The 144,179-nt window shown below is 34.3% G+C and overlaps 7 protein-coding genes and 4 pseudogenes across 12 annotated transcripts; 7 read left to right on the forward strand and 4 right to left on the reverse strand.

The window, feature by feature from the left end:
• Nucleotides 1-21,465: 21,465 nt before the first annotated feature.
• LOC112001107 (putative disease resistance protein At3g14460) lies at nt 21,466-29,567 on the reverse strand. 6 transcript variants are annotated; one of them, XM_065775732.1, is made up of 6 exons: nt 25,382-29,567; nt 25,003-25,182; nt 24,875-24,907; nt 24,352-24,476; nt 23,964-24,083; nt 21,466-21,594 (listed from the first exon to the last, which is right to left on the reverse strand). In XM_065775732.1, the coding sequence occupies exons 1-2, from the start codon at nt 29,195-29,197 to the stop codon at nt 25,141-25,143; spliced, it is 3,858 nt and encodes a 1,285-aa protein (XP_065631804.1). In that variant the 5' UTR covers nt 29,198-29,567; the 3' UTR covers nt 21,466-21,594; nt 23,964-24,083; nt 24,352-24,476; nt 24,875-24,907; nt 25,003-25,140. The 6 variants fall into 6 exon arrangements, with proteins under 6 accessions (XP_065631804.1, XP_065631808.1, XP_065631806.1 ...); XM_065775736.1 differs by lacking the exon at nt 24,352-24,476 and having other exon boundaries at nt 24,875-24,901; XM_065775734.1 differs by having other exon boundaries at nt 23,964-24,476; nt 24,875-24,901.
• A 2,202-nt stretch (nt 29,568-31,769) lies between these two features.
• On the reverse strand, nt 31,770-32,488 carry LOC136068497 (uncharacterized mitochondrial protein AtMg00810-like). Its single transcript, XM_065775701.1, has 3 exons — nt 32,256-32,488; nt 32,123-32,213; nt 31,770-32,009 (listed from the first exon to the last, which is right to left on the reverse strand). The coding sequence occupies exons 1-3, from the start codon at nt 32,486-32,488 to the stop codon at nt 31,770-31,772; spliced, it is 564 nt and encodes a 187-aa protein (XP_065631773.1).
• A 13,351-nt stretch (nt 32,489-45,839) lies between these two features.
• Nucleotides 45,840-48,681, forward strand: LOC112001118 (loganic acid O-methyltransferase-like). Its single transcript, XM_065775758.1, has 4 exons — nt 45,840-46,042; nt 46,623-47,096; nt 47,274-47,459; nt 48,185-48,681. Exons 1-4 carry the CDS (start codon nt 45,950-45,952, stop codon nt 48,524-48,526), a joined length of 1,095 nt encoding a protein of 364 aa, XP_065631830.1. The 5' UTR covers nt 45,840-45,949; the 3' UTR covers nt 48,527-48,681.
• Nucleotides 48,682-50,154: 1,473 nt separating this feature from the next.
• Nucleotides 50,155-115,893, forward strand: LOC112001108 (uncharacterized; annotated as a pseudogene).
• LOC112001103 (loganic acid O-methyltransferase) lies at nt 57,708-62,708 on the forward strand. The gene is given in 6 exon segments (XM_065775754.1): nt 57,708-57,760; nt 58,914-59,053; nt 59,056-59,109; nt 59,112-59,347; nt 61,469-61,684; nt 62,370-62,708. Coding segments are annotated over 6 exon segments (1,038 nt in total).
• Nucleotides 64,009-66,732, reverse strand: LOC112019112 (loganic acid O-methyltransferase-like; annotated as a pseudogene).
• Nucleotides 86,015-91,688, reverse strand: LOC112007228 (uncharacterized). The gene is made up of 2 exons (XM_065775753.1): nt 90,271-91,688; nt 86,015-87,624 (listed from the first exon to the last, which is right to left on the reverse strand). The coding sequence occupies exons 1-2, from the start codon at nt 91,400-91,402 to the stop codon at nt 86,138-86,140; spliced, it is 2,619 nt and encodes an 872-aa protein (XP_065631825.1). The 5' UTR covers nt 91,403-91,688; the 3' UTR covers nt 86,015-86,137.
• LOC112019113 (loganic acid O-methyltransferase-like) lies at nt 108,834-111,658 on the forward strand (annotated as a pseudogene).
• A 2,125-nt stretch (nt 115,894-118,018) lies between the features above and the next one.
• Nucleotides 118,019-118,885, forward strand: LOC112019093 (loganic acid O-methyltransferase-like; annotated as a pseudogene).
• Nucleotides 118,886-122,340: 3,455 nt separating this feature from the next.
• LOC112019100 (uncharacterized) lies at nt 122,341-124,288 on the forward strand. The gene is made up of 2 exons (XM_065775737.1): nt 122,341-123,636; nt 123,735-124,288. Exons 1-2 carry the CDS (start codon nt 123,193-123,195, stop codon nt 124,200-124,202), a joined length of 912 nt encoding a protein of 303 aa, XP_065631809.1. The 5' UTR covers nt 122,341-123,192; the 3' UTR covers nt 124,203-124,288.
• A 12,373-nt stretch (nt 124,289-136,661) lies between these two features.
• On the forward strand, nt 136,662-138,768 carry LOC136068498 (uncharacterized). The gene is made up of 3 exons (XM_065775702.1): nt 136,662-136,696; nt 137,892-138,066; nt 138,353-138,768. The coding sequence occupies exons 1-3, from the start codon at nt 136,662-136,664 to the stop codon at nt 138,482-138,484; spliced, it is 342 nt and encodes a 113-aa protein (XP_065631774.1). The 3' UTR covers nt 138,485-138,768.
• Nucleotides 138,769-144,179: the final 5,411 nt, after the last annotated feature.

Genomic DNA, 144,179 nt, shown 5'->3' on the forward strand with positions numbered 1-144,179 from the left:
TTTATGTGAAGAGTCACAGAAGATATAAATCACAAGTTCTTTGTAAACTCAGAATTTTAGTTCGTAGTCGGTGATGAAATTGGGCATTTCATCTGCGAAGACTAAAAAAAAAAAAAAAAAACCCAGAGAAAATCACAAACCGGTCTCCACGCACCTCGCCAAACCCAGAGAAAAAACCCAGAGAAAAAAAACCCACCTCGCCAAACCGATCTCAACGCACGACTCAGCCGCGCCACCAGCTCGCCATCACGCCGATCTCAGCCGCGCCACCAGCTCGCCACAACGCCGATCTAGAAATTCGATCCGGCGTGAGCTCCGATCCGGCTTGGTGATTCGGCGAGAGAGAGAGGGGATGAGAAAGAGAGAAGGAAAAGAGAGAAAAGAAAGATATAAAATGAGAGAGCAGGAGTGAGAAATTTGCCGGTAAAAGCAATTAAAATTTTTTTTTTTTAATACCATTTTGCTACAGTACCATCTTACATTTGAGATGGTACTGTAGCAAAATCTCAAAATTTTTTTGGCATATGAGATTTAGCCTTCCAGCTGCTGGGTGTGTTTTGAGCTTGTGTGCCAAAAATGCTTTGCATTTGGCATATAGCCATCCAAATGCGGATGCTCTTTAGAATTGCACTGTAGCAAAAATTGCAAAAAATTTACAATTCTTGCCTTTAGCATTTTCTGATGCAGCAGTTTTTAAGGGTTGAAATGCTAAAAACACCTTAGATATAGCATTAACATTCTCCAATGCTAATGCTCTAAAAAGGCCTTTTGCCAATGGCTAATCACTTGACCCTTTTATGTTGAACCCTAACACTGTGTTTGGGAAAACAGGGGGGTGGTAGGGAGGGAAAGATGAGAAGAAAGGGGAGAGGAGAGGGAAGAAAAAGGATAAATTTTTATTTTTCCTTTGTTTGGTTTATAAGGGAAAAATGGGAGAAAACACATGTTATATATTGGTGCGTCTCATCATAAGTACTCTCTCCTTTTTTAAAGAATATGGTAAGCCATGGAAGAATTTGTTTCCTTCATTTTCCTTTTCTTCACATCAATCCCTCCTAACCAAACAAAGGAATTTATGTTATTTCCTTCCATTTCGTTTCTTTTCTTCCCAAATCCCTCTTAACCAAACAAAGGGTAAATCTGAACCCCAATTCGGTTTATTTTTTTTCCTATCGGTTTGGCAATGATGGCATTGCGAGCTTTCCCATTCTGAATTTGTTGCATAATTTCTATTCTATGTCGTAGCCTAGCCATACATACAAATGCTTATAACAATATGATCTGTTTTTTAGGATTTTTTTTGTTCTCTATTTTGCATTGATTTAAATTGAATTACTGGTCTGTTATTTTGCTGAATCAAATGGATTTGTCTAATATGTGCCCGTGGTTGTCGTAATCCTCCTCGGCCAACGTGACTCAGTGGGTGACCGACCCGACCCGCCTGTTTTTTCACGTCTACCAACGTTGAGTAGATTGAGATTGAGGTGTAATTCTTATAAGATATTTACTTATTCTTCTTCACTTAATATGTTATGTACTTCATTATAGTTTGTCATTCTTTACTTGCCACCTTCATTTTCTCTTCCTACTTTAAACATATCAAAAATTATACCAAGATTAGCTTCTAGAAAGCTGGAATAAGAGTTGCACCAAATTTAGATATCAAGTGTTTAGTGGTAATTGGTAAGTGGTAATAGTATCGCCAATGAAAATCTAATCATAGTTAAGGAACTTAGAAACAATTGACAAATTGCATATATTTTCAAAAAAAAAAAAAAAAAACTTGTTTGAAAAATACGGGTCAACTCGACCCGTCCCGTGACCCGTTTGACCCGCGACCCGTTTGACCCGCAACCCGTTTGACCCGTGACCCGTTTGACCCACAACCCGTTTGACCCATTTAAAAATGACCCGTTTTAACCCGTGACCCGTTTTGACCCGCGACCCGATTGACCCGACCCGACCCGACCCGCCGGTTTTGCCATGTCTACCATTTATCATGTTGGGAAGCAAAGGCAAGGAATAGTAACAAAAATCAACATAAAGTAGGGATTTTGACTGAATTGCTTGATTATCTAAAACAATGGACCATCTCTATTAAAAATTTAACCTTAATGGTTGCCCTAAGGCAAAAACAAGCTGTGCTGTTAAGGTCGCCGTTGTCCTGTGGCTGTAATTGCTGAAAGAGTCAGCTGGCTGTTTTGGTTTGTCTGTGAAATTTATAAACATAACTTAGAATGGATTAATGTACTCCAACTGAAAAACGCAAATATTCCCTAATTTAGAATGGATTAATGTACTCCAATTGAAAATAGATAAAAAGTTTAAAAGCTCACCCACAAAAGAGCTCTACAGTTACACTACAGTACAATTACTCCCACCGGCGGCGCAGTCGTGTCTCTTCCCAAGATCCGGCGGCGCTGAATTCCACGCCGCCGCCGCCCAACAAAGCAAACCCTCACTCGCGCACACAACCTATTCATCCGACCAAAACCAGACACAAACACAGCCACCCCATCGCTCCAAAACCACCAGACGGTCTTAATTGACATCAACACAACACAAATTTTCCGATCCGACCAAACACCCAGATCCAAAGAAAATCAAAAAGGGGGAAAAGCCTTTCTTTTTAAATGCTTTGTTCCATTTTTCTTTATAGGCAATTCGTAGAGTTCACTAACAATAATACACTAGACACACTTAGCAAAATCAAGGCAAACATTCAAAATCGAAAATTTTGCACTCCATAAATACTAAAAACAAGGAAAATTATTAGATAGTCCCAGAGCACAGAGCTCCGGGACTATCTAATAATTTGCCCTCAGATACACTGCAGATTAGTAACAATATCGGCATCATAAAAAATTATTTAACTCTCATATCATATGGATCCTAGAAAGGCTAAAACAACAGTGCCAAGGTCTACTATGGTGTGTGTGGATGTATAGCCTCACCCTTGTTGAAGCAGCAGCAGGTTTTGCTGGGATGTGATGAGTCTCCAGAGGAAGAGGGACGGCTTGGACTGAAAACTTGTACAATGAATTGAGCTAAGCGCTCAAACACCATTCTCTTCACTGACTTCCTCTTCTTCGGAATCACACTTCCAAGCTTTTGTTTGTTCAGCCATGGCTTTGTGTAGAACCCATCGGCCAATTCTGCAGCTGGGTTCAGCTTTACCATCTCCATCTCCAGCTTCTGTAACTCTGGCTTTGAGAGTTTTTTGTTCATAGCCATGTCTGTCTTCTCTCTAATTTTCAAAAAAAAAAAAATTGTGTATGGGGGCCAATCAACACGGAAACTTGGTCGCCAAGCTGACAAGAGATATAGAGAGAGAGAGAGAGTGAGAGTGAGAGTGTCACTAACCGTATAAACCATAAACTTTGAGCATTTTGTTGTAATAATAAACTGTCTATTTATTTCATTAGCTAGGTGGAGCCGACATTTTGACGGTTCTTAATGGTGAAAAAAGAGATTGGAATAGTACTCTTTTTATTTTTTTATTTTTTATTTAGCTTTAAGTCTTTAACCTTTAAGATTGGATTTCCCTTTTTCCCATTTGTGCCCAATTCTCTGTTTTTTACATTTTACTTTAAGATTCTTCTCGATGCTGAGAATATAAAAAAGACATAGTAATCACTAGAGGTACTGCCCCTCATTCTTTCGTTCATTTTATGTTTACTTGATTCAAAAGATTGAAGGTCCAAAATGGCAAAACGCAAAAAAAACAACAATACACTTGTTAAAATTGTCTCTCTCAAATCTCAATGATGGTGGAATTGGCTAAAGCCTCTTGTCTCAAGAAAAATGGAAGCATAATAAGACAGTTTTAGATGGTCGGTTTGCTTTTGCTTCTCCCATGGGTCCACAAATCCAATCCACTAATAATCATATATTAATTGTTAATAAATATGAAATCGAACTTCTTTTTGAGCTATAATTAGATTATGATCTAGGATAATTCTTTCTGAGCTATAATTAGATTATGATCTCGGATAATTCATATATATTATATAAGGACTTTGACCCAGATTATGCGTTGTTCTTGTTGGTTGCCTATCTTTTGTTTATTATGGTAGTGGTTGATGGATCTTTGTGAATGAATTATCATCTAAATCTTAGATATGGCTGACTAGTATGTATCTATTTTTGCATGACGGTTTTGTTCCTTTGTTGTATTCTTTGGTTCAAATCATTCTCTTTTGCATTGATTTTATCAAAAAATATGTATTTAATAAGCAGAGCCAAAATTGTTTAATGCACAAAAGACAAAACAACTATTAACTATTAAGTGAGAAATACATAACTCTGGGCTATACAGTTCAAGACCCTCAAAACTGATGGATATAAAGATAAATGCAGCGGAAAATAAGTTTTAAACGGATCTACTTCATTCGATATTGATAACACGTACAAAGTAAATTTCAGAATTAGAGAAACAAGAGATCGTACCTTAAAGCGGTGAATTTCAAAACAAAGATTGAAGCACTTGGGACTACTTTTAATCTTCACTCCAATTCCACTAACGCCCAAGATGTGTGGTCTCTCGATTGGTAACAAATGGATGACTTGTGAGTGACAAAAACTCACATGCCCACACTTTTCATGATGTTTTTCTCTCCTGTATATTTCTGTACGTTTTTCCCTTTGTATCTAACCAATTTATCTAATTGGGCTGGCCTTTTGGGCCTTACCAATTGGGCTTAAGTGTGTGGCTTGGAGTGGGACCAAAAGGGACCAATAAGACACTAGCTCCAATGGGCCTTGGGCTTTTCTGTCAACTCTTGACAAGTCCAAAGTTACCATTAACTATTTTTAATACTACTATATAAAAATAGTTGCACTCTAGGTCTTATCTATAAATTATATCCCAAGACTTTATTATACATGCAACCCCTTCATAAAATATTTATAGTAATACAAAGTCATTAATGTAGACTGCCACTTTGTAAATTACTACATCTTAATCCTTGAGTACCCGGTTTAATCCTTTAATGTTATTCATTATATATTTATGAAATCCAATTCCATAAATATATACTTTAGTCTTACTAAAGTGGTTAGACCTAACTCTTTGAATAACAAACCAATTAAACTTATCTCAAGGGAATATTTTATATCTCCGTTAAGAGACTATGAATTCCATCTTGAGAATACATGTTCCATCAACACTAAATGTGGCTGCCCAACATACTGAGGTTTTGACCATAACTGTAGATCTCACTCCTGATATATCAAAGCAACCTACACCTCATGATCAGGTTCATTATTCTCTCAGGATTAAGAGTTCATGCAAATACAAGTCGTGAGATTTATTATTCTTTTGACAGTCTTTAGGAGAATAATAAATCTCACAGCGGTCCAGTTCAATATGTCTTAACTCTTAAAACATATTAACACATCAACTAGAAGTCTCCACTTCCATGATCAAGACAAATCATCGTAGTTGATATGTTATAGTCTTCGCAGATGAAATGCCCAATTTCATCACCGACTACGAACTATAATTCTGAGTTTACAAAGAACTTGTGATTTATATCTTCTGTGACTCTTCACATAAATCACATACTATGCATCTCATGGACTATATGATAATGTCTGAATATTCATGTTACCATTATTTCAGATAATAATAAAACAAATTTATTAAACATAATATTAAGTCATACATAATGTCAAACACAATGTCACACTTAATATTATACATAGCATCTTACAATAGGATTTAAGGGCACCAATCCTAACAGGGTTGTCATACCTTCTTTAATAAAGGAAATCATGGGGATAACTACCTCCTCAACAGCTTTCTTGGTAAACCACTCATTTAGTTTGCAATGCTCTATGGTTACCTCGTCGGAATGCCATACTTAGCCTTGAAGGCCTCCCTATTTTCAAGCAAGCTCGTCTAATTAGGGAGTAATAATTTCTAAAAGTGAAAGGAATGACCTTCATCTCTCTTTATATAGGGTAAAAAAAGGGCAAAAATTTCCTGCCCATTTACTAGGGGAATTTCTAGTCATAGGATCCCCATTTGGCCTTAGAACGTAGGGGACAAGCAACTGCCTTTGGCATTAACTATAGCGATGTGGTTTCCAAAGCATCAGGAATGTGCCCAGGGCAGTTAAAAAGATGCTCACATATGGGAACACAACCTATACATGCCTGCACCCCATCACACACCAAAACCCACTCCATTGAATGTCAAAAGAAATGAGGTTTCAGGGGGGCTATATAGTAGAGAGGAACCTAAGAAGCAGAGGCATGTGGCATGAAAACATCCCGTAAAGGAAATTAGGCCTCACTGTTCATTAGATTAGGCCCAACCTAAATGAGACAACCAAATACTGAAAATCGAGGAGAGTATTTCGTTAGAGGAGCAAGGTTCCCTCGGGAGACTGGGGTCCCCCTTTAGAACCAACAAGATAAAGGCCAAGGAAGAAAGTAGAGACATGTAGGCAAGGGAAAGAGGAAGTTTCCTGATAAAGCACCCATCACTTCCACATTAAATGCACTATACTAACTCAGCTTGCCACATTAATGGCAGAATAACTCCTGAACAGTGTCTTTATAGCTTGTAACCTTCTCTACCACCACCACCAGCAAGACAAAGATGGGACAAGTATCCAAGTAAGGATCAATAGCAGTCCAAGTGGAAGGTTGGGATGCAATCCCATCTGCTATATAAAGGGAGGAAGCTTCGCAAAAAAAAAAAAAAAAAAAAAGGGGGGGAGAGAGAAGAACTAAGAGTTGTATTATGAGAAGTTTGTAATCCAAAGAATCACCTCTCCTCGGCTTAGCCAAGGAAGATCTTGAATAAGAATCCTTGCCTTTCACTCTATCATTTTCTTCTTAAATTGTTGCCTTGGAAGTTTTTCCTTTCTTTAAAATCACTAAGTAAAGCTATTAAGATTTGAAGGATTGGCCTGGATAATCCATCTCTATAAATTAATTGCATTGAGCTTGCTTTCAGCCCATTCCTATTTAGATTGGGTCTGATTCTTGGTTTTGCCCCCTATAGTTAATATACAATTCGATTTATTTACAAGCCAATATTGTATGCCAACCTCCTCTCGAGGCAACCAACAATATGGTTCTCACAAAATTTAGATATTTTTTTAAAAGATAAGAGTACAGGTGATGTGCTATTTCCTAATCTCACATAGTGGGAATTCCATGTCATCATACTCTAAGAAGTTATAATAATTTTCGATTATAAAAAAACTCACAAATTATATCTTCTAAGTTTAGACTATTTTTATTTCCCCTATAAATTTATTTTTTCAATTTGAACCTTGACTTTTTTTTTTTTTTTTAAGTGCTTTCCTTGCCTCCATTATTTGTCATTAAATCCCCTAAATATCGTAATTTTGTTATTTTAAGTGCCAAAACGACATTATTTGTTGGACAACATTAACTCATAATTTGGAGTTTTAGACACAATTGAAAACATATAAAAAAAATTTCTCAAAAAAAACAAAATATATATAAAATTTTGGAAGTGCAATTTGTAAATAAGCCTTGTAAAAATGTTCAATTTGTACAGAGAGTGTACTCAAACTAGATTTTTAATTAGGACCAAAATACACTTTTGCTCCTCCAACAATAGGAGGAATTTTAATTTTGTCCATATATATATATATATATATATATATATTCAATTAGATTCTATAATTGAAATCTAATTTGTGCCATGCATGTTTTCTACATTATTTCTTAAATTTTGTGCCAAATTTTAGACTACGTCAGAAACAGATATCTATGTGAGTTATTAAATACAAAATCCAAGAAGATTAAGGTTGAACCTTGAAATTATCTAATTTATATTGTGTCAAAATTTCTTGAACCCAATAAGATCTTATTAATAAGGCTTTGGGGACTTTTTACTCAACGTGGCTTACTAAAATTCTTCTCGTCTTTTGTAACCACAATTAGCTTTACTGTTTGTTTCCTTCTTGGTAATTTTCTGAAATCTCTCTTCAGTTTCAATATTTTTCTTTTTATTTCATTTGGATTCAGAGAACAATATTGCATTTGTTCTTTCTCTGTTATATGATTATAATGGTTAATGATCAAACAACCATGCTTTTGAAATTTGTGATATTTATCAAATTTGTATCTCATATGTTAATTAAATATCTTTAGATTAGGATTTTTAAGGACATGGTTTAAGTTTCTACCATGTAGGGAATTTATCTTTCAAAATTAGGCAACTCGACTAATTTGATGAATTTTTCAACAAATGCATTTTTTTTTTTTTGTTGGGGGGGGGGGGGGGGTGTTGTTCATCCCAACTAAACTGAAGGCCAAGCTAGATAGGTAAGGCAAGAATTACAAATATCTAATATTTGCACTTCTCCAAATTGATTTAGGAAACTTTCAAAAAATACTTTTGGAATCCCATATTCAAGTTAAATATCTAAAAGCTAGATAAGAATGATGGTGAATGTGTTGAGAGGTGTAAACACATGTTGCAATCAGTGGACCTTTAGATATCCTCAAATTTGAAGGTGCAATATTTTTTTTTAATAAAAAAAAAAAAATACTTCTTTAAATTTTGTTATTTTATATTTTTATGGTTTAGAAGTACTATTGTTTGAATTATTAATATACCCTTTTGGACGTTTCACATTTCAAATATAGTCCTTGAACTTTTTTATTTATTTTAGCAATTAACCCTTGAACGTTAGATTTTTAACTGGTCAAACACCATGTTAATGTTTTTGGTTAACACATTCATGATATAATTCGTAATGTTATACGGATATATTAACACCAGCCTCATTCAACGTGTGTAGTTCAAAGTTTTTTTTTTATTTTTTATTTTTTTTTATGCTACATTTTTACATTCATTTCAATTCAAGGTTTATGCATTAGTTTAATGAGAATATGTATTTGCCAATCACCAAAATAGCTAGGAGTGAGATTTGATTTAGCCCTAAAAACTAAGATGTGTGTATAATTGTAAATGTTTTTAATTGTACCTGTGCATATGTATAGGGTTATAAACTAGTTTAGATAAAGGGTAAGAGCTAAATAGAATCAATAGGGAATTCACATGGAATCTACAAATAGTAGAGGAAAAAAAACAATAAGTTGGCTTCTAATCAAATTCTAAACGCATAGTTAGGCCAGTGCATGTATCAAGCATCTATGATGTAAAACAATTTGGCCTCTTAACAATCTAGTAAAAAAAACGTGTTGAACTGTCAAAGCTTCCATGATGTAATCTAGTTATGTAATTGAATTTAATTGGGAACTTAATATACTACATCTAAGTTATTGTACCTAAATCCTGATTATTTATTTATTCAGATCATGGAATTAACTCTAAATGTCGCAGAAATAAATTCCTTTTTTTCTTTTTTAAAGGGGGAATAAATTCCTTTGTTTCATGAAACCATATGTGTAATATGTTGTTATTATTGTTGTTATTATTATTATTATTATTATTACTGCTAGGTAGCATTACTAAAACGGAATATAAAAAAATCGAGAGTTGGAAAATCACATTATTTATCATCTTTAGAGAGAGAGATATGTATAAACCACAAATCTCTCCCCCTCTGAAGTTTTGAATGTAATAATTAAGTCCTATAGTATTATGGAGGCTTTGTGTTACAATTGACACAAGCTCATATTTAGAGCTACATTTTTACATAAAATAATACTACATAGAGGCTTTGTGATGCAATTAAAAACTATAGTGGTTAGTTATTATTATTATTATTATTATTTGATTGTTAGGATGGAGAAATTTGAATCACGAACATCTCAAGGAGTTTTGTGTATTACGTAATTAGCTATTTGCACCTAAAATGTTCCCACGAAGGTTAAGAGTTAAACTCAAAACCTTGAGAAGATTTCCCATTTGTAGGGAAAATCATAAGGAGTTTTGTGTATTTTTATTTCCTTTTCCATTTTTCTTATGATTTTTTTTTTTTTGATGAATTAAATTATGAATATTATTAAGAGAAAAATAGGTTACATATCAAGGTTGGGACATTGGAATAATCTAGTACAAACTGTAGTCATTAGCAGGGATAGCGACACACAAGTATCAATTGATTTTTGGATAGTGTAGCAAAATCCATGAGCACCAACTCCATATTGTGACTTGCATTCTCTATCACAAGGTCTAGTCTCGCAACTTTTGAACTTTGGTCGATAGACTCAATGCCCTGTCACAGTTCCCTTTTGCTTGTACAGTCTTAATAATAGTCATTGCCTGCACTCAACATTACATGTAATACTAAGAATTTGTATAAATCTATTCTATCCAAACAAAATTGTATAAATCCATCTCAGTTGATGTTATTTTTTGTTCAACATTTTTAAATCAAACCCAAACTTTTGATTTTCTTTTCTTAATTTGATTTTCTTTGTGTTATAGATCTCAAAATGTAAAGTAACATTAAGTACACCAAATTACTCACCTAGACAGATTATTCAATTAGAAAATCAATGAATGATGAAATATTGAAATATTTTCCAGAATTGATCAAGAGAACAACTAAAAATACGGCAGAAATTGAGAGGCTTCTCATGGTTTTTTTCTTTTGATATGATAGAAGTAAGGTGGTGGAAAATTAAATTATGCTTTGATGATATTTATAAGTGTTAAGGTATATTAATTTGTTTCATTTCCTCATAGATAACGTTTTAGATACTGGTTAATTTCATTACTTTAAATGTTACAAGTTTAATATTAAATTTATCGTTCTTTTTTTTTTTTTTTTTTTTTTTTTTTTTGGGGGGAATTNTAAGTTTTGGACCATTCATGTTTTTGAAAATTTCATTAGTTTAATTGAAAGATTTTTTACTTACTTTAGCATAAAATTTGATAATTTGTGTTTAAAATGAAACTTTTTAAGATTTTGACTATGAAAATGGAAAAAATGAATTTTAGTTTATGAAAGATCGCCGTCAAAAATAATTTTGATTGAAAATACTAAGATCTTTTTTTTTTTTGTTGGGTGTGTGTGTATATATAACTTATCAAATAAAAAAGTGTGTATATATATATGTGTGTGTATATATAATAAAAAAGCGTGCGTGTGTGTATATATGCGTGTGTGGGTGTGGAAGTTGTCTTAATAAATATATTAGCGTCGCAACTTGACCCCCCTAAAACAGAAATTCCTGGCTCCGCCCCTGCTTGGAAGATGTAGGTTTTTCCAATTATGCATTTGATATAATTTGGAATAATATTGTAACCATCTTCATCCTATTATTTTTAAAAAAAAAAAAAAAAAAAAAAAAAAGGAAGAAGAAGAAGAAGAAGAAGATTTCAATTAGTGTAATTTAATAGAATTAATTTCATTAAACAAATTACCTATTTCTATCAATATTTTTACCTCTTCTTTCATATTGGAAAGTTGCGTACCAGGCACTTTAATTAACTTCTCTCCTTCCTTGTCAAATTCTACAAAATTTGCATGTTCTGTTGTATCACCAACTTGATGTCAAGCTTGTATCTAAAATATTATTTTCAATTCACATCAGCTTTTATATATATATATATATATATATACACACACATTTGTCATTCCATAGTTTTAATTCATGTTTTTTTCAAATTTTTAGAACACTCATCATAGGAGACATAAGCCGTGTCACATTCTACCACAAGTGTGATATAAGATTGCCCACTAAAAAACAAAGCAAAGCCATGGGGTGATAGACTAACCACTCATCAATCAATACTAAACACTCAAGCCAAAGAATTTTAAGGTGATTGATGAATATCACCGGACTATGCAACCATAATTAAAGTGGGATTGCATAGATACTAACCACTCAAGCCAAAAAAGTATAAGGCAATCAATGAATTTCCCTGGACTATCATTTGAAACCACCTTGAGATAAGACTAACTACTTAGCAATACAGTGGCCGATCTTCCCTTGGCTTGAGCATGCCTACCCTTGGCCAAGCTCATGGGGGGTTGCCATCATGCATCGCCAAACTATTCCTCCTCCCTAAAGAGCGCTTAGGAGCAGATCCTTCCTAGCACTAGGAAACATTGATTTGTTGAAGAAACATAATGACCCTTTTGTGGGGGCGATTCTTTGAATCTTGTCCTGATTTATTGCACAGATGCTAAGAAAAATCCAACCTTGAAGTAGGAAAATTTTCAAGTCCAGATTCAACACACACACACACACTATATATATATATATATATATTTTATGATTTTCAGAAGCCAAAAAATAGGAAAAATCATAAAAATTCAAAAAATGCTTGAAATACTGAACCGATTGTTGGATACCCTCTCTAAAATCTTGGAATAAATTTAGGAACACAATTGGGCCGAGGGAAGGGGGGCGAGGTGATGCAGCGTGCATGTGGGCATACCCAAATAACCTCCTTTAGGCATGCTGGCATGCCCATGGTAGCCCCATGTGCACACTGCCAAGGCCAAGGCATGCTCATGTGCACGTTGCCAAGGCCATGGCAGCCTAACGTGAGCATGTAGCCAAGGCCATGACATGCTTGTGTGATGCTGCCTAGATATTCATGAGTAGCCAAGTAAAATTGTATACAACCGGTGTATGTATACAAATTAAGTGCACTGTGGTAGCTAAATTATGCCAAAATGATGGCCTAAGAAGTGTTATGGATCTGATAACCAATGTTCTTTGCTGGTTATCAAGTTCATGTTGGCAATATAACCAATATCCTTTCACTGAAATCTCTCTCTCTAATACTGATCTTGGCCTAAACACCTCCATCTCTCTTTGTTCTCTCCAATCTAAAAGAATTGAAGCATCCATGCTCCTTCGTAGCAAACCCCAACCACCACCACCATCTCTCTCTCTCTCTCTCTCCGAGCATAAAGACACTCTATGGAACCAATCTTTCCAACCCTAATGGAAGTTTAAGAAGCATGGAGACAAGGGGGGCAACCACTGAGATATATTTAGACTAGAAGCTGAGTGATAGAGGGGTGGTTCAAATGGAGTATAAGGTGGTTCAAGTTTGATATAGTACTATATCAAACTTTGCTAGCAATTATGGGGGGGACAACATGTGGCATACCAAGATATGTCATAGGCAAAGACCCAGTCCGGCAGCCCAAAATCTTTGCCAAGACATGGACATTAGGAACCTTTCCAATGGGAGCCATCTTACTCTTCAGAGCATTAACCTTTAAACCTATCACTGCTTGGAAATAAGAAGAAGCATCTGAACATGTAGAATCTGCTCCTCATCTGCATCGTAAAACAGAATCGTATCATTTGCAAACAAAAGATGCGAGACACATACCCTTCCACCCTATCTACCATCAGCCCTAAAAGCTCGAAGCAATCCAGCCCCTTTAACTCATTTCATCATCTTACTGAAGACCTCCATCATAACTAGAAACAACATAGGAGATAGCGAGTCCCCTTGTCTCAATCCTCTTGAACTCCTAAAAAAATCAGCTGGAGATCCATTAAACAAGATAGAGAATTGGACTGTAGATATGCATGTGCAGATCCACCTACACCACCTTACCCAAAATCCCATTCTCTTCAACAAATCTAGAAGAGCCTCCCAATTCACATGATCATAGGATTTCTCAATATCTAATTTACAAATACCCCCAGAATCTTACTCTTCACCCTACATCAATACACTCATTAGCAATAAGAACTGAATCAAGTATCTGTCTATCACCCACAAAACTGTTTTGAGACTCAGATATTAGCTAATCCAAAACCTCTTTTAGGCGGTTTGCCAAAACCTTAGCCAAAATATTGTAAACACTCCCAACCAAACTAATAGGTCTAAAATCTTGAATATTGGAGGCACCATTCTTTTTAGGGATTAAGGCTATGAAAGTTGCATTAAGAGATTTTTCAAACTTACTGCGTTGATAAAACTCTTCAAACACAGCTAAGATATCTCTTTCCACAACTCTCCAATAATGGTGATAGAAAGCCATAGATAAATCATTAGGACCTGGAGCTTTATCTCCTTCCAACTCTTTGACAACTTGAAGAACCTCCTCCTTTTCAAACCTCCATTCAAGCCAGTCCTTCTCTAACCCCTCTATCTGATCAACTCCAAACCTTCCACAAAAGGCCTCCACTCCTTTGTCTCCTTGTACAAGTTTTTATAAAATTGTACAACTTGGTCTGCCATCTCGGATTCGTCCTCATAAATAACCCCATTCACCTCCAACATACTAATATGATTATACATTCTTCAAGAATTGGCCACCTTGTGGAAGAATTTGGTATTGTTATCTCCTTCCTTAATGCAAAGCATCCTTGATTTCTATCTCCACGAAACTTCTTCCAAAGAGAGAAGTTTTTGTATTTGAGATCCCAACATAGCCCTCTCACCTATCTCCACTTTAGAAAGGCCATACTCACATTCCTTCGCATCCAATAATTTCAAAGCCTCCAACAATTCTTTTCTTTGACGATCTACATTTCCAAACTCACTACAGTTCCACTGAATAATATCTTCTCTTAATGCCTTCAGCTTCTTGGCAAGTACAAAACTGGGAGTATCTGAGAAGGAATATTGATTCTAACAAGAATAAACCCTATCTTTGAACCCATCCGTCTTTAGCTACATGTTCTCAAACCTAAAAGGACTTTTCCCCCTTTATATCCCTCTTGCCTCCACTAATACGAGAAAGTGGTCTGAAATAGAATGAGGTAAAACCCACTGGATCACATCTGGATAGTGATCCTCCCAATCATGAGAAACTAGAGCCCTATTTATCCTAAACATTGAAGACTAATCCGAACCACTAGACCATGTATATCTCCCTCCTTCCAACGGCAAATCTATCAAACTAAGCTCTTTAATGAACTCATAAAAATTCTCCATAGTCAGGATAAGGCATGATCCCCCCAACCGTTCACTTGGGAAGCGAACAATGTTGAAATCCCCTATGTAAAACCATAGAACTTCCCAAAGTTGCTGAATTCCAATCAGCTCATCCCACATCTGCCCCCTCAAGTTATTATCGTTCGAGCCATAAACCCCAGAACATGCCCAAATAAAACCATCCCCCATACCCTGCCACCGAACTAATACGAAAAATTGACCCACCATTACCTTCAACTTTTCTAAAGCCCTCCTATCCCACATCATCAAACCCCACCAGCTGTCTGATTTGTATCCAAAGTTACCCAATCTACATAAGGACAACTCCATAAGCTGCAAATCAATTGTCTATCTGTGCTTGCAAGCTTAGTTTCTTGAAGGCAAACTACATCACAATTCCACCCTCATAATAAATTTCTAACTACCAAACGTTTTCGCAAATCATTCAATCCTCAAACATTCCATAACACCATTTTCAACTTCATAAAAACTGTAAACCCCTTACTACAACCTCAGTATTGCAGTCAAAGAAAACTATCTCCCATCATAATTAACCAAAAAAATCAAATTCCTCAACTCCCTCTTCCCTTTATCCTTAGAGATAGCTTTTCGGTGGGTAACATCTTTCCTATGCATTAGATTGGCAACCTCAATCTCCATCTCAAGCCTTTGTAATAGCATAATGTACATCTTCTCATGTCGACCCAAAGAAAGCGCCATCATCTTACTAAAATCGGGGAGTCTATGTTTCACCCAATTAGAAACATTCAATGTGTTATCAAACCCCATCACCTCAGTATTACTATTCAATTCAGTCGACACAACCAACCCCAGAGGATTAATAGTCATCAAGGGGGAAAAACTATCCACATCACCCAAGCCCTCATTTGGACTAGCTGTTTCTACCTCAGTCAATGCCAAAATCGACTGGTTAGCCTGATGAGAGGTGTCCATCCCCTGAATATCACTTGCACAATCAACCTGACCACCTTTATCTCCACCCTAAACACCCAACTTCTCAGTCCCAACTCTTGATGGACTCAGAACGTAATTGGATAACACAAGGCCTATTAATGCCTTGTCATCTTCTGTTTTTGCCTTACCTAGTGTGATCGAAGGCTCATTGACGTGAGACCTATTAAAAATAAGACACTTAGCCTCCACCGAAGTCTTCGCAAGGCAACCCATATTCTCGGTTAGAGGAACAGACAACGTATCCGTCCTTATGGTGTGGATTAAAGTTATATTGGCCCTATCCAGTGTCGCTGGTGAGTCCTCAACGTGAAACCCATCGGAAAAAGGACACTGGGTTACCACCGGTGCCTTTGCGGGGAGACTCGTCATCTCGGTTTGACCAGCCGAGCTCATCACCATCTTTGAGGATTGGTTTCGCACTGTGCTGGCCTTCTCTAGTGGCGCCAGTGACTCCTCGGCGTGAGATCCACCAACACGTGTGGTGTCAACCTCCCTCATAAACTCATCATGGTGACTCGACATCACAACCTGAGCAATTGAAGCTTTGTGAGATGCGTTGGACATCGCTGATGCTTGGGCTTCATCATTTGATGGTCTCAAGTCACCCAAGGATGGGCTCTCACCCACTTCCATCCTAATTGGACTGGTGGACTCTAGATTAGGGATAACTGGAAAGCTTACTTGAGTGTTACAATCTTGGTTTGAGCCTACCACAGGATTTTTTTGAACCTGTGACCCACTAGAAGGACCCACCACATGCTCCCTCTAACTCCTTATGACCCATTTAGAACTCCTTAATCCACCCTTATTAGAATTCCATGCAACACGCCTAAATTGGTTTGAGCCCACCACGAGATTTTTTGGAACCCGTGACCCACTAGAAGGACCCACCACGTGCTCCCTCTGACTCCTTTTGACCCATTTAGAACTCCTCAATCCACCTTTATTAGAATTCCATGCAATATGTCTTTTTCCTTCCCCATTCACCTCTACGGTCAAGCCTTCTCTTGTCCAATAAGAATTCCTCAGTTCATGTTCTTTTCCATAAACAGATTCATTCCAATTTGAATTGAATTTCAACGGAAATCTCCTTTTATTTCCTACCGAATTTGTCTCTAACAAATTAAATTCCACATTAATGCACCGAGAACCCATATCTCTTCCTTCTAGAATCGTCGGACTTGGTATGCTCACCGACATTTTGCTCAACATCCTGAATTTAAAGTTGGTGGGTTCTTCTTCTCCCCCTTAATATCCCCTAATTGCAATTTCCTTTTATCATGGGCACTTAACAGATTTGGCTGATTTTTGCCCCGACCTGCACCTGATGCCCATGCACTGTATCGGCAAAAGTTTTAAATGGTTGAACCCCTAAGTTATCCTTATGAAGCTGAGCTACAAATTTCGAATGACTAGAACCACCATTCACATAGTTTTCAGGTTCCAACATCTTCCTTAATTCTAACCCAAAAACCCTCCATCCATTCTTTGCTCTGCCCTCTGTAATAATAATGGACCTCCTAGACCCACCAACTTTAAATTCAGTCAATAGTAGGAAAAAGCCAAAAGAGTTGGAGCTTCATTGGAGGGTGTAGGCTAAATCACCTTTCCTGAACATATAAAAATACTTCGAACTAATCCCAACGACAATCTGTTTTATACTCTTCATTAGCCATTGTGCCGCATTCTTACCCATGAAGACCGACGCCATGAAGTACCTTCTCCGCTCAAAAATCCTTAAAGAAAAATACCATCCCCCTTCCTCTACCACGAGTTGAATAAATTTGGATTCAATAAAAAAAACTGCGAGAACCACCCATAATAGAAAGATCGAAAGAAGAAAGTCGCAAATTATCTGGCTAATTTGAGGTAGCCGGGCCTCTCAAATGAGTTACACAAAAATTAATCATACAAAGATACATGATTAAATTTTATTGTCATTAAAGGAAGATAACATTTTGGCTATCATCCTACAAAGTACAAAGATGTGGACTGGGCCTAGATACCCATCATGCCAGTAGCTCCAAGATGATGGTTTGACTATCTTCAAATAAGGAAGTTTTTAGGAAATCTTGTTGACCTTGTAGTTCTAGCCAATAAAAATAAGCCACATCATTGAAATGAGATTACATCATCGTACCAGTCATGTCAGCACAATAAATATGTCTCTTTTTATAACATCTATTACTTATTATGCATTTAATGATAATTACTGATTGATATTATTGAAGGAAATTAATGCCTATATTATAATGACACTAAATTGTTTTGTGTTTTTTTTTAAATTATTACTTTTTCAATTCAATCTTCTTTTGAAAGGTTTTTTTTTTATTTATTTATTTTTTTTTATTTAATTATTAGTCAACTAATGCATCTTCAACAAAATTATTGAATAGGGATTGGATGCAGAAGGTTAGGAAAACTAATAAGATGCAAATAATAATCATTTTCGTAAGTTAGGAATATTTTAATCAACAAAATTTGTTCCACGTTGGTGTAAATAGGATTCAAACCCTGGTCTCTTATTTGTATAGAAACCATTGTTCAACCAGATTTCACAAGTGAAACTTAGGGTGTTGAAGCTGGACATGCAATGAGATAAATCAGCTCACTATCTAATGAATTTTTTATATTTTGTAGGGGCTAACCAGCAAGAAAAAAGTGAACAATTTTAACTTGCCCATATGTCTTCCATCCATGAAGGAATTGAGGGCAGTAATAATATATGCAATTAAGCTCAGCTCTATACTGTACTAAGACCTAAACTTAGTAAAAAAACTATTTAAGTTTTGAAGAGAAGTTTTTTTATTTTTTATTTATTTATATTCACATGGACACCATGTTTGTATGTACAAGCCAGTGGTTATATACATGGTATAGCTTTATTCTAGTCCCTTCTAATCATTCCTTTGAGAAAAACCTTTCTAATTATTCATTTGAGAAAAACCCTCATTATTTTAATGATAATCATTCATTCAAGAAAAAGACTAATTATTTTAAGGACAAAACTTAGGTATAATACCTTAGGTGCTGTTCCTTAGGTTCTCCTCTTAAGAAAAATACACTTTCTTCCCATAAGAAAAAATCTACATGACAAAATCTTAAAATAGGAACCTAAGGAACAGCACCTAAGTACTGTACCTAAGCCTTGCTCTTGTTTTAATGATAATCATTCATTCGAGAAAAACCCTCATTATTTTAGTGAAGCAAAGGTGGGGACTATCAATTTTATCCATATTTTAAAAAATTTAGATTGAAGGTTGGTATGGATATTTCATTTTATTCTATTCTGCCATGGCCTTGGGTGCATGCCCACGTTGGGTTGCTATGGCCTAGGCATCGTGCATGTATGCATGCCATGGCCTTTGGCTACATGCCCACGTTGGTTTTTCATGGCCTACGTAGCGCGCACATGCGTATGCCATGGCTTTTGGCTGCGTGCCCACATTGGATTGCCATGGCCTAAGCAGTGTGCACACAAGCATGCCTATGGGCATGTTGGCATGTCCAAATAACCTCCTTTAGGTGTGCTACACATTTATGATTTATCTGTTCCATTCTTTCATCAACTCCATTTTGTTCCATTTGTTTTTCTATAAATTGAATTTTCATTGATCAATTGCTAATAAAGACTTAAAAATCAATAGTGGGTGAATTGGTTTATTAGTGAAGTATGAAACTAACTCTTCTAATTTCTATTGTAACTATGTAATGAATATGAATATTGTCAACAATAGGTGTTCAAAATTCACCAACCATATATATTACCACATCAGTTTATAAGTAGTATATAATAAAATTTGCAATAACTTTAGTATTTTTCTTATAATAATGTCCTATTGAGTTGAAATGTATTAAAAAAATTTATTTTATTTTATTTTGTTAATACTGAATAGACATTAGTTTTATTAAAAACATACTAATTTAATTTGAATTTTAGTTTATTCTTTATTTTGAAATGACCCAACAAAATTTTATTTATGCTTGGATCCCCAAAGAGGCAAAGATCAAATCCTCATTTTCGTCCCTACTATGATGAAAGGCAAAGAATACTTAGTGTGCGCTTGGCTCCAAATTAAAAATCATATTATTTTACTATTCAGCTTATTTTTGCTACTATTCATAAGCCCCATTGCACAAACCTCCTTCTGGAAAAGACTTAACTTGTTAGCAGTTTGTGATATCCAAAATTTGAAGAGATGGGAGGCACGTATCCATGTTTTCAGGAAGTGACTAGAGATGAAGGCAATCATGGACTTTTAACAGTGAAAGGTTGGGGTCTGGCAATCCCTCACTGGGAGAATTTGAAAAATTAAGGCACTCCTTGATTTCCAAAGCTAGGATAAGAAGTTCGTGTCCCTCCCAAATAGAGAGAGACTTGATGTTGCCCCACATGTTGATTTTGAGACTACAAAACTTTGGAAAGATATCCAAACCAAATGATGACAGAGAATTATATCTATCAAATATGACAAAAGACTGAAGGGAAGAATGACATGCGCATGTAGGAAATTTTAATTCCCTATATTTAAAGATACCTTTGAAGATTTTATAGTGTAGTCAGTGAGCCTTAACTTGAGTAATATTGAGCCAGTAGCTGGTCTGTAGGGAATTAACCCGAAATTCCCAACCTGTGAGAAACAAAAATAGAGAAAACACACGCCAAAGAAAAACAATCACATGCACAAGACAATATTTATGTGGTTCGGCAATTTGCCTACATCTACAGAGTTGTAGGGATTTCACTATTATCAGGGAAAAATACAAAGTGCGGCAATACAGTTTTTTTTTTCTCACTCTCAAAAACGACAACAACAAACCCTAATCACCAAAACTGCGTTTTCTACATCCTGCGCACAAAATTCACAATGAGCTAAAAAAGGGGCCAAAATCTCCCATTAAAAACCATGCAACATTATTTGGGTAGAGCCAGGTTGTCAACCGGATCAAACATAACTAGGCTCCACAAAGCCCAACATGGTTTTCCCACTTTCTGCGCCTTTGGACCCTTGTCTTAGCATAGTTAAATTTTATGTTCTTGATGGTAAGAAGGGAGTTAGGCAGATCCTATTGGTGTGGACGAAAAGGACAGAAGGAGAAATGACATGCTGAGTCTTTTGGGCTGTCTGGAGTTAGGAAGACAATCTACACCCACAAAAAGGTAATAACCCAAAGTAGACATATCCTCTAGAGAGGCTTCATTTCAATTCCAAAATGTAAAACAGAAGTAGTCTTAGCCAGCCAATCTGCAACCACAGTTAGTTTATGGCATTGGATGATGTAACTTGAATTAAACTAGGGAACGTAAGATATACAAAATATCCTTCTCTATGTGGTAATATATATCCTTATGTTTTGATAAACAAAATGCATTATCAGGAAAAATGAAAACTAGAGATATATATCCTTTACGTAGGACAAAGCTTTAAATTCTAAAAGATTGAGCTACCATTCTAACTCCACCTTAAAAATTAAAAAGCTCTCTTTCACTTTCTTAAATGCATCAACTTTTCCTTGCGATAAATTTACTCTAAATGATGAAAATCTACTTTCAAACATTTAACGTTTTCAATTCCAATTTCTTTCATATATGGAAAATTTTGTTTAATTTCCCATTTAAAACAATAATGAATAAAAGGGTAGCAATTATAATCACAATGAAACACTAACCTGCATTGCTCAATCAAAACATTGCCTCCCAAAAATAGTCATTGGCGCTTTCCATTTAATTTTTTTTTTTTTTATCAATTCTGCCCTACTTTCTGATGGTCATGGAGTATCCAAGAAACTAAGGTCGTCTGCATATTTCACAGGACAAATGTGAGAATTACTCTCTATACTATAAATTTGATTAAATTAATCTTTTTAGACTTCTTACTCATATGTGTATCCAACTATGATCTCGAGTTTTCATTACTTGAACCTTGAAAAGCAAAACAAAATCCAGAAAATATACATTTTCACCTCCAATTTCTTTCATATATGGTAAATTCTGTTTAATTTCTCATCACATTTAAAACAATAATGAATAAAAGGATGGCAATCAGAATCACATTGAAACACTGACTTGCATTGTTCAATCAAAACATTGCCACCCAGAAATAGTCATTGGCGGCGACGCTAGGGGTGTGCAGAAAACCCACCGACCCACCAAACCCGACCCGACCCACCCATATTTAATATATATTTAATAATTTTTTTTTATTTTATATATATATATATATATAGACATACTTATTATTTATTTAGAATTATTTATAAATCTATATAAGAATCCTTAAATTTATAATAGCATATTTCTCTAAATTAGTTGCTTATTTTTAATATGATTATTTCTTGCTCCAATATCAATCTATTATATAATCTGACATACTAAATTGTAATAATAATAATAATATGCTTATTCATAATATATATATATATATATTATAATAGTTACAAAGATGATTATTATATTATTTAAAAATATATATATATATATATATATATATATAAAATTGTGGCAGCCAGCCTAAGAGTCAAGTATGTTTGAAGTTGTTTAGCTTAAAAAAAAAAAAAAAAAAAGTATATTTGAAGTTTGAATTAGAGTTCACGTGGGGTGTCAGAACCCACACAAAAGCATTAAACAAGAGCCACACAAAGATCTAAAAGTCACACAAAAGCATTAAACAAGAGCCACACACACACGCATCTAAAACAGAGGGCACAAGAAGAAAGAGGTTCGGTCAAAACTGAAGAAGACGGAGAAGAAGAAGAAGAAGAAGAAGAAGAAGATGAAGAAGAAAAAAGAGAAGCAGCTGGTTAAAATAGAAGGAGGAAGGCTGGGGAATGGCCGACGACATGGGAAAACAACCGGTGAGGACGGCATCGTGAGCTTTCTGCTACTAATTTTTTCCATTTTCTTCAAGTTTCTAGTACCGCCCGGTTTTCATTTTTCGGCCGAGATGTCCGATATTTGGCGGTACATCCGGTATAGTCCGGTAAGGACCGGTATTTTAAGCGGTACGAATCATGGGTATTCCTGTACCGGTTCACCTGCCGGTACGATAAATTCCGGCTGTACCGGCCGGTACGGTACGGAATTAACTCCACTGCCCTATACTATAAATTTAATTAAATAAATCTATTTGTCATCAAGAGCCCCCTTTGGCCTTGTGATTTTTTTCAAGAAAAATGAAAATAATAATAAAAAAATATTGACCTTTGCCTTTATTTTTTAAAGAAAATTGCATTTTAAAACTAGGGAATATCTGCATCCTCAAATTGTGAGCCATGGGGGAGTGGGTGTTTTTTAAAATTGCCGCTTTTAAAGAAAATTGTTTTTTCGTACTACAGATTTTCACAGCAACAACACTTATGACAGATTTTACCAAACCCTCAATTAAGATTTTAAAAATCACGCTTTCAAAACCAAATGGACACCAATCATGAAGCATTTGGGTAAAAGAAAAATCTTACCGAGTGGTGAAATTAACCTTGCATACACTGGATCTACATCAGTCAAATAAACATCATTTAACAAATGTTCAAGCGATTTTTTCTTATTTTCTTACTAAGATATAATATATACTAATAATATTATTATATATTTTAAAATATATATAATATACACTAATAATAATATATTTAATAAATTTAATAATAATAAAAATTTGTCAAATCCATGGATTCAACCCGACCCATGTGGGTGGGGTTGGATTGAGTTGGACTTATGTGATGAGTTGGGTTGGGTTGAATTTTTTTTGACCCACCATGGTGGATTAGGTCAAAAGATCCCCTCAACCCGACCCAACCCGACCCTTGCACACCTCTAACTGGCGCTTTCCATTCTAAATTTTCTTTTATCAGTTCAACCTTACTTTCCAACATCCACGGAGTTTTCAAGAAACTAAGGTCGTCTACATATTTGACAAGGCAAATGTCAGAATTACTCTCAATACTATAAATTTGATTAAATGAATTTGTTTATACTCTTTAGTCACGTGTATTCAACACTAATCTCATCTAAGAGATTTCATTAATTGAATCTTGAAAAGCAGAAAAAATCTTGAAAATGTTTAACGTTTTCAATTCCAATTTCTTCATATATGGTAAATTCTGTTTGATTTCCCATTTAACACAATAATGAATAAAAGGATGGCAATCAGAATCACAGTGAAACACTGACCTGCATTTCTCAATCTAAACATTGCCACCCACAAATAGTCACTGGCACTTTCCATTCTCAATTTTTTTATCATATCTGCACTACTTCCAACAGCCAGAGTTTTCAAGAAACTAAGGTCGTCTGCATATTTCACAAGGCAAATGTGAGAACTACTCTCTATACAATAAATTTGATTGATGAATCTGTTTGGACTCCTTAGTAATGAGTATTCAACACTAATTTCATCTAAGAGATTTCATTACTTGAATCTTGAAAAGCAAAAAACATTCTAAAAACGTTTAACGTTTTCAATTCCAATTTCTTTCATATATGGTAATTCTATTTAATTTCCCATTTAAAACAATAATGAATAAAAGGATGGCAACCAGAATCACAGTGAAACATTGACCTGCATTGCTCAATCTAAATATTCCTCTCACAAATTGTTATTGGCGCGTTCCTTTCTCAATATTTTTTTAATCAATTCTGCCCTACTGTCCAACAGCCACAGAGTTTTCAAGAAATTAAGGTCGTCTGCATATTTCATAGAGCAAATGTAAGAATTATGCCCTATACTATAAATTTAATTAAATAAATCTATTTGTCATCAAGAGCCCCCTTTGGCCTTGTGATTTTTTTCAAGAAAAAGGAAAATAATAATAAAAAAATATTGACCTTTGGCTTTTCTTTTTTTTTTAAAGAAAATTGCATTTTAAAACTAGGGAATATCTGCATCCTCAAATTGTGAGCCATGGGGGAGTGGGTGCTTTTTAAAATTGCCACTTTTAAAGAAAATTGTTTTTTCGTACTACAGATTTTCACAGCAACAACACTTGTGAAATCATGCGTCCTCAATTAAGATTTTAAAAATCATGCTTTCAAAACCAAATGGACACCAATCATGAAGCATATGGGTAAAAGAAAAATCTTACCGAGTGGTGAAATTAACCTTGCACACACTGTATCTACATCAGTCAAATAAACATCATTTAACAAATGTTCAAGCGATTTTTTCTTATTTTCTTATTAAGCAAATCATTAAATCATACGGGCACTTAACTGGTTCACTAGAACAGGTAGCAGTGCATGAATTTTGAGTTGCGTACTTTTCCATTTTCACTTTAAAAGCATTTGTCTAACAAAGAACAGGTAACTGAGCATGAATCCTGTCATACTTTTGGCAGCTTCTTCACATAAATCAAGATAGAAATGTTCTTCTCCATTCACCATCGATGGACAACTTCAGGAGCCCAACATTGTAAAAAAGCGAATCAGACAAAGAATTAACAAGAGTCAAAGAAATCGTTTATTATTAGTTGTATTTTTTCAATCATATATAATTAATAGACAATTTATAGAAAGAAAAAAAATTAAACGTCAATAAATAAAATTGAAAAGAATGCAAGTAAAATCAAGAGCGGGCCAAGTAAAACAAATACCTGATTGGCTTTATTTGATGTGTTGCGCTCGAAGATTTCTATAAAGGGGGCGTGAGCAATCTTGCGCCACTCTTTTCCCTTCTTCCTTTGCAATCGTTTCGTCAACGAAGGACATGTAATGATCTTTATGTGAGAGATTGTGGCAGGCAGCCCTTCTGGCATGTGCTTGAGCTTCGGGCAGTTTTCCATGGACAAATATTGAAGAGAGGTAAGGTGTTGAAACCCACTGTTGTCCAACTTTCTCAAATTTCCAAATCCAGTGATGTAAAGATGTGTAACAGTTGTGGGCAGTAAAACCTGCTCCGGAAAGGACTCCGCATCCCAGCAATCAGGATCTTCATTTATGAATCCTAATCTTTTAAGAGACTGCAGTCTTTGCAAGCCCCACTCCATTCTATTGCAAATTAGTTTTTTGCAGTCGCAGATTCCTAAAGAAATTAGATTGGATGGCAGACCACCTTCCGGAAAAGACTCAATTTGTGGACAATTAATGATTTCCAAAAATTGAAGAGTCGGGAGAAACATGTGCATGTTTGCTGGGAGTGAATTGAGAAGAGAGCAATTACTGACTTCTAATTCTGAGAGATTGGGGGCCGACAATCCTCCACTGGGAAAAGCTACAAAATGAGGGCAATTTTTGATTTTCAACTGTAGGAGTTCAGTTAGCTGATGTCCCTCCGAAACTGAAAGAGACTCCATGTTGCTACACCTTTCGATTATGAGATAACGAAGCTTCGGGAAGATGTCCAAGGGAAATGACTTCAGAGGATTACAGCTATATTCTATAACCAGTCCCACAAGGGAAGAATAGCAGGGGTACATCGGGAATTCCAATTCCTTACAATCATAGATAGAAAGATATTTTAGTGTAGTGGGACTGGATAGACCCCCACGAGGAAGAGACTTGAGCACAGGAAATTCATAGATAAATAACTTTTCAACACAGTGGTTGTGGTCCATCACTCCCTCTGGCAGAGACACCAGGTTTTCGAATCCCATTACTGTGAGGTCGTGCAACGTGGGTGGCAATTTTTTCAACAACGCATCATTACAATTCCTTACTACTAATTTACGAATAAAAGGAGCAGTAGGGAGAGAAGTCTCAAGCTGTTCACATTCCTCAATCCCAAGTTCGGTTAAAGAAGGAAGGTGCTTGGGCAAGCTTCCACTTAGTTTTGGACATTTTTCAAGATAAAGCTCTTGGAGACTCGGAAAAGCTCCTTCATCTTTGCCTTCTCTGTGATAAGGAGACCATTCCTCCCACTTCGACATTGCCTTAAATCTCAATATTTTCAGTGATTGAAATGGCGTAACAGTATAAGAACCGCTACCATAAAAGTCAGCACCCACGGTAACAACTTCATCAAACCCAAAAACGAAGAGATCAAGAAGAGAGGGGAGTTGTCCAAGTGATGGCAAACTAGAGCAATTTCTACAAGAGTTCAGATGAACAACTGTTATATTTGAAAATGAACTATCTCCAACCCAATTTGGAAAGCTTGTGTCATTGTAATTCTTGATAACAAGCTTTGTTAAGCTCGTATGAGGCTGCAGATTGTTGAGTACTTCTCCTTCACTTCGAGAAATAATGTCATTGGCAGCATCCCACTCCAATGTTAGCTCCTTAAGGTGCTCCTTATCCTTCAACTTTGCTTCCAAAGCATTAGTTGAGTTTATCACATTCTGGAGATTCGATATCACAATGACTCCCCGAAGATTTGAAAGTTTTCCTAACTCTTCAATTCGGAATCCAATGTCCTTGCCGACAACAAATTTGGACAAAGTCTGAAGACATTGTAATTGACCCACATGTATTGGCATATTTTTAATGCTAGTTCCACTATTATGAAGATGGCGCAAATTAATGAGATTTCTCATATTTTTTGGCAAGTCAACTAGAAGTTTGCATCCTGATAAATTCAACGTTTGTAAGTTGAGCAACATACAGGTAGACTTAGGCAATTTCTCAATCCTAGTAAAAGAGACATCTAAATAGCGTAGATGTTTGAATTTTCCAATTGACTCTGGCAACTCTATATTACAATAATGTGAAAGAGAAAGCACACGTAAGAATCTTAGTTTCAATAATAGATCTTGTGGTACTCTCTTTGTTAAGTAGAACTCCACCTTATTCTCATTGTCTTCTTTCATTCCTAACGAAATGAAGGTGCGTAAATTTTTAGCTTTGCACAAATCATTAAACTTCTCCAAGGTGTCATATCTGGTTCTTAAGTAGGATAAATGACGAGTTTTATCTATAATGTTGTTTGTGTTATCCCCTTCCAATCTGAAACAAAATTTGCCAGATACAGATGTAGCTAAATCATGGACTAGGTCATGCATTAGAAAGCACAATTTGCTTCCATTTGATCGTTGTAAAAGTGACCTCGATACTAAATCAAGGAAGTACTTAGCACCTATAACTTCCATTTCTTCATTTGAGTTGTGTTGTTGCAAGAAGCCCTCTCCCATCCACAACTGAACAAGCTCTTCCTTTTTGAATAGATAATCCTTTGGAAAGATCGAACAATATGCAAAACATCGCTTTAAATGTGAGGGTAGGTAATAGTAACTTATTCTTAAAGCTGGAAGAATATTACCCCCATTCTTAGGCAGACTCCAAATTTCGCTTTTCAAAATTTCATTCCATTCCTCTACATCTAATTTAGAGTGCAATAGACAACCGAGTGCTTTTGCTGCCAATGGCAGACCGTCACACTTCTCAATGATTTCTTTACCAATTCTTTTTAATTCAGGATATGCGTTAGATTTTCCATTTTCAAAGGCATGATTTGCAAATAATAGCCAACAATCTTCTTCTGATAATTTATTAAGATTAAAAATTTGAATAGGGCGCATGATCAATGCAACACTTTCGTTGCGTGTTGTCACAATAATTCTGCTTCCCGATGTTCCATATTTAAAGGGAATACTCAAGAGAGCCCAATCGTCATAATTTTCATTCCACACATCATCAAGAATCAGTAAACATTTCTTTCCCATCAAATAATTCTTCAATTCAGTTTGGATCTTATTGAAGTCAGTGTGATCATGTTTTTGTCGACTGACAGCCTCAAGAATTTTTTTAGTTATCTTAGGAACGTCAAATTCTTCTGAAACACAAACCCATTCTTTAAGGCTGAAATGTTCTATGATTTTTTGGTTGTTGTAGATTTTCCGAGCAAGGGTTGTCTTTCCAACCCCACCCATGCCCACAATGGGAATCACACCAGCTGAGTGGTTGTTGCTTGCTACATCGTTTGAGAGCAGCAAGTTGACTATTGCCTTTTCATCATCATCCCTACCGTAAATTATAGTCTCTGGATCTACCAGAGAAGTTGTGGGCACTCTTTGGGAAGATTTCCCTTCAACACCTTCTCTCAGACCTATAGCTTTTATTTGTGAAGCTAGATATTCCAGCTTATCTACGACTTCTTGTATCTTTGATTCTAGTTTTCTCCCAAACTGATCAAATGAAGTAGAGATGAAGTTACGTACCTTACTCGTACAGCTTACAAAAACAGCTTCCACCTGGCACCGCAAAGCTTCAGTAGCGATCTCATCCAAAAGGTCCTCTGCGTGATAGACAGCATCCTTAAGCTCATCAACCCAGTCTTTGACATTTGTGTCTGTGATTTCCCTTTCCTCTGCGTCATTGAGCACTTTGCTGAGGGTAAGACACGATGTCTTCAGCTTTGTTAGTAGTGTATCAGAGACTTTTCTTCCCCGGATGAACTTCACGACCTCCTGAGATGCCAAGTCCAGTAACAGTTCAACGGATTCAGACAGTAATGCTTCTCCTACTATGGTAGCCATGTTTTTCTTTTTTGCAATGGAAAGAAATTGACAAAGTGAGTAACTCCAGGAAACTAAAAGAGATTGGTTTTTGCTTGTGGTGTGAAAGCCTGTGCAGCTCTTAGTTCTTATAACACATTTAGAATATATTTGGTTGGGGTAAATACAGGGAAGATGGAAGGAAGCTATGAATGAAGAAATGAAGTCATTTAAAAAGAACTCAACTTGGAAAGTTGTTGAGCCTTAAGGAAAGAAACCTATTGGCTGTAGGTGGGTTTTCACAGTCAAATTCAATGCAGATGGAACCATTGAACGATTCAAAACTAGACTAGTTGCCAAGGGGTACACTCGAACTTGGAATTGACTACATGGAGACATTCGCACCAGTAGCAAAAATCAATATTGTCCGTATTCTTATATCCTTGGCGGTGAATCTTGACCGGCCATTGCACCAATTTGATGTGAAGAATGCTTGTTTGGTTGAGAGGAGGAGGGGGAGAGAAAAGTAGTGGGGCCCACAAGTTTTCTCTCCTCCCCCTTCAAAATACAATCTCTCTAAATTGGAGTGAAAAGTTAGAAAAATATTTGGACAAAACTGCCCTCACCTCTTTTAACGTTTCTGGCTTCTTCTTTTTTTTTGTTTTTTTGAAACTCTGGCTTTTTGTTTTGGTTTTTTTTTTTTTCCTTTTCTTTTCTTTTTTCTTTCTTTAATTTTGTAAGATGGTAGGTTCTTCTTCTTTTCCTTCTTCTGTTTTCTTAATTTTTATTTTTATTATTTTTTTAAGAAAACATTTTTGGATGATTTCTTATACTATTTTTTGAAATGTCCACTTTCATCTATACACAATTTTTTTTAAAAGTATAATGTATTACTTTTTGTTTTATTTAAGAGGGACATGATGATAAATTTATACAAACTTTATTTTCAACCAAACCAAAAAGTTTTCCATCCCTCCACTTTTCCACCCTCTCAACCAAACACAAATGAGAAAAACTAAAAACTTTTCTATCCTCCCACTTTTCCATCCTCCCTCTATTTTCTATCCTCTCACTTTTCCATCATCCCAACCAAATAGACCCTTAAGTAGATGCAGTTCTAGTCATTAGATTTGGTATTAGCATTCATAGTTGCACATGGGACCACCTTACCGCATGGTTGACTTGACCCCACATTGCCAATAATTCAACAATTGTTGGGTGCATCATAGCACCGTGGGTCCAGCACACACTTGATAAAACACCTTATTAAAGAGATAGTTGGACAAGCCACAAAAGTCAACCTTTTTTCTTCTTGGGCAGTGACTTAGGCATGTTGGACACACTAAGGAGAAAAAGAAGAAAAGAAATGGGTTGATGCATTAAGGCTATTCGGCCTAAGGGAGAGCTGAAGAAAAAGAAATTGGTTGAACCAAAAGTCAAGCCTTGTGTGCTTGCATTTATTGTGAATTGATGAAAGGAAGAAAAGAGGAGAAAGATGAAGAAATAAAAGGAAGGCCATTCAGCCATTTGATGAAGAAGGGAAAAAGAAGAGAAATCCCCGTGAGTGAGACTAAGAACAATGCAGTCTTGAAGAACTGTGTGAGTGAAAGCAAGCAAAAGAGAAGAGAAAAATAGAGTGAGTAAGAGAAAACTGTGAAAGATACACAAGGAGGAAGAGAGCAGTGAGTGAAAAGAAAAAGAAAGTTTTTTTTGCTCAAGTTATATCTCCAAGTGTTGTAATCTCTATTTAATATAGTGAAATTATTCGAAGTTTGTCCCGTGGTTTTTCCCTTCAATGAGAAAGAGTTTCCACGTAAATCTTTATGTTCTTATGTGGTTGTGTTTTCGCTGTGCTTGCTAAAATTTATTCACAGTTATATAGAATTGTTGCCAACAAAAATGTCTTTATTACTTTAACTCTACAGGGAATGCTTTTTGACAAAATGTAATTTTTTTTTTACCCCACATTGTTAATAATTCAATAATGTGAAAGCCCCAGCCATGCTTTCTTGTTAAACTAAAAAAAAAAAAAACAAACAAACAAACAGTGGGTTCCAGAAGTGGGAAGGAGGATATATAGATTGTTTTGCTCTCTAAATCAATAATGCTTCAATGATTGAGAGTAGTTTAAACCAAATCCGCATTTTTTTTTACTGGGGTAAGCTTTAGAGAAATTTGTGTTTGTTAGAAATACTGAATGATTGTATTGTATTTTTCAAGTAATAGAGTATACATGAGTGCCTTTATATAGGAGGCAGAGTGTGCAGTACAAGTAAACAAGGTGGGCCTAAAGCCCACATACCTTAATACACGTTAACAGCCCCCTTCAAACTCAAGGTGGATGTGAGACCAACTTGAGGTTGTCAACCAAAGTACAAAGGCATCCCTTAGGATGTGACTTGGTGAAGATATCTGCAAGTTGATCTTTAGAGGAGACTGAGATCAGCTTGAGAGCACCATGGACAAGATGATAATGGATAAAATGACAATCAATCTCGATATATTTAGTCCGTTCATGGAAGACATCATTGTGAGCAATATGAATGACACTCTGGTTGTCACAATAAAGAGGAGTAGCAAAGGATGTGGACACATCTAAGTATTTGAGAAGCCATCATAGCCAAAGGAGCTCAGATGTGGTATCAACAAAGGCACGATATTCTGCTTCAATATTAGAGTGGGCCACATGAGTTTGTTTCTTACTTCGCCAAGAAATCAGAGAAGAACTAAGAAGAAAGCAATAACCAGTGGTGGACTTGCAATCAATAGGATCTCCTGCCCAATCAGCAACAGAAAATGCACTGAGAACAAGAGGAGACTGAGCAGAGTAGAAAAGACTATGGAACAGAGTGCCCTTTAGGTATCAAAGAATGCACAAAACAGCAGCATAGTGAGTCGATAGTAGAACAGACAAATACTGGCTCACCTAGTGAACAATATAGGAAATGTCTAGACGAGTGACAGTACCAAGCGTCTGTAAAGAGAGTGATTAGACAATGGTTTCCCTCCTGAGGGAGTCAGATGTGCATTAACCTCAACTGGAGTGTCAACAATCTTGCTATCAGTGAGTCCAGCTCAAGACAAAAGTTCAGAGGCATACTTAGCTTGAGTAATATAAAATCTATCTATAGAATGAGTGATTTCAAGACCCAAGAAGTAGCTAAGATATCCAAGATTTTTCATCTCAAACTGCTGATTGAGAAAATCCTTAAGTTCTTGAATGTCACTAAAGTCATCACCAGTTATGATCATATCATCCACATACAAGAGAAGTAAAATAGTGCCTTTGTCAGGGCAACAAAGAAATAATGCAAAATCATAATGACTAGCCATGTAACCCAAGTGAGAGATGGTAGAGCTGAATTTGGCAAACCAAGTTTTTCATTGAAACTCGATTTTTAGAAAATTGAGTTTAAAATAAGGGCATTTTGCTTGAAAGTTTTGGCGAAAGGAGCAAATGCCCATTTTGGCCCTATAATCAAGGATGTGTTTCCAGCTTGTAACATGTTTAAAAAATGAAAAAAAAATATATATATATATATATATATATATGTATAATAAAAACAATTCTAATCTTCAAACGGAGAAATAACACACTAGGGAGACTTCAATACACAGAGGAACCCCATTTAATTTTAAAGTTTAACTCTTTTTTTCTTTTTTCTTTTTTCTATTTCTTTTTAAATTTTTTAGTTACAAAAATGGGCGTTGATTAATTCAGACTATGATTCTTCTCATAAAGGATAGTAAAGAATACTATTGTATTACAAAACTCTTAAAGAGTCCAAAAACTCAAACTTATGGTTGTTGTATTTACTATTTACATCAATGAAAAGCTTGTTAAATTTGAGGTCGAATTAATTAAATAGGGTGTATTAAAAATTCACACCTAAAAAATCCATTGGATAATAGCAACTCTCTAATATGGATGAAGATGCACATTAAACCCAAAATCACACACAATTCACCAATCAAAATCACAATTTCGCAAATACTGAGTCAAATGGCTGTCAGTGTTGAGTCTGTCGAAATTCCTTACTAGCTAGACATGTCCTCCTCCCTCCTACGTGTCTCTTAGCTTGTGAATTTTCAAGTACCCATCATAATGAAAGCAAAAGACACGTTTTCCGGAATGCATCCAATTACTACGTAAGACAAAACAATGAAACACGCGTATCAATGCATCACTCATTCAACATCAACGCCACAATATAGTTCATACATATTGGAATGTTACTTGACGAAATATAATGGACCACAAATGGTGGGTTGATTTGGGTCCTCACAAATGGTATCAAAGAGAAAACCTGATAAGTTTGTGTGGGCTCTAGACGTCAAGGATTGCCTTAGGTTGATTGGATATTAATTAAATGTGTGTTGTGTGAGTGTATTTTGAATTTCACATTGGGCATATAGCCCTGTAAATCAGTAATATTGTCTTTTCTTATTTCTCTTTTACTAGAAGAACCAATATTCAAATCTCCATCACATTAATGTACTAAGTAATTGGCAATACAAGTGCAAGGTCAATTTGGGAATGGACTCTTTCTGCCATTAAAATTGAAGAAATAATTAGATGCCTATATATTAGATCAATCATAGTGCCCTTATAACTAAAACTATTTTCAACAAACATCTGAAGAATTAATGCATTTAGATATATATAGCAGGTATATGTATGTGAATTTCTGTCTAAGAGAGGGGAGAGAGATATGCAGGGGGAAAGGACCTTATGTATTGACTGAATCATATGCAATGAATGGAGGAGAGGGCCCTAATAGCTAGCTATGCTCAAAACTCCACCCATCAAATATACTTTTTGATCTATTTTCCTATTTGGTGGTTTGTATCACATCGCCATCTATTTATCTCTTTATATATGCCTTTTGAAATGAAGCAAGTTTGACGATTGTTAGTGTTTTCTGTAAATATAAGTTCTATTTCAAGTTTTTTTTTTTTTTTTTATTATTATTATTATAAATATTTGTAGATAAATATAAGTTCTATTTCAAGTTTTTTTTTTTTTTTTTATTATTATTATTATAAATATTTGTAGGATATTGAGAAATATAAATTGGGGAGTCTGAAAACTTTTCATTATTTAAATCAATCAAATTGCTGTGAGCTGCATGGTGTAAATAATGCTCATGAATATCTTGCAACCAGAAGGGCTATGGACACAGTTGGATTTAGTGAGCAAGAACAGGATGCCTTTTTGTAACTTTAGAAGACAAGTTTTCTTTATGAATGTTCAATCAGATTTCTCATCATTCTATAATTCTTTTCAGGAGGCAAGATTCAACGTTATAGATGCAATTCTTCACCTAGATATATTGTGCTTTAGTAGTTCTTTGATTCTTCTTGGATTGAAGCTATACCATTTTTGTCGTTTTTTCTTTTTTTCCTTTTTGTCTCATTGTTAAGCAAATTTGTTGGATTTTTTTTTTAATTTTAAATTTAGGCCTTTTTAGTCTTTTTTATTTTGTGTGCCTAATTTTCATTTCATGTAAATTTTATTTAATAATGATTAGCACCAAAATTCTTCTTTACTACCTTCAGTTTTGTTTTGTTTTCTAAACTCAAAGACCTAAATTTACTTTCCACCGAATAGAAAGAAAAAAGGAACCGAATTCAACCAATTGCCTAAAAATCAAGAATTCCCTGACTCTAGACCAAAATATTTAAAATTAGAGACAAAATATTTTAACTTTGGAGATGGTTCTGGCTATAAATTAAAGTTTTTTTTTTTTTTTTTTTGAACTCACATGTGCAGCTTATGTTTTCGACGACAGAATCAAAAGAATGAGATAAATTTAATAACTTTTGACCCATAACAGATAATGAATGGAATATATTTTTTCCTAAGATGGAATGGATCAAGGATACGTGACACTAACAATTTGAGTCAAAATATTACTTCCACTTTTTAAGATCTCATTTTTAGCAGTTTTTTCATGCATTGCATAAAGACGCCACCCACTAACACCCATGGCAACAAATAGCAATGCTACGAAGGTTTTGCGGCTACCGTACTTTTATTTTTTGTTTTCTTAAAGGAAATAGTTGCTTTGCTGGGACCAACCTGGGACGTTCTTCTATGCGGCTTTGAGAAGAAGAGGAGAGGAAGCAGTGTAAGAAAGGAAAGAAACTTACCCATATACAAGATTTCAATTTCCATTTTTTGATAAAAGCTTCAAGATTTTAATTTCATTTCTTTTCTTACACTTTCTCAGAGACCAAAAAGTGCAAGCTGGTGATGAGCAAAAGATGAAAATTGACAATCACCAAGTGGCCTTTCTAAGGAGATGAAAATCACCATGGGTGTTAGTGGGTGGCGCCTCCGGCACCATTCCGATGGCTCCTTGCCGTCCGTTTGCCAAGATTGTCGGTGTACATGGGACGGGAGGTGGGTTTGTGAATGGAGGTTGCTGCTGAGTGAAAGGGGTGGATAAGATGGAGATAAACAATGTTCTGCTGTGGCATTTTTTTGACCTTCAGATGTTTTATGTGCCACGTGTCCTTTATCTGGGTAAAAACTGCTGAAAACTGAAGAATTTTGAAGAGCCGGACCCATTAGTAAACACCTTTCTCAGACGCCTTTATATTGCATCAAACCATGAACGACGGAGGAGAGGGTCCTAATAGCTATGTTCATAACTCCACCTATCAGGTATATATTCTGTAATATTCATTTTTTTTTTTTTAAATCTATTTTCCTATTTTAGTTTGTACTGCATCTTCATTTTTAATGTCGTTTGTTAAATCAACTACTATCTCATATATATATATATATATATATGACCCTTGTAAGGGTTTTTGGTGTTTGGGTGGTGAGATCATTAGCGTAGTGTACGACCTAAATTTAGAGGTCTTAAATTTATTCCACTACATTATTAATCTCTAAAGCTTTTGAGAAACACTATTTCCTTTGTGTGTATGTATAAACTAATTAACTTATAAGAAATCTGTCTAGTTTATTAGTAAACACCTTCCTCGGACGCCTTTATATTGCATCAAACCATGAACGGAGGAGAGGATCCTAATAGCTATGTTCATAACTCCACCTATCACTCTATCAGGTACATATTCTGTAATATTCACTCTTCTTCTTTTTTTAATCTAATTTCCTATTTTAGTTTGTACTGCATCTTCTTTTTTAATGTCGTTTGTTAAATCAACTACTATCTTATATAAATGACCCTTGTATGGGTATTTGGTGTTTGGATGGTGAGATCATTGGCCTAGTGTATGACCTAAATCTAGAGGTTTTAAATTTAATCCACTACATTATTAATAAGTTTTTGAGAAACACTATTTCCTTTGTGTGTGTGTATAAACTAATTAACTTATATGAAATCTGTCTAGCACTAAACATGATATATATATATATATATATATATTGACCTACTTGATAGCTATCACTCTCAATTTCACCAACAAAGGTGGATCAAGTTACTTTAGAATGGGTAAGCTTCCTATGGTAGGACGATAAGAGAACTCGAACGCAATAAAGTATATATTGAAAATTCAATATTAGTTCATTTGAGTTTATTTTGAATCAGAGCTGAGTTTATATGTTTGGAGTAAATTTTTATACAAACAAAGCTCACCTATTAATTGATTAACTTATTGATAGTCTTTTCCCGTTCAAAATAAATTTCATGATTAAAATCATTTATTCATGCACAAATGCATTTTAATGATAAATAACATATATATTAAAATTATATTATTTAAGTTCAAGAATCTCAGTGTTTTATTTCCATGAATAATCCATGAAAGCCCCTAGATATCATAAAGACATGGACATAAGCACACTCAGATCATTACTAAAACACTCTTGCTAGATAAGAAACAAGAGCCCATAACTCCATAAGCCTATATAGTGAACAGCAACAACTATATATATATATATATATATAGGAAAAAAAATGGGTAGAGAAAGGTAACCAATGTGCTTTTTTATCTAGATATTACTATAATAGCACCTTATCCACTCCTGAGCAAGCCCCCATACTTACGGTCTATGTGAGGAACTCACTTGTATAAGTTGTATTATTATAATTTATTTATCTTATTGGTTTTTACTAATGTGTGCCCTTAAGGCACACATTAATTTCTATTTTTGGAAAAAGTTTTCTCGTAAATTGAAAAAGTAAAAACAGTTTTTTCAATTCTCAAAAAAATATTTCCAAACACATGTTTTTCACTTTCACTTCGTCCATTCAATAACTGCGCGAAGAAGACAAAAATACGAAAGACACATATCTATGCATCACTTTATTCTACGTATATCAACGTGAATACGTGATAATGCAGTTCATAGTTCAAACATATTGGAATGTTACTTCACGAAACACATGGGACCAAAATATTGAATTATTTATTCAATGAAAAGTAGTGACAAACACATGGGTCAATACATATATTGTTAAGAAGTAGCCCTTGTAGACCACACATTTTTTAAACCAATCATAGAGTGTTTAGTTAACTCTTTTCCCCTCTTTTAAGGGTATGTACAGCTGCAAGTTCTTACTCAATTATTGTTGCAGTACTGGAGGCCAACTTAGAGACCCAGTTGGAAATGCTTCTCCTGATAAGAAGTATTCTTTGATGCCAACAATGATTTTTGTTAACATTTTGTTTTTTCCCCTGAATGATAATTACCCATAAGTTCCATAACTAATATTAATTTTCTACCATTATTTTTATTTACTTTTTTTTTGAAAGAAAGAAAGAAATATATATATATATATATATATATTTTATGTATGCCTTTGATTGGCACCAAGAGCCTTGTAACTTAATTAATTGGCATTTCTTGTTGTGTCCATAACATCTAAGATTCACATCCCTCTCTCCGTTGTAAAAATCCAATTACTATGAGAATTTGAGATAGTAAATAAAGGTGAAAACACTATTTTGGTCTCTACATTTTGAGGTTACAATTAATTTAGTTCTGACATTTTGATAGCAATTAATTTGGTCTCTGTTATTTTCAACTTGCAGACTTGCAGTCAATTTGGTCCCTACCATTAAGTCAGTAATGAAAAATACTTACATGGCAAATTGCGTGTACACGTGGCACATTTAAGCTGACGTAGCAAAATAAAATAATATTAAATTTTTTAAATAGATTTTTAAAATGTCATGTCAGCATTTAAATTTTTTTTTTTAAAGCTCAATTAAAAAAAAAATTGGTTTCTCAATTTAAAGAAAGATTAAAAAAAAAGAAAATAGTTCTCATGAAAAAAATTAGCACCTAAGAACAATACAACATTACAATTTTTTCTTACACTTTCTCGTACTTTATTGACAATTAATCAAATAAAAAAATACTTTCTTGATTTTTCTATCTTAAAACCTTCAATTCATATACATTCTACAACATTTCACCTACGTACAATTGAGAAACATCCGGATCAAAAAAAGCTAATAAAAAATTGAAATTTTAAAACACACAAAATATAGTAAATTTTCATTTGCGAGCAATGACTTTCTCGGTAACCAAACAGGGAAGTAAAAAAAAACCCAGATGGAGAAAGTTGATTTCATTCTAATTGTTATTTGTTTCTACAAATGAACCAAAAATATTAACAAGATTTGTGGTTGTTATTTGTTACAAATATGAGATGTGTTTCTCTTGAAGAGGAAGTACGAACCCAGTCAAAGCTCTCCATGGAAATCAAGCGAATCAAGTATATTATCACCTTCTGAATACAAAATATTCCACATTGAACCAAGGTAAAAGTCAAGATCATCAATCATTACATTTGAAGAAGACAAAAGCTTCTACGATTACATGAAAGAGGAGTTCTTGACAAAAAATGGAACCATTGGCCATATATTGTGATGCTCAAATTGATTGTGGGTTGTATAGATGTGTTTGAAGTCCCACATCAATCATTTACTGGGTTGATCTGGGTCATTACAAATGGTATTAGAGTCAATCTAATAATTCTGTGTGGGCTCAAGATGTCAAAAATATTTAAATAGAGTTCATTATTACCTAGATTAATTAGGTATTGATTGTCTAGAGTCACTTATTGTTGGAAAGTTTTAGCTCAAAACTAATTTGGATATCTTGCTTCAACCTATTATGTAGCAATTAAAGAGATTATTTATGTATATTTTTAGTCACATGTTACCTAATGAATTGAAAAAAAAAAAAAAAAACTCCAAACTAATTTGGAACCAAATTATTTTATAGCCCCACCTATGAGACATAAGAACGCATTTGTTCGTAAAGAGCTGAGGATGGATATATGATTCAATGTATAAAGACAACCAAATGCCGAAGATGAGTATTTTTATTTTAAATTCCCCTGATAAAATACAGTGGAAATAAGCCTAACAATTTGAGAGCAAGATAGTGTTTTGAAACTAATCACATCATTATTATTTTTTTTAAATTTGATTTATTCTCTTTATTATTTATTTTGAAGAACCCTACTCCAAGTTTCTAAAAACTCTACACATGGGGAAAACCTTAAGCTTCAATTGCCACCTTCCTTCTCTCTCACTCCTATCCAATCTCTTATCTCCAACAAAGATCCACAAAGCCCGATTGCTTTGGTCCATTACAACCGTAACGCTGCTTTTCCTCTTTATCTTCTCTATGAATTTAAGTTCTTTTGTCTTCTTTTATTTTTCTTTGTTCTTCGTTGCAATTTTTGTGCAATTTGAATTCAAAGACCAATCAAAGAGCCACCTTCTAAATAAAGAGAGGCCATTGCGTTAAATTGTCTTTTGTGTGCGTGGCATGACTGCACAAGTACGAACTGTATTTTTTTTTTTCTCATATTTGAGGTCTTTTTGTTTAACCAAAACCCTAGCCATGCTAATATAGTACCCCTTCTCTTTGAATCTCCATATTGCTCAAATCTTATTATCAATTTTTTTTGTTTATTTATTTTAATTTTCTTATTCTAAGAATGAGGAGTGACGAGGACACAAGTTTCGTTCTAGGCTCATGGGTACCTTTTTGGCTATGATATAGTAGGATTTTGTTTGAATATTTAGATATTGTTGTATAAAAAATTGTTAGAATTTTGTTTGTTTGATTTCTTAATTAATTATATCAACTCTATGTTTGTCCTTTATTATGGATTTTTTTTTTTAATTGCAATAAAATCCTAAATGCTAAAATATCAAAAATCACATAAAAATTTAAAAATTAACCAAAGATAATAATTAAATCCCATTTCTTGTCCTAAATCACTAATTGACTTGCTTAAAATTTAAGTACCACTTATAGACATCATACAAATGAATGATATTCTCAGTTACATAATAGATGTGTTGCAAATAGTGTTTTAATAATCGGACCGGATAAAAAAAAAAAAAAAAAAAAAAAAACGGTTTGATTCCTGGTTTGGTTTTTAAAACCATGATTGCAAACACTCCTAAATGAACTTTGAAAATCAAAGGCACAACAAAATGCCCCCGCTATTGGGTTCTATGCTAAATAGCTTAAGAAACATGATAAACTTGACCTCTTGATTTCAAATGCTTGTTGGGGGTGGTGGAGGTGAGAAAGATAGTCTAGCAATCTAAAATAGTAGTATCACTCACAAATCTTAGAAGATGATGGATTGTCATTTAATAGATGATCAAATTATCCCTTTCCTTTTTAAGAATATCTCTACTCATCAAATTAAGCTAATAGATGTGTTAGAGATATATTAGACATATTAGCTCAATGTAATAGGCCCAAGCCCACTCCTACCTATACTAGTAGTCTGGGGTTTAGTCGTCTATATATACTCATGTTAGGGTTCATTGTAACACAAGTTATTATACTACACTCTTATACAATGAAGATGTAACCCTTAAGGAATTCCTCCGTGGATGTAGGCCGACAAAGTTGAACCACATAACCCTCGTATTCTTGGTGTTTCTATTCTATGCTTCCCATTTTGCATCCACTCTAGCATATACAACATGGTATAGCACATCTCGTTGCTAATATATTTAACATGATATTAGAGTCAAACTTCATTCTTGGCATCAAACAAACATATCTAACAAGCAAAGAAGATTATCACGTACACACCACCACCTGCTAGATTTAGACTCCACAGCATCTCGCAGCCACCATGGCTCTGTGCTATGTTAAAATCCAACAACCAAGCAAGTCATGACTTAACTTATCAAATCTACGCAAATCAAGCTTTGCCTAATGAAACCAATGGCATTAACGTGCTCCACAACCTCCCGCGACCAAAACCAACGACTCGGCCCCTAACGGAAACCTCACGTGCTATCAACAGCTCCGGAACCTCCCCACACGCCGCCGAAATTCTCAACTCCCAGGTAGGTTTATGCTTACATACGCCACTCTGTCGGCCTCTCAACTAGCCGGTATGCAAAACCCGAGAAGTTCGGCCACCGTTCTCGCCAACACACACCCACACGCATTGCCTGGGTTTATAGTTTCTCCTGCATGCGTCGGTGGAAATCTCACACACCATCCACTCACCGAAGAACTACATCAGCTTAATCTAACATCAGCAAAGCCACGCCAGCTTGATCCACGTCAGCCCTAGCTATGTCATCAGCCACGTAGCTCGCCACGTCAACAGTGTCACCTCGTCAGCACCACGTCACCTAGCTGACCGTTGACCCGAACCACTCGGTTCTGATCTGTAAGCACTGACCAATGACTTTGACCAAGATTCGTTGACTTTGACTTTTGTGTTAACCTTTGATTAAAAGTTAAAATTTCCAAAAAGACCTATCTTGCTCAGTTTTTCAGGTAAATTCCAATTTTGGACTCCGTTTCTTCATTTGAATCTCCAAAATTGGTCAATTGGCACTTTTTTCATTGCGGTTTCTTCAAAGGCATTCTTCTAGGTATCTCCAAGGGATCTTCTCATACCTATCCAACCTCAAGCCTTCATCGAGCTTCTGCCTTGAGTTTAAAGAGGGGTGTTAGAGATATATTAGACATATTAGCCCAATGTAATAGGCTCAAGCCCACTCCTACTTGTATAAATAGTCAAGGGTTTAGTCGTCTGTATATACTCATGTTAGGGTTTATTGTAACACAAGTTATTGTACTACACTCTTATACGATAAAGATGTAACCCTTAAGGGATTCTTTCGTGGATGTAGGCCGACAAGGCTGAATCACGTAACCCTCGTATTCTCAGTGTTCCTATTCTATGTTTCCTCTTCCGTATCCACTCTAACATATACAACATGGTATAACACATCTCGTTGCTAATATATTTAACAAGATGAAGTTCTTTCCATCAAACTTAATATATCTCATAAGGGAACTCTTAGTGGTTAAGCTCAAGTCTAGTAGTCCCAATCTCCCTTAACTTTTCATTTATCCCCACCTTTCTTTCTCTCTCTCTCTCCAACTGGGTTTTTATGAAGTCACATATTTTCTAGCAATTTTTCTTGAATCCAACTGAGTTCTATTCTATCATATTTTACCTCGATTCATCTCATTTGTGCTCGAATCAAAGTGCCCTGTTGGTTCATTTACAACTAGACTTTTGGTGGAGCAGCCAGGCTAATTGGAAGAGTTAAAGGCATGATCATATCTGGTCGATATCTTTTGTTTTTAGTATGTCATTTGATCTTTTAGAATATTTGTATGGATCTAATGGCTAAACAATGAACAAAAAAGAATTAGAAGCTTTCACGAAAAGCAAAACCCAAAAAGACATTGTATAAAGCTTGAAGATACAAGCACAATTATATATTATTTTGTTTACTAATTCTTTTGTAATACTTATTAAAACAAATTTAAAAGCATGTTATGATTATTGTAATATATTACTTCATAATATTTGTATGTTTCTCATTTTTAACAATCCTATTTGTGGAAATTTGACAACTTTTTTATAAGAAATGTTTAAACTACATCTTTCACCTTAAATTGGAGCTGATTTAGCTTTTAAATAGTTGAAATTAGACAAATATTTAAACCTAAACATGTTAACATCTGACCTAAAAGTTTTTCGTGCATCACACAGTTAGTGACTAGCTATAATGAATATTAAAACCACTTTTTCTTTAAAGAGAAATTGTGGAAGCTACCAAAGAAAAGGTCAAGAGGCCATAGCCAATTAATTTGACATCAACACACTTATCTATTATGAAAAACCACCGCGCACCCTTGGCATCATGGTCACTCTATAAGTAATAAGTACTTATGGGGTGTAGGGGATAAGGGCCGATGTTCAAATCTCCAAGAAGGAACTTTACACATGTATACACTTAAATTAAGCTAAAGTAAAATTCTTTCTTGTATAGAAGAAATGAAAAATGTCATGAAAATTATTGTATTTATGAATTTTTTTTAAATAATTTTTTTTTTTAAATGTACCATCTTAAAGTTTTTAGTAACTATGCATCCTACCAATTTTATCTGACCTTCCTCTATAATTGGACCTTAATAGACTCATGTCGGTCACATCTGGAAATTACCAAACGTGATCAATATGAAGCTTGATAAGTTGCATCATGATCACACTTTGCCAGATCCTACGTCCAACATCAAAAATCCAAGTTGCAAACTGCCATAAATTTTTTGTTGTTTTCAAGTATGTTAGGACATATGTGATTCACTTGTTAGGAACATATATCACTATTTTATGTAATTAGCTAATCATTTGACAAAATGCACTTTACTTGTAATTGGGTAGATCTAGGATGTTTTTAATATTTCAAGAAACCTTGTTTCAAGTTCAAGTGTTAAAGCTATGCAAATTTGTCCAAGAAACAAGTGAAGAAGTGCTGATTCATTAAAGCTCAACAACTACTCAACAGTTATCTATCTATCGAGGTTTAATAAGGCTCGACAAATGCTATCTATCGAGGTATCTACCGAGAATTACAAAATTTAGATTTCCAGATCTGATTTTTGATTCATACTTATGTATTTGTATAGGGTTTCTTTTCTCATAACCCTAGATCTATATAAGGCTTATTTTAGAGACCGTTACATAAGAGAATATAAGGAGAACATATGCAAAAGGTGACCCATGCCTTATTCTCTCTAAAAGAAGCTACTGCGTCTTTGCGCCTTAGGGTTTTGTAATCAAGTGCTTCTTGATCTTCATTATTAATGAAGTGAAAAACTTTGCAGCCAACATTTTATTCAAGTTGGTAAGTTAGTCACGTACTGGGAGCAGTGCATCTTTGATTAGTCACGTTTGGGATCCGCACATTAAAAAGAGTGGTGTTCATATATTGAAGAGTTCAGAGGTTCTGAAGCAGTAGAATATTTCTGCTGTGAGTTCATCAAAGGAGATTGTAGAGTCTAGGGACAAAAATTTTGTACTAGATTTGAAACTTCTCTTTACTATAATGGATTGCTTTTCGGGAAGGTTTCCCTCCCAGATTTTTTATTGTGGAACTAATTTGTTTCATTAGTTTTCTTGGGTTATCATATCTTGTCTTATTTATTTTTCCGCTGCATAATTTTGACATGATATTGATATTTGTTTGTTTTAACAAGTTTTATTCATAATAAATCTAATTAACAACTTGGGTTTAAAACCTTTTAATTCTATCAACTATGGTCTAAATTTTCCCAACAAAGTACAGAGTCAGTGACGAGGTCCTTTATGATCTTTGTTTTCTATTGCTGTGACTGGCTAAACTTTTTCTTGTTCACAGGCTTTCTGTACTAGGGACTGTTTCTGGGATGGCAAATAACTAGTCCAGCTTTGTATTTATCATGACTCATACAAATCTATCATGCATATCAACTCTCATTTCCATACAATTTTAGCTTGCTGTGATTAATTTTTTTAACTGAAAAATAACATTTTGGTCCGGAATTGCCGTTAATTTATTTCTTACATTTTGGTAATAGTCAAATTGGTCCATTTTATTTTCAATTTGCAATCATTATGGGTCCAATTTTGGGTTTTTTTAGTTGCTAAGTTGATATGTGTATCTATCGGAGTAGAAGATTGATAAATTTGAATTGTGTTATTGTGTTTGGTTGTCAAGAAATTGTAAAAAAAAAAAAACTGTGATTTTATGGTATGGACCAAATTGACAACAAATTGAAAATAACGATGACCAAATTGATAATAACCCCAAAATGTAGAAACTAAAATAGAATTTTCTCCTTAATTCTACCTACCATTTCAGTTTGCATTGTAATGATGGCTATAAATATTGTCAAACTGAAGTTTCAGCCCAAAAAAAAAAAAAAAAAAAAGTTTTTACCATTTCAGTTTGCGTTGTAATGATGGCCATAAATTGTCAAACTAAAGTTTCACCCACACCCACGCCTCCCCTCCCCCCCCGCAAAAAAATACTATTCCAGTTTGTGTTGTAATGATGGCTATAAATATTGTTAAACTAAAGTTTGACCACCCCAAAAATAAATAAATAAATAAATTTTTACCATTCTAGTTTACATTGTACAATGGCCATAAATATTGTCAAACTAAAGTTTCACCCCCAAAAAAAAAAAAAAGTTTTATCAAATCTTTGATTTTATATATTGTAATTTATAACTGAATTTTTACAAAACCTAAGTTTAGAATCAATAAATAGATGATTTTCTAGATTTTAGTGAAACTTTGAATTTTTTTTTATAAGATTATAGAAATTTATTTGATATGTATTAAAAAAAAAAAAACAGTTACTTTGCTTTTTTTTTTTAATCCTAAAATACCGATTCCTTCTCAACAACTGCATCAATTGAGCTGCCTTTATATTCACATCTTCTCTCAACAAACTCCGAAAGGCGTGCACGTTAAAAAAAAAATTACATATAGCAGGTGCATCTGAGTTTGTGTGTCTCTGAGAGAGAGAATGGAGGACAAAAGGACTCATGAATTGCCTGAATTATATGCACCGAATGGAGGAGAGGGACCTTATAGCTATTCTCAAAACTCCAATTATCAGGTATTCTTTAATATTTAGAACTTCTTTTTTTCACTTTTCCTGCCATTCATTGGTGTGTTTGTTGAAAGCATCAACGTCTTGTATGAAATCTGTTGGAAACTAAATTAATTTATACTGTCGTGCTTCATAGCAATCACTTGTAATTTCCTAGCACAGTGGACCAAGTTACTTTTCTATGAGAGTCAATAACTATTTTCTACACAGATCCTGGGATGAGTAATTGAAAGTACTGTTTAAGAAAAAATAATTGCAGAAGATGAGTGTCTTTACATTACATTATCCTGAGAGAATATGGTGGAAATAACAATTTGAGGACATGACAGTCTTTTAATATAAAGGCAAAGAAATGTCATACCCAGTGCATAAAACTTTCATTTTTGCAAAATATAGGAGAGGTGATTGAATGTTGGAAGTATTGTAATATTGATTACTCAAAATTCTTTTGTTTCATTTCCTAGAGAATTACATTCCGAATCTAGCTTATGTTAGAATTCTTTGTCAAATTTAGGTTAATGCAGCCAATCAAAATACATAGTGATTTTCATGGTTCTAATTATGATAATCACCCCTTGTTCTGTAGAGAGGAGTTGTGGAAGCTGCCAAAGAGAAAATCAACGAGGCTATAGCCAATCACTTTGACATCCAGACCGTTTTTGGTTCTAAAAACCCAGTTTGTATAGTAGATTTAGGTTGTTCTACAGGAGCCAATACCTTCATTACAGTGCAAACCATTGTAGAGGCTATAAAACTCAAATACAAATCAAAAGGAGTAAATGCTCAAATCCCAGACTTTCTAGTGTTCTTTAATGACAATGTCTCCAATGATTTCAATACTCTGTTTAAGTCCCTCCCTCCCAATAGGCAATACTTTGCAGCTGGGGTACCGGGTTCTTTCCATGGTTGCCTGTTTCCCAAGGGATCTCTGCATTTGATTCACTCCTCTTGTGCGCTAAACTGGCTCTCCAAGATTCCCATTGAGATTACGGATGAAAGTTCTCCTGCATGGAATAAAGGGAGAATTCACTACACAAATGCAACAAAGGAAGTTGTGGAGGCTTATGAAACTCAATTTGCCAGTTGCCTGTTTCCCAAGGGATCTCTGCATTTGATTCACTCCTCTTGTGCGCTAAACTGGCTCTCCAAGATTCCCATTGAGATTACGGATGAAAGTTCTCCTGCATGGAATAAAGGGAGAATTCACTACACAAATGCAACAAAGGAAGTTGTGGAGGCTTATGAAACTCAATTTGCCAAGGACATGGAGTCCTTCCTGTTTTCTAGAGCACAAGAGCTTGTGGTTGGAGGGTTACTAGTACTCTTTGTACCTGCCGTCCCTGATGTCATGAGCAATTCTGACACATTTACTGGAACAGAGCTAGACACTCTGGGATCTTGCCTAATGGATATGGCCAAAGCGGTAAGTAAGCAATTCCTCTCCATTAAACCAGGATGACTGATGCGATTGATAATTTAGTTGGTTTTTTTCCACACACTGGTTAGCAGGATATATAGCTAGGACACAATTTTCCTTTCCCCCACTACACTGTGTGACAACTCAAATAGGTATTAAAGTAGAATTTTAATCAAATGGTTTTAATTAAACATGTGATAGGTTTTTTCCACATACACATAGATAGTCTTATAAAATGTCATGTAATAGCTTGAAGGAATATCCTATAACCTGGTATAGAGAAAAACTTTGTCCCAACTTAGTTCAACTTTCACCAAGTGGAATTGAGATATAAATTATCCATCCTAAACTGTAATGGGACATTTACAATATAATGCACTACAAAAATATTCTACCAACCTCATTATTTGAGATCAATTTACAATTTGTCTACTTTACAATTTATATCAATATTAAAATTAGCAAATTAAGGGACAATATTCACCAAAGTTATGAGAAATTGACACTAATGTTCCCACAACATGATACTTTGACTAGATTAGACGGTGGATACTAGATAGACATTGTGAATTAATCTCGAATAAGGGTGTTTATTGCAATATCTATATTCTAGACTAGAGTGTATATAAAAATGCCTTGTAAGTCGACACTAGACAACAGCAATTATAGGATGAAGGTTAGCATAGACCGTGGTTTTTACATTAGGTTACTAAGGTTGTTCTTTATTGTAGGGATTAGTCGAGGAAGCAAAAGTGGATTCTTTTAATGTGCCAGCTTATTACACCCCCCCTAAGAAGTTGAAGGCATTGATAGAAAGAAATGGAAATTTCAGCATTAAGAGAATGGAAGTATTGAATAACCAGAAGAAGCATCTTATCTTGCAGAGCGCCTCACTGCGTTCTTTGTATTTGAGAGCCGTATTGGAAGGGATAATTGAAAAACATTTTGGAAATGAGATCTTGGATGAGTTGTTTAATCGCTTCACTCACAAAGTTGAAGGATCCTCATTTTTCTTAAATCCAGAAACTGATAAATTAATCATATTGTTTGTCCTTCTTGAACGCAACAATTAGATTTCATTGTTATTCTAGCCAAATAAATCTTATCATTTGTCATAAATGCATAATCTCTTATTGCAATAAGCTAAGAGCCTTGTACTAATAGCTCAATTGATTGACACCTTCTAGTGTTTCTAAAAAAATCCATTATTCAAATTTCTCTTCCCCAATTATTGATGTATCAAAAAAAAATTTAAAAGAAAAAAAATGCTTTGTGTATACAAATACCCACTTATTCATACTCTAAACTCTAATTTTGTAATCATTTGTAGAATCCTAACATTTATTTTCTTTGATGTTCTATTTTTATTCAATTAAGCTAGGGACACAGTAAAAATTTACAACATTCTCTAATAGAAGGAACACTTGAATTTTCCAATGCTTATTTGCACTGTTTATTAGATGCTAAACAATGGTTTCCACTGGTGAAAGATCAATTTGAAAAAAAATTAACTAAATTGACATTGGTTTCCAATGAGTTCTAGCTCAAGAAGCACTTTCTTTTCCCATAAGAATGGATGGGGGGTGAGGGTGCTTGGGTAACTTACTTTTTGAAAAAAAAAAAAAAAACTAAACTAAATTGTACAAAATCTAAAGGTGATGTTGTGGATTTAAAGTCCCACCCACTCCTGTAACTTACCATTAAACAAAGGCAAATAAATTTTGAAACACTTTACATGGTTATTATAGGACTGCATGCTTCTTTTTATGATTGGACTGTATACAAATTTCATTTATTTATGTTTATGAATATGGTATCGTAATTATGCTCAATATACATTTTAAATGCTTCAGTATTAATTGAAGTTGCTTTCGTATTGATGGAAGCATATGTAATTCTCTTTTTTATTATGTTGATGTGGATTAGCACAATGCTTGATACTCATGTTTTTGTCGCCAGTTATATCATTTTTAATAAATTGATTGAAGCTTTTGCTTGAAAACCTAGGGACCCTGATAGATCATATTTAACCTAGGGAAATTGTGAAAGATCTTTTGACGAATTGTTTATTTCTATACGGTTATAAACATAGTGATAATGATTTTTTGGCAGCTTCCATTTGAAATTTGTCGGGGAATTTCTAATTTAATGTCTAGTGTATTAAGAGACAAAACTACCGGTACAGTATTCAGTAGTTCTATTAAGATGTATGGCGATCCAATTTTGTATGAATTTAAGGTAATTTTTTACATTTAACTTGAGGACTTTTGCTTGATGTTGTCTTGCTATGGTGACTGGTATATAAATTTTTGGCCATATGGAGATAAGTGAACCAAATAATTGCATTTCAAATATATGGTAACCAGATACATAGGTGTTTGTAATTTTGTATGTGGTTAACTTCTAAATGATCATATGCAATACATCCATACATGGATGGCACTCTACATTGCTTGTGCCTATGATACAGCTGACTATAGTTTGGTGATTGCTTAAATGATTGTCAATGTTATTAGTTATTACTATTACTATTACGGGTATTATTATTATTATTTTTACCACTATTATTATTTTGGCTGGGGGAAGTCAGGCTCACCCCTATAGGGATGAGCTGGAGGCACCACTACGCCATAAGGCCTTTGGAAATTTTTATTATTTGCTAACATCTGTATTTGTCTCATTTAGTTCTATGTGAAAAATTATGTGTCCTTGGGCAGAACAAAGAAAATCACCCTTGCAGCGTGCAACATATGAATATCTGAGAGGAAAGATATTGGATGTATTTCCAGACTATTGGAAGGAAGCAGAGGATCATCTCTCGAAAGTTGTAAGTGAGAAGAAATTGTTAGTTTCAACAATGCCATGTCTTGTAGTGCTCCAGTTGAGTTCTTTTTCAAACTTGGCTGTTCCATGTTCCAGGTTAAGTTGAATCCATCACTTGCAGATGCTTGGCTGTGTTTAGCCAACTGCATTGGGAAGAAGGGATTGAGATCTATCTTCAGCAAAGAACTGCTTCACTCTTGCATTAAGCAAGGTTATTGCTGATATTGGATTTCTATTGGTCTTATCAACAGACCTTCCTTTGTGTTTTCATATCATTTTTTTTACTTTTAAGTTTTTGTTTTCATATCTTTTACTAAAAGATGGTCATAATTGTCTCATCCAGGGTCTTAATAAAAAAAATACTTTGTCAGTTGTCCATGCTTGAAAGAAGAATGGCTCAAGGCAAGGCTTTTTTACCTGTTTCGGAAACCACCTTATGCTGCAGTCAAGTTTTCCTTGGTTCTTTGATGCTTGTGGAAATAAATAAGAAGCCAAGAATGTTTAGCTTGAACTTTTGGCTTTCTGGGGCTTTATGTCTGGCTGAAGGGGCATGATAACAAAAAAAAAAGGAAAGAAAAAGAGAACTGTTAATGGGATAAGTTGGATTGAAATTTCTATTTTTTAAGTGTACAAGTCAGAAGAGAAACCTTATTTTTATAATTACCCCTTTTGTAGGAACTGAGAATGAGGCAGAACTTGTCAAGGAAAGCATTCAACATGCCAAGGAAGCTATTACTTTGGATGTCAAGGATGGGAATTCTTGGTGTAAGAATTTTTTAATGCTACCATTATCACAATATAAAGACTTTGTATAAATGTGATATACATGTGACACATTGCAATACACACGACAATGCAGTATTGACTTAAAACATATAATTTACTTTTGATTTTTGGTCATCTTTGTTCTGGCTAGCTTCATTGTAATATAGCTGACAAATTGCTCATCATGCTGCACATGCATATATATTAGTTCTGGGACAGAAGTACACAAATATGATGTCCTCTTTCTACATTAAGCTGCTGTTATTGTTTTCTAGTTACTTAGTTTTCTTCCAAATCTGACAGAATGCTTATTCATTCCATCTGCTTGTTTTTCTATATCCTGTAATATGGTTAATTTTATTGATAGACAACCTTAGAAATGCATGCCTTACAAGCTTCTTTGTGACTGGAGCTTGGGATCACAGCAAACTTCAGCAGTCTTCAAAAGCATACCAAAATGCTGTAAGTCTGCAGCGTAAGAACTTTCCCTAGGAATTTTCTGGTTCAAGATGATTTTCTCATGATTATGGTTTGCCAAGCATGTTGAATTTTCTCTCATATTCTATTATATAAAGGGTTTGTTGTCATTTCTTATATTATATCAGGAGAAAGATGATAGAATGAAGTCCAATCCAGATCTCTATTTTAACTGTGCTACTGTAAGTTTCAACTCTCTCTCTCTCTGTATTCTGAGTCATGTTGGTGAGGAGTTCATGTTGGAGTCATGTTGGTGAGGAGTTCATGTTGGAGAAAAAGACTTCATGTGATTGAGGATCCATAGCTGGCCCCAAATTTTGGGAATAAGATTTTGTTGTTGTTGTTTTTGAGGACATCATGTCCTTTTTGTATTCAGAGTCATGCTCTTTTATGCCCCATTACTTTCTCTATCAACATGAAGAGCATAAATATGTTGTTGCTGGCTATTCACTGTTCAATCACTCTTATGTTCTGTACATATATGGTGGAACTTCTGTTTTTAGGTAAACAAATATCGAGAGAACTATGAGAAGGCCCTTAGTGGATTCGAAGCTGCTGCTTTAAAGGATCCTGGTCTCAACGCTACAGGGGAGGTTCAAAAGATGTTTAATCTTCTTGACAAGTTGGAGAATATGTTGAGGGTAATTCATCTCCCTAGTGGGTTTTTATTCTTTTGTTTTATTTATTAAGCCTGCACACCCATGATTTTATCTTCTTTAGACAAGAAGATTTTGGAGTCTATATTGTTATTTTTAACATTGTTGTCATTCTGAAGTCATTACAGTATCCACAAAATAAATTACCTATCCAAAGAAAAGAAACAGATGTGTAAAATATCCATTTATAAAGATGCAGCTGGAGCTTACAATATTTTTCTTTCAGGGACATGCTAGATCTAAACGACTTGCATCTTTATCATCATCACTGGCCGCTGTTAATTGTAATATACCTCTAACTTCTCCATGTATTTGAGTTTGTGGTTGATTGTGGACTTGAGTGAGCCTAATTTCTTTTTTATTACTTTGCATGTTCTTTTGAAAGTGAATTCCTCATACAAAAGAGCCACTATAGATCTTCTGTTAGATGGTCTCAACAAAGCAGTAGCTGTAGTTGGAAAAGTTCTATTCTTCATTAAGCATGATAATGTTGCTCCCCTGTAAGTCTTCTGTTTGACGTCTCTATCTTAGTTTGTTAATTTGGATATTAAAATATTTCATGTAAGGTTCTGCTGCACTTGTCTTAGATTTTCTATTGCTTATATTAAAACTCTAAATTTTGAATTGTCTAGTGGTTGATAAATGATTCTCTCTCCACAAATTTTATTTTTGCAGATACTGTCTGTTATGTGATTCAAATCAAATATGCTTCATTCTATCAGTATATGGTTTTCACAGTGACACGGTAAGATTGACTGTTTTGGTTTCAATTTATAACTTTTTTACCTTGGAGAAGGGCTTCTTCTTTTTTTGGGGGTCGGGGGGTTTGCTGTTGGGGTATGAAGCACCCTTTTATCGTACGAGTTTATTCCATATAATTTGGTGGAAAGAACTTCTCTATCTATGAAATAGATCACTGAGGTTGCTTTCAGTCTACTCTTGAGTTATTCTTCCCATTTAGGAAGCATGGACACAGAAAAAACATTGGTGTGTCCATGTCAAATACAGACTGAAGTTTTGAATATTGTTTTGGACTGGCCACTGGAACAAAATATATAAGTATTGGTGTTCCGTTTTGGATTACTGCTATATATATAGTCCGTATACTTGTATATATATAAAGTAAATACTCATGAAAAAATATAGGAATTACATAGTTCACGCCATGCCATTAAGGAATTAACTAAAATAAAAAGTTGATAACATGAAACAAAATATCATAAGGTTCGTAAAATCTCATACATTTGATAAATCCAATGGAAAGATATTCAAGTAAATAGTATGACTTATTATCAACATAAAATTAAGGATCAAATTCAGGACCCTTAGTCAAGACATTATCATCATCATGATACTTCCCCAATCCAATTCTTCTCCATCAAGAAGCTCAGGTTAATGTATCTTGTTGGGAGTGGATGAGCTTGCCAGAGTGAGGGAGAGCTGTGGTTGCCAAGTGCTGAGACTCGATATTGTGACTTGTCACTTACTGTGATGGGTGCTGAGGGCCCAAGTTGGTGAGTTCATGAGAGATGAGAGTGAGAGTGCCAGATAGGAGAGGCCAAAAGGTCTGATTTGAGGGAGGAAGAAATTATCAAAAACCTAAAGTTCCAAAAAAAAAAAAAAAAAAGCTCAAATTCTATTGGTAGATGAAACAGAGTTTTCGTCCGAAATGGCAGCCATTGGCTAGAATTGCCCAAACACTTCGGTATGGTCCGGTATTCGGGCTGATACGGAATTGAGGGTTGCTATGTATTGGTTTATGTGCCTGTACGGAATGCTAACTTTATTGGTTGCCTGCATGTCCATGACTTGTAGGGTGGAAAATTTTGATTCTTTATTGAAGACATGGTGGAGACATGACAGCTACCACACACACCAAAAAAAGATTTTTTAGTCCTCTTTTTTCTTTGTTTTTATTGTAGTCTGTCTTAATTATTTCGATTTTCAATAATGAGTGGAGGTTAAGGTTGTGGGTTCAAAACCATTTGGATGTGTGTAATTTATCAATCACAAAAAGAAAGTCTTGGTCCTAAAAATTGACTTGTACTGGCATTAATGGCCTGTTAACTTTACTACTTCTAGGACTATGCTGCTGCTACTACTTATAATGATGATGATGATGATTGGAATACTAACTCAATGGGGTGACTTTCACTCCTGGATAAATATTTAGTTTCTTGATTCACTATTTGATAAACCTTCATGTTCCAGCTATACCAGCCAAATCTGGCCATGTAATGGTTAAGACTACTGTGGAATTTTCTCTCAACACTATTCCACATCATGAAATATGTCTTGGTTTTGAGGCTTTTCTACTGGAAAACGAGATTCCATAATCCTTGGATTCCATGAGTGCATGAGCATGTGTGTGCTTGAAGGCACATTTGCATTCTTGTGTGGTTCAGTGAATAGTTTTCTAATGACTTCATTCTCAAGTTCTGGCTTCCTGTTACTTCCACCTGTAAATACTGAGGTCATGGATAAGGTCAATAAAGGATTAAGTGATCATTCATAAAAATTAAATATATTGATTTGTTCTCAACCTTGCATGTAATTTGCAAACAGTTGTTTTCTTCTTTTGTCTTTCATTTGTTCAAGTAATATTAGAACTGTCACTTGTCCTCACAGATCAAAGAAGGAGATCAGCTAACTTTATTGGAACCTTATTACCGTCATTTTGATTTTTCTTGGAAGGAAAAGGTACACTCTTGTGCAATCTTCTCGACATTTCATGCCTTTTGATTCGTAGATATAAAAACTAACTTACTTTGATACATTCAGTTTCATGAAATATTGTATTATTTAACTTTAGGGGTAACTATAAAAATATGCTTATTCCTTTAATTGATAGGTAAAGTTAAATAACGAGACAATTCTTATTCTTGAGTCTTCTGTGTATATTGGAATAGCACTACCAGCTCAAGTAAATTCATATAGATTTCTTGGAACAAGTTCTTGTTAATGGGAAAGCTCTTTCTTCTCACCAAGCTGTCCGTACATCAATCTATGCACAGCATAAGCCATGAGAAGTTGAATCATGTAACTTGTGTGTATCATGCTGGTGTTTTTTTTTTGGTCGGTCCTGATTCATTTTGTGTTGTATCATTTGTAAATAGTATAGAGATAAAATATTTAAAGAAAAATATGAGATAATTTTTTGCCCCAAGTCAAATGGACAACAGAAAACAGTGCATTGCTGCATTATGTTGGGAGTTGCTCATAGATGAATATTGTTCATGGTTACTAGTTGGTGTTCTTTCAAATACTTGAGTGGTTTCTGTGGAAAGCCTCTGATTTTGTATTTGCCAAGTATTCATTTAAAAATTTCATGACACTTTATCTTGTATTACTCTACCAGTGGTTTTCTCTGCTGAATGACAGAATATCTTATTTTTGTTTGGCTATATTAGTATTACTCTTCACATTGCAACCCAATTGTAACACAATTCATTGGGACTATGTCCTATGAAACGGAGGTTGTTACTTTGAATCTTCTCTTCCTCTTGTAAAATCCAAAATATAGGTGTAAAAAAAATGAGTAAAACTTAGGTGTTGGACCTTAAATTTGCCAGGATCAATTATGCAGTTGAACCACAGGATTAAATTTGATTGTCATTAGAGGAAGATAACATAATTTGCCTATCATGCTACAAAGTACAAAGATGTGGAATGGGCCTTGATACCCATCATGCCAGCAGCTCCAAGATGATGGTTTGACTATCTTCAGATAGGGAAATTTTTAGGTAATCTTGCTGAACTTGTAGTTCTGGCCAATAAAAATAAGCCACATCACTGAAATGAGATTACATAATCGTACCTGTCATGTTAGCACAATAAATGTCTCTTTTCATAACATCTATTACTTATTATGCATTTAATGATAATTACTGATTGACATTATTGAAGGAAATTAATGCCTATATTATAATGACACTGAATTGTTTTTGGTTTTTTTTTTTAATAATATATGTAATCAAGCTCAGCTCTATATTGTACTAAGACCTAAACTTAATGAAAAACTATTTGAGTTCAAAAGTTTTTATTTTATTTTATTATATATTCACATGGACACTATGTGAATATGTACATGCCAGTAGTTATATACATGGTATAGCTTTATTCTATTCCCTTCTAATCATTCCTTTGAGAAAGATCCTTTTAATTATTCATTCAAGAAATCCCTCATTATTTTAATGACAATCATTCATTCAAGAAAAAGACTCATTATTTTAATGAAGCAAAGGTGGGGACTATCAATTTTATCCATATTTAAAAAAATATATAAATTGAAGGTCGATATGCATATTTCATTTTATTCTATTATGCCATGGTCTTGGGTGCATGCCCATGTTGGGTTGCTATGGCCTAAGCATCACGCACAAGCATGCCATGGCCTTTGGCTGCATGCCCACGTTGGGTTGTCATGGCTTAGGTAGCGTGCATGCGCGTATACCATGGCTTTTGGCTATGTGTCCACGTTGGATTGCCATGGGCTAAGCAACGTGGACACAAGCATGCCTATGGGCATGCTGGTATGCTCAAATAACCTCTTTTAAGCGCGTTACACATTTATGATTTATCTGTTCCATTCTTTCATAAACTCCATTTTGTTCCATTTGTTTTTCATAAATTGAATTTTCATTGATCAATATTGCTAATAAAGACTTAAAAATCAATAGTGGGTGAATTTGTTTATAAGTGAAGTATGAAACTAACTCTTCTAATTTCTATTGTAACTATGTAATGAGTATGAATATTATCAACAATAGGTGTTCGAAATTCACCGATCATATATATTACCACATCATTTTATAAGTAGTATGTAATAAAATTTGTAATAACTTTAATATTTTTCTTATAATAAAGTCTTATTGAGTTGAAATGTATTAAATTAAATTATTTTATTTTATTTTGTAAATACTGAATAGACATTAGTTTTATTATAAACATACTAATTTAATTTGAATTTTAGTTTATTCTTTATTTTGAAATGGCCCAACAAAATTTTATTTATGTTTGGGTCCCCAAAGAGGCAAAGATCAAATCCTGATTTTCATCCCTACTGTGATGAAAGGCAAAGATTACTTAAGCAGGGAACACATGTAGTGGCAAACAAAAGCAGACTCAATCAAACCTACTACAAAAGGAGTGGAATAATTTACAATTTTTTAAGTAGTCTTTAGGGTATGTTTGGGATCTGCTTATTTTGCTGAAACTGAAAACTTTTTGCTGAAAATCTGTAGATAAAGGTAAAAGTTAACTAAATAAGTGCAATGTGACCCATAAATAGTAAAAAAATAAATTGAATAGTAAAATAAGCTAATTTTTTAAGTTTGAGCCAAACGCACACTTAATATCATTGGAGCACTTAAAAAAAAAAATCTTAAAGCTAAAGAATCTAAACGAGGAAGTAAGAAATGTTGGCTTTTTCGAGGGGTAATGTCAATCTAAGAATTGAATCTTTCTTCTATAAAATTGAAGAGATAATTTCTTGATGAACACATTTCTCAGACACCAATATACTGCGTGAACCATGAATGGAGGTCTGGGTCCAAACAGCTATGCTCAAAACTCCTCCTTCAGGTAGTCTTTAATATTCAAGTCTGCTTTTTGATCTATTTTCCTATTTGATTTGTATCAGTATATATAACATCGCCACTAAAATTTTAATGGTGTTTATTAATTAAAGCAACTGCAACTTATATGAAATCTGCGCGCACTAAACAAAACTGATATTGGTTTACTTGACAGCAAATCGAGATTATATTAAGTTCATTTATAAACATTGAAATCTAGACTCATTAATCTTTGTATTCTTAGAAATCATCTATAAGACGGATTTAAAAGAGAAATGAACTATTTATATTATCAAAAAATTAAAAATATTAATTTGATATCTTATAAGATATATAAATTTCATGTTAATGTTATATCATTTAATAACTTTTTATTAGATATATTTTTCTTATTAAAAAAAATAGATGTCTTTTTGATTTTTTTTTTTTATATACTTTTTAAAATCCATTATTAGATTGCACATTATTTTTTGTTCTTAACATATTGACAAAGTTTCATGATAATCAATATTATACTATCTATTGCTTAAACTAATGTTTGACCATTTCATTTAAAAAAATTATGAAACAAATTTAATAGTTATTAGGTAAAATAATATTGACAAAAATGAGTGGTATGACCTGCAATCTTTTTTTACTAGAAAATTTTGGATTCGAATCTCCTCAGCTCTATTTTTGTAACTATTTTATTGTATTATCCAATTAAAAAAAAAACACTTTGACCTACGCCTATATATAAATCTATACTCAAATTGAGCCATATAAAGCTTGGTATGTTTGTAAACAAACAATTATGAACAGGTTATTTTATTTTCTGAAGTCATAGTTATTTGTGGATAACTCAACTCATTTACTATTTTAAGCCTCACCTATGAGATGTAAGAACTTTTTTGTTCATAAAGAACTGGGGATGGTTAATTGAAAGAATTGCATAAAGAAATCTAATTAATTGCAGAAGATGAGTATTTGTACGTTAAATTCTATCGCAAAAATATAATGGAAAGAACAATTTGAGGGTTTGATATTGTTTTGAAACTAATAACCCAAAATTTTAAGTTTTATTTCTAAGCAAATTGCATTATAAATTTAGCTACTGTTAGATGATTTTCATGATTCTAATTATGATAATACTAAAAATGATAATCACCACTTGTGCTGTAGAGAGGAGTTGTGGAAGTTGCCAAAGAAAAGATCAATGAGGCTGTAGCCAATCACTTTGACAACAACACCCTTTCAGGGTCTCTAAACCCAATATGTGTTGCGGACTTGGGTTGTTCTACTGGACCTAATACTTTCGTCTCAATACAAACATAATAGAAGCCATAGAACTCAAATACATATCAAAAGGAGAAAATACTGAAACCCAAAATTTATGGTGTTCTTCAATGACCAATTCTCCAATGATTTCAACACTCTCTTCATCTCCCTCCCTCCCAATAGGCAATACTTTGCAGCCGGGGTACCGGGTTCTTTCTATGGTCGCTTGTTTCCCAAGGCATCTCTTCATTTTATTCATTCCTCTTATGCACTACAGTGGCTGTCAAATGTCCCAAAAGAAGTTATGGATGAAGGATCACCTGCTTGGAATAAAGGAAGGGTTTTCTACTAAGGGAGTCAATACCGTACTGGAGGCTATACCGGTTTGGCTAGCGGTACGATATATTTCGGATACCGTTCAATACCGGTATACCGTTTCGGGTTTACCGCTATTTTTTATATTTATAAATAATATATATATATATATATATGTGTGTGTGTGTGTGTGTGTGTGTATATATATATATTATATAATAAATATAAAAGTTTAGCATAAAACATTTCCTCAATTTAGAACTAATTATTCATGGTTTTAGACTTTAGTATCAATTAAAAGAANTTTTTAATTATTACTTTTTTAGTTCAATCTTCTTTTGAAAGTTTTATTTATTTATTTAAAAAAAAAATTATTAATCAACTAATGCATTTTCAACAAAATTATTGAATAGGCATTGGATGCGGAAGGTTAGGAATACTAATAAGATGCAAATGAAAATCATTTTTGTGAGTTAGGAATATTTTAATCGACAAAATTTGTTCCACGTTAGTGTAAATAAGATTCAAACCCTGGTCTCTTATTTGTATAGAAACCACTATTAAACTAGATTTCACAAGTGAAACTTAGCTGGACATGCAATGAGATAAATCAACTCACTATCTAATGAACTTTTTATATTTTGCAGGGGCTAACCAGCAAGAAAAAAGTGAACAATTTTAACTAGCCCATGTCTTCCATCCATGAAGGAATTGAGGGTAGTAATAATATATGTAATCAAGCTCAGCTCTATATTGTACTAAGACCTAAACTTAATGAAAAACTATTTGAGTTCAAAAGTTTTTATTTTATTTTATTATATATTCACATGGACACTATGTGAATATGTACATGCCAGTAGTTATATACATGGTATAGCTTTATTCTATTCCCTTCTAATCATTCCTTTGAGAAAGATCCTTTTAATTATTCATTCAAGAAATCCCTCATTATTTTAATGACAATCATTCATTCAAGAAAAAGACTCATTATTTTAATGAAGCAAAGGTGGGGACTATCAATTTTATCCATATTTAAAAAAATATATAAATTGAAGGTCGATATGCATATTTCATTTTATTCTATTATGCCATGGTCTTGGGTGCATGCCCATGTTGGGTTGCTATGGCCTAAGCATCACGCACAAGCATGCCATGGCCTTTGGCTGCATGCCCACGTTGGGTTGTCATGGCTTAGGTAGCGTGCATGCGCGTATACCATGGCTTTTGGCTATGTGTCCACGTTGGATTGCCATGGGCTAAGCAACGTGGACACAAGCATGCCTATGGGCATGCTGGTATGCTCAAATAACCTCTTTTAAGCGCGTTACACATTTATGATTTATCTGTTCCATTCTTTCATAAACTCCATTTTGTTCCATTTGTTTTTCATAAATTGAATTTTCATTGATCAATATTGCTAATAAAGACTTAAAAATCAATAGTGGGTGAATTTGTTTATAAGTGAAGTATGAAACTAACTCTTCTAATTTCTATTGTAACTATGTAATGAGTATGAATATTATCAACAATAGGTGTTCGAAATTCACCGATCATATATATTACCACATCATTTATAAGTAGTATGTAATAAAATTTGTAATAACTTTAATATTTTTCTTATAATAAAGTCTTATTGAGTTGAAATGTATTAAATTAAATTATTTTATTTTATTTTGTAAATACTGAATAGACATTAGTTTTATTATAAACATACTAATTTAATTTGAATTTTAGTTTATTCTTTATTTTGAAATGGCCCAACAAAATTTTTTAGACTTTAGTATCAATTAAAAGAAAAAAAAAAAACACAATATAAAAAATAGAAAACTTAAAAGTTACCATTGCATACTAAGAAAACAAATAATACTAATAAGTTAATACAAATAAATTACTATTCTGCCCTAACAAAAATTCAAAAATTACAAAACTTAAAAATAAAAATAAAAATAAAAAAATAAAAAAAAATTTCTATGCCGGCTGGTATGCCCAGTACCGGCCGGTATTGCCCAAAATTGGCCAGTACGACCGGTACATGACTAGTATTTTTTCTGGTACAAAACAGGAGGTTATATGTACCGGTTAATTTGCTTGCCGGTACAGTATATACCGGCGGTACCGGCCGGTACGGTACAGAATCGACTCCCTTGTTTTCTACACAAATGCACCAAAGGAAGTTGAGGAGGCCCATGCAACTCAATTTGCCAAGGACATGGAGTCCTTCCTAATTGCTAGAGCACAAGAGCTTGTGATTGGAGGGCTACTAGAACTTTTCATTCTTGCTGTCCCTGATAACATGAGCAAATCTAACATATTTGGTGGTTCAGAGTTGGACCTCTTAGGATCTTGCCTAAATATGGCTAAAGCTGGAAGTAAACAATGTCATAGCCCGTTGTTATTAAAGTAAAGTCGTTTTTACTTTGATTCACTAATGACATTACTCTTATTTTGCACCAATCAAAACAAATCATGCTTAATTGTGAAAAATATTAAGTCTTGATTTGAAATTATACTTGTTTAGTGTGCAAAAGTTGTGAATGGTTGTAATTAACCCTTTGTTGGGAAATTCTAACCAAGGTATAACTTTCAATTCTTTGAAACAAGAAACAAAAAATGAGGTTAATTACAATCATTCATACGAAACTCCAAAAAGTTACAATCAACATCCTAATTAGAAATTAATTTATAATGTCAAGTCTACCATTCAAATTAGTATATAAATTAATAAAATTAATGGACACTTATCCATCCTACAAATTTCTACAATTAACATCTTGATTTCACAGTAATCTATCCCTAATCTAATACACTAATTAATTTGGATGAAGGACATTGCAAATTAATCTCAATCAATAGAGTTGATTTAAAATTCTATTGTTTAGGGTGCATTGCAAACGTAACAAATTTTAAGTTGAATAACTACAATTATAGAAAGAACATGGGTGTAACCGAGCTTCCATGTTTCAGTGACTAATCTAGTTAGATAGTGAAATATTGGTTCATGAAAAAGTTACTACTTCCATGAGATGGACCGTGGTTTTTAATTGCAGGGATTAAGTAGTGAAGCAAAAGTGGATGCATTCAATTTGCCAAGTTATTTCACCTCCTCTAAGGAATTGAAGGCATTGATTGAAAGAAGTCAGCATTTTAACATTGAGAGGATGGAAATATTAAATAATCAGGAAAACTATGTGAGCTTGCGAAATCCCTCAATGTGTTCTTTATTCCTAAGAGCTGCATTAGAAGGAGTAATTGCAAAGCATTTTGGAAATGATATCATGGATGAGTTGTTTAATCGCTATACTGAGAAAGTTGCAGAATCCTCCTTCTTAAATCCAAAAGCTGATAAATCGATTGTATTATTTGTCCTTTTAAAGAACAACAATTAGACTTTAGCTTTATTCCAACGAAAAAAATATTATCACTTGCAAATAAATGTAACAATGAAAAGGAGAATATTCTTGTAATAAATTATCCATTAATTCGTACATCTCTTATTGTATAATCATTTTTAATGTTATATTTTCTTTCATTATTAGAGAGTAGTATTACATTTATTTTGTATTTATTTATGTATTTTATATAGGGTTTTGGATTAATGTTTTTTTTTTTTTTTTCTTAAAATGAGTTTTAATGTGTGGATATGCTTCTTAAAGAAGTTTAGAATTAATTCTAACAAATTTAGAAAAACCGCACGAGTTACAAGAAGGGCATGATGAGAAGATTTGTTTAATGATGAAGTGTTAATGGACTCAATTTTGACATGGGCCATTCCTTAGTATTGAATGGTGCCACATCAACAATTTAATTAAAAAAAAAAAACAATTAAAAAGCTAGATTGAGGTAAGATTTTATTTAAAAATTGGATTATAATTTTAAAAAACTTAAAACACCAAAAAACTGAAAAACTCATTTGTATTTCACTAGAGACACATATGGGCTTTACAGTCCCAATTGTATGGAAACCCAATTGGGTTTTGAAGAATTGTGTAAGCTTATTAATGTTATTGCACCCAATAACATTCTATGAGTATGAAATGTCTTTTTTATATTTTCTTTCTTTCTATTTTTTTTTTATTTAAAAAAAAAATCTATTATTAGATTGCATATTATCTTTATGCATAACATGTACACCTAATTTCATGATAGTTAATATTATACCATATGATCCATAAACTAATGTTTAAGTATACTTTTAAAATATAAAAAAATTTGAAATTTATATATATTAAAATTATGAAATATATTTAATGGTTATTAAGAGATTTGATATTGGCAAAAATTACACCATGTAACTTAGGTCTAAGGCGGCCCCACATCTTGTAGATTAGAGGTATAGTTTGCTCTACTTTGCTAGGAAAACCGAGGTTTGAAATCCCCCCCACCCCCCATTGTAGATTAGGTATGTTTGTAAAATAAATAAATATAAATATAATTTTTATTTTATTTTATTTCTTGTACGTTAGATTCTCTGGAGAAAATATAATTGAAATAACATTTTAAGGGCTAGATAGGGTTTTGAAATTGATCACCCAAAATTATTCAATTTCATTTCCAAGCATATTGCATTCAAAAATTTGATACTGTTAGATAATTTTCATGATTCTAATTATAATGGATATAAAAAAAAAAAAAAAAAAATTATAATCACCACCTGTAGAGAGGAGTTGAGGAAGTTGTCAAAGAAAAGATCAAAAAGACTGTAGCCAATGATCACTTTGACATCAAGAACCTTACAAGAGTATTCTCTTTTTCGTTGTTACATTTTATTGCAAGTGAATTTTATTTGGTCGGAATAAAGCTAAAGTCTAATAATCGTTTCGCTTGAGGAGGACAAACAATACAATCGATTTATCAGCTTTTGCATTTAAGAAGAAGGAGGACTCTGCAACTTTCTCTGTGTAGCGATTAAACAACTCATCCATGATATCATTTCCAAAATGCTTTTCGAGAACTCCTTCAAATGCGGATCTTAGGAATAAAGAACGCATCGAGGGATTACACAAAGTAAGATACTTTGACTTGTTATTCAATATTTCCATTCTCTCAAAGCTGAAAATGTTGATTTCTTTCAATCAATGCAATCAATTCCTTTGGGGTGGTGACATAAGCTGGCAAATTGAATGCATCCACTTTTGCTTCACTACCTAATCCCTGCAATTGAAAACCTTGGTCTATAATTGTAGTTATTCAGCTTAAAATTTGAGACATTTGCAATGCAACCTAAACAATAGGATTTGGGAAAAATGCCCTAACGCCCCCCATGAACTTTGGGCTAGTTTTTTTGACACTCCCTAAACTTTGATTTTTGACAATTTAATACCTCAACTTTACACATGTTTCAAATTACTACTTCTGTTATTGCTGTTTAGTAATCTAACGTGGTACTCACATGAGCACTAAACAACGAAAACGTGTGGACAAAAACAACAAAAACAATTGTTTGCAGGTCCAATTTGAGAGAGATAGGATGGAACCAGGCCATGCCGTTCGTAATCCCGCCAGAGCCAACATTCATGGTCGCACCGGATTTGGTTCGTTTTCTCTCCAATATTTTTAGCTCAAAACTGAACCAGCAAACAATTGATTTTGGTATTTGCTTTTTGACTACACGTGAGTAGATGGTAGCTTATCAAACGGCACTGACAGAAGTAGCAATCGGACACGTATGTGAAGTTTAGGTACTAAATTGGCTAAAATAAAAGTTTAGCGGGTGTCAAAGCAACTACCCCAAAGTTTAGGGAGTGTTAGAGCATTTTTCCCATAGAATTTTAAATAAACTCTCTAGTTCAAGATTAGTTTCCAATATCCTTCATCATCAAAATCAATGTATTATATTAGGGGTAGATTATTGTAAAATCGGGTTTTTGATTGTAGAATTTTTGTGGTTTAGAGTGTGTTGCAAATGCATTTATACTTTAGAAAGATAAGTAGACATTAATTTATTAATTTATATACTAATTTGGATGGCAAAGTAGACATTACAAATTAATTTCTAATTAGGGTGCTGATCATAAATCTTGAAGTTTCATATGAATGATTGTAATTAATCATTTTTTCATTTCTTATTTCAAATTATTGAAAGTTATACCTTGGTTAGAAGTTTCAAACGAAGGTTAATTAGAGTATTCTAAACATTAGAATTTTAAATCAACTCTTTTGAGCTAGGTATAACATTTTTTAAAACTTTTTTCACAAATGGGCATGGCTTGTTATGATTGTTGCAAAAAAAAAAAAAAAAAAGCATCAATGGTGAATCCAACTCCAAATGATGTTGCTACAAATCATTACAAGTCATGTTATTGTAAACTTACCACTTTGGCCATATCCATTAAGCATGATCCTAGAAGGTCCAGCTCTGTACCAATAAATGTGTCAAAATTGCTCATCACATCAGGGATTGCAGGTATGAAAAGTGCCAATAGACCTCCAACCACAGGCTCTTGAGCTCGGGCAAATAGGAAGGAGTCGATGTCCTTGGCAAATTGAGTTGCATAGGCCTCCACAACTTCCTTTTGCGCATTTGAGTAGAAAATCCTCCCTTTATTCCAAGCAGGAGACCCTTCATCCATAATTTCTATTGGAGCCTTAGACAGCCACTGTAGTGCAAAAGAAGAGTGAATAAAATGAAGAGATTCCTTGGGAAACAAGCGGCCATGGAAAGAACCTGGTACTCCAGCTGCAATGTATTGCTTGTTGGGAGGAAAAGACTTGAAGAGAGTGTTGAAATCATTGGAGACATGGTCATTGAAGAACACTAGAAATTCTGGGATTTCAGTATGTACTTCTTTTGATATGTATTGGAGTTTTACGGCTTCTATTATGTTTTGCACTGAGATAAAAGTATTGGGTCCGGTAGAACAACCCAAGTCTGCCTCACATACTGAGTTTAGAGAAGCTGAAAGGGTCTTAATGTCAAAGTGATCGGCTATTGCCTTGTTGATCTTTTCTTTGGCAGCTTCAGCAGCCTCTCTCTACAACACAAGTGGTGATTATAATTTTTTTTAATAATCCTCGTAATTAGGAGCATGAAAATAATCTAACAATAGTGTTCGGAATGCAATTTTCTTGGAAACAAAATTAAATAATTTTGGATGGTCAGCTTCAAATCCCTATTTTCTTGGATACTAATTATGATAAATTCCACTATTACTTGGCTATCTATGGTAGAATCCAAAGATTCCAAACAAAAAAAATTTGTAAGCTAGAATCCAAAGATTGATCCAAACAAGAAAATAGTTCAAAATATAGGCTTGAATATTAAAGGAGACCTGATAGATGGAGTTTTGAGCATAGCTATAAGGGCCCTTTCCTCCATTCATTGCATATGATTCAGGCGATGCATATGTCTTCTTGTCCTCCATCTCTCTGTGTGAAAAAATGACTGATTACTTTTTTTTTTTTGATGAGAAATGACTGATTATTGATTTTTTGGTTTGACCAGGGTCGGATCCATGGTCCAACCAATATTATTATAATTAATATAATTAAAATATATAAATAAATTTTATGTGAAATTTTATAACTTATAATAAGAAAATATTAAAAAATATATAAATATTTTTTATTTGAATACTATTTAAGTTCCGTATTTTTATTTTTATAAATAATAGTTTAATAATTTAACTTTTACTTATATGTTTTATAACTATTTATTATTCTACTAAAAAAACTATTTATTATTTAAAAAAGAGAGCAAACGTCACTGTGTCTTTTAACCACACACTCGCAGTCCCACACCCACACGGCCACACGTTTTACGTTTACTCTTTTTTTTTTTTTTTGGGGGGGAGGGGGGTGTGGGGGGGGGGGGGGGGGGGATAAGACTCTCTCTCTCTCTCTCTCTCCTCCCCACCGTCCCTATAGGCTACTATAACAAGTGTCTTCATCTTCCCCAAGATTTAATTCCAGTTAAAGCTTCAAAGCACAAAGATTTCTCATACACTTCATCTAATAAAAGTATTTCTTCATTTCATTTTCACCCATAGATCTCAGATTTTTCCCAAATCTTCATTTCATTGTTTGTCTAGTTTTGGATCTATTTTTTTTTTTTTCAATTAACCGGTTTAACCTCTTGGGTTTCGGGTTTAACCCACGGTTTCCAGGTTTTCTTGCTCTTTCTCTATTTTTCAATCTTATATTAGAACCGGAGCAAATTATGTTTGGTTTTCGGTTGAACTAGTCGGTCCGGTCTGGTTTTTAAAACCATACTTTATATATAAGTTGGATTCAACTTTTAAGTTACACATAGTATGAATTTAACCAATGTTATACCAATTAATAACTTATATGGATTAATATTTTAAAATTTTAATTGCTGGATTGCATGCTCTTTATGTTTTTAACAAATACATTATAATTCATACCAATTGGATGTTATTTATTATTCAATTCATAAATTCATCTTTTATACAGTTTTAAAATTCAAAAACTTACTCAAACTAACAATTACATATTCTCTAAATGAGTTGGATTCAACTTTCAAGTTACACATAGTAAGACTTTAAGCAGTATTATGCTAATTAATAAATTTGTATTGGATTAATATTTTAAAATTTTAACTATTGGATAACATTGTCTTGATGTTTTTAACAAGAATGTAGTACATTTAATACCAATTGGATATTATTTATTATTCAATCCACTTTAGACAAATTTAAAATTCAAAAACATAAGATTTAAACAATTGATAGATGACATATTTATAATCTTTGAGTTGAGCATCTTGAAATTTTGTAAGCATAGAAGGTATAAGAAGAAAATGTAATCCACAGTAGATTTGTCAAAATTTACATCTAATAAAAAAAATCTTAAGTGCTCGTTTGGCCAGCGCGTTGCGTCTGGCGTTTACGTTTTCAGTTCTCTTTTTTTTTTTCTTTTTTCACTCGTTTCCAGTTTTTCAGAGGCAAAATTTTTACTATAGCAACTACTATAGCAGTACTGTAGCCGCAAAATTTGAATTTTCAGCACAAATTTCACTGTTCACAGACCCACAAATTTCACTTTTCAACAATTTTTTCATTAAAAAGGGTCCGACAATACTATTCACACATTTAAAAATTATTTTGTTACAATGTTTTTCAGTTTTCCGTTTCAGTTTTCAGTTTTCAGCTGTATCCAAACGGACCCTAAGTGGTTTAAAATTTAGATATTGTTTAAAGTTACATTAGGTGAAAAAATAATAATAATAATAACCTTAGGTGCAACTTAATCTCACCCTATGTACGTATATTTCCAAGTGCATGTCTTCAAATGTGTTAATTTCTTCATCAGTTTTATCACATGAAAGATTCAATTCCCGTTTTAATCTTGCCCTTTGCATTTAAAATTTTTAATTAAATGTTTTACTAGATACATTTTTAAATTTATACTATTTAGTTTGAACCATCATATTAATTTATATAAGATTGGGAAGATCGTATTCCGTACGGTTCCTTAATCCTTACTTCCTTGATTTGATGCTTTTGGCCTTAAGAAATATATTCACTTTTTTGTGTTTTCAATTTCATGCCGACTTAGACTTGCACAAGATTGTTGTGTTGTGCTCCAATGATGTTCTATTTCACTTGATAAAGTATTCTCTCCATGAAAGCCCCTTGGACCTCACGGTTTCCATCCTAAATTTTTCAATTTTTTTGGCTTCTTTGCCGGGATTTTTTTTAATAAAAAATTTATTCAAAAAAGAAGTACTCCTCATCACAAATTTCTTCTCTTAACTTATTATCATCCTTCTTCCCCTTAATACTGTTTCATGGGAGTGGATGAAGACTCAAATCCATCTTTTTGTGTGGAAACGTGTTCAAATCCATCTTTTTTCTAGATCCTTTTATTTTTTCAACACTTAAATCAAGACTTACGATACTGCACCAAATCCAAATGTGAACCTATTGAAACACCTTCACATTTTCTTTGCAATTTTGAACTCCATCTTTAACTGGTGTCATTTCTATGTCCGCAAATGCAATATTTCTCATGGTCTTCCTGGGTGATTACTTTATATTTTGCCATCTAGAGCTACCTTTTACTTTTGCCATATAGAACATATATGATTAAGACAAAGACACTCTTACACCGAAAGTTGTTTGTTTTTTACAAATATACACTTTACCTTCTATAACTTTGATCAATTATTATTAAAGACACTTTTAAACCGAAAGTTGTTTGTTTTTAACAAATATACACTTCACCTTCTATAACTTTGATCAATTGTTATTCTAGTTTACTAAGTTTAAAATTGGAGTATTATTTTAGTCGATTAACATTGATACACCGCCATTTTAGACTTAGTCCTTAGTTCCATTGCCACTTGGCTCTTACATCCACCATTAGAAAGTTACCATTAATTCCCTCCAAACATCACATTTTTAATGTTAAAAATAATCTATTGATTGTTTCACACCACTTTTTCATCGTCTTTCTCTCTATCCATCTGCCCTTGTAACCACCATTCACGGCAGCTCTATCACCACCCATGACCCATAACAGCCTCCACTCCCACCCATGATGCCCAGGTTCACGATGTCATGACCTACACTGGTTATGATTTCATCAACATCAGTAATCTAGTAATTTGTCAAATGCATGATATTATTTTTCAGCTTTTTTATTTTTTTTGTATTTTTTTTATAATAGATACAGTATAATTTTAACATATAACATTTGATATATGATGATTGTTTTTTATCATAAACGTTACTAGTTAAACCAATTAGAACCAACAAATGCTAGATGAGTTGATGTTATTATTTTTCTTGTTAATTTTTAATTAATTTTTAAATTTTTAAGCAAGACTAAGAAGGAGAGTTGCTGATGGTGTCCAACTATTTTAAGGCACAATTAATTAATAATATGATGAATTTTGAGTAAGTTATACGGTATAATAACACTCAAATGTTTGGGTGTATTTGAGAGAGAGAGAGAGAGAGAGAGCAAAAATGGTCATGTTTTTACCTTTAACATATGTATAAATCTAACTATTTAGGAGTTTGATAAAGTCTGTGGCATGTTTTACCCAGAAAAAAAGTTGTAACTGTGCTAAATCATTAGTGGTAATTAATGTTAGAATATGCATGCTAATCCACTTTAGTCTTTATAGTTTGTGAAGAAGAATTTGGAGCAAAAGTTCTTATATTTTTACAAAAAAGGAATGATATTCTTTCTGGTTTATTGACTAACCACTTCAAGGTTTTTCAATATATAACCCCTTGGATGATGTATTGAAAGTGACCTTAAATGGCCAAATTGGATGGATGATGGATCGGGTAAAATGTGGAATGATTTTGTAAGTAAACAGGTGAGTTTTGCATATTCGAGACCCAATGGACAAATTTGAGTCTTTTGCATATAAAAGCCTTAATAATATCATAGTGTCCACAACACTTGATATTAAAAAGTTGCTCTCTCAAATCTATTTGGAACGTGATTGATAGTCACAAGTGGTGCATTAGGCCTTGTCTTATTTGAATGCTCACGAATAATCATGTGTTCCATTTAATTTAGCGTAGCCACAGGTAGGTTAAAAAAGGGTAGGTGAGTCAATAGTCAATTTCCGTTTTCTATGCTCTGAAAAGTAGATAAAACATATACTCAGCTCCCTTGTGAGTTCCAAAAAATTTAGCTTAAATAGTAAATATTTCCAAACTCAAATCATTCTAAAATGAAAGTGAAGAAAACAAGAAAGTATACAGTGTAACAACGGCAGAAGAGAAAGAACAGAGAGTAAAATCTATGTGATTGAATATTAGCAATACTAACTGAATAATACAATGTGTATAGTTATCTATATGTAGAGCAAGAGAAAAACTTAAATCTAATCTAACCAACTAACAATAATTCCGTAAAGCTTGGAATTAGTTACACTCTATTTACACGTGATTAATGTGCTCTTAACAGAAAATATCATTACAAAAAAATATCTCAGCAGCTAATCCTTTGAAAAAGATGCTAACACTAACTATGAAGCTCCAAGGCTAAACGATGTCGTAGAGCTTGACTGAAAGAATTCTCTTTAAAACCAAAACGTCACCGTTGGTAATAATGAGATACGGTGCCGTTTTTCTGCAGAGTTAAAATATGACCTTTAGCTGAAACTAGTCGATAGGCTCTGAAGCATCTATTCTTCTATCAGAAAGCACAACATCACGACCTGATTTGAAGTCTAAAAATTCAAAGTTTCATTTAAATATTTTCTATGTTCGCTGATCATCTAACACTTCTATTTGAGCTTCCACATTCTCGTTTTGGATTTATCTGCAAAACAGTAAAAATACAAAAGTTATTATTTTCTTGTTAAGGAAATTAAAGATTGTGTGAAGTTTTAAAAAGAACCAATTAATATTTATTTGTGCAATTGTACTTCTTCAAAAATTTTCTTTTCTTTACTTCAGCACAGATTGTTTCTTTGGATACTTCATTTCCATTCTCAGTCTCTCTTTTTGTTGTTTCCTATAATCAAAGATGCAATATGTCATTATGTATCACTGATGATATTATAACTTCATCAATAAAGTATAAGTGAACCATTTTTACCTGTAATTATTCATTTCCTTCAATTTCAAAGAATCTAGTTACCGTAAAGTTTGGTTTGTGAACGAAGAAATTGTAAGTAACTTTCACTTGGAAGATGTAGGTTTTTCCAATTATGCATTTGATATAATTTGGAATAATATTGTAACCATCTTCATCCTATTATTTAAAAAAAAAAAAAAAAAGGATTTCAATTAGTGTAATGTAATATAATTAATTTCATTAAGCAAATTACCTATTTCTATCAATATTTTTACCTCTTCTTTCATATTGGAAAGTTGCGTACCAGGCACTTTAATTAAATTCTCTCCTTGTCAAATACTACAAAATTTGCATGTTCTGTTGTATCACCAACTTGATGTCAAGCTTGTATCTAAAATATTATTTTCAATTCACATTAGCTTATATATATATATATATATATACACACACGCATTTGTCATACCATAGTTTTAATTCATGTTTTTTTCAAATTTTTAGAACACTCATCACAGGAGACATAAGCCGAGTCACATTCTACCAGAAGTGTGATATAAGATTGCCCACTAAAAAACAAAGCAAAGCCATGGGGTGATAGACTAACCACTCATCAATCAATACTAAACACTCAAGCCAAAGAATTTTAAGGTGATTGATGAATATCACCGGACGATGCAACCATAATTAAAGTGGGATTGCATAGATACTAACCACTCAAGCCAAAAAAGTAAAAGGCGATCGATGAATTTCCCTGGACTATCATTTGAAACCACCTTGAGATAAGACTAACTACTCAGCAATACAGTGGCCGATCTTCCCTTGGCTTGAGCATGCCTACCCTTGGCCAAGCTCATGGGGGGTTGCCATCATGCATTGCCAAACTACTCCTCCCTAAAGAGTGCTTAGGAGCAGATCCTTCCTAGCATTAGGAAACATTGATTTGTTGAAGAAACATAATGACCTTTTTGTGGGGGCGATTCTTTGAATCTTGTCTTGATTATTGCACACATGCTAAGAAAAATCCAATCTTGAAGTAGGAAAATTTTCAAGTCCAGATTCAACATATATATATATATATATATATTAATGATTTTCAGAAGCCAAAAAATAGGAAAAATCATAAAAATTCAAAAAATACTTGAAATACTGAACCGATTGTTGGATACCCTCTCTAAAATCTTGGAATAAATTTAGGAACACAATTGGGCCGGGGGAAGGGGGGCGAGGTGATGCAGCGTGCACGTGGGCATACCCAAATAACCTCCTCTAAGCATGCTGGCATGCCCATGGTAGCCCCATGTGCACACTGCCAAGGCCAAGGCATGCCCGTGTGCACGTTGCCAAGGCCATGGCAGCCTAACGTGAGCATGTAGCCAAGGCCATGACATGCTTGTGTGACGCTGCCTAGATATTCACAAGTAGCCAAGTAAATTTGTATACAACCGGTGTCTGTATACAAATTAAGTGCACTGTGGTAGCTGAATTATGCCAAAATGATGGCCTAAGAAGTGTTATGGATCTGATAACCAATGTTCTTTGTTGGTTATCAAGTTCACGTTGGCGATATAACCAATATCCTTTCACTGAAATCTCTCTCTCTAATACCGATCTTGGACTAAACACCTCCATCTCTCTTTGTTCTCTCCAATCTTAAAGAATTGAAGCATCCATGCTCCTTCGTGGCAAACCCCAACCACCACCACCATCTCCATCTCCCTCTCTCTCTCTCTCTCTCGCTCTCTCTCTCTCTCTCTCAATCCGAGCATAAAGACACTCTATGGAACCAATCTTTCCAAACCCTAATGGAAGTTTGAGAAGCATGGAGACAAGAGGGGCAACCACTTAGATATATTTAGACTAGAAGCTGAGTGACAGAGGGGTGGTTCAAATGGAGTATAAGGTGGTTCAAGTTTGATATAGTACTATATCAAACTTTGCCAGCAATTATGGGGGGGACAACATGTGGGAGTATCTATGGAGCAGATCCTTCTCGGCACCAGTGTAATCTCCTAGAAGACTAACCACGTGTTTTCAAAGTGCATTGAAAAAACATGTCCATGATCCATAATATCAACCATTGCTAGTACAGAAAACGATAAAAACAACGGAAGGAAGTAGAGGTACAGTCTTGATTCAGTCCCATATGATACCATCCTCTATATATTCTCACTGCTTCCACTTTTTTGTGTCTTCAAATTGAAGTGTGTGTGTGTAAGGCATGGCATGTGTTAGTAATAGTGCAAAACTTTTTTTTTTTTATAAGTATTAGTGCCAAACTTTAGTAAAAGTAACTTTTATAGATGATACCCTTTAAACCTGATGAATACCCTCAAAGAGGGTGGGTGAACTTTCCCCGAACATAAAGAAACTATTATTGTTATCTGTGTGTAAACAAATATTAACAATGAAATAGACACGTCAATGAATGATACTAGACTAAAAGGTAGTCTTGTGTTGTGCATCAGAGTTTCTATCCGTGAATCACAAAAAAGTTTACACCTGCTGGTTCAACTTGAAAGACAATAGTGCCCATCAACTATTGAGAGCTCAGAGAAAGTGAGATCGATGGATAAAGGGGAAGGCTATTTCAGTGTTGGTTTGTCACCAAAGAGATGAGAATGGCTGACCTTGGTGGTCGGCCATGGAGGTTCAGAGAGAGAGGTTTCTAGAATATTGGGCATACAACTAGGGTTTTCAGTGGTTTAAGTAGTAGGGGACAAGCAACCTCAGCCACCTCTTCAAAGAATCATTTTTTTAAGCCTCATATGGGAAGAATGACCTTTGAATAATAGCAAGTGGAATGCATTATCACACTACCAGTATGCTTGAAAAGCATAGTACCTCACTTGAAATAGAAGCCAACCAATCAGATGCTGTCGCTTTTCGCAACTAATATTTCCTATTTTCCTTCAATTTTGTGATTTCTATAGGGAAATTTTATTATGGAATGTCTAGTTACAGGAGCTGTACTGCTTTTGAGTAAACTTCCTTCCAGAAGGAATAGTTCAACACACCTTTAGCACTTGTTATTCCACCGTTGAGTCAATTCCCAAGAGGTTTTAATATATTGACGGTTTGCTAAAGAACACATTACTCACATACAAAAATGAACTTTGTACTTCTTTTTTGGTATAAGATTTTATTTCACAGTATGTTTATGTGTGTAATTGTGAATGAAAGATCAAAAGTGGATTCAAGTAAACAAAAGTGAGCACAGAGTATTCACCATTTATTTCAGCACATGTCAACATATTAGTGAAATTGATAGTAAAATTGAGTGGGTCACTTATACAAAACTGGAGATGAGTGATCTGCTTCACCTGGGGATGGGAAGGTGTTAGGCACCCAACCCCACCCCCCGACCTTAGCTTTCATGTGTTTAATTAATAACTTGTGTTAGGTTGTGATGCTTAAGGTTTCTACATTGATTCTATGTGGTGAAGCCTAGAATTTGTTGTTTATCCCTGCATTACTCTTTTATCCTTATTTTTCTACAATGTTTTACATCAAGCACACAATATGTTTAAATTGTTAAAAGAAAGTATCAATAATCAAATAAGGAACAAAAATACTTGATGTCTTAATAATTTCAAAATTACCTGAACTTAATATATAGGAAATGGACAACGCTGAAAGCCCCTTTCCAACTAGAATGTGCACAAAAGGCTTGAGTTTAGAAAATGCCCTGCAGAAAGAAACATAATTCTGAAGCGGTCACATGAATCGAATACTGGAGTGACATAGCAGAGCACAAAAAAAATTATGGGACTCTTTCCTCATGAAAATTTCAAATCAAGTTGTAACAGTCGAGAACAAGGTAGCTAGATATGTTTCATCTACAGCTCCAAAAGAAAAATAGAAAGGAAAACGGCAAAAAGAAGAGAAACAGAAATACTCCTCCAGAAAGGACTCCACATCCTAGCAATCAAGATCACTACTTAGGAATTGTAATTATTTAAGAGACTAAAGTCTTTGCAAACCCCACTCCATTCTAATGGAAATAAGTTTTTTGTTGTCATCGATTGCTAAAAAATTAGATAAAAATAGCAGATCACCTTCTGGAAAAGACCCAAGCTGTGGACATTTTACGATTTGCAAAAATTCAAGAGAATGTTTTATATTTTCAATTTCAAAAATTCAGTTGTATGTTTGTATTTATTTTTTTTTTCCTGATGTACAACTAAAAAGAAATATAAGTAAAAACAAGATTGAAATTAGCTGCACAAGTAGAACCAATACCTGATTTGGGTTGGGGCATCCATTTTTATGCAGCAGATGTGACCAATCTTTCAACACTACTTTCCCTTCTTCCTAGGCAATTGTTTTGTTAACTGCTCTTCTGGCATGTGTTTGACCAAGCCTTTTGTGGCACTTGCTACTAACAAATGGAAATAATCTTACAAAAGAACCCATAAAAACTTGAGAACTCCAGCTTTGGACTAACAATCTTAGAAGAAATCGTTTTATTTTTTCCATTTTTTATTGGATTAACAAATTTTTCAAATTTATTTATCCATAAACAACGTAAGAAAGAAGCATAAATAAAATCAAATGGAGGCTTAGAGGGTAGAGTGGAAGAAGTACCGTATTGTGATTTCATTAATGTCAAGGAAAGACATTGATGAAACTGTAGCTTAGAATGGAGACAAGAAAACCCATCTTCTGGCATTTGCTTTAGTCTGGGGCAGTCTGAGATAGACAATAGTTGAAGAGAGATAAGGACTTGAAGGCCCCTTTTGTCTAGGGATCTCAGATTTTAAAATTCCTATATAGGACGAGTGCTAAGACTTGTGGAAGTCCTCCTTAGGAAAGCACTTCTCTTCCCTGCAACCATGACAAGACAATAATAATTGATTAAGAGAGTGCAGTCTTTTCAAACCCCACTGCTTCCTATTGGCAATGAGTTTCTCAGAAGCATAGATGGCAAGACAATTCATATTGGTTGGCAGGCCTCCTACTGGAAAAGACTCAACTTGCTAACAGTTTGCAATATCCAAAATTTGAAGAGCTGGGAGAAGCATATCCATGTTTTCAGGAAGTGACTTGAGACGAAGGCAATCATGAACTTTTAACAGTGTAAGGATGGGGGCTGGCAATCCCCCACTGGGAGAATCTGCAAAATTAAGGCATTCCTTCATTTCCAAAGCTAGGATAACAAGTTCATGTCCCTCCCAAATTGAAAGAGACTTGCTGTTGCCACTCATGTTGATTTTGAGACTACAAAACTTTGGAAAGATATCCAAACCAAATGATGACAGAGAATTATATCTATCAGATATGGCAAAAGACTCAAGGGAAGGGCATGAACGAAATTTTAATTCCCTACATTTAAACACAAACCCATGCTTTAAGGGTAAAATGGTCTATGACTCTTTGGTTGTTGTAGATGTGCCGAGCAAGGGTTGTCTTTCCAACCCCACCCATGCCCACAATGGGAATCACAAAAGAGTGGTTGTGGCTTGCTACATCGTTTGAGAGCAGCAAGTTGACTATTGCCTTTTCATCATCATCCCTACCGTAAATTATAGTTTCTGGATCTACCAGAGAACTTGTGGACCCACTTTGGGAAGATCTCCCTTCATGAACTTCTTTCAGACCCATAGTAGTTATTTGTAAAGCTAGAGAATTCATCGTTTTTATGACTTCTTTTATCTTTGATTCTAGTTTTCCCCGAAACCGATCATATGAAGTAGAGATGTAGTTATGTACCTTCCTCTTAGCGGTACCAAAATCAGCTTCCACCTGGCACCGCAAAGCATCAGTAGCGATATCATCCAAAAGGTCTTCTGCAACATCCGGAATGAGGAGAATAATTACTGTAAATGAAGAATATCAGAAAAGGGGTTCCTTCCTAACCAATGGCTGTCCCTGCTTCTTTGTATGGTATTGCACTGAGTCTGATCATTGCTTCCAGGAAAAAAGTTGTGCTACAAAAATAAACAGGGCTGAAATAGATGTCAAAATACCCGCTGTATATGCCCTATGTGGATCACCGGCTATGGCGAGGAGTGCATAAGAATAGCTAAAACAGAGGGTGACATTGAGTGCGAAGAACATAACGAACCTTCATGTACCCATTTAGAACGAGGAAAATAATTAACGAGTTTGAGATCAGAAATGTGATAGCATTACAAACGAGGAACACCTGAAAAAGGCCATCTGGTGGTTGCAGTACTGCTTGTAACAGTCAGCTATCAAGCGCTACTCAGCCCTCCTGGTGGACTTTGGCAAGATAATGGTCTATGCAATACCACTGAAGTAGGGAGTAGTCCTGATGAACCACTTATTCGGTTACTTCAGTGGTATTGCACAGACCATTATCTTGCCAAAGTCCACCAGGAGGGCTGAGTAGCGCTTGATAGCTGACTGTTACAAGCAGTACTGCAACCACCAGATGGCCTTTTTCAGGTGTTCCTCGTTTGTAATGCTATCACATTTCTGATCTCAAACTCGTTAATTATTTTCCTCGTTCTAAATGGGTACATGAAGGTTCGTTATGTTCTTCGCACTCAATGTCACCCTCTGTTTTAGCTATTCTTATGCACTCCTCGCCATAGCCGGTGATCCACATAGGGCATATACAGCGGGTATTTTGACGACTATTTCGGCCTTGTTTATTTTTGTAGCTCAGCTTTTTTCCTGGAAGCAATGATTAGACTCAGTGCAATACCACACAAACAAGCAGGGACAGCCATTGGTTAGGAAGAACCATCAATCCAAGTGATGCAAATTGCCCTTGTGGTTATCAAACATAGTAGTCAAAACCTGAAAGAAAATTTTAAAAAGAAACTATGTGAATTTTCATTTATAGATGAACTTTACTGCAATAATGTTCAAAGTAGGATAACTATTAAATTCCCAGAGAATTTCAATTAGTAAAGAGAAGAAGCTTTAGTGACCAAATCTAGTAGAAAGTTTAAAAAGAAATATAAGTAAAAACAAGATTGAAATTAGCTGCACAAGTAGAACCAATACCTGATTTGGGTTGGGGCATCCATTTTTATGCAGCAGATGTGACCAATCTTTCAACACTACTTTCCCTTCTTCCTAGGCAATTGTTTTGTTAACTGCTCTTCTGGCATGTGTTTGACCAAGCCTTTTGTGGCACTTGCTACTAACAAATGGAAATAATCTTACAAAAGAACCCATAAAAACTTGAGAACTCCAGCTTTGGACTAACAATCTTAGAAGAAATCGTTTTATTTTTTCCATTTTTTATTGGATTAACAAATTTTTCAAATTTATTTATCCATAAACAACGTAAGAAAGAAGCATAAATAAAATCAAATGGAGGCTTAGAGGGTAGAGTGGAAGAAGTACCGTATTGTGATTTCATTAATGTCAAGGAAAGACATTGATGAAACTGTAGCTTAGAATGGAGACAAGAAAACCCATCTTCTGGCATTTGCTTTAGTCTGGGGCAGTCTGAGATAGACAATAGTTGAAGAGAGATAAGGACTTGAAGGCCCCTTTTGTCTAGGGATCTCAGATTTTAAAATTCCTATATAGGACGAGTGCTAAGACTTGTGGAAGTCCTCCTTAGGAAAGCACTTCTCTTCCCTGCAACCATGACAAGACAATAATAATTGATTAAGAGAGTGCAGTCTTTTCAAACCCCACTGCTTCCTATTGGCAATGAGTTTCTCAGAAGCATAGATGGCAAGACAATTCATATTGGTTGGCAGGCCTCCTACTGGAAAAGACTCAACTTGCTAACAGTTTGCAATATCCAAAATTTGAAGAGCTGGGAGAAGCATATCCATGTTTTCAGGAAGTGACTTGAGACGAAGGCAATCATGAACTTTTAACAGTGTAAGGATGGGGGCTGGCAATCCCCCACTGGGAGAATCTGCAAAATTAAGGCATTCCTTCATTTCCAAAGCTAGGATAACAAGTTCATGTCCCTCCCAAATTGAAAGAGACTTGCTGTTGCCACTCATGTTGATTTTGAGACTACAAAACTTTGGAAAGATATCCAAACCAAATGATGACAGAGAATTATATCTATCAGATATGGCAAAAGACTCAAGGGAAGGGCATGAACGAAATTTTAATTCCCTACATTTAAACACAAACCCATGCTTTAAGGGTAAAATGGTCTATGACTCTTTGGTTGTTGTAGATGTGCCGAGCAAGGGTTGTCTTTCCAACCCCACCCATGCCCACAATGGGAATCACAAAAGAGTGGTTGTGGCTTGCTACATCGTTTGAGAGCAGCAAGTTGACTATTGCCTTTTCATCATCATCCCTACCGTAAATTATAGTTTCTGGATCTACCAGAGAACTTGTGGACCCACTTTGGGAAGATCTCCCTTCATGAACTTCTTTCAGACCCATAGTAGTTATTTGTAAAGCTAGAGAATTCATCGTTTTTATGACTTCTTTTATCTTTGATTCTAGTTTTCCCCGAAACCGATCATATGAAGTAGAGATGTAGTTATGTACCTTCCTCTTAGCGGTACCAAAATCAGCTTCCACCTGGCACCGCAAAGCATCAGTAGCGATATCATCCAAAAGGTCTTCTGCAACATCCGGAATGAGGAGAATAATTACTGTAAATGAAGAATATCAGAAAAGGGGTTCCTTCCTAACCAATGGCTGTCCCTGCTTCTTTGTATGGTATTGCACTGAGTCTGATCATTGCTTCCAGGAAAAAAGTTGTGCTACAAAAATAAACAGGGCTGAAATAGATGTCAAAATACCCGCTGTATATGCCCTATGTGGATCACCGGCTATGGCGAGGAGTGCATAAGAATAGCTAAAACAGAGGGTGACATTGAGTGCGAAGAACATAACGAACCTTCATGTACCCATTTAGAACGAGGAAAATAATTAACGAGTTTGAGATCAGAAATGTGATAGCATTACAAACGAGGAACACCTGAAAAAGGCCATCTGGTGGTTGCAGTACTGCTTGTAACAGTCAGCTATCAAGCGCTACTCAGCCCTCCTGGTGGACTTTGGCAAGATAATGGTCTATGCAATACCACTGAAGTAGGGAGTAGTCCTGATGAACCACTTATTCGGTTACTTCAGTGGTATTGCACAGACCATTATCTTGCCAAAGTCCACCAGGAGGGCTGAGTAGCGCTTGATAGCTGACTGTTACAAGCAGTACTGCAACCACCAGATGGCCTTTTTCAGGTGTTCCTCGTTTGTAATGCTATCACATTTCTGATCTCAAACTCGTTAATTATTTTCCTCGTTCTAAATGGGTACATGAAGGTTCGTTATGTTCTTCGCACTCAATGTCACCCTCTGTTTTAGCTATTCTTATGCACTCCTCGCCATAGCCGGTGATCCACATAGGGCATATACAGCGGGTATTTTGACGACTATTTCGGCCTTGTTTATTTTTGTAGCTCAGCTTTTTTCCTGGAAGCAATGATTAGACTCAGTGCAATACCACACAAACAAGCAGGGACAGCCATTGGTTAGGAAGAACCATCAATCCAAGTGATGCAAATTGCCCTTGTGGTTATCAAACATAGTAGTCAAAACCTGAAAGAAAATTTTAAAAAGAAACTATGTGAATTTTCATTTATAGATGAACTTTACTGCAATAATGTTCAAAGTAGGATAACTATTAAATTCCCAGAGAATTTCAATTAGTAAAGAGAAGAAGCTTTAGTGACCAAATCTAGTAGAAAGTTTATCAAAAATATTCAAAGAATATCATATGCTCAGTTGTAGCTTAGTTCTAATTAAAGCTAATTCATCATCGGGAACTACATAAAATAAATTAAGAAACATTAGTTGTAGTTACTATTTGGGCTGCCTACCTTCAACAGGAAGGCATGCCAATTTTCCATCTTGAGAAACACTTTATGCACCATTGAGATAGGCACAAATAATGCAATCCCTATGTTGAAACCACTCTCAAGCTCCTACAATGGTGGATTGGAAATCACACAAGGAAGAAAGGAAGAGAGTAGAAATAGAGAATTGTGAAAATGAATCTTCTCGTTGATAAATATCTTGCTCTGTTCCTTATATAGCAAGATCAGAATGGCGGAAAACAATAGCAAAAAGCTAACTAACTAAATATCCTATAGCAGCTATACAAGTGTCAAGACAGAGAATAACTAACTATGATTATAGACCAAAAAAAAAAAAAAAAAAAAAAAAAAAAAAAAAAAAAAAAAAAAAACAACAACAACAACAACTTTAGAGGAATATTTTAAAATAAAAGTTGATATAGAATGCGTCTTTCTCTTTCAACTTAATTTTAAAACAAACTACATATCCCAAACACCCACAGTCAATCACATCATTTACAAAACCCACAAATCCACAATGTTTGACCTTAACATCAAAATTGTAATTGTCGTTGTCACTCAATATAAAATGCAAGCTCCCCTTCCTTGTTTGTAGCTAGCTCATACGAGTTAGGATTAGATGAAACAACAATGTTAGACCTAAATAGGTGTTGTCAAAAGATTGAATCTAAATGACATTGTTTTTAGTCTTTGTATTTGATATGTGATGGCATGAAGGGCTATGGGTGGGTATATAAAAAGGTATAAAAGTGCAAGAGGTGAAAATAATGAATTAAAACACAAAATGTTTGTGTGTATATGTGAGGGATGAAAAGTCTTGAAACATTGAAATAAAAAATAAAAAGAATATTTATTTTTTAATTAGAAAAGTCTTGAAACATCGAACCAAATGAAACAAAAAGTCAATATTTAATTTGTTCTTATCTTTGATATGGCACTTGAGAATATCTCAATTCTCTTTGCATAGAATGCACCACTTGGTAGAACCTCGTGCTCTCTCGCTTAAGGTCTCTGCTTTTAACCTTGTGCTATACTTTTTGTAGAATTAGTTTCAATTATATTATATTAGTAAAAAGGAGAAAAGAAAAAAGAAACAGTCTTTGTAGTCTAGCAGGAAGATGAGTCTAGCAGGAAGTTTACCACAACCTTCTTTATAAAGAAAAATGAAAGGGTGAAATTTGACCATTTTGTTCAACTTATTAACAAAACCGTAATGATTCATATATAATGATTTTGCAGCCTCCTTGAAGCTTCCAAAATACATTAATTATGGCTAAATATAGTAAGAAAAATATCCTTTGCCGCTAATACGAAGTCTTACATACCAAGAACTAGTGCCAAAAGAATGTCCAACACATAAGGGTCATTTTTGCCATCATGAACCTTCAATCCAAGTGATGCAAATTGCCCTTGTGGTTATCAAACATAGTAGTCAAAACCTGAAAGAAAATTTTAAAAAGAAACTGTGTGAATTTTCATTTATAGATGAACTTTATTGCAATAATGTTCAAAGTAGGATAACTATTAAATTCCCAGAGAATTTCAATTAGTGAAGAGAAGAGGCTTTAGTGACCAAATCTAGTAGAAAGTTTTTCAAAAATATTCAAAGAATATCATATGCTAAGTTGTAGCTTAGTTCTAATTAAAGCTAATTCATCATCGGGAACCACATAAAATAAATTAAGAAACATTAGTTGTAGTTACTATTTGGGCTGCTTACCTTCAACGGGAAGGCATGCCAATTCTCCATCTTGAGAAACACTTTATGCACCATTGAGATAGGCACAAACAATGCGATCCCTATGTTGAAACCACTCTCAAGCTCCTACAATGGTGGATTGGAAATCACACAAAGAAGAAAGGAAGAGAGTAGAAATAGAGAATTGTGAAAATGAATCTTCTCGTTGATAATATCTTGCTTTGTTCCTTATATAGCAAGATCAGAATGGCGGGAAAACAATAGCAAAAAGCTAACTAACTAAATATCCTATAGCAGCTATACAAGTGTCAAGACAGAGAATAACTAACTAACTATGATTATAGACCAAAACTACAAGTCATTTAACTCCCCACTAATCTATCCTACATGTAGTTTATGTACACAGCTACAATACAGTGTCACAATATATCATACAAACTAATCAATCTTTAACATCTAGAAAATTTTCCTATGAAGCCAAAAAAATTTGAGGATGGAATTTCAAGGGCAACTTGAATTTGTGAATGACCCAAATATTCCTAGAATCATTCACAACAGTAAAAGACAAATAGATAATACAATAATATTTGGCAGGAAATTTTTCAGTAAAAATTTTTGAGGTGCTAATAAACAGAGAATTCAAGTAGGAGTAAATACGGATAAATAAATAAATTATAAAATAAAATAAAAAGAAGCTAAGCTCCTTGATGTGCTTTGTTGGAGACAAAGCTTCAAGGGCTGGCATCGACTAAGGCTCCCCCTACAGAATCCCCGAGACTCTCAAAGAAGCTTATAATCTGATTATTTTTGTTTTTGTTTTTTTTCAAAAATTGAATGAGAAAGAGAAGAGCATAAAATTTGAATTTTTAGAGAATGAGAGATAGAGAGATTTATGAACCTGGTGAAATCGATGAAAAGCGTGGAGAGCACCTCGATCGGTGGTATATTTGAAACCCTTTGAAGTCATTTATTCAAGATTGAGGGTATGACCAAATGTATGTCAAATACCATAAGAGGAGATTGATTTGCAGAATAGGAAGAGCTGAAAAGCCATAGGTTTGTGTAATTGAGGAATGGTTTGGGTATTCTAAAAGACATCAAGAGAAGAGAGTTGTGGACAGGAGAGAGTAAATGTGACGATTAATGAGGGAGTTTGGAAGATTGTAGATAGAGAGGCTCTGCTCTTTATATATATATATATATTTGATTGATTGATGGGCAGGTATCTAATGGGATTTGTGTTATTCTCCACATAACCCTTACACCAATTCTGGCAGTTACAAAGGTTATAGATAAATATAGATTTTTTTCTAAGGGAAAAGATAGATATAGATATTGATTTATAAAGAAATACGATTGTCTGCATTAAATTTAAATGGGAACTGAAACAGTTAAGAGAGAGAGAGATAAACTGGTTCAATGGTTTTTGTTGAAGCAATTAAATAACCTACATCCTTTCAATTTCAAAGAAGATGTTTAAATTCCATTTTTTAAGAGTTGACGTGGAAGGTCAAATGCAAAATTTGCTCTAATAGAGCACTACAAGGCAGAACGTCATGCTTTTCTGCATGAGATATTTGCTTATATATATATATATATATTGATCGTACAAAATTAGTTATTGCAATATTTCCAAGGTCATATAAGCTACAATTTCATTCTTATAAAGATTTGAAGAAGGATGAAATGAGGTATGTTATTCTTTCTAAATGATAAGTTAACTATCTTACCACACATCAGGTTGCTTGTGTTTTCCAATACGAATTTTGTTGTTCTTTTTCTTACCAATTGGTTTAGTTCTATACTTCCTCATAATTTTTTCTTTTGTCCAACATTATCTTTTCAATATCTAATGATGTATTATTATCGAATGGGATGGTTTCATAATAATTCTATGGTATATGATTGAGCATTAAACTTTGATGTTTATACATATCTTTCTTTTCCTTTTGTTTTTTTCTTGATTATTCGATAGTTGGGGGAGAGGGTTTTAAATCCTATACATCACTATTAGAAACATGTCTATGCACATCATAGTGTATCCCGCACATCAGCTGGTACTAATAAAAGGTTTAAATTTTGACAAAACTAAAGTGCATGTGGTTAATTATTGTTCAAATCGAAAATGCAAGAATCAAATTCACACTCGCATTAAAATCACAAAGTTGACAATTGTTTGAATCCCCTTATTTTATAAGGGTAAACCCCAAAAATTGGTTACAGGAATGCCAAAGACTTAAAAGGAGGCTATAACTTGTGTTCTAGCCTATGAAAGGGATATAACAACGATGCTCTACTGGTTCCTAATATCTAATTCCAAACTAAAAGATGAGCCATTTATATTTCAAATATATTCCCCTCTCTGATAAGAAGAATTGAGCATATGATATCCAACTTATTGCTGCATAATATTAGTATTTTAAATTTTTTTTTTTTTTTTAAAAGAGCGTCATACCAAGATAACAGTTCCATTAACATTAGACAAGATATGTCAACAATTTGGTTAGTGTTCTAGAGCAATCTGGTCTTGAATTTCCTTCACGACTAATATCCCAATCAAATAATTAAAATTATAAAACTTTCCTAGAGTAATGAATAACATGATCAACCGAGAAATACCAACAAGCAAACAACAGTGAATTGGCTTGACTAATGATATGTAAAATTTGAATAGCAACAACAGATAGATTTATTTATTAAAAAAAAAAGTAAAAAAAAAAAAACACAATAAATAGATTTAGCTATTACAATTATTGCTAACAACTTTCCTATATCCCTCAACGGGGACTCACTCCCTATCGCTTGTTCCCTCTTTGCGCTGCATGCAATTGAATTGTCAGTAATTACCTTGCCCTTCCAAAATCCCTTCCAAGGCACTTTGTAGGCTGTTTGCAACCTTAGTCATTGAGGGGCAAAGTACACGTTCTTTACTTACACAATCCAATGCCAGGGACGCAACATATGCCAGTGCCTCCATTTCCAATGGGGTAGGTGGTGGTACTTTTGGGTCCAAAAACCTATGAATTTCCTTTTGGACAATGTATGGCACTACAAAATCAACTATAAACATTTCCTCATTATTTTCATTTGTATGGTATGCCTTGCGCCCGGACAACATTTCTAGCAATACTACTCCAAAGCTGTACACGTCAACTTTGGTTGTCAAACTGCCATTAATTACATACTCAGGCGCCCTGTATCCAGAAGTGCCCACCACACTTTCACATTCATAACCAGACCAATCGTCCATAGGGGCTTCCATAGATAAGTTGAAATTAGACAGCTTAGCAGTCAACGTGGCATCTAGGAATATGTTAAGCGGTTTGATATCACGGTGTATGATTGGTGGTACTGTATACACGTGTAGGTATTCAATGCCTCTGGCTATGTCTAGTGCCACTTTAATCCGGGCAACCCATGACATTAGGGAAGTACTTTCAGGATTGTGAAGATGGCCATGAAGGGTACCATATTCCATGTGCTCATAGACCAATACGCGCTCCTTACTATCTTTACAAAATCCCAATAAGCGAGCAACATTCTTGTGATTGAGGCGGGATGAAGCTTGCAATTCACTTAGGAATTCATTGTCACTATCAGCAAGCTTAATAGCCACTTCTCGGCCATCATCTAAAATGGCATGGTACATTGGGGAAAAGTGACCTGTTTCAATCTTGCAATCTTCTAAAAAGTTGTTAGTGGCTTCAAGTAGCATTTTCAAAGGAAAGTTTTCCCTATCTATAATTTCCAAGTCTTTAAATCTTCTTGTTAGGATTGTGTGTCTAGGTCTTTTGGAACTGCTTGTTAGTGACTTGGCTGCGGAAAATAATGACAATATGGAATTTCTTTTGGAATGAGATAATTTTAGAGGTGTTCGGTTAGATTTTGAACTATTACTGCTCTTCAGCTTAAGAATCTTTTTGAAGTTTGTTGTGCGTCTAGGGCTTGCTGATATAGAAGGATAAGTTGGAACTAGTTCATAAATTTCAGAACTACTGTCTGTTTCAGACCTACCTGGTGGGAAGCATGACGATATAGAATAAGAGAATTGTGCTGCTGCACGAGGTGTTTCATTATATTCTGAACAACTATCATCTGTTTCAATTTCAGACATGGCAGGTGGGAAGAGTAACGAAATGGAAAAACTTCTTGCTCCATTAGCATCAGTGTCAGAGTTGTTGGCTGGAATTGGATTTGTTCCATTCAATACAGAACTAACAGACTCCAACTTGGCTGATTGGGAAAATGAATACTCTACTAGTGAAACAATTCTCTCTTCACTAATTGTTGGACTTCCAAGTTCTGAGTTATTGGCTACAAATTCTGCAACCAAAATAATCAAAAGATGATGAGAAAATATCTAATTCTAGTTAATAATCAAAAGAAGTTATAACTCTGTTATTATATTCAAAGAGTACAAATCCTATTCGCTAATTACAATATGATAGTTGTACATGGAAAAGAATGTGACAAGCACAATAACCACTTAAAAAACAAAACAAAACAAAACAAAAAAATAGTACACTACGACTTGTAGCACAGGAAACTACTGTCATTTATGCAGCCAATACAAGAAACAAAATGCTTATTCCATTGGTTCAATTCTTTGACACTCCCCCTCAAGACGTATCAAAAAAGTATTGATCACAACCATCTTGGAGAGAAGTGTACCAACATGTCAATAGATAAAGCTCAAAGCCTTTGTTCGCAAGTCTACTTGTTGGGAATGTGTACCAACATTAATGGCTTGTTTGGAAGTTTAGAGAGGGAGGAGAGTAGAGGGGAGTAGAGGGAAGGGGAGTAGTGGGGAGGAGAGTAGAGGAGAATGATTCACCTCCACCTTATTTGGATGTTTTTAAAATTATTAAGTGGGAAGGGAGTAATTAGCCCTTCTCCTTGTGTAATTTTGTTAATATAATAATGGTAAATTAGGTAATTTACTTGGTCAATAGTTTATATACTCTACTCCCCCTCCAAATCTCTCCAATTTGGGAGAATTAAAATTGGGGGGCTAGAGGGAGTCCAAACCCCTCCAAATTCCTCCAAACTCCTCCTCCTCATTCTTTAAAAAACTTCCAAATAAGGTAATTGCATTACTCTCCCTCCCTCTACTCTACTCCCCCTCCTTTTTTAAACATCCAAACATGCCATAAGGAACTTTATAGTCCCAGTTTGTACCTTGTCCCTCACAATATGGAAATCTACTTCAATTTGTATAGTTTTTTCATGAAAAACCGGATTAGCCCCCATATGAAGGGCTGACTAACTATCACTGAATAACAAAGTGAGTTGAGAATAAGAACATTGACCAGAGCATTTAATTTATTGTGATTTTATTTTGATTTTAGTATTTATTCCTGATTTTGCATTTTTAGTTATTTTCTTTTTATTTCGTAGAATTAAGAAACTCATAACTCATTGGCAAAACACATATACTATCATCCCTAGAGATAAAGCAAGTATTAGTGGAGAGATCAAGTAACTTTTAACAGAAAAAGGGTACCCAAAAAATACACATTGCTTAGCATTAGGATCGATTTTGGACCTGTTATGGGCTATAGTAGAGGCAAAACAAAGGCAACTAAAAACATCATTAAGTTGTGAATAGGAAGGAATCTACATATAGAGTATTTTATACGGAGATTTATTATTTAAAAAGCATTTTTAGTTATTTTCTTTTTATTTCGTAGAATTAAGAAACTCATAACTCATTGGCAAAACACATATACTATCATCCCTAGAGATAAAGCAAGTATTAGTGGAGAGATCAAGTAACTTTTAACAGAAAAAGGGTACCCAAAAAATACACATTGCTTAGCATTAGGATCGATTTTGGACCTGTTATGGGCTATAGTAGAGGCAAAACAAAGGCAACTAAAAACATCATTAAGTTGTGAATAGGAAGGAATCTGCTTATATAGTATTTTATACGGAGATTTATTATTTAAAATTAGGGTCAGAAGTTTGTTAATAATGTGCACAACAGTGAGTACACCATCACCCCAATTCATCAAAGGAACATTAGAGTGTAATCTCAAGGCCCTTTCTACACATAGAATGTGTTCATGTTTTCTCTCCACAGCTGAATTCTATTGTGGAGTAGTAACACAACTATGTTGGTGTATGATTCCATGAGTTTAAAACAATTCAATCATGAAAAACTCAAGGGGCATTGTCTGGACTATAGTAAAGGTGTGGTGTTTGACATGGATTTCATAAGATAAATCCAAGGTGATATAGTGTGGTCATCAACTATGGTACAAAAAATAATTGCAACCCTCCACACATCACAATGAATCAAATCAAAAGCTTCAGTGCAAAAATGATAATGAAAAGGAAATGGAAGACTCTTGTTTTGCATGAGGAAAAAATCTCACAAGTCTTACTAGAAGCAGCATTCACATCAGGTAAACATCCCTTAGATGCAAAACCTTTGAATTTGAGGGATGCCCTTGTCTAAGGTGCCATAGCTTACTCATGTCACTAGAGTTCATAGTAAAATTGACAAAGAATTTATTTACAGGAAGATGAAAAAAAGGAAGAACAGATTCCAAGTGTTTGAGAAGTTGAAATTTTGCAACAAATGGAGTCCGTTATGAACCTCACCCACACCTATTTTCCTCCAGCATGTAAGGTCCTATATGAAGCAGAAATTTCATAGTTTGACAAGACAACATTGGAGATTTTGAGTAAGATGGAAATTGTAGGCATACGTAGGACATTTTCAAGAAAAAGGTGGGATGAAATTCCAACAGATCCTATGATAATTACCATAGCTGTTTCACCATTTGGAAGTTCCACACCACAATGCTTAAAAAATGTGATAGTGGTAAGTATAGTTACAGAATGCACAATGTCTTTTGTAGCCCCAGTATTCACAACCCATGTATCTCCCCCATATGCATGTCTACTAATCACTTTTTTCAGAAAATATCTAATTATGAAAGTTCTGCCAAGAAGGAAAATTACCTGCCATAGAAGTGGAGTGAGTAGCTAGCTGAATTACATTGTTGGTCGTGTGATTTTCTTTATTAGTGAAAGCGAAATTGCTTGACTGAATCTGAGTTCCCAGCATAGCCAAGAACAGTTTACATTGCTCCTGAGTGAATGGGAATGAAGTAGAAGCAAAACTAGAATTCTTTTCAACATGTTCATCTTGAAGATTGACTTGGTGTACAACTGAGGAATTCTTGCCCTTTGGCTTGAAGCCGGGAGGGTAGCCATGGATCTTGTAACACTTTTCAACAGTGTGACCCATCATTCCACAGTGATTGCAAGTGGGCTTTTCTTTCCCCTTAGAGTTCTTGTTATTTTTATTTCCTGAAGAAGAAGATAACTCAGTAACTAGGGTTGATGATTCCACATGAGGACCTGAATTGTTTCCCACAATACAGTACCTTTCTTCTTGAATTAGCAAGGAGTACACTTTGTTGATGGATGGGAGAGGATCCATCAATAAAATTTGTACCCTAACTTGAGCATAGGAGTCATTAACACCCATCAAGAATTGCATCACAAAATCTTGATGCTTAAGATCATTGAGTTTCTGACCTAAGTTGCAAGTGCAAAATCCACAAGAACACATTGGAAAAGGTCGAAAGTTTTGCAATTGATCCCAGACCACGTTCAATTGAGTGAAATATGATGTAATTGATGATTGCCCTTGAGTAATTCCAGCAATATCCTTCAGTAATTGAAAAACTCGTGGTCCATTTTCTTGTGAAAGTCTTTCCCTAAGGTCGTTCCAGATTTCAAGAGCAGTGTCCTTATAGACTATACTTGTAGCAATTTCTTGAGAAACGGAATTGAGGATCCATGAAACAACCATTTTGTTGCAGTGAACCCAAGCTTGAATTGCCAATGATGTTTTGACCATTGGAGATGAGAGAGTCAATGTGCCATCAATAAACCCCAACTTGTTCTTGGCAATCAATGCCATTCGCATTGATCTTGCCCAAGTTGGGTAATTCTCTCCCACAAGAGGTTGATACACAAGCAGAGCACCAGGGCTTTCTTCATGGTGCAGGTACAGAGGATTTGATGGATCATCCAAGATGGATGAGCTTCGTGTAAAGGATGAAGAAGTTGACGTCGAAGCCATTGGAATGGAAGTGTTTTCGACTAACTGCTTTGACAATATATCGAAATTTGATAAGAAAATAACTAATTCTCATTAACTAGCAAAACAAGTTACAACTCTTGTTGTTTCTGTACGCTGTTTAAGAACAGAATAGTCAAATTGGTTACGCAGTGACTATGATGAGAAACTTACTTGGATCAACTTGGTGCTCCCGCCTACTGATCCTGGACATAAATATAACTGAAGGTACATTCTCATGCTGTCATGCACTCTCTTGCCGTGTTCCTTGACCGAGGAGTGCCCAAGTTCACTTTCCACTCCACAAGTGTTAATGTATTTTAGGTTATGGGCTTTAGGCCCAGATGGTTTACTTGTATAGCACTTGTACTTGTACTACACTTTACTTGTACTGCACACATATACTTACTTGTACCGCACACATATGCCTCCTATATAAAGGCATCACATGTATATTTCTTAATTATGAAATACAATACTACGATTCAGTATTTCTAACATGGTATCAGAGCCACTGCTCTAATCCTTTGGTGTGTTGCTCTTAAGCAGTCTTGTCTTCTTGGGTGTAATCTGCAGCCGTTGTTGTGAGCAGCACCACTGCCCCCACCACGACTCCAATACATCAAAGACCACTGCCTTGCCGCCACCATCGCTTCCGCCTCTCCGATCAGACCACAGATTGTACCATCGGAAAGAAATATCTCCGATCTACTTTTCTGTGAAATTTCATCGTCATCGGACCAGACACGCGCCTCCACGCGCCACTACAATTCTCGGCGTCCCTGCCACACGCCTCCAAGAACCTTCACGCGCCCCCACGCTCCCCCACGCGCTTCCACGCGCCGGCCACTCTCCTCCACGCGCCACCACGCGCCTGCACGCGCCTACACTCTCCACGGTCTGCTGATGTCAGCTCTAGTGACGTCATCATCGCTTACGTCAGCACACGTCAGCTTGCTTACGTCATCGTTCCAGACCGATTGACTGGGTTGACTTTGACCGCGTTGACTTTGACCGTTGACTTTGAACGTTGACTTTTTGCCAGAGTTGACTTTTGCAGTTCAGGTTCTCCTTACTCAGTTTTTCGCGTAGATTTCATTTTTGCAGTCTGTTTTTGCATATTGTGTTTCTAAATGGATAAAAAGGATGTTTTTCTTCCTCGCCCCATCAATACTGTATTGGAGGGGAACAAGAATTACTTATCTTGGTCTCAAGCTATGCGCAGTTTTCTTAAGGGTCGCATGATCTGGCATTACTGTACTGGTTCAATTACCATTCCTGTCAAGGGAGCAAGTGAAGAAGATGCTGCCTTCCTTGGTCGCAAAGAGAAAATCCTACTGGACCCTCTGTTGCACAAACATGAGAAGCATTAATGACCCTCGCCTGAGCTGAGCACTATAAATAAGAGGGAAGGAGAAGAAAGAAAAGGGTGGGTCAGAAAAATGGGAGAAAAAGAGAGTCCGGAGAGCAGTTGGGAGGAAAGATTGTGTCGCCAAGAAGGAGAAAGGTGATCTCAGTGAGTCCTTGGTTGTAGGATCACCCATAGTAGGAAATTCAGCCTTACAAACAAATTAGTTGTGAGCCCAAGTGGGGCTGAGCCCATTGGCCTCATTTGCGACCCGCACAGAAACTTTGGTGAAAATGAGACATCCTTAAGCTCATCAAGCTACTCTTTGACAGTTGTGTCTGTGATTTCCCTTTCCTTTGCGTCATTGAGCACTTTGCTGAGGGTAAGACACGATGTCTTCAGCTCTGTTAGTAGTGTAGCGGGGACCTTTCTTCCCCGGATGAAGTTCATGACCTCCTGAGAAGCCATCTTTTCAAATAAACACTTTAAGGGTTGCAGACAGGAATGCTCCTCCTACTAGGGTCGCAGCCATGTTTTTCTTTTTTTGCAATGGAAAGAAATTGACAAAGTGACTAAGTGAGTAACTCCAGGAAACTAAAAGAGAACGGTTTTTGCTTGTGGTGTGAAAGCCTGTGCAGTTCTTAGTTCTTATAACACATTTAAGTAGATGCAGTTCTAGCCATTAGATTAGGGTCGTGCGTTCGTAGTTGCACATGGGACCATCTTACCGCGTGGTTGACTTGACCCCACAGTGCCAATAATTCAACAATGTCTTTATTTTTATTTTTTTGATTAAAACAATGTCTTTATTACTTTAACCCTACGGGAAATGCTTTTTGACAAAATGTAATTTTCTGACCCCACATTGTTAATAATTCAACAATGTGAAAGCCCCGGCCATGCTTTCTTGTTAAACCAAAAAATGATAAATAAATAAAAAACAAAAAACGCAATGGGTTTCAGAAGTGGGAAGGAGGATATTCGGCCCCATTTGGTATAGAAGTTTAACCCAGTTTTTAAATAACATAAACAAATTATTTTCTCCATTTCTCAACTAAATACAAGGTGTATACCACCGGGCCTGGTTGCCTGAGTGGTACCCGGTACCCTATGTGGCCGTTTACTCGGGGGTTCAATCCCCCTCAATAACAAATTACCCAGCAAAAAAAAAAAAAAAACTAAATACAAGGTGTATGCCAACTTTTGTGTGAGAATTTTTTGAATTGGTAATTTCACTATAAATATATCCCAGGAAAAATAATAGGGCGGTTGAAATTTTCACTTCTTGAAAATTAAAACTTAAAACTCAGGTCCTCCTCAAAATATGTTGAAATTTGTTTGAATAACATGGGCAATAATAGAGGGCCCGTTTGGTACGTGTGTTTAAACAACAGTTTTTAGTTTTTATTTTTTATTTTTTGAAAATACGTGTTGGTGAAAAAGTGTGTAAAAATATGTATAATGTTGTTTAAAAACTGAAAACATGTGCTTAAAATAGTGTACCAAACAGGGCCAAAGTATTCTCGAGTTTTGTGAGATACGTTGTAATTGTACTAAACTAAATCAAGCTGATTATTAAAATTCTAAGATCATTTAATTTTCTATCTTATATGGAACTCGAGTTGAGTTGGAGTTAAGATTTATTTAACTCTTTATTAAATGATGTAAATCGTTATTGCTAGTCAAAAAGTAATGTAAAAAGAATTGGTTGGAAATTTTCACAACTACACTGTTCTCCTCAAAAGTTGTGTCAGTCTATATTCTTTCTCTCTTTGAATTAACACAATACAATGTTTCATGGAGGACTGAGATTCTCTGACATTAACACTGTTAGATGGAAAAAAGAAGAGATTCAGGTTAGAAACTTTCACATTACGTAGCATCATTCTGCAGTTTGCTCCTCAAAAGTTGTGCCTGTCTTCCCCACTTTGTCTCTCTCTCTTTGAAATTAGCGCAATGTTATTGGATGTTAAGATTGATACAATAATTGTTTAGCTGAAGGAAAATTATTGTGCAGACTACTCCGAGCTCTCATATGGGGTAGGCTCACACGTTGAGAAGAAGGGTTGGAAATTTCTTACATGCGCGTAAACCTCCAAGTTGTGCTTGTTATTTCTTTCCCCCTCTTTCAAGAAAAATTCTAGTAGACACATTCTAAATTTCACCAAAAATTTCATCAAAAATTTCATATACATACTCTCACAATTTTGTGTTGTGAATCTGTGATGGGAGCCAAGAGGTTTAGTTCCAACGCAATACAAAAATTGTGAAGAGGGAGTCAAATTTATAATTACTCTCTAAAATTAACACTGTTTTTAAAGGAAGGAAAAAGAAATGGAAAACGGTTAAAAAAAAGAGATGAAAAGGAAAAAAAATATTCTTTATGGTTTGAATGTAAAAATAAAAGGTAAATTACTTTTTTGCATTCTAAATTATAGTAAGAGGGAGTGAATAAAAATAAGTGAATGTCAAAAAAAATTATAAGAAAATTGGAAATAAAAAGGAAATATATATATAGGTGTTAAAACCAATAAAGATGAATATGTAAAATCAATAACCTATTTATATATTTTTTTGTAAAAACAAAAAGAATAAAAAAACAATAATTATGTGACGAATGATGTGGTGATGAGGTGGCGCAACAGGAGCTTAGCAGTAATAAATACTACACTTCAACTTTTAGTAATATATAGATAGATTACACACATTTTCATTTACTTTTTCACTCACATGTATTTTCAAAAAATACAAACAACGTTACTAGAACAACGTTACCAAACAGCCCTAGATTGTTTTGCGCACGGAATCAATATATGCTTCAATGATTGAGAGTAATTTAAACCAAATCCACATTTTTTTACCGGGGTAAGCTTTAGAGAAAAATTGATGTTAATTGTATTTTTATTCTTCAAAATCAAAAGCTTGCTTTTAGAGCATCCACATCAGTGGATGTAAAATCATGTAAAATAGAAAAAAAAAAAAAAAAAAAAAAAAAAACACACACACACACACACACACAACTTTTACATATTTTGCCTAAAAAATGCTCCACATCAGTGCTTCTAAAATTGTGTAAAAATGTGTATATCTCTACACGAGCTATAGTAACCGTGTAAATATACACGGTTACTATAGCTCGTCCATTTATTATTTTATTAATTTCCCTTCGCTCCTTTTTTTCTCTCTCTTCTCTGTGCTCAACAAACTCAGTAACTTCTCCTCTCATCATCTTCTTCTTTTTCCTCGTATGCACACAAACACACCCACACATAAACACATCCACATAGACAAATCAACATAGAGATACACTTGCTCAAAAAAAAAAAAAAATAGAGATACACAAACACACCCACACACAAACAAACCCAAAGGGACAAACAACAAAGAGACAGATCGATGCTTGACTAGAACGATCGGAGCTCGTGGGTCTCGCTTGTTCGGAGCTTGTGGGTATGGGTCTTGCTTGATTGAAGCTAGGGAGATACACTAACTAATTGGTGCTTGTGGATTGCAGCTAGGGAGATCGGTGCTTGCTGATCGGAGCTGTGGATTGGTGTTTGTGACCGAGATGGTGTGGATTAGACCAAAAGGGAGAGTTGATTCAGAATTGGGTATAGAGATGGGTTACATGGGTAGAGAGATGAGTATAGAGAGAGAGAGCAACGAATTAGGAAAAATGGATAGAAAGAGAGAGAAAGCATATGTTAAGGGGTTAGTTGAGGGAAATAATAAAAAAATTTAAGAAAATTGACTATTTAAATAAAAAAAGTTGATAGAATAAATGAACTGATATAAGTATTTTATAAAAATAGATGTGTAAAATAAAAAAAAATAGATTTTTAATGTAAAAATAAATGTGTAAAATATACTAATCGATATGGTTGATCTTAAATAACACTAAGAAACTCTATTCAGCCAAAAAAGATAGCACTGAGAAGCTCACACGCCTATGGCTAGTAGTAGGCCATCATTGCCAACAAATTTAGGCCCCACGGTTGTTTTAATGGTATTTTCTTTTTCAAAAGTTTGCTTCTTTTTTCCTTTTTCTAAAGTTTTTTTTTTTTTTTGGATTATTAAGGGGGTGTTTGGTAGAGTAGTGTGAAAATTGTTGTTTGTAGTTTTTTGAAATACGTGTGGGTGAAAAAGTGTGTTGAAATACGTGAAATGCTGTTTAAAAACTAAAAAATGTTGTTTGAAAACACAAACCAAATGAGCCCTAAGTAAAGTAAATTCTTTATATTTTTTGAATTTAGTCTGAGCAAATATCATGAGATACCCTTCCAATCACCTTTTTGTTTTTGTTTTTTTCTTTGTTTCCGTTTGTGTTTGTTTCACATGGTTACTCAAAATCCTGAGCAAGGCAATCCAATAATGCTATAGGTCTTTTCTTTTCTTTTTTCTTTTTTTGTGTGGATAATCTGCTATAGGTCATAAAATAACAAACTGAAATATTGAAAAAATTAGTAAATTGAATAAATAAAATTTAACTGATATTCTATCCAAAAATAATAATTAATATTTATATATTAAAAAGTCTACTAAAATTTATCACATCAAACCTCAAAATATAATGAGCCTACGCTTCTGTACCCACCTTTTTCATTTGTTCGAACAACACTCTTTTAAAATTTCTTCCTCCTCTAGGTTCTCATTTAAGGGTTCCCCTTCTGACATATTAACTTAACTTACAATAAATACATTTTGGATAGAATCACTTGTTGAAAATTATATGAAAATTGTTGTATGTGTGACATTACTTTTTAAAAAAATAATACTAAAGAATTATAAATAAATAAAGAACGAATGAAAGAGTGTACCACCTTAAATTAATCAGTAATTATGTACCCTACAAATTTTTATCTGACCTTCCTCCAATACTTTGATGCGACTAGTCCAATCAAAAGTTGGTACATTTTGGTCCATTTAAATCCACTTTAGTTTATTTGGGTCTTTTTTTTTGTTCATTGCGATTTATTTTGGTCCGTCAAGTCCACTTTGGCGATTCTTATTTATTTTGGTCCATCAAGTCCACTTTGGAGGTTTATGTAAAAAGAGAAGCTCTTGATGATAGCTCTTTATCATCAGACCAAGATACCAATTAGTTTTTGATATATGCGAAAATTGAACCCCAAATCTTTTATACAACTATCAGAGACTTTATCAGTTGAGCTAACTGGAACCCACATATTTACTTATATTTACTTTTTCTATATAACATTCAAAAAGTATAGGGAATGAATCGTTTGTAAGAAACATTATAAATAAATTTGTTCCTGGTTGTGATGAATGACAATGAATGCTTCAGCAGGACCACATTTAGTGGCAAGCAAGGGGTGAACGGGAACGAGTACATCTTCAACAATGTCTTTATTACTTTAACTCTACGGGGAATGCTTTTTGACAAAATGTAATTTTTTTGATCCCGCATTATAAATAATTCAACAATGTGAAAGCCCCAGCCATGCTTTCTTGTTAAACCAAAAAAAAAAAAAAAAGCCAACGGGTTTCAGAAGTGGAAAGGAGGATATATGGACTGTTTTGCTCTCTGAATCAATATATGCTTCAATGATTGAGAGTAATTTAAATCAAATCCGCATTTTTTTTACCGGTATAAGTTTTAGAGAAAAAATTGATTTTAATTGTATTTTTATTCTTCAAAATCAAAAGCTTGCTTTTAGATAGCACTAAGAAAGTCACGCGCCTCTGGCTAGTAGTAGGCCATCATTGCCAACAAAATTAGGCCCCATGGTTGTTTTAATTGTATTTTCTTTTTCAAAAGTTTGCTTCTTTTTCCTTTTTCTAGAGTAAATTCTTTATATTTTTTGGATTTAGTCTGAGCAAATATCATGAGATGCCTTCCAATGAATCCAATCACCTTTTTGTTTTTGTTTTTTTCTTTGATTACCTGGCCCTATACATTGACCTACTTTATAGCTATCACTTTGTAAAAAAAAAAAAAAAAAAATACCTGACATCTATCGCTCTCAAATTCACCAATGATGGTTGATCAACTTACTTTATGACAGTAATGAATAATGAGTAACAAGTGACATTTTTTTAAAATAAATAAGCTCTAAGCTTCCTATGGTAGGATAGTAAGCGAACTCAAATGCAATAAAGTATATATTAAAAATTTAAGGCCTGTTTGGTAGAGTATTTTAAATATATATTTTTAATTTTTAAATAATATTATATATATTTTCACACTTTTTTTTTATCCATACGTATTTTAAAAAAATACAAACAATATTACTTAAACTACTCTATCAAATGAACCCTCCTTATTAGTTCATTTGAGTTTATTTTGAATCAGAGCTGAGCTTATATGTTTGGAGTTAATTTTTACACAAACAAAGCTCACCTATTAATTGATTAACTTATTGATAGTCTTTTCCCATTCAAAATAAATTGCATGATTAAAATCATTTATTCATGCACAAATGCATTTTAATGATAAATAACATATATATTAAAATTATATTATTTAAGTTCATTTATGATAGATAAGAACCTTTTTGTTCAACCAACGGGGCTTGGCTCAGCTGGTAAGGTTCGGACGCTTCGTCTAACCCACCTAGGTTCGAGTTCCGCTGCCAGCAGGTTTTCGTTGGTGGGCATACTTAGTGGTGAGGTGTACTCAAATGAGGTGACTCCCACACAGTGGTACAGGTGGGCCCTCGAGATCAAGCTACCTTATCCCGAGGCCACTGACTCCCTGCCGAAGGTGTAATATGACCATAAAGACCTCCATTTTACTTTCTCAAAAAAATAAAAGGAACCTTTTTGTTCATAAAGTACTAGGGATGGATCATTGAAAGAATTGCATAAAGAAAATTAAGTGCAGGAGTTGTGTATTTTCATGTTAAACTCTTTTGAGAATATTTATTTATTTATTTATTTTTGCTAAGGGCATTATAATTGAATTGACACTTCATTATGTACAAAGTGCTTAAAGGTCTAAGGGGAGAAAGGTTCGATCTGCAAGATTAGTAGCATGTTATAATTATCTCTAAAAAAAATTAAAAACAAGAAAAAAGAAAACCTCTCCTGAGAAAATATAGTGGAAACAATGTAAGGGCTTGATGGAGTTTTGAAACTGGTCACCCAGAATTTTTTAATTTAATTTCCAAGAAATTTGCAATAAAAAAAAAATGTAACAATGAATAAGGGAACACTTAACTCATGCATCTCTAAATTAGAGACTCTAATAGTATAATCATTTTGAGAGTCTCAGTGTTCTATTTCCATGAATAATCCATGAAAGCCCTAGATATCATAAAGACATGGACATGAGCACACTCAGATCATTACTAAACACTCTTGCAGTCTTGCTAGATACGACACAAGAGCCCATAACTCCATAAGCCTACATATTGAACAGCAATAACTATATATATATATATATATATATATGTTTGGTAAAAAAAGAATGAGTAGAAGGAGGTGATCAGTGTAACTTTTTTATTTGGGCATTACTATAGCAGCACTATCCTACCTGCTCCAGCCTCCCGGGCGAGACCCCATATTTTCAGTCGGTACGAGTTGTATTATTATCATTATATTGTTGTTAACTCACAATAGTCACATTATTTATCTTATTTAAGCCAAAACACATGTTTTTCACTTTCACTTCGTTCATCCAATCACTACGCGCGGAAGACAAAACAACGAAAGACACATATCTACGCATCACTTTATTCTACGTAGATCAACGTGATAATGCAGTTCATAGTTCACACATATTGGAATGTTACTTCACGAAACACATGGGACCAAAATATTGAATTATTTATTCTATGAAAAGTAGTGGCAAACACATGGGTCAATACATATCGTTAAGAAGTATCCCTTGTAGACCACACATTTTTTAAACCAATCATAGAAAATCACATTAGTGTTTTAGTTAACTCTTTTAAGGGTATGTACAGCTGCAAGTTCTTTCTCAATTATTGTTGCAGTTCTGGAGGCCAACTTAGAGACCCAGTTGGAAATGCTTCTCCTGTTAAGAAATATTCTTTGATGCCACCAATGATTTTTGTTAACATTTTGTTTTTTCCCCTGAATGATAATTATCCATAAGGTCCATAACAAATATTAATTTTCTACCATTATTTTTATTTTTATTTTTTTTGAAGGAAGGAAATATATATATATATATATATATATTTTTTTTTTTATGTATGCTTAAGATGATTTTATTGGCGCCAAGAGCTTTGTAACTCAATTAATTGGCATTTCTTATTGTGTTCATAACATCTAAGATTCACATCCCTCTCTCCGTTGTAACAATCCAATTATTATGAGAATTTGAGATAGTAAATAAATGCGAAAACACTATTTTGGTCCTTACATTTTAAGGTAACAGTCAATTTAGTTTCGACATTTTGATAGCAGTCAATTTGGTCATTGTTATTTTCAACTTGCAGCTAATTTAGTCCCTACCATTAAGTCAATAACAGAAAATGCTTATATGGCAAATGGAGTGTACACGTGGCATATTGNCTCAACACTTTCCTCTCTCTCTCTCTCTCTCTCTCTCTCTCTCTCTCTCAGACCTCTGGTTCTCTCACCCACACCCACGGCACTGTGGCTCCCTCTCTCTCACCCATACCCACTACAACAAAATGTATTTTCAGTGACAAAAAAATTCATCACTAAAAGTCTATTTTTTCGTTGCTAAGAACCTTTAGTGACGAAATCTACTAATTAACGACAAAACTCATTTTGTCGCTGAAACCCTATCACTAAAAGTCTTGGCAACGAAAAATTTCATCACTAAAAGTCCGATTTGTTTTTAAAAAAAAAAACTTTTCCTCACTTAAAATACTATTCAATGATGAAAATATTTCATCGCAAAAAACACTTTAGTTTATTAAATCATATTTAGTGACGAACAATTTCGTTATTAAAACTATTTTCGGGTACATATAGTGACGAAAAAGTTCGTCACTAAAATTATTTTTAAGAAAATCTAGGCACATATAGCGATGAAAATTTTCGTCACTAAAACCATTTCTTACAAAATTTTGCTACATTTAGCGACAAAATTTAGCGACAAAATATTTTGTCACTAAAACAATTTTTTGTTGCTATATTTGTGACGGAAAAATTAGTCGCTAAAACTTATTTTATGTTTATATTTTTTCATGACTTTGATATTAGCCTGTAACCTATCATTACATTATTAAAACCTTACATTTGAATAACACATTTATTTCAACAACACATTCATAAAAAATTGATCCATACATTCCACAAGTAAAAAATAAAACAAGTATCCAATTCAAATTCCTTCCATACAATAATTGTTTGCAACACATACAATAACTCAAGATATTTTATAACAAGACAAAAAGTGTAGCATAATATAAATAGAACCAACGGAAGATGTCCTCATATGTCTTCAAGTAATGCCAAAAGTAAATTCCCTAAAAGCCACCAATAAGAAATCTACACAAATATAAAAACAATACTACATTAAAATCGTAAAGTAAAAACATTAACTATGTTATAGGAAACATTTCTAACAATGCATTAAGAGTAGCCACACCAATGAATTAAAATCACAACTCCTAATGTATAAGTAAAATAAAGTACTAACCAATAAGTGCAGATTCTTTCATGGCCGAAACCCATTTTTTCCTCTACCAGCTTCCACTCTCTTCTCAAATCAATGCCATGGAGACATTTGGCTAGGGATTTTTGAGCTTCACATCATCACCACTACTATTGTTCCATGCCAACAGCTCTAATCTGGTGCCAAACGTGTTTGGGTCTTCGTTTTTGGGTTTGGATCTCTTTTCTGGGTTTGGGTCTTTGTTTGTGTTTGGGTTTGTGTGTCAAACGTCAAGGGAACGTTTGAAAAAGACCCACGAGCTCTGCCACCACCATCGGCGACACCACCACTGGTGGCCATCGATCTCCCTCTTTCTCTGTTATAATTTTTTTCTTTCTCTTTTGGTTTGGTTCTTTGTTGGTTTAGGTCTTGGTCAATTTGCAAATTGGGTTTTCTTATGTGATATAAGGGTTTGGCGATTTTTTATTTGGGTTTGAAAGGGGGTTTAGGTATGGTTATTTGCAAATTTTTGGGTATTTTTTTATTTAGGGTTTGTCTCAAAATGGCTCTAATATGGTGATTTTGTTAGTATGTGCATATGAATTTGTGTATGATTGGTAATCTAGGATGATTTTTGGGGGTTTTAGGTTTTGGAATTTGTATGGCTATGTGTGTATGTTCGTGTTCTATGAGATGGTGCAGTTGTGTAGTGTCATTAATGTAATCACAGTGAATAGAAGAGAGGGTTTGAGATGAGAAAGAGAAGAGTGAATAGTGCTAAATGGAGTTAGGGATAAAATTGTCTTTTAAGGACCAAGTTGGTCATTTTTTAAAAGTTTTGGACCTAATTGGTATTAGCCCAAACCTTAGGGGGGTTTAGTGGAATTTACCCTTAAAATAAATAAATAAATAAATAACTCAATTTAAAAAAGAAGGAAGGAAATATATATATATATATATATATATTTTTTTTTTTATGTATGCTTAAGATGATTTTATTGGCGCCAAGAGCTTTGTAACTCAATTAATTGGCATTTCTTATTGTGTTCATAACATCTAAGATTCACATCCCTCTCTCCGTTGTAACAATCCAATTATTATGAGAATTTGAGATAGTAAATAAATGCGAAAACACTATTTTGGTCCTTACATTTTAAGGTAACAGTCAATTTAGTTTCGACATTTTGATAGCAGTCAATTTGGTCATTGTTATTTTCAACTTGCAGCTAATTTAGTCCCTACCATTAAGTCAATAACAGAAAATGCTTATATGGCAAATGGAGTGTACACGTGGCATATTGAAGCTAACGTGGCAAAATAAAATAATATTAAATTTTTTAATAGATTTTTAAAATGCCACATCAGCATTTAAATTTTTTTTTAAAGCTCAATTTAAAAAAAAAATTGGTTTCTCAATTTAAAGAAAGATTAAAAAAAAAAAGTTCTCATGAAAAAAATTAGCACCTAACAACAACACAACATTACAATTTTTTCTTACATTTTCTCGTACTTTATTGACAATCAAATAAAAAAACACTTTCTTGATTTTTCTATCTCAAGTTTGTTATTACCTAGATTAATTAGGTATGGATAAAGTTTGTTATGTAAGTGTATTTAGGATTTCACATCACACATATAGCCTTACAGCTCAATGATATCATCTCCTCTCCTTTATGAAAATAATGAAGATTCAAATTGTACTATGTATTTGACATCACTAGGAAATAATGTCTTGGCGGTGAACACTTTTTTTAAAGCATTCGCATCAGTGTGTTTATTTTACACATTCATTTTTACACTAAAAACTTACTTTTTTTATTTTACACATTCACTTTTACAAAACACCCACATCAATTCATTTATTTTACAAGTTATTTCAATAAAATATTCATTACACTCTATTTTTTTATCATTTCTTTTTACCTGCCTCCCTTAAATACCCGCGCCCTCTCTCTCTCTTTCATTTTCTGGTTTCTTTCACGCTCTCACTCTCTTTCTCTCTAAACCCACTCTCTGGTCTTCTCTTCCAACCCATCCGCCACAACTCCGACCACCAAACGCCACCGATCCACCACCCTCCACCACCGAAGCTCCGCATCAACAATCTCCATAGCCCCGCATCACCGATCCGCCATAAACCCATCCGCCACAGCTCCGACCACCAAACGCCACCAATCCACCACCAAAGCTCCGCATCAACGATCTCCACAGCCCCGTATCACCGATCCACCATAAACCCATCCGCCACAGCTCCGACCACCAAACGCCACCGATCCACCACCAAATCTCCACCACCGAAGCTTCGCATCACCGATTCACCACCAAATCACAAAACCCATCCGCCACAGCTCTGATCCGCATCGCCGATCGCCGATCGCCGATCTCCGATCTGCATCGCCGATCTCCGATCTCCGTGTTTGTCTATCTGTGTTTTTTTTTTTTTTTTTTTTTAAAGCAAGTGTATCTCTATTTTGTGTGTTGATTTGTCTGGATGTGTTTGTGTTTTGATTTGTCTGGATGTGTTTGTGTGTTGATTTGTCTGGTTGTGTGCATCTTAGGAAAAAGAGGAAGATGAGATACTGAGTTTGTTGAGCCGGAGAAGAGAGAGAAACAAACGAGCGAATGGAAATGAATAAATTATTCTTTACACGAGCTACAGTAGCCGTGTATATTTACACGTTTACTGTAGCTCGTGTAAAGAAATACACATTTTTATACAATTTTAGAAGAGCTGATAGAGTGCATTTTTGAGCAAAAATGTGTAAAAATTGATGTTTATATGACTTTAAACACACTGATACGAATGCTCTTAGACGACTATATATTGCATCAATTGTAATGCTCTTATAATGACAATTATTTTCAACAAACATATTAAGACATGCACCTAGAAATATATAGCAAGAATTTATACGTGAATTTCCGTCTCTCGGAGAGAGAGAGAGAGAGAGAGAGAGAGCTATGCTTAGAAGTCCACCTATCAAATATACTTTTTGATCTATTTTCCTATTTGGTGGTTTGTATCACATCGCCATTTAATGGTGTTCGTTAAAGCAGCTACAACTTTTTAAAAATATGTGGGACACTAAAATGATTGATATTGACCTACTCGATAACAATCACTTCGAATTACCAATTAGTGAACCAATTATCGGTACTTTTTAGGTCAGGATTGTAACTATGATTATTTTTTTTATTTTTTTTATTTTTGGAACTTGAAGATATTTATGGAGAACTCATGGCATTTAGCTTAAAAGTAATTTGGATATCTATTATTGTCGAAAAGTTTTAGCTCAAAACTAATTTGGGTATTTTGCCTTAATCTATTATGTGGTGATTAAAGAGATTAATTATGTGCAGTTTTAGTCATGTGTTACTTAACGAATTGAAAAAAAATAACTTCAAACTAATTTGGAACTAAATTATCTTATAGCCCCACTTATGAGATATAAGAACGCATTTGTTCGTAAAGAGCTGAGGATGGATATATAATTCAATGTACAAAGACAACCAAGTGCCAAAGATGAGTATTTTTATTTTAAATTCTCCTGATAAAATATAGTGGAAATAAGTCTAACAATTTGAGGGCAAGATACTGTTTTGAAACTAATCACCCAAAATTATTTAAATTTATTTATAAGAAAATAACATACCAAATTCCTCTACTCTTTGATGATTTTCATGGTTCTAATATATATATATATATATATAATATAGAACGAAAGATGTGGAAGCTGCCAAAGAAAAGGTCAAGAGGCCGTAGCCAATTAATTTGACATCAACACATTTATCTATTATAAAAAATGTCATGAAAATGATTGTGTTTAAGAATTTTTTTAAAAATGAATTTTTTTTTTTTAAATGTACCATCTTAAATTTTTTAGTAACTGTGCATCCTACCAATTTTATTTGACATCCTCTATAATTGGACCTCAATAGACTCATGTCAGTCACATCTGGACATTACCAAACGTGATCACTATGAAGCTTGATAAGTTGCATCGTGATCACACTTTGCCAGATCCTACGTCCAACATCAAAAATCCAAGCTGCAAACCGCCATAAATTTTTTGTTGTTTTCAAGTACAGAGTCAGTGGCCAGGTGCCCAGGTCCCCTATGATCTTTGTTTTCTATTGCTGCAATCGGCTAAACATTTTCTTGTTCACAGCTTTTCTGTACTAGGGACAGTTTCTGAGCCGGCAAATAACTAGTCCAGCTTTGTATTTATCATGACTCATACAAATCTATCATTCATATCAACAGTGTCGATTTCAGAAATTTTTTTCAGGGTGCTCCTCGATCAGTATAAATTACACAATTTAATAAAAAGAAAATTTTGTATATTGACAACAACAACAATAAAAAAATACGCAAATACATAAAGTTTACAATTGCTTTTTACATGGTTTTCTTATCAAATATTTGTTCAGAATTCTAGCAAAATAATAAACAATAAATTATAAGTTCATTGAAATATTAATAAAATTATTAATTATTGTTGTTTTATTAATTTTTTTGTCTTTTATAAACAATAATTTGTTATATTATTGTATCATTAATTATAAAATTATTAATTATTGTTTAGCCTAACATAAATTTTTTTTTGAAACATTAGCCTAATATAATTTAATTTGTTTGTCTTTTATAATGTATTATTTCATTATTGTTTAGCCTAACATAATTTAGTTGTTTAATTTGTTTATCAATTGTCTTCTATAATTTGTTAAGTGTATAATTAATATGTATAACGTAATTAAAAGTTGAGTGGGTCAATCAAGTGATAAACCCAAGCCTTAAATTATACCCATGTCATAACCCAAGGCCAACCCTTTAATTTAGTTTAATTTTTAATAACTTTTTTTCTCTTTTCCTTTGTTTTCTACGTAAGGTCTTCTCTTCTTTTTTCTTTTTCTTTTTTTTCTTTTTTTTTTGTGACTGAAATGGTTGAAGTGTATTAATCAGAAGAAAAAAATAAAAAAATAAAACAAACAAAAGAAAAAACAAAAAGAAACCCGGCCTAGGAGCTTTACAAGCATAGCCCAGAGAAAACATTGGACCTATAGTTCCAGAAACCTCCAAGGCTTTTCTTCTTTTTTTAACTTATGTGCATTTTTGTTTTAACCTTTTTTTCTCTCTTTTCACACGTGCTTTACATCTTATCCCTATTATGTCTCTTCTAGATTTTTCTTCAGATCATTTTCCTCTTTTCTTTCTTCTATTCTTTCTTCGTCCTTATTTCTTAGTCACAACTTTTCTTCTCTCTCAATGTTCTCCTCAAGAATCATTTTATGCCACCACCATGCTTCTTTCAACAAGCATCGTTCATCCCTAATAGCACCTCCATGCTCCTCTCTCAAGCTGCCTCTACCTAGCATAACGTCTCCTCACCTCCATTACTGATCTATATCTGTTTTGTTTGGATTATAGGTTTATATTTTCATTATTTTGTATGGGCAATCAAGAGTTTTTGTTTAGACCCGAAATCTGTTTTTGGTTGAGGGTGTTCTTAATTTTTTTTTAAGGGTAAACAAATAATTTTTTTTTTAATTATTATATATAAAACACTCTGGCCTGAATGTGGCATCGCCACTGCATATCAACTCTCATTTCTATACAATTTTAGCTTGGTGTGGTTAACTTTTTTAACCAAAAAATAACATTTTGGTTCGGGTTACCATTAATTTATTTCTTACATTTTGATAATAGTTAAATTGGTCTATTTTATTTTCAATTTGCAATCATTATGGGTCCAACTTTGGGTTATTTTTTAGTTGTTTGAGTTGATATGTATAACTACTGGAGTTGAAAATTGATAATTTTGAATTGTGTTTTTGTGCCTGGTAGCCAAGAAAATGAAAAAAAAAAAAACTATAATTTTATGGTATGGACCAAATTGACAATAACTCTAAAATGTAAAGGCCAAAATAAAATTTTCGCCGTAATTCTATCTATCATTCCAGTTTGCATTGTAATGATGCCATAAATATTGTCAAACTGAAGTTTCAACGCAAAAATAAAAAAAATAAAAAATAGTTTTTACCATTTCAGTTTGCATTGTAAATGATGGCCATAAATATTGTCAAGCTAAAAGTTTAAACCCCCCTCCCCCCCCCCCCAAAAAAAAGAAAGAAAAAAAAAAAAAAGAGAGTTGTTACCATTCTGCGTTGTAACTATGGCCATAAATATTGTCAAACTAAAGTTTCACCACCCCAAAAAAAAATCTTAAAATTTTTTTTTTTTGGGTTTAAAAAATGTTTTTACCATTTTAGTTTGCATTGTAACGATGGCATAAATATTTTCAAACTTAAGTTTCACCTAAAAAAAAGTTTTTACGAAATCTTTGATTTTATATATTATAATTTATAAATGAATTTTCGCAAAACTAAGTTTAGAATCAAATATAGATTATTTTCTAGATTTTAATTAAACTTTGAAATTTTTTTTATAAGATTATAGAAATTAATTTGATATGTATTAAAAAAAACAGTTATTTTGCTTTTCTTTTTTTTTTTTTTTAAAATCCTAAAATACCGATTCCTTCTCTACAACTCCATCAATTGAGCTACATCTTTTCTCAACAAACTCCGAAAGGCATGCACATAAAAAAAAAAAAAATTACATATAGCAGGTGCATCTGAGTCTGTATGTCTCTGTGAGAGAGAATGGAGGACAAAAGGACTCATGAATTGCCTGAATTATATGCACCGAATGGAGGAGAGGGACCTTATAGCTATTCTCACTCCAATTATCAGGTATTCTTTAATATTTAGAACTTTTTTTTTTTTTTTTTTTTTTTCACTTTTCCTGCCGTTCATTGGTGTGTTTGTTGAAAGCATCAACGTCTTGTATGAAATCTGTTGGAAACTAAATTAATTTATACTGTCCTGCTTCATAGCATCACTTGTAATTTCCAAGCACAGTGGACCAAGTTGCTTTCCTATGAGAGTCAATAACTATTTTCTACACAGAACCTGGGATGAGTAATTGAAAGTACTGTTTAAGAAAAACAATTGCAGAAGATGAGTATCTTTACATTACATTATCCTGAGAGAATATGGTGGAAATCACAATTTGAGGGCATGACAGTCTTTTAATATAAAAACAAAGAAAGGTTGTACCCAGGACATAGAACTTTCATTTTTGCAAAATATAGGAGAGGTGATTGAATGTTGGAAGTAATACTAATCACTCAAAATTCTTTTATTTCATTTCCTAGAAAATATCATTCCGAATCTAGCTTATGTTAGAGTTCTTTGTCAAATCAAAAAATATATAGTGACTTTCATGGTTCTAATTATGATAATCACCCCTTGTTCTGTAGAGAGGAGTTGTGGAAGCTGCCAAAGAAAAAATCAACGAGGCTATAGCCAATCACTTTGACATCCAGACCTTTTGTGGTTCTAAAAACCCAGTTTGTATAGTAGATTTGGGTTGTTCTACAGGAGCCAATACCTTCATTACAGTGCAAAACATAGTAGAGGCTATAAAACTCAAATACAAATCAAAAGGAGTAAATGCTCAAATCCCAGACTTTCTAGTGTATACAAATCAAAAAAAACTTTGTTTATACAATTACCCACTTATTCATATCTCTAAACTCTAATTTTGTAATCATTTGTAGAATCCTAACATTTATTTTCTTTGATGTTCTATTTTTATTCAATTAAGCTAGGGACACAATAAAAATTTACAACATTCTCTAATAGAAGGAACGCTTGAATTTTCCAATGCTTATTTGCACCGTTTATTAGATGCTAAACAATGGTTTCCACTAGTGAAAGATCAATGTGAAAAAAAAATTAACTAAATTGACATTGGTTTCCAATGAGTTCTGGCTCAAGAAGCATTTTCTTTTCCCATAAGAATGGATGGGGGGTGAGGGTGCATGGGTAACTTACTTTTTCAAAAAAAAAAAAAAAAAAAAACTAAACTGGCTCTCCAAGATTCCCATTGAGATTACGGATGAAAGTTCTCCTGCATGGAATAAAGGGAGAATTCACTACACAAATGCAACAAAGGAAGTTGTGGAGGCTTATGAAACTCAATTTGCCAAGGACATGGAGTCCTTCCTGTTTTCTAGAGCACAAGAGCTTGTAGTTGGAGGGTTACTAGTACTCTTTGTACCTGCCGTCCCTGATGTCATGAGCAATTCTGACACATTTACTGGTACAGAGCTAGACATTCTAGGATCTTGCCTAATGGATATGGCCAAAGTGGTAAGTAAGCAATTCCTCTCCATTAAACTAGGGTGACTGATGCGATTGATAATTTAGTTGGTTTTTTTCCACATACACTGGTTAGCAGGATATATAGCTAGGACACAATTTTCCATTCCCCCAATGCACTATGTGACAACTCAAGTAAGTATTAAAGTGGAATTTTAATTAAATGATTTTATTTAAACATGTGATAGGTTTTTTCCTTGTATATATGGATAGTCTTATAAAATGTCATGTAATAGGTTGAAGTAATCTCCTATAACATGGTTTGGATAAAAACTTTATCCCAAATTAGTTCAACTTTCACCAAGTGGAATTGAAATATAAATTATCCATCCTAAACTATAATGGGACATTTACAATATTATGCACTTCAAAAATATTCCACCAACCTCAAAATTTGAGATCAATTTATAATTTGTCTACTTTACAATTTATATCAATATTAAAATTAGCAAATTAAGGGACAATATTCACCAAAGTTATGAGAAATTGACACTAATTTTCCCACAATATGATACTTTGACTAGATTAGATGGTGGATACTAGATAGACATTGTGAATTAATCTTGAATAAGGGTGTTTATTGCAATATCTATATTCTAGACTAGAGTGTATATAAAAATGCCTTGTAAGTTGACACTCGACAACAGCAATTATAGGATGAAGGTTAGCATAGACCGTGGTTGTTACATTAGGTTATTAAGGTTGTTCTTTATTGTAGGGATTAGTCGAGGAAGCAAAAGTGGATTCTTTTAATGTGCCAGCTTATTACACCCCTCCCAAGAAGTTGAAGGCATTGATAGAAAGAAATGGAAATTTCAGCATTAAGAGAATGGAATTATTGAATAACCAGAAGAAGCATCTTATCTTGCAGAGCGCCTCGCTGCGTTCTTTATACTTGAGAGCTGTATTGGAAGGAATAATTGAAAAACATTTTGGAAATGATATCCTGGATGAGTTGTTTAATCGCTTCACTCACAAAGTTGAAGGATCATCATTTTTCTTAAATCCAGAAATTGATAAATTAATCATATTGTTTGTCCTTCTTGAACGCAACAATTAGATTTCATTGTTATTCCAGCCAAATAAATCTTATCATTTGTCATAAATGCATAATCTCTCATTACAATAAGCTAAGAGCCTTGTACTTGTAGCTCAATTGATTGACACCTTCTAGTGTTTCTAAAAAATTCCATCATTCAAATTTCTCTTCCCCAATTATTGATGTATTTCTACTTATCAAAAAAAAAATTTATTGATGTATCCAAAAAAACTTTGTGTATACAATTACCCACTTATTCATATCTCTAAACTCTAATTTTGTAATCATTTGTAGAATCCTAACATTTATTTTCTTTGATGTTCTATTTTTATTCAATTAAGCTAGGGACACAATAAAAATTTACAACATTCTCTAATAGAAGGAATGCTTGAATTTTCCAATGCTTATTTGCACCGTTTATTAGATGCTAAACAATGGTTTCCACTAGTGAAAGATCAATGTGAAAAAAAAATTAACTAAATTGACATTGGTTTCCAATGAGTTCTGGCTCAAGAAGCATTTTCTTTTCCCATAAGAACAGATGGGGGGTGAGGGTTTATGGGTAACTTACTTTTTCAAAAAAGAAAAAAAAGAAAAAAACTAACTAAATTGTACAAAATCTAAAGGTGATGTTGTGGATTTAAAGTCCCACACACTCCTGTAACTTACCATTAAACAAAGGCAAACAAATTTTGAAACTCTTTACATGGTTATTATAGGACTGCATGCTTCTTTTTATGATTGGACTGTATACAAATTTCATTTATTTATGTTTATAAATATGGTATCGTAATTATGCTCAATATACATTTTAAATGCTTCAGTATTAATTGAAGTTGCTTTCCTATTGATGGAAGCATATGTAATTCTCTTCTTTATTATCTTGATGTGGATTGGCACAATGCTTGATACTCATGTTTTTGTCACCAGTTTATATCATTTTTAATAAATTGATTGAAGCATTTGCTTGAAAACCTAGGGACCCTGATAGATCATATTTAACCTAGGGAAATTGTGAAAGATCTTTTGACGAATTTTTTTANTGATACTTTCCCAATCCAAGTCTTCTCCATCAAGAAGCTCAGGCAAATGTACCTTGTTGGGAGTGGATGAGCTTGCCAGACAGCCAGAGTGAGGTAGAGCTGTGGTTGCCTAGTGCTGAGACTCGATATTGTGACTTTTCACTTGCTGTGATGAGTGCTGAGTGCCCAAGTTGGCGAGTTCATGGGAGATGAGAGTTAGAGTGCCAGAAATGAGAGGCCAAAAGGTCTGATTTGAGGGAGGAAGAAATTATCAAAAACCTAAGGTTCAAAAAAAAAAAAAAAAAAAAAAACTTAGCTCAAATTCTATTGGTAGATGAAACAGAGTTTTCGTCCGAAATGGCAGGAATTGGCTGGAATTCCCCAAACACTTCGGTATGGCCTAGTATTCGGGCCAATACGGAATTGAGCGTTGCTATGTATTGGTTTATGTGCCTGTACGGAATGCTAACTATTATTGGTTGCCTGCATGTCCATGACTTGTCGGGTGGAAAATTTTGATTCTTTATTGAAGACATGGTGGAGATATCACAGCTACCACACACACCAAAAAAAGATTTTTTAGTCCTCTTTTTCCTTTGTTTTTATTGTAGTCTGTCTTAATTATTTCGATTTTCAAGAATGAGTGGAGGTTAAGGTTGTGGGTTCAAAACCATTTGGATGTGTGTAACTTACCAATCACAAAAACAAAGTCTTGGTCCCAAAAATGACTTGTACTGGCATTAATGGCCAGTTAACTTTACTACTTCTAGGACTATGCTGCTGCTAATACTTATAATGATGATGATGATAATTGGAATACTAACTCAATGGGTTGACTTTCACTCCTGGATAAATATTTAGTTTTTTTTTTTTTTTTTTTTTTTTTTTTGCTAGGTAATTATGGGGGATAGAACCCCCGAGCTCATAGATACACATGGTACCGGATACCACCAGGCTACAAGGCCCAGTGGTGGATAAATATTTAGTTTCTTGATTCACTATTTGATAAACCTTCATGTTCCAGCTATACCAGCCAAATCTGGCCATGTAACGGTTAAGACTATAGTGGAATTTTCTCTCAACACCATTCCACATCATGAAATATGTCTTGGTTTTGAGGCTTTTCTACTGGAAAAAGAGATTCCATAATCCTTGGATTCCATGAGTGCATGAGCATGTGTGTGCTTTAAGGCACATTTGCATTCTTGTGTGGTTCAGCGAATAGTTTTCTAATGACTTCATTTTCAAGTTCTGGCATGCTGTTACTTCCACCTGTAAGTACTGAGGTCATGCATAAGGTAAATAGAGGATTAAGTGATCATTCATAAAAATTAAATATATTGATTTGTTCTCAACTTGCATGTAATTTGCAAACAGTTGTCTTCTTTTTTTGTCTTTCATTTGTTCAAGTAATATTAGAACCATCCCTTGTCCTCACAGATCAAAGAAGGAGATCAGCCAACCTTATTGGAACCTTATTACTGTCATTTTGATTTTTCTTGGGAGGAAAAGGCACATTCTTGTGCATCTTCTTGACATTTCTTGCCTTTTGATTCGTAGATATAAAAACTAACTTGCTTTGATACATTCTGTTTCATGAAATATTGTATTATTTAACTTTAGGGGTAACTATAAAAATATGCTTATTCCTTTAATTGATGCGCCTAAGTTAAATAATGAGACCATTCTTATTCCTGAGTCTCTTTTTATTTGTGTATATTGGAACAGCACTACCAGTTGAAGTCAATTCGTATAGATTTCTTGGAACAAGTTCTTGTTAATGGGAAAACTCTTTCTTCTCGCCAAGCTGTCCGTACATCAATCTATGCACAGCATAAACCATGAGAAGTTGAACCATGTAACTTGTGTGTATCATGCTGGTGTTTTTTTTGGTTGGTCCTGATTCATTTTGTGTTGTATCATTTGGAAATAGTATAGGGATAAAATATTTAAAGAAAAATATGAGATAATTTTTTGCCCCAAGTCAATTGGACAACAGAAAACAGTGCATAACTGCATTATGTTGGGAGTTGCACATAAATGAATATTGTTCATGGTTACTAGTTGGTGTTCTTTCAAATGCTTGAGTGGTTTCTGTGGAAAGCCTCTGATTTTGTATTTGCCAAGTATTCATTTAAAAATTTCATGACACTATCTTGTATTACTCTACCAGTGGTTTTCTCTGCTGAATGACAGAATATCTTATTTTTGTTTGGCTATATTAGTATTAATCTTCACATTGCAACCCAACAGTAACACAATTCATTGGGACTATCGACTATGTCCAAAGAAACGGAGGTTGTTACTTTGAATCTTCTCTCTCTTGCAAAATCCAAAATATAGGTGTAAAAGAAATGAGTAAAACTTAGATGCTGGACCTTAGATTTGCCAGGATCAATTATGTAGTTGAATCACATGATTAAATTTGATTGTCATTAAAGGAAGATAACATAATTTGCCTATCATCCTGCAAGGTACAAAGATGTGTACTGGGCCTAGATACCCATCATGCCAGCAGCTCCAAGATGATGGTTTGACTATCTTCAGATAGGGAAATTCTTAGGTAGTCTTGCTGGTCTTGTTGTCTTGGCCAATAAAAATAAGCCACATCATTAAAATGAGATTACATCATCACACTTATTATGTCAGTACAATAAATGTCTCTTTTCATAGCATCTATTACTTATTATGCATTTATTGATAATTACTAATTGACATTATTGAAGGAAATTAATGCCTATATTATAATGACACTAAATTGTTTTTGGTTGTTTTTTTTTTTTAATTATTACTTTTTTAGTTCAATCTTCTTTTGAATTTTTTTTTTTAATAAATTTTTTTTTAAACAACTAATGCATTTTCAACAAAATTATTGAATGGGCATTGGATGCAAAAGGTTAGGAAAACTAATAAGATGCAAATGATAATCATTTTTGTGAGTTAGGAATATTTTATGACAAAATTTGTTCCACGTTAGTGTAAATAGGATTCAAACCCTGGTCTCTTATTTGTATAGAAACCACCATTTAACTAGATTTCACAAGTGAAACTTAGGGTGTTGAAGCTGGACATGCAATGAGATAAATTAGCTCACTATCTAATGAACTTTTTATATTTTGCAGGGGCTAACCAGCAAGAAAAAAGTGAACAATTTTAACTTGCCCATATGTCTTCCATCCATGAAGGAATTGAGGGAAGTAATAATATATGCAATTAAGCTCAGCTCAATATTGTACTAAGACCTAAACTTAGTGAAAAACTATTTAAGTTAAATAAAGTTTTTTTATATTCACATGGACACCATGTTCATATGTACAAGCCAGTGGTTATATACATGGTATAGCTTTATTCTAGTCCCTTCTAATCATTCCTTTGAGAAAGACCCTTCTAATTATTTATTTGAGAAAAACCCTCATTATTTTAATGATAATCATTCATTCAAGAAAAAGACTCATTATTTTAATGAAGCAAAGATGGAGATTGAATTTTATCCATATTTAAAAAAATATAAATTGATGGTTGGTATGCATATTTCATTTTATTCTATTCTGCCATGGCCTTGGGTGCATGCCCATGTTGGGTTGCTATGGCCTAGGCATCGTGCACAAACGCATGCCATGGCCTTTGGCTGCATGCCCATGTTGGGTTGTCATGGCCTAGGTAGTGTGCATGCATGTATGCCATGGCTTTTGGCTGTGTGCCAACGTTGGATTGCCATGGCCTAAACAACTGCACACAAGCATGCCTATGGGCACGCTAGCATGCCCAAATAACCTCCTTTGGGCGTGCTACACATTTATGATTTATTTGTTCCATTCTTTCATAAACTCCATTTTGTTCCATTTGTTTTTTATAAATTGAATCATTTTCATTGATCAATTGCTAATAAAGACTTAAAAATCAATAGTGGGTGAATTGGTTTATAAGTGAAGTATGAAACTAACTCTTCTATTTTCTATTGTAACTATGTAATGAATATGAATATTGTCAACAATAGGTGTTCAAAATTCACCGATCATATACATTACCACATCAGTTTATAAGTAGTATGTAATAAAATTTGTAATAACTTTAGTATTTTTCTTATAATAAAGTCTTATTGAGTTGAAATGTATCAAATTTTTTATTTTATTTTGTTTTGTTAATACAGAATAGACATTTGTTTTATTATAAACATTTGAATTTTAGTTTATTCTTTATTTTGAAATGGCCCGAACAAAATTTTATTTATGTTTGGGTCCCCAAAGAGGCAAAGATCAAATCCTGATTTTTGTCCCTACTGTGATGAAAGGCAAAGAGTACTTAAGCAGGGAACACATGTAGTGGCAAACAAAAGCAGACTCAACCAAACCTACTACAAAAAGGAGTGGAATAATTAATAATTTTTTAAGTAGCCTTTAATATCATTGGAGCACTAAAAAAAAAAAATTCTTAAAGGTAAAAGAATCTAAACAAGGAAGTAAGAAATATTGGCTTTACAAGGGGTAATGTCAATCTAAGAATTGAATCTTTCTTCTGTAAAATTGAAGAGATAATTTCTATGTTACAGCCCCACCTATGAGATGTAAGAACTCTTTTGTTCATAAGAACTGGGGATGGAGGGGGAATTTGCAGAGGAATGGTGTGAGGGGGTTGTATGTAGTAAGTTAGACAACGTTTGAAAGATTTAAGAAAACTAGCATCTCGAGTTTTAGAAACTCGAGATCCAATTAAAAAACAAGTTTTAGAAACTCACTTTGCACTTGCTGTGAATTGCTGACTGGGCTTGAAGTGCCACATAGATCTCAAGTCTATAAGACTCGAGTTCTTAAAAAATAAAAACCAAAACCAAGTCTTACAAACTCGATGTTAGACTTCTTTACACAAAACCTGAAGAATGCAGCAAGAACAGAGACGAAGAGACTTGAAGAACGCAGCGATCTGATGATGAAGAACAAGAACCCACGGAAGAATAGGATGAAGAAGAACACAACAGAGCTTCGCCGTCGCTGCCTCCGTCACTCCTGGGTTAGGGAGATTTGGGTTCATGTAGGTGTTTCTGATTTGGGATTTCTGATTTGTTGTTCAGATTTGTTGTCCCTTCGTGTCTGTTATGGGGTGTGAAATGTCTTTATGGAACTCGAGTCTTTAAAACTCGAGTTCCACCTAGGAAATCGAGTTTTAAAAACTCGAGTTCTATGTGGATTTTTCCTCCACCTCAGCTACCACCACATGCAAATCAAGAATTAAAAACTTGAGTTTTATATTGGAACTTGAGTTTTAGACACTTGAGATATTAGTTTTCAACATTCTTTTGCAACGTGACAACTAACTAATTTTTTTAATATTTATTGTTATTTAGAAAAAAAATTCGGGGATGGTTAACTGAAAGAATTTTATAAAGAAATATAATTACAGAAGATGAGTATTTATGCGTTAAATTCTGTCGCAAAAATATAGCGGAAATAACAATTTCAGGACTTGATATTGTTTTGAAACTAATAACCCAAAATTTTAAGTTTATTTCTAATCAAATTGCATTCCAAAATTTGCTACTGTTATATGATTTTCATGATTCTAATTATGATGAATATTAAAAATGATAATCACCACTTGTGCTGTGCAGGGAGGAGTTGTGGAAGTTGCCAAAGAAAAGATCAACGAGGCTATAGCCAATCACTTTGACATCAACACCCTTTCAGGGTCTCTAAACCCAATATGTGTTGCGGACTTGGGTTGTTCTACTAGACCTAATACTTTCTTCTCAGTAAAAAACATAATAGAAGCCATAGAACTCAAATACATATCGAAAGGAGAAAATACTGAAACCCCAAAATTTATGGAGTTCTTCAATGACCAATTCTCCAATGATTTCAACACTCTCTTCATCTCCCTCCCTCTCAATAGGCAATACTTTGCAGCTGGGGTACCAGGTTCTTTCTACGGCCGCTTGTTTCCCAAGGCATCTCTTCATTTTATTCATTCCTCTTATGCACTACAGTGACTGTCAAATGTCCCAAAAGAAGTTATGGATGAAGGGTCACCTGCTTGGAATAAAGGAAGGATTTTCTACACAAATGCACCAAAGGAAGTTGAGGAGGCCCATGCAACTCAATTTGCCAAGGACATGGAGTCCTTCCTAATTGCTAGAGCACAAGAGCTTGTGATTGGAGGGCTACTAGCACTTTTCATTCCTGCCGTCCCTGATAACATGAGCAAATCTGACATATTTGGTGGTTCGGAGTTGGACCTTCTAGGATCTTGCCTAATGGATATGGCCAAAGCTGTAAGTAAACAATGTCATTACACGTTGTGATTAAAGTAATGTCGTTTTTACTTTGATTCACTAATGACATTACTTTTATTTTGCACCAATCATAACAAATCATGCTTAATTGTGAAAAATAGTACATCTTGATTTAAAATTCTACTTGTTTAGTGCGCAAAATTTGTGAATGGTTGTAATTAATCCTTTGTTGGGAAATTCTAACCAAGGTATAACTTTCAATAATTTGAAACAAGAAACAAAAAATTGGGGTTAATTACAATCATTCATATGAAACTCCAAAAAGTTACAATCAACATCCTAATTAGAAATTAATTTATAATGTCAAGTCTACCATTCAAATTAGTATATAAATTAATAAAAGCAATGGCCATTTATCCATCCTACAAATTTCTACAATCAACATCTTGATTTCACAATAATCTATCCCGAATCTAAAACACTAATTTGGATGAAGAAGGACATTGCAAATTAATCTCAATCAAATGAGTTGATTTAAAATTCTATTGTTTAGGCATGCCTGTCCATATTCAACCAAATGAGTTGATTTAAAATTCTATTGTATGAATATGGGCATGCCTGTCCATATTCATACAAAAATTCCCAACTATCCTTAGAATTACAAACTCCTAAGAATTTAAAATATATGTATATAATTGAATATATATATATATATATATATATATTGTCTTGGTGTATGCTCTTTGCAAATGATATAGTTTCAGTGGATGAAAGTTGAAACTAGAAGTAGAGTTAATGCCAAGTTAGAAATTTGACGAGACGCTCTAGAATCTAAAGGCTTTTAATTAAGTATTGCAACAACTTTTGATATCTTGGATTAATAATTTATAAAGATGGAGAGATTGAAAAGGATGTGAATCATAGGATAAAATTAGGGTAGATGAAGTGGAGAAGCGGATCAAGAGTATTGTTCAATCATAGAATACCTATTAAGGCTTTGTTGTTGTTGTATATATCACGGAATCTTATTGACCTAACAATCTTTAAAACTAGTTAAATGATTAAATTTACTAGAAGATCCTGATTTTGAACTTGTTTACACTCTACCTCCCAGTTTTTTAAATCTCACATATTAACAATTGTTAATTTATTCACAAAAATAACAAAATGCATAGATATATAGTAAAAGAAAGAAACAACAAAAAGAGTACTTGAAAACAGGCCAAAGCAAGCCAGATTTCTCGTGGACCCAAAGATGAGGATCTTCGAAAACCGAAGCGTTTTTTCCTTCGCTTATAGTTACACCTTCTTCAATCCACTCCTCATCCAGAGTGACCAAACTATTTAGAGGTTGAGTTTGGTGGAGCTGAGACTGGTGAATTGCAAGTGCAAACAGAGCTGCTGCAGCGTATCGCTGTGAAGGCGTCAATACCGAAATCTCCATTTCCATGACTCTTCAATAATATTGAAACCCTAATCAACCATTAATCTGTTTCGATTTGAACTTCAGAGTTAGAATGTGAATATCACAGTATTTAATAGTGAAAATTGGAAGCAAGTGACTGATTCAAATATATGTACTTAAAGAGAAATTATAAGATGCACATGGTGGACAAGTGATATGGTCCATCATTCCACTAAAAAACTTCCACTTATTTAAAATTGTTAGTTAGAAAATTTTTTTTAATAGAAATTAATTACTGATTCAGCAATTTTAAACAAGTGGAAGTTTTTTAGTGGAATGGTGGACAAATGACGTGGTCTACCAGAGAACTCTATAATTTCTCGTACTTAACCGAACCGCCTTTTACTTTTTCAAAATCGCATTTGCACCAACTTCGTTGAATGAGTGAATTATGAAATGGGAGTGGCTATTTATCTGTGCGCACGCGGGAGCTTTGACACGTGACATCACGTGATGTAACTTCCTATGTGGGAAACGAAAATCTTCTATACACCTGGAGTCGGCGTGGCATCCTTCAATTTTGCATTACACTTGTTTACCATTTCATTAAAAGACTCTCACCTATTTAAAATTACTGAGTCAAAGATTTTTTCAAACATAAACTAACTATTAATTTAGCAATTTTAATTAAGTGAGAATTTTTTATTGGAATGAGTTCCTTTGCTTAATCGATGGGACACTTTCAAGAAGACACGTCTTGGCTGCAAGTTGATGACAATATTAATCGCAATAAATGTGATTGAAGGTAGGTGAGAAATAATAAATGTTTATGTAAGGTTTGGAAGTTTTTACAATTGGCCTGATGATTTGGAAGTTTTTTTTTTCTAAGGTTTGAGAAGCCCAAGCTCGAGGATTGCAATTATAAACAAAAAGTCACCCCCCCCACCCCCCGCCCTCCTCCCAAAAACCCCCCTTTTTGTTTGTCTCTTTGCACAACAACTCATCGGCTTAGATTCAATTTACTTATATAACTTATAGTAAATGTGAAGTTTGTTAAGGCTTGATATTGTATATATAAGCTATCGAGCTGAATCACGCTAATATTTATTTTAGGTCTCAATTTCACTCTCACATTCTTAATCACATAAAAATTATAATATGGTATCAAAGACAATCCTCACAAGGGTATATGATAATGAAACCCTTGAACCAATTGTTGAACAATCACAACCAATGTCATTATTCCAATTATGGGTGTCACTATCATTCAGCCACCCACAACACTTTCATTTGCTGATTTCATCATTATGGTCACCGGTACAACCATTAGTTGACCATAATAACCATCCTCCAATTGATTGTCACCGGTCAATACCACAAAGTGTCATCAACATCTATTTTACACATTACATTCCACATTTTGCATTTCAAACTCAAGTTGTCTTTACGCTTACATGGGCACTTTGAGTTTGAGGGGGATAAAAAATATCAATTTATATTCAATATACTTATATGACTTTATACAACTTGTATTTTTGTAGTACATGTAATACATATTATAACTTGTACAAAGTCTTATGGTTAGTTTACAATTAGCTTATGATCCAATGTAGTCTCTAACCATATCCCTAATATGTCATGAATTTAGGCTGTTAGGTTAAACCATAATAGTTAGTTATCATACAAGTATTGTGTAAAATTTATTATAAGGTCAACTAGCTTAGAAATAAAGTAAAGTTTACGTTTGGAAGTGTATTTGGGTTCAGACCGACTACCTATATATATATATATCATGTTTTTATATTTAGCTTTAAACACTCCGTTGTAGTCTAGTTGGTTAGGATGCTCGTCTCTCATCCGAGAGACTTGGGTTCAAGAATCAAGACCCGACAGTGGAAACCTTTTTTATTTCTTTATCTTCTTAACAAAACGACAATTTTTAATTTTTTTTTTTTTTAAGAAAACGACAGTCATTTTAATTTACTCTTTAGACAGATCAACAGCTAGGGTTTATTCAATTCATTCTCAATCTCACCCAGCTGCTTTCAATTTACGTTGTGCTTTATTTGTTTTGACGTAAAATATTTGTAAGAAAATATTCTCTCATAAATTAATTAAATATTTTTAATCAGCTAAATCAACTCAAGCAAATTTGTGTAAAATATATTTTACATTTAAAATTTTGATAATATTTTACAATTTCTCTTTAACTCTCACCCGACAACTCTCAAGCTATCTATTCTCTCCCTTTCCCGCTATCTCTTCTCTCTCTCTCAATTTTCTCTCCTTCTCAACCTAAACCTTCTCTCCCAAAACCTGGTGGCGCCACCCACTGACCAGCGCAACCCAACAGCGGCGCCACCCACCTACCGGAGCCACTCACCGACCAGTGCTACCCACCAGCAGCACCACCCATCGACGACCGCTGCCTCTTTTGTGGTGCCGATCGGTGATAAGGTTTGTAGTGGGGTGGATCGTCGTCAGATCTGAGTGCCAGTGTCCCTCTCGGTGGTGGGGTGGGTCGTCAGTGATGGGTTTTAGTGGGCTGGGTCATTGGTGTTGGATTTTGGTGGGCTGGGTTTGGTGTTTTCAGGTTTGGTTTTGAGGTTGGTGGCCGGAACGACTACTATAGTTGTGGTGGTTCGTGGGTTTTGATGGTGGCTGAATAAGAGTGTGTTTCATTGATCTTTGATTTTGGAATTTTTGTTTACATTTGGGATTGTTGCTTCCTGTTGGTGGTTGTTGTTGTGGTGGTGTGTAGTCACTAGATTTTGGTGGCGGCAGGGCGGTGGTGGCTTTTTTTTTTCCCAGGTGGTCAGTAGTGGTGGTGTGCTTGTATTTGGAGGCAGGTGGCTATTTACATTTTCAAAGGTCTAATCTTGCCAAACCCTTGAAAATGTTTTCAATGAAAATATTTTACATGTAAAATATTTTACATCGAAACAATCAGAGATTTCACTTAAAAAAAAAAATGGGCAGGAAAAAGAAATTCATCGACAAAAAGAAATCCGCAACGTTCCAATTAATCGCCCGCGACTCGTCCGATCCCATTTACGACGACTCACCTGGTAATGACCGAGTCTTCGTCCGCATCGACAATAACCCTGTCTCCGTCTTTGCCGGCTCCGGCGAGTACGAAGACGAAGGCGAAGGTGATTCCGATTCGATATTCGCGGATGCGCCAGAGGATAACAATGATAACGAGGCCGATGATCGGGTTTTCGGGACTCCGGCGGCGGGGCCGGCGAGGAAACCGTTGCTGGAGAACGTGAGGAAGGAGATTTTGGAGCTAGGGTTTCCGGATGACGGTTACAATTATCTGAAGCACTTGCGGGAGATTAAGAACACTGGTGGTGGCTCCGCGTATTATCAGAATCCGAAGGCGAAGCTTGAGGAGCTTCCTCGGGACGTCAAGGTTGGATTAGGTTTTGTTTTTCTTTCTACTATGTTTGGATGCTGAGAAATTTTTTTTGGAATAAGCTTGATGTGAATGTGTGTTGTTGTTTTGTTTAGGCATATGATGCTTCGAGAGTACGGATTTCTGAAGGGGATGCTGATTCCAATGAAAAATCGATTTTCAGTGTTGCCTCTAAGACCGTCGGTGTGAGGCTTCAGAAAGCTGTTGATCCTGAAGTTGCTGCATTGCTTGATGATAGTGATTTGTTGCGGTTTGCTTCCGATGATGAGGACTTGGAAGAGGATTTTGTTGTTCAGGCAAACTTTGCGGAAGAAGGAGAAGAGGATGAGGATGAAGAGGTGGATAACAGATTGAATATAGTTGAGGAAAAACCCGAAAATGAGGTTGATAAAGCCGGTGCTTCGGGCCAACAAGAAGTTGTGGGTAGCCTTGTGTTTCAGAATGGAGTTGGAAATCAGCTGGTGAAAGAAGGAGATGAAATTGTTGGCGACAAGCCCCGGGCCCCTCGTCTTTTGGATGAGCAATTTGATCTAGTGAGTTTCTTTTCCTGTTTTTCATTGTAATTTTTACTTTTTCTTGTTTTGTTCTTTATTTTTCTAGATGATTGCATATTTGGGTCGTGTTAAAATGTTGAATTTCTCATTTGTTATATTAGACTTGAGGATGCATGATCAGTGTAAGCTAAGTCTAAAACTAAGTTTGCCAAAGAAGAGATAAATAGTAGTGCGCACAATACATATGACATACTAAAACAAGATGGTCCAATATGTATATTGAATAAAAGGAAAAACTGAAGAAGATGGTACAATAAGATAGCATAACACATATCATAAACCGCTCTGATCATTTGATCCATTGCTCGACCCAATGGCATTCCAATTGTGACGTCTTCTCGATAATGGACTTTATGTATCACATGGTACAATTAAGAAGCCCTTCCATGTAGCCCCAGGAAAAAAACAGTATCAAAATTAACTATTTAAGTTTCCCAACCCTAAAAGATAGTTTCTAGGCTCAATTCACTAAATGCCAGTTGGATCACTTTATTTCTGGACGCATTCCAATGTGCTATGTTGTTTTAATTCCTATTCTTTCCTCTGATTTATAAAATTGTTTGTTTTCTAAATTTCTCTGTAAGCACATTGTTATAAATCTATGTTTGGAACTTCTTTTTGGCTTTTCTACATAATTCTTCTCATCAACAACTTGAAAGTTTAAATTTTCTTTAGCCTTAGATTGTAAAGCATTTAATAACATAGTGATTCCTGATTCTGATTGTCTGAGGTGGTGCGCATACATTATGTGACTTTGCTGATAATATTGATGGGACTACAACTAGTCATATTGTACGTTCAAAGTCTTTTGGGTGTGTGCTAATTCATTGCATAATTTCAAATATTAACGTCTTGTGCCTAATAGTTCTTCAATAGAAAACAAGAAAAGAAGCAATCGATTCCCAAAAAAAAAAAAAATTCTGTTTAAGGTTTAGCTTTAATCTATAAGGAAGAAGGTGCTAAAAAAATTGATAAGTATATTTGCAGGTCATCTTAGATAGATATATAACAGTTTGTCTGTGTGCGTGTTGAGAGGAGTTGAGGAAGGTGGATGAGCTGATGCTGAGTCATTTGAGGCAGTTCACATATAGTTTGGGAGCTGAGCCCAATTCGTTGGTGTTAGAAATCATGCACTCCCTTTAAGTGTGTTTGCACCTTGATTATTATGTGAGTTAGATGACATCCGTGCAGATAATTTGCTTCCTAGGGGATTTGAAGCTTTATCATATCACTAGCTCATTTATGTTATTTCATACATGGGTTCCAACTGATGGAAATCAAGATCAATTGATTGAGAACTTGAACTAGAATTGCATTAAAATTAAGAATTAAAGCTGGAATTACAGAGAAACTGGAGAAACAAACTACAAGTTGGTGAAACGCCTCCGTATACTCCTCTACACTTCCCTCTTGCTTAAAGTTGTGTAGGTATTTGTAGAGTGATTGGGTGTAGTTGAAAGGAAGAAATTGCTCACGGAGCTTTTTCTTCATCTTCTCCCAACTCTTGATCTTGACTTTACAACTTCTTTGGCGAGAAATTTGCAATTGTTCCCACCAAGCAGAAGCTCTCCCTTTTAGGCGAATAGCGACTAGCTTCACTTTCTTTTCATCTAGAACTTCATAATAATCGAACACCCTTTCAACGGTGTTAAGCCAATCTACAAAGTCTTCCGGTTTGAGACTCCCTTGAAATTCTGAAATTTCAACCTTGAAGTTGTAGTCAAGCCTTGGCTCATTTCTTTCCACATAAGGCCTACCCCTTGGAGGAGCTCCCAAAGGGTTCTCAAAATGAGAATGAGAGTCATCGGACACATCGGTAATCTCATGAGGAGGCTGCATACACTGCACCACCTCCACAAGTGCCGCAATTTGTCTCCTTAATTCAGCAATCATGTCTTCTCTCTCTATGTTTTGATTCTGTCCAACATTTCTTCCCACTGGAGGGTTGGCTTCAACTCCTTCCCCAACATTCATTTGATTCCCCCTTATTCCGCCTATCCTTCCTCTCCTTCCTTGAGCCATTAGAAGCTTCACAATCTTTGAAAAAAATTGTAAATAGAAGTTACAACACAAGTGATCAAATCTGTGATATTTGCAACAACCACAGATTTGATTGTCACAAGGAACCTAGATCTAAATTCTAGGATCTTGAATGAAGGGAGAAAAAAAAGAAACACAAGGAAATCTAGGGCTCAAATGATCAAAGTGGTAGGGAAAAAAGAGGACCAAATCTATGCTCTGATACCAAATGATGGAAATCAAGATCAGTTGATTAAGAACTTGAACTAGAATTGCATTAAAATTAAGAATTGAAGCTGGAATTACCGAGAAACTGGAGAAACAAGTTTCTGTCCAGGTCTGAAACTGAATTATATTCACATCAAAAACTGATTTTACTCTTAAATAGCTAGCCTATTTATAATCTTTAACTGTTAGGAAATAAAGTAGCTAATAGTTACATAGGTCAAAGCTGTAATTAATGAGGATACATAGCAGATATGAGAAGTCAAAATAAGGGGCTGCTGGCAGTCCTAAGAGGCCAGAAAGGTTGGCTGGCTGGTTGTCAGTCCTAAGGATAGAGGGTGGCTGCATCATTATGTATGTTCTTGGATAACTTCGGTGTGAAACAGATGGAAGAGGATAATAAAACTCATTGGTTTTCCCAAATTTTTGGCTATCTTATAAGTCAATAAATTTGTTGCCTCAATGTGCAGTCACTAGGGACAGCATGTCTATTATGTTCAGCCGAAGAAAAATTTTAATTAACTTTTTGGGAGTTATTATCTAGTCCCAAGATAATGGAAGTTTATAAGATTGCTAAGTTTTCTCAAATCCTCTCTCTCTTCTAATATATGAAGCACTAATTTAATCCAATATGTATATATCATTCATGCTAATTGTCCACTCTTCCCTCTCACTTTTCCTACAACATTTTCTAACTTTTTACTTTGAATATATTCCATTTTATCTGATTGTTAGCAATTGCCTTTTTTTTCTTTTCAAATTTCTGATTACTAGCCAATTTTCTTTCATCAAATTATTACCTATTAAATATTGGATTAATTACTATTAGAGCCCGAAGTCCACCTGCTCATTCCTGAAACCTTCACTTATTGATTTCAAATAGCCTTGCCTTGTATTTCTTGACTTTATACTGTAATATTTCATCGATCAGTTCTTGGCAATAGATTTTGTTGATTTTCGGCTGGGTCATAATTGCTATGTTTATAGGAGTGGAGTTAATTGTGGGAAAATGGAGTTGAGTTTTATAGGAATGAGATATTGTGAGTGAAGGTCTTGCTGATATTTGTTTTCATGTTGGATTGGGAGGTCAGTTTTACTGGTTCATGCAGTCAGTTTAAATAAAATTTCAGGCAGCACTGAAGGTGTTGATGGCTCTAATATATATATTATGTTTTTTTCCTTAATTAAATTTTTAATTGATTAGTAGATTGGTTTAGAATTGTTATGGTTTCAATGATGTCTGGTTGTTATTTGACTTATTAGTTATTTCTAACTAGGATGTTGCTAACTAATTGTCATGTGAGCCAAATCTAAGTTTAATATTATAATTTCCTCTTTCTTTCTTACTTATCAAAATAATAAAAAATTATGATTTTCCTCTACCATTCAAAGATGGTGCACAATAAATGTGTAAACCTAATTTGCTGACTTTGTCCAATCCCCTAACATCTTAATTATTCAAAAGAGGATCAGTAAGCCAAATGTTTCTGTCTTGAATGGTTCTTTAAGTAATTTTATGTGCTGTTATAGTGATTTTGTTCTTAGGTTTTAGAATTTTTAGGCAGATTCTTTCCAAATGGTCATGGTGCAACTGGTTTCTTTGTTTTGGATCAATAACCAGTTGTTGGTTTGGGATTTAAAAGCTTGTTTACTTAAAAACTAGAGCCCCCCACTCCACTGTTATCTTTACTTTAAATAAAATTTATTTTAGTTCGTTTTCTGATTGGTATGTTACACGCACACAATGGGTCTTGAGCCCATGACCTCACCCTCCACCTGACACTTTTTAGGGGAGGAAGTGCCAATTGAGCTAGATCTCTTTGGTATCTTGCCTTTGATTTAATATTAGGGTCAATTGCTAATATCTCCTAATGTGTCTCAGAGTTTCACATAGTCCCCTGTCATTTCAATTGCTCTCAATTAAGAACAAATTAAGATGCATAAGATGGAAAAAGCTGCATAGAGCTTTGATTGTTGTTGTCTTTCTTTTCGGATTTTGTGGCACTTTTGTGCAATAAGTCTCTATTAACTTGAGAGCGATTTGAACAGTAGGGGGCCATTTAGAATTTTGAGGTGGATATCTGTAACTTGTATTAAGATCATTTAATCATAAGAGTACTCGTAAACTGATTTTATGCCCCAGAACAGTTTTGTTAGTGACAGGGTAGAGGAGGTCTCCTAACTAACACTATGACAATGTATCTATTCCACTGCTTTTGAACATAATTTTTTATATTGACATTAATAAGCAAATGTACAATGAATATAACAATTCCAAACCCAAACATGAGTTGATTGTTCAGACCTATTTTGAACCCTGATTATCTTTCCTTTTCACCATATCCAATACAGAATGAAGCTAGGTATATGTTTTTTACTTGATTCAATTATGAGTATATGTTTTTTAGTTAATTCAATGATATATGGGGAGCTAGGTTAATGTTACATGAGTTTCTTGATGTAGTTTATTTTAAGATTTTCGTTTGACACATTTTATGATAATGCTTTTTTCCTTCTTGTGCTATTCTGTTATTGAGTTGATAATATTCAGTTTTTGTGGTTTCTCATGTTTTTTGGCTTCTTGCCTTCAAGAAACTTCGTTTAATATTAGGGTGAATTGCAAGCATCTCCTAATGACAGTGATGAGGAAATAATCTATACACAGTCAAAAGATGAAATTTTTCATAGGGTACTGATAACCATATTATGTCTCTACATTCCCAAATCTGTATCATATATTGTGTCTCTCTTGTTGCTGTATTTATTCCCTAATGCTTCAGCTTAGTCTGTGGTCCTTCAGCTTTCCTTTGCAAACTCAACAGCTTGCAACTCATGAGGTTAGTTTTTTGTCAACCTATCATAACTTGTGAGCCAAATCTTACTGTCTGCCTATCATAGTAGTAATGGTACAAATGTGCTTCTGATTTTAATGTATTTTTTAATGTATCTAGAGTTAAGTATAAATTTGAAAAGATAGGTAATTTATCCCCAGTTCTACTAGTGTGAGCAAAATTTATATTAAATTTTTAGGCAGCAATGAAAGTGGTGATGGTTCTAATATATCTATATATGGTTTTTACCTTTTGAAGGTGGCCAGATTGCTCTTATTTCTATGAAGAATGTGACTGGGAAAATAATTTACTTGATGACAACTGATGCCAAGGCTCTTCGTGTTTTCTTTCTCTTACCATTTGAATTATGCGTACATAATTTACTTCATTATTGGTCGTTTACTAAACAAAATTCAGTTAAATTGTCAACATGTCTACTCATACTTAACCTATATCCTCTTCTATTCGTAATTGGTGAGAGTATTCCTGGTATGAATACTAAATTGGATGCCATTGATGAAATATATAAATGCTGCAACTTGGTTTAATGGCTTCTGAAATAATAGTAGAAATTAAACTCACCAACCATCGTGGCAACACTTAAAAATTCAACTCTTCTTCTTCAATATTTGAACTTTTTTTTTTTTTTGAAAGAAAACGATAGTTCAATATTCAATATTTGAACTTATCTGCAGTAATTTGCGAAAATTCACTAAAAGCACAATATAATTAAAATTTTTGTGATTGCTGCCATTTGGCTTGGTTCTACTTAACTTTGTGCCTCTGCAAATTATCACAAACACTTAAATAGTTGCTAAAAGTATAGTAATTAAATTTTTATCTGATTGTTAGCAATTGCCTTTTTTTTCTTTTCAAATTTCTGATTACTAGCCAATTTTCTTTCATCAAATTATTACCTATTAAATATTGGATTAATTACTATTAGAGCCCGAAGTCCACCTGCTCATTCCTGAAACCTTCACTTATTGATTTCAAATAGCCTTGCCTTGTATTTCTTGACTTTATACTGTAATATTTCATCGATCAGTTCTTGGCAATAGATTTTGTTGATTTTCGGCTGGGTCATAATTGCTATGTTTATAGGAGTGGAGTTAATTGTGGGAAAATGGAGTTGAGTTTTATAGGAATGAGATATTGTGAGTGAAGGTCTTGCTGATATTTGTTTTCATGTTGGATTGGGAGGTCAGTTTTACTGGTTCATGCAGTCAGTTTAAATAAAATTTCAGGCAGCACTGAAGGTGTTGATGGCTCTAATATATATATTTTTTGGCCATCTTATAAGCCAATAAATTTGTTGTCTCAATGTGCAGTCACTTGGGACAACATGTCTATTATGTGCAGCAGAAGGAAAATTTTAATTAATTTAGGGAGTTTTTATCTAGTCCCAAGATAATGGAAGTTTATAAGTTTGCTAAGTTTTCTCAAATCCTCTTTTCTCTTCTAATAGATGAAATACTAATTTAATCCCATAAGAATATATCATTCATGCGAATTGCCCACTCTTCCCTCCTACTTTCCCTACGACATTTTCTAATTTTTTACTTAGAATATATTCCATCTTGATATTCTGATATCATTGTATCAATGTTGTAAGCCGCAGGTAGCACTTGGTTCCAATGCAATTGTTTCATTGAATTTGTGAGTTCTTTGATTCTCATCTGCCTCTCATTTGATTTCCTTATTTCACAAACCTTTTATGAATCCTTTCTTGTCGGTTCTTTTTCTTACTTTCAATTTAGTTTGCTATTTACTAAATTTGTTGTTCATATACTTCTCAAATTTTGGTTATCCTTCATTTCCAAAATAGTGGTCATGTACTACAGCAAAGAGTGGTCCAGGATTCACCATGTTCCAAATTTTAAGAAAAACTTTTGGCTCCTATTCTAAGCTAGTGCAAAATAATCTAAAATTGGTATATTCTCTCAAATGTCCTTTTTTCTATCTTTTTGCTTTGGAATAAACTATACCATATTTCTTGTTCACTTATTTTATTGTAATTTTGCTTTTATATTGTTCAAACTTGTATTTGCTGTATAGTGCATGTAGACCTTCAAATTTTTGTTTCATTCAATCCAGAAGATGAAATATTTCTTAGGGTACTGATAACCATATTATGTGTCTACATGCCCAAATCTGTATCATATATTCTGTTTCTCACTTGTTGCTGTGTTTATTCCTAAATTCTTCAGCTTAGCCTGTTGTCCATCAGCTTTCCTTTGCAAAGTCAACAGCTTGCAACTCATGAGGATAGTTTTTTGTGAACCTATCATAACTTGTGAGCCAATTCTTGCTGTCAGCCTATTGTAGTAGTAATGGTATGATTGTGCTTCTGATTTTAATGGATTTTATCTTGAACTGTGCATCAACTTTGTTGAAATGTTATGTTCTGTTATGAGATACTAAATTATATGCTTATGAACATGCACATAGTAGTACGCTATTGCAAATCAAAGTTTGTAATTATGAATGTCTTTATTTGAGTTTATCTAATATCTTTAACTTCACTTTTCAACTATTTCATTCTACATAGGGCTCTCTTGCTTGTAAGACCATTGATTATACTTTAAGAAGAATTACTGATTTAATTTCTACATAGGGCTCTCTTCTCTTACAGTTAATTTTTACTGAATTTATTTTTCATTTGTGTTACTAGCTGATTACTAAACAAAAATATCCAGAGACCAGTGTCGGTATAAAAAAATGTTAAGAACGAATGTCGTTATGTCTTTTACATTTTCAGTTAAATTTTTTTATTTTTTTTTGCATAAGTTATCCTCTCTATATTTTATTATTAATATCTAATTGTCATTGCTCTTACAAATTCACACAGTGGCATTAGATATGGACATACATTTTTTTTTGCAAGTAGTCTAATACAAAGTAATATAACAATCCATACTACAAGAAAACACTCTTCACCCAAATGTATATGCTACCGAATTTGATCTTTATTTGCATTAAAGGAGCTGTTATGATGGAGGTAATGATCCTTTTAATTCTAATAATTGTTTCCATAAATTTTATATTTCAATTTATAAAATGAAGGTAAGTCAATTGTTCAAAAAAATGCTGGAATAAGTTTTGTGGCATTTCTTCAATGGTAGGTAGCTTATTTGATTGCCTTTGTGGCCTCGGCAAGCCCTTCTTGCTATATTGGATGTCAATGCCTTTCTGTGTTTAGGTCTCTTGGTTTGCCAAACTCTGTTGTGCTGATTCTTGTATGTTCTTCTTCATTGTCAATGTATAGTTTTGAGAAAAAGACAACATGTTTGTCCTGGTATCTTTTTGTCTTGCTATTCTGCAGTTATGACAATTTCTAAGTACTTTATCTCATTGGAAAATACCTAAACTTAAGGTCATGAATTGTTACCACTCATATGCCTTTTGGAGCTTTGGTCAATATTTTGAGTCTTTTGTTTTTTTCGAGGCAGTCTATTAAGATTAACATTTGCATGCTTCAAACATAAGCTTCCTTTTATCTTCAATAGATAGGGTTTCAAAGGCCATACTCTCTTGTATCTCTAGATATCAATATTCTTTTCCTAAAGTTTAGAGGTTTCATTTTTGAATAAAGATACGAGTTAAAACAATTTGTTGGAGTGATGTAAGGTTGAGATCAAGTTTCTCTTTGGTTTTCTCAGCAATATCCTATTGATTTTTTTTTTTTTCCCTTATTGTTTCTAAAAAATTTTATATTGAACATCGATAACCTTTTTAATTTATGATTATGTCTTAGTCTTTATATCCCATTTACTGTTGTTTATGTCTTATGTCTTTAGGCTTTCACAATTTTTGGTAATGCTCTACTGTACTTTCTTTAAAAAATATGGCATTTGCATCTAAGAGAAATGCGCATGATTTAGTGGTTATAGTAATATTTAACTTGAATGGAAGGTCATTAAAAAAAACTTTAGTAAATTTTGTCATTCCTTCTTTTTTATCAGGCAAATGCAGCTTCTAATGTTTGGATTACATCAGAAATATCGATGTTATAATCAGTTTTTGTTTCTTCTCTCCTTCAATATCTTTGCTGTAATACTAACGTTAGTTTCATTTATTTCATCATAAACATTTATGTTATAGTCAGTTTCTATTTCTTCTCTCCTGTGATACTGATGTTAGTGGAATTATTAATGTCAGCACTTTGTTAAATGTCTTTGTTAAATTTGAAGGTTTTTTTTTTTAAGAAAAAAAGTTTTGTAGTGTTGACAGCAGATTTCAATTTCATAGTCATAATATATTATTTGATGTGTCACAATATGCAATCTTTGGCAAAAATGTTGCTTAGTAGGGGGTTGCCATTCTTTGTCACTTGGAGTTTTAAAAATGGTAGGTGATGTGTTTACTTTAATTTTTTGATTTTCCCCCTTACCTGTTCTCTTATTTGTTAGTGGGAATGAAATTGGGTTTTTGTGTCCAGCTTGGCCCTTTGGTTTACTAATCTATTTAAATTTTGTTCATTTTTCAAGGTTTCTGAGCAAGGTATGATCTTATCAAATTAAAAAAGTTTATGAGGAAGGTATGCTTCTTCAGTTTTCAGTATTAATTTCTGGGTTATAATGTCATTTAATTACTGTTTTATTTGTATATTTAGCTGTTATAGTATCTTTTCTTTTTCTTTTTCTTTTTTGGTTTTCTTTGTTGCATGTTATATTATTTATTTGGAGTTTGATATTAGAATTCATGTTTGTTTTATGAAATTTTAACTTTATATTTGCATTTTTTTATTTCTGGAGCCCAATTGGTTTTATTTCTGGGATGCACGGATATTATTTATTTCTTTTTTTCCCTTAAAAAAACCGCACCATCATCATGGCAGTCTCAATGGATATTGAAAGTTGAATATAAACATTTTAAAGCATAAAATAAAAACTCGGTATACTTTTTTATTATGTTGCACTGTTGCAGCCTTTTATATAATTTTTATTATTTTTTTATATATAATTTTTTCTTAAAAAATCTTGTATACTAGATTTTCAAACATGATATTGTAGCTACTTAATTTTAAAACCTAAACAAAATTTATGTCCAAAATTATTTAAATATGCCTAAAAATAAATACTAATTAATTAAATAATTGTTGTATCCCTGACATATCGTATTCTAAGCATTTGAAAAAATGTTGTATCCCCTTTACTTGTACCTGTATTGTACCAATACCCATATCCGTACCCGTGCATCATAGGTTTATTTTTGCATATAATAAAAGAGTTTAGCAAACCCTGCTCCACTCAAACCAACTCGCACATCCTCTGCTGTCTCTCTCTCTAAAAAAAAAAAAAAAAAAAAAAAAAAAAAAAAATCAAAATCAAAATCAAAATCATGTGCTTTCTTATGATATAAAAGCCATGGAAGGGTTGGGTTTTTGGCTCTCCACTATTCATGGATTCATTGAATTAGTTATATACTTCCATATTTTTGATACTCTTTAGTTTGTTTGTTTATGTTGAAATAAGCATCTTAGCCTAAAGAGAGTTTGATTTGTTATTTTTTTTTTTAAGTGGAAAGTATAAGGTCTTGATTTTGATGAGTTGAATATTAAATTTAATTGGCTAATGAATCAATTTGGGCTTTCAAAACATATATTAGAAGAATGGCAAAGAAAAATTTGGGCTTTCAAAACTTATGTGTTATCTATAAAGAAATCAACAAAAGTCAAGACTATGCTTTTATGTACATTATAGATTATATCTTATTTGGGTCATAATGATTTTTCATTAAGAGGTTTCTTGGACATAGTTACCATGGTTTTGGTTTCAATTATAGCATTTGGTTGTGTTTTTTTCCTTGCCTCTATATACTTTGCTAAATCAATGCAACTGATTGGAGTGGAAGGATTTAATTCCTTGGTTTGCAAGAAAGCACTAGGCATAGGCATATGATGATGGGTAAGATAGCTTGAGTATGTCTGTAGGACCACCTTGCTTGGGAAAATCATCTCCTTGATAAATGAAGTCAATTAGAGATATAGAGAGGCATATGGTTATCTAGTTTCCATATTAACGCATTAGTTAAGGACATTAGTTCTCTCACCACTTATATATGTGATGGTCCGCCTTAATCTCGTAGAGTTTGAAGCTGTGGATTGCTTAAAATGTCTACTTGAGCCTCTTGTTTTTTTTGGGAGTCCATAGGGATTCCCCATGAGGGACTGAAGACACTTACTTGTAATGAGTCAAGCACTTTGTGCTTCGTGGCAAATTAGTGGTGAATCTTCCTTACATCTCGCTAGTGGATGCTATGCATGGGAAAGATTGCAGGTGGTGAAATTAAGTGGATAATGGCATTTTGCATTTCCATTTGGAGGTAATGTATTTTAATGCCTACATCCTTACTTCATGTCCTGATAGAGATGATATGCGTAATGTGAACACTGTATGGGATGGCACCCTAAGCATAGCGGAATGTTGGGATTGAATCTAGAATTACATTGGAAAAGTAAGACAGTCACTTCATATATTCGGTGAGGTGGGGGAATTGATTTATTTATTTAAAATATTGAAGTCAAAAGTTTCTTCTTTAAAAACTAATAACCCCATCATAGTCTAATGTTTTTCATAAATCTTTTAAGCATCCCTAAAAATATGAGAGTGATGCTTTGACCTAGTGGGAGAGTGCCACTAGATGGTGAATGTGATTTCTAGAGTCCTTAGCGGTGTGGTATCTTTTTTGGATTCTCTCATCATTTATGGACTTGTTGAGAATGCTCCGCCAAATGAGTATTGTGCTTTACGCATGCTTGTTATAGGTGGTTAATCATTGTACATACACAAGGTCTTGGTACACAGGTTTGAGTTGTGTGTTAAATTGTTGACAATTGATGTAAATAGTTGTCCTCTCTCATGCATATGATGTTAGGTATGTCATTGTGGCGTGATTTGAATATTAGTGGACAACTCACACGTACACACGTGCACCATGTGGCTAGGAGCAATGGAGTAAAGGTATGTCTTTTGGCTCTGTTTGGCCCACTCACACGAGCAACCACCTTCGATGCACGAGTAGTAAGCAGAGATGAGACATGGTGTTCTTTGGCGCTTGGGAAGCATGCAAAAAAATCTTGACACTTTAAGAGCAAGGAGAGGAATAACACCAACTTATTGGTCGCCTCAAATTGGATTGAGATGAGAGGTCTCCATTATGAAAATGAGACCGTTCATGATTTTTTCTTATGATCATGTAGCCTGGACAAGCCAGATGTGAGACCTCTCAGATGCTATGGGTTAGCAGGCTTATAGAGAACTTGAGTTAGGCACTTTGGTAGTGACTAGACTAAGATCTGTATGGTGTATTGGGTTTAGACATACGCTCTTACTTGAGAGAATTCCACCGTAACATGTATTTCATACATCATGTGCTTATTCGATTGACAATGGAGGTGAGTGAATTAATCCCTGCTTCCTCATTGTATGTCTTATGGGTCATCATGTATGATCCTATTTATGCCCTATGTGACTTTTGACCATGTCACAAGGTAGTGGTTTTAGTATCTGCTACTTTGACATGTTGCCTACAACTATGGATGATGCGGGTTCTAAAGGGGCATTGTTGGCAAAGCGAATGGACCAAAACTAAGTGGCATGATGGAGAAAGGAAGACTATTTGGTACACATCTATGTTCTGTTTGTATTCACTGCCGGCAAATCATGTAGCTCCTTGGATGTTGCAACATAACTGTGGGTACATCATATTAGTGGAGGTTAAGCATAGCTCTGAGTTGTTGAACTCAAGAGGGATGGGAGATGCTTAATCTGATGTGGCCATATGAGTTGGGGTGGGGCATAATGAGATACTTTAGGATGTTGCTACGCTGGTCTTTTCTAATAAGATTTGGTATAGTGCTCCCAATTTTTTTTGCAAGTGTGCTTGATGGTGGCATAGCCTATTAACCAGCATGAACAGAGAAGACAATGGCATGAGAAATGTGTGGTTGAGCCATGCCCACTATATGCGAGTGGGAGACGTCAGAATTTGGACAATCACCCATTAGAGGGCATGACCTTTGACTAGCCACATTTAATGGGATTAATTCCCATGTAACATAGATTACATGAGAATGGGTTACAAAAGGGCATAACCTCTCTCATTTGTTTAATTCACGGAAATCTTCTTCCTCACCATCATTTTATCATGTCTTTGGGTTCTTTCCTATGGTTCTTAGGCTGTGGATATTGTGTGAATTACTCTAGTAGCAAACACTACCATGAGCATGGTTTACAACGTGGGAAATCCCACAAGTTAATAGAAACAATGAAAATAATAATGTAGTCTTATCAAACACACTACACACTTGTTTAGAGGCTTTTTACATTTTATTTTTTTTAATGTCAAAATTTTTTATTCGTCCCAATTCAAAGTTTATGCATTTGCTTAGTGAGGTTTATGCCTCTATCAATAACTGAAATAGTTGAAAGTTGGATGGTCCTAACATTAAAAAAAAATAAACACTTTATAAATTGTATTGCAAACAATGGATTTAGAATACGGTATAAATTGTATTGTTTTGAGTCTTGACAGCAATTTAACAAAAACAAAAGCACAACAAAAGATAAAATCAAATTTTATTACTCGCAATCAAGAATTAAAAAAAAAAAAAATGTAGGCTAACAAGTCATGTAATATCCCTTCAAGGAAAACAGAAGCTTCCGGTGGATTTTCTTCCTCCTAGTAGAAAACCTGCTGCAGAAAAAGTGAAGGATGTGGGTAGCAACAAAGTGGAGCAGCAGAAGAGGAAACCTAATGGTCAGGAATCAAAGGAGGAGAAGAAAGAACGGAAGGTATTTCCTTGCTGCTTGTTTCATCTTATGTGATTTCTTGAATAAACAGTGCCTCAAACATTGAAATATCTATCAATATTGGCTGATATAATAAAATTCGGTCCTTTGCCTGTCTGCAAACTGCCATCACAAAACATGTTTCAGAAGGAAATAAGTTGCAGTCAGTACTTTGTCTATTCAAGCATCTGTTGCTTTAAGAAATCATGTCTGGGTTTACTTTGTTTTGATGGTATATTCTAATTTCTACTCTTTCTACTATAATGGCGTTGGATTTTTCTGCTTGCAGGCTGCTGTAAAGGAGGAACGCCGTGAAGCAAGGTGTGTGAAAAAAGAAATGAAGGAGCTTTATAGGAGCGAAGCACAGCGTGCTCAGAAAGTTGCTGCTGTTGCTTGCCCATCTTCCATACATCTTATGTGAGTGGTAATTGTTGAATTATTGAGTAAATGGAATTGCTGCATCACCTAAGGAAAAGAGAAATAGATAATAACATAAGGTTTGCTAATATTATTTATAAAACATTTATAGAGCTTCTTTCATTCTCATTGACATTACCTATTGTGATTGCTTTATATTATCGGTCCCATTACACTGAGAGAAAAACATGATTCAAGCCTTGAGCCCATGTGCTGTTAGTTCAATTCTTACTTCTTGGGACTTTGACTTGCTCGAAGCCTATGCTAATGCAATTTTTAGATTTTTGATGGCTGGCTCAACCCCTATGCTGATTCAGTTTTTCAAACTTTGATGACCATTTTCATTGCTCCATTGTTTTACTTTTCTGGCCTTGGATGACTTGTTTTACTGATTTGCTGATTCAGCTTTCGAGGCTTTTAATAAATTGCCCAAAAATCTACTGATTCAATTTTTTCACCAAGAGCCTTGTTACCATTGGTGAGGCAAGGCTATTTGTCATCCCTACACCAATAGTAGTTGAGACTTGAGAGGAATCCACCCTCACATCATTACCTCTTCAAGCAAGGGAAGATAACATGCGTAGGACGGAGCATTTTTGTCATCTATACACCAATAGCAATTGAGAGGAAGCCCTTTTAGCACTGAGTTTTACTCTTCTTTTTGATAATCTAGTAGTTATAATAGTGGAAACAGGGGATTCGAACCTTTTTCTCCTTTTAATAGTTATAATAAGTGTAGTGTCATTGCCAGCTAGACATTTAGCCCACTTAATCTAGAGATTACAAATATAAAACAAAGAGATGCCTTAGGTCTCACTTTGTCCCCACTTGGACAATTGCATTGATCAACTCAAGTTGCAACCAGCAAGAAGCCTTAAAAAAATTGCTCATTCTAAACTACTTGGGAGCACCGATCCTTGCCCACTAGCATGCGCACACACCCTTTTCTCTTTGTCTCAGCTGCTCTTACAAGTTTTCTTTGTCTCCAAGGGCAAGGGACCACCTAATTCGTCTTAAGTATGGCTTAGAAAATTATTTGAGTAAATAATATGGTGAATCACATTGTTTTTATCAAAGAAGTTATATAATGGAAAAGTAGCATAAGTCGAATTGTTAAGACTTAAGACCTCTCTCTCATGTGAAACCCATTCTGTGGTAATGACCTAAATTTTAAAGGCATCATGTGCCCTATAATGATAAAGATTTATAACAAAAGCCCTCCCATCTCGAAAAGAACTGACAGTTTATCATTAATGATTCAATAGGCAATAGAATAATGTTGCAAATAACATGGCAACCATTAACCCTGACCCTTTAAGAAGTCCCATAGTCTGTTAACTCTAATCCCATTTCATTTGTCATACACATACCATGTGTGTCGGGCTTGAAAATTGCACATAAACTGGCTGATTATCCAAAATGTCATCATTTTTTTCCAAAAAAAAACAAAAAAAGTAATAAATCATTTCCGTATCAATTTAGAAGGTAAACAAACTAGGCAACTACGTATAATGATGTAGGTCAGCCAATGATATCAGTACCACTAAGTCTACGGAGGATGTCTTTTGCTTGGCCTTGAAGTCTGGGAAATTGAGGAAGCTACGTTACAGCAAGCAAGCAGTGCTTAAAGATGGTGGGGGCAGTGTGGTGAAAGTAATAATGCATTTCATTCCAATTTTCCAAATGGGTAACTGATCAGTAAGTCTGGTACCAATGTACCACAACCATTTTCACAACTTTAATTGTCAACTTGTCACTTTCTAAAAAAAAAAAAAAAAAAAAAAAGAGCCCATGTGCTGTTAGTTCAATTCTTACTTCTTGGGACTTTGACTTGCTCGAAGCCTATGCTAATGCAATTTTTAGATTTTTGATGGCTGGCTCAACCCCTATGCTGATTCAGTTTTTCAAACTTTGATGACCATTTTCATTGCTCCATTGTTTTACTTTTCTGGCCTTGGATGACTTGTTTTACTGATTTGCTGATTCAGCTTTCGAGGCTTTTAATAAATTGCCCAAAAATCTACTGATTCAATTTTTTCACCAAGAGCCTTGTTACCATTGGTGAGGCAAGGCTATTTGTCATCCCTACACCGATAGTAGTTGAGACTTGAGAGGAATCCACCCTCACATCATTACCTCTTCAAGCAAGGGAAGATAACATGCGTAGGACGGAGCATTTTTGTCATCTATACACCAATAGCAATTGAGAGGAAGCCCTTTTAGCACTGAGTTTTACTCTTCTTTTTGATAATCTAGTAGTTATAATAGTGGAAATAGGGGATTCGAACCTTTTTCTCCTTTTAATAGCTATAATAAGTGTAGTGTCATTGCCAGTTAGACATTTAGCCCACTTAATCTAGAGATTACAAATATAAAACAAAGAGATGCCTTAGGTCTCACTTTGTCCCCACTTGGACAATTGCATTGATTAACTCAAGTTGCAACCAGCAAGAAGCCTGAAAAAAATTGCTCATTCTAAACTACTTGGGAGCACCGATCCTTGCCCACTAGCATGCGCACACACCCTTTTCTCTTTGTCTCAGCTGCTCTTACAAGTTTTCTTTGTCTCCAAGGGCAAGGGACCACCTAATTCGTCTTAAGTATGGCTTAGAAAATTATTTGAGTAAATACTATGGTGAATCACATTGTTTTTATCAAAGAAGTTATATAATGGAAAAGTAGCATAAGTCGAATTGTTAAGACTTAAGACCTCTCTCTCATGTGAAACCCATTCTGTGGTAATGACCTAAATTTTAAAGGCATCATGTGCCCTATAATGATAAAGATTTATAACAAAAGCCCTCCCATCTCGAAAAGAACTGACAGTTTATCATTAATGATTCAATAGGCAATAGAATAATGTTGCAAATAACATGGCAACCATTAACCCTGACCCTTTAAGAAGTCCCATAGTCTGTTAACTCTAATCCCATTTCATTTGTCATACACATACCATGTGTGTCGGGCTTGAAAATTGCACATAAACTGGCTGATTATCCAAAATGTCATCATTTTTTTCCAAAAAAAAACAAAAAAAGTAATAAATCATTTCCGTATCAATTTAGAAGGTAAACAAACTAGGCAACTACGTATAATGATGTAGGTCAGCCAATGATATCAGTACCACTAAGTCTACGGAGGATGTCTTTTGCTTGGCCTTGAAGTCTGGGAAATTGAGGAAGCTACGTTACAGCAAGCAAGCAGTGCTTAAAGATGGTGGGGGCAGTGTGGTGAAAGTAATAATGCATTTCATTCCAATTTTCCAAATGGGTAACTGATCAGTAAGTCTGGTACCAATGTACCACAACCATTTTCACAACTTTAATTGTCAACTTGTCACTTTCTAAAAAAAAAAAAAAAAAAAAATTGTCAATTTGTCTACGTATGACTTGTGAGTGGTGGAGTTGTGAACCTACATAGACCCATCATTTTTTTTTACCACGTTACAACTCGTTACATTGGCAAATTGTGGCCAAAATTGTAAAAATTATTGTGATAGTAGTCGTACTCTTTGCAAATAGCCCAGGAATTGGTTGCAAGACATGGTCAGGCCTGCCATCATGCATGTTCCCAACTACTCCATGTGGATTGTATAATTGAAGATTTATACATACGGAGATTATTTTACAAAAAATATTTTTAAAATCGGTGCTTTCACCTGTACCTGTATATATGTAGCAGTTACTGACTGCTAGACTGTATCAGTTGGTGTGATTGAATATTCAAGAAAAGGTAGTTGAGGTATTGTTAGAACTTTAAAAAAATATTAAAAAACACTAAAGAGAAATGAAAGAAGAACGTATTAGAGTTTAGAACAAGGTTATGGGAGAACATTTCAAATAGCCATAAAAGGTGCCTTTTGCCTTAGAGAAGAGCCGGAACAGACAAATTACATAAATTAAGGGTTCAAAAAGCTTCATCAACAATAAATCAAAGAATATAGAAAATCTCCAGAACTTGTTTCATTCTCATTGACATTACCTATTGTGATTGCTTTATATTATCGGTCCCATTGCACTGAGAGAAAAACATGATTCAAGCCTTGAGCCCATGTGCTGTTAGTTCAATTCTTACTTCTGGGGACTTTGACTTGCTCGAAACCTATGCTAATGCAATTTTTAGATTTTTGATGGCTGGCTCAACCCCTAAGCTGATTCAGTTTTTCAAACTTTGATGACCATTTTCATTGCTCCATTGTTTTACTTTTCTGGCCTTGGATGACTTGTTTTACTGATTTGCTGGTTCAGTTTTCGAGGCTTTTAATAAATTGCCCAAAAATCTACTGATTCAATTTTTTCACCAAGAGCCTTATGACCATTGGTGAGTAAAGTGAGGCAAGGCTATTTGTCATCCCTACACCGATAGTAGTTGAGACTTGAGAGGAATCCACCCTCACATCATTACCTCTTCAAGCAAGGGAATATAACATGTGTAGGATGGAGCATTTTTGTCATCTATACACCAATAGCAATTGAGAGGAAGCCCTTTTAGCACTGAGTTTTACTCTTCTTTTTGATAATTTAATAGTTATAATAGTGGAAACAGGGGATTCGAACATTTTTCACCTCAAAAAGGGGAACAAGAAGGAAATGCCACTAACTTATAAGGTTTTTGGCCACTCCCAAACAAGAACTTGGATCTAAAAGCCTTCCAATCCCAGTTTGACACATAACAAGGTAAAGGAAAACAAATCCACAACTGTGTTAACAAGCATGGTATGTATGGGCGGCCAAAACAAATGCAAATTACATTTTAAGCCTCATTGTTTGTGGGAGGCTTCAAAATTCCCACATATTTAAAAATTTTAGATTAAAACCTATACTTCAAAAACAAAAACAAAAAAAAAAAAATAATACATACATTTATGGTACCTAGTTAAGGAAAAAACATTTAAACAAAATCCCTTGAAACTGGCCATAAGATGGAGAATAAAAAGTTTTGAACCCAAGATATCATGGATCTCATGAGGCTTCAGTAACTATTAAACCAACCCCTTGGGATTTAGCATTTGTGTGTCTACATATTAATAATGTAGCATCAAAATCATATAAATAACAAAAGTTAGAAAAAAGTGGATTTGTGCAATCTTACCATTTTCTTTAGTTTAGGGTGTTAATTTTCCAAACTAAAACCAAAAGTGGTCACTTTGCACGCAACTCAGAGTTGGAGAATCTCATCTCTTTTTTCCCATGATAATTCAAACTGGCCATAGGGAGAAGGAAAGGATCATGAATGGAGGTATCAAAACTTGAGCAAGTTGTGACTCTTTGGCCAAAAGCACACACTAACAGGAGCATTATGGAGAGAGGATTATAAAGGTTCTCGGTTCTTATTTCTTACTCGTGCTTTTAATAACCTTTTTGTGTCGCATCATGTCATTCTTGATGTTTCACCAATATTTGCCCTACTACTGCACTTCATTTCTACAGCCTCAAATAAGTGCAAATTAAGGCATCAATTAATATAATTGAGATAATTGGCCTAGATGCCTTTGAAGCTAATTACTGAAAAAGAAGATAGATTACATATAAAAAGGAAGGAAAAGAAAGAAAGGTTTATTAAATAATAATAACAAAAAAAAAAAAAAGAAAAGAAGAAGAAGAGGAAAAGTAGTAAATGTAAGACAAAAGCAAAGAAGCAAGACCTAAATTAAAGAGCTTTTTCTTCCTGGGGTTTGGAAAATGTGCTTCTGAAATAGG

Source organism: Quercus suber, unplaced genomic scaffold (genome assembly GCF_002906115.3).
Source record: "Quercus suber isolate HL8 unplaced genomic scaffold, Cork oak 2.0 scaffold_118, whole genome shotgun sequence".
NCBI lineage: Eukaryota > Viridiplantae > Streptophyta > Magnoliopsida > Fagales > Fagaceae > Quercus > Quercus suber.

Excerpts from the sequence above, each read along its gene's own strand:
- LOC112001107 (XM_065775735.1), bottom strand. The coding sequence starts at position 29,197 with ATGGCTACCATAGTAGGAGAAGCATTACTGTCTGAATCCGTTGAACTG. Across the intron at positions 25,183-25,381 it reads CATCAAATAAAGCCAATCAG|TTGTCCATCGATGGTGAATG; the intron begins GTATTTGTTTTA and ends GGGCTCCTGAAG.
- LOC136068498 (XM_065775702.1), top strand. The coding sequence starts at position 136,662 with ATGGAGGTGAGTGAATTAATCCCTGCTTCCTCATT. Across the intron at positions 136,697-137,891 it reads TTAATCCCTGCTTCCTCATT|GCTAACAAGTCATGTAATAT; the intron begins GTATGTCTTATG and ends AAAAAAATGTAG. Across the intron at positions 138,067-138,352 it reads AGGAGAAGAAAGAACGGAAG|GCTGCTGTAAAGGAGGAACG; the intron begins GTATTTCCTTGC and ends TTCTGCTTGCAG.
- LOC112007228 (XM_065775753.1), bottom strand. The coding sequence starts at position 91,402 with ATGGCTTCGACGTCAACTTCTTCATCCTTTACACGAAGCTCATCCATC. Across the intron at positions 87,625-90,270 it reads TCACTCCACTTCTATGGCAG|AATTTGTAGCCAATAACTCA; the intron begins GTAATTTTCCTT and ends TTTTGGTTGCAG.
- LOC112001118 (XM_065775758.1), top strand. The coding sequence starts at position 45,950 with ATGGAGGACAAAAGGACTCATGAATTGCCTGAATTATATGCACCGAAT. Across the intron at positions 47,097-47,273 it reads CAACAAAGGAAGTTGTGGAG|GCTTATGAAACTCAATTTGC; the intron begins GCTTATGAAACT and ends GAAGTTGTGGAG. Across the intron at positions 47,460-48,184 it reads TAATGGATATGGCCAAAGCG|GGATTAGTCGAGGAAGCAAA; the intron begins GTAAGTAAGCAA and ends TCTTTATTGTAG.
- LOC112019100 (XM_065775737.1), top strand. The coding sequence starts at position 123,193 with ATGGGCAGGAAAAAGAAATTCATCGACAAAAAGAAATCCGCAACGTTC. Across the intron at positions 123,637-123,734 it reads AGCTTCCTCGGGACGTCAAG|GCATATGATGCTTCGAGAGT; the intron begins GTTGGATTAGGT and ends TGTTTTGTTTAG.
- LOC136068497 (XM_065775701.1), bottom strand. The coding sequence starts at position 32,488 with ATGGCTAGTCATTATGATTTTGCATTATTTCTTTGTTGCCCTGACAAA. Across the intron at positions 32,214-32,255 it reads TTTTATATTACTCAAGCTAA|CAAGATTGTTGACACTCCAG; the intron begins GTATGCCTCTGA and ends ACTCACTGATAG. Across the intron at positions 32,010-32,122 it reads ACTCTCTTTACAGACGCTTG|GGCACTCTGTTCCATAGTCT; the intron begins GTACTGTCACTC and ends TGATACCTAAAG.